Below are 140,150 nucleotides of genomic sequence, written 5' to 3'. Positions count from 1 at the left end.
GCTCCTGGACTCATACGTGCTTCGGCGTCCGCGTCGGCGTCTCGATTTGATTAAGTTCTTGTATGTAAGCTGGTATCTCAGTAACCACTTGTGGGAATTGATTGAAACTTCACACACTTATTCACCGTGATAAACTGACTTAAACTGCACAGGTTCCATAACTTCAGTTTGCTTTTTAGCTCGACTATTCAAAGAAAAGTAGAGCTATTGGAATCGCCCATGCGTCGGCGTCGGCGTCCGCGTCCCGATTTGGTTAAGTTTTTGTATGTAAGCTGGTATCTCAGTAACCCCTAAGGGGAATGGATTGAAACTTCAAACACTTGTTCACTGTGATAAACTGACTTACATCGCACAGGTTCCATAACTCTATTTTGCTTTTTTACAAAATTATGCCCCTTTTTCGACTTAGAAATTTTTGGTTAAGGTTTCGTATGTAAGCTGGTATCTCAGTACCCACTAATGGGAATGGATTGAAACTTCACACACTTGTTCACTGTCATGATCTGACATGCACTATGCAGGTCCTATAACTCTACTTTGTATTTTTTCAAAATTATGCCCCTTTTACAACTTAGCAGTTTTTGGTTAAATTCTTATATGTAAGCTGGTATCTCAGTACCCACTAATGGGAATGAATTGAAACTTCACACACTTGTTCACTGTCATGAGCTGATAAGCACTGTGCAGGTTCCATAAGCCTGTTTCCTATTTTTACAAAATTATGCCCCTTTTTCGACTTGTGTATTCATTCAGTTGACAAGGCTGTTGAATAGTCGAGTGTTGCTGTCCTAAGACAGATCTTGTTTTTTACAAAGTTATGCCCTTTTTCTACTTAGAAATGTTTTGTTAAGGTTTTGTATGTAAGCTGGTATCTCAATACCCACTAATGGAAATGGATTGAAACTTCAAACACTTGTTCATTGTCATGATCTGACATGCAGTGCATATGATTCATAACTCTTCTTTATAGTTTTACAAGATCATGCCACTTTTTCGACTTTCATTTTCATTCAATTGACAAGGCTGTTGAATAGTCGAGCGTTGCTGTCCTCCGACAGCTCTTGTTTTAATTGTCCTGGCGTCGTTCAAGTTAAAATTTTATTGCAAGCTTCTCAGTGTCACGCTGTCTTCTTAACTACTGCCCCTATTAACATCACATTAAGGTTTGTCTTGGTAAGGGGCGGACATCTATTAGTTGAGGGTCAAGAATCCTAAAGGTCAATGTGATTGGGGTCAAATATTGCAATACATAGTTGGTTAAAAAGTTTTATGACAAGCTTCTCATTTTCACTATATCTTCTTAAGTACTGCCCTGTAATAACTAAACCCCGCATGAGCCGCACCATGAGAAAACCAACATAGTGCGTTTGCGACCAGCATGTATCCAGACCAGCCTGCGCATCCGCGCAGTCTGGTAAGGATCCATGCTGTTCGCTTTCAAAGCCTATTGCAATTAGAGAAACCGTTAGCAAACTGCATGGATCCTGACCAGAATGCGCGGATGCGCAGGCTGGTCTGGATCCATGCTGGTCGCAAACGCACTGTGTTGGTTTTCTCATAGTGTAGCTCACATAAGGATTGATCTTATAAAGGGGCAGACATCTTTTGGTTTCATAAGGGTCTGGTAGTTAATGGTCAAGGTCACTGGGGTCAGATTTTTTAACAGTGTTGATTAAAGTTTTATGACATACTTCTCAATTTGACTTATAACTCATAATGTTTCATAGTAGTGGTATCCCTCATACCCCACACTTTTAAGTCCTACCCACACTTCCTCTAACCTCAAACCTACTCATACCCCAAAATACATTTCTTACACAACCTCACATCTCATATTTTTCTTGGGTTCCCTCACACCCCACGTCTTCACCTATCTCCCCCACCCCATTTCACCACCTCTCGCCTCAAATTTTTTTCTTTTTTATTTTCCTTACACTTAATTATATTGTTTATCTTGTATGTCATATGTTTATACGATGTTAAAATATCCCATATTCCCTGACTTCTACACTCACCCTTACCCACTTCCAAATTTTTTTAAATCTCTCACACATCGCATCTCATCCCTCATCCCCACTTCTACAGCCACCCTCTCCCCCGCTGTCTTTTATATTTTTTTCACACTTATTTGTATCTCATCTGAAATCTTAGTATCCCTCATTACCCATACTTCACCCAACAGGCATTGATACCCCTAGCCACTTCCATCAAATCTTTTTTTCTTACATTTCTTACACTAACTTATATCTCATATTGTTTCTTGGATTCCCTCATTCCACCAAACCGACACCCTATCCCCCTCCAAACTCTGTTATCTTTTTCATCTTTCAAGCTTGCTTATATAATACTTATACTACTACTAATAGTAGTTGTAGTAATAGAAGTACTAGTAGTAGTATCTCGAACATTTTCGAATAGTCGAGCGGGTGCAACTCAGATCACAAGGTCTAAGGTCAAGGTCACACTTGAAGTTCAAAACATCTTACTTTCTATTTATTAAAGCGGTGGCTGAGGGTACTAGTCGTCGTCAGTGATAGCTCTTGTTGGTAATGTTTAAGCGGCCAAAATGTGTAACATTTGTTTAATTGTATTTGATAAGTTTTTCCTAAATCTTAGGATAAACATCTGAAGTTAGAATGAGGATTTTTTTTGTTGTTGGAACACTGATACAGTCGGACTATTTTTCGATGCAGCAAATATTTCTAGATTGGTTTGTTATTGGTCGTGGATTTATGCATCTTTATATCATATGTATCGGTTTATTTTTTAAAATACATTTTTATGAGCACAAAATGCACATTCGACTGATAAATAAAACATCAGGGACAGTCAATATTTTTAAGACGCCACATAGAATACTGAATAGGTTCATTATTTTATAAGCTTCTCAAAATTGTACTCCTTAATAATTGTTTTGGACAGGGATAGTTTTCAAAAATAAATATCCATTGATCAGTTTATAAACAAAAAGACAAAAATCGATTTTACATATAAATCAAACAAATCTTATTTTATGCATTTCAATCTTAGTGTACTAAATAGTACACATTTTACCAGCGTAACGTCAAACGCAGTGCGCAACATTACGCTTACTCTTATGGTAATACAACATGTATATTACTCTTTCGCGTTTAATTGATGTTGCATGCAAATGAAAATTGTATTTGGATTTCTCACCGTCTGAAACAGTGCGTTTATCAGGGTATAATACTCTAATACTCTGAAAGTTCCATACTTCAGTAGCTTCAAATTGTACAGATAAAATCATACCTCTTTTATTCAAACATACATTCATTCTACCGTTCTTTGTCTGGATTGTCTAAATATTGCTTTTTAAAAGTCATTTTGGCCTCATTTCTTGTTCACTGAATTTTACACTGTTTGGCATAACATATATTAACCGACACCTAACTGAGCATTAACATTAACCCTTTTTTGGCTGAAATGACTTTTAAAGCAGCTGTGTCTTTAATAAGGACAGTGCGTTAAAGGTAGATCTTTAAGAGTGGTGGGTAAAAAGATGCGCTGATTAAATGTTTAGTCGTAGGCAAAGTTTTAGATTTTCAGTCCGTAGTTTTAAAGGATTACAGGAATATAAGGTTAGGTTATAACACGATAAACTCATTTTTTTCTAACGGGGAGAAATCCAAGTATGATTTTCTCTTGCACGAAACTACACTCGAACGCGAAAGGATATGATCTGTAAGGACTGAGAAAAGACAGAAGATGTATAATAATGCTTACAAAAAAAACTTAAATACAAGCAAAACCGTTGAAACTTAAAACAAACATACACATATTGAACTTTTATTTCTAACTTAAGCATTGTGACGTCATGAAATATTAAGTGACATTACGCATGGCGCATGTCTCTGTCCGTTTGAATAAGATCAGAAGAGATAAATTTATTAAAATTATACTTAACACTGTCACTTGTCACTATCTGTGCTATTTATTGCTGCTTGAAAAATGAATAAAACGCCATACAGTTGTGTTGGTTACTTCTTTTAAATAAATGGTCGTACAATTGCATTTAATTATTCAATTCGGATGTTTCAGAAATCTAATTAGTCTTCCGATAGTAAGTTTACATCATTCAAACCATTTGCAAAATGCAGTGGTGTTCAGCTGGTCATACTTTCTTGTACAATACTGAGAAGAGTAGCCTTACCGGCTTACACTTTGTCATCAGTAGTTACTCTCCTTTCATTGACGCCATTTGCAAAATACGTGGTAGTTTTACCCATGCTTAATCTTAATTACATTTTGTCATCCGATGTTACTTTATCTTGATGCCATTTGCAAAATGCATTGAGGCTACTTCGATTCGTCTTTTGCCATGCAGTTACTTTTCCCTCCTTGGCATCATTTCTAAATTGAGGGGAGATTACCATAGCCATTTTCAATTTAGTCAACATTTCCTTCCCTTTCCTCTTTGACGCCATTTATAAAGTACTAGATAAGTTGCCATAACCAACTCGTAGTTCAACATCCAAAGTTATTCCCCCTTCTTAGACAAAGTAAAGGGAAATTTAGCCTTACTGTCATATATTTAAAATACATAGTATACTTAAAATTAAGGGGAGGCTACTCTAACCGGCCTTTTTCAGAGCAAAAGTTGCCTCCCCTACCCCCTCTGCGCCATTTGCAAAATTAAGGTTACTCTAACTGATTTTTTTCGATCCAAGGTTACCTCCCCTAAACCCCTCGGTGCCATTTGCAAAATTAAGGGGAAGCTACTCTAACCAACATTTATTTTCGATCTAAAGTTACTTCCCCTAACACCTTCTACGCCATTTGCAAAATTAAGGGGAGGCTACTCTAACCGACCTTTTCTCCGAGCCGAGGTTACCTCCCCTACCACCCTCGGTGCCATTTGCAAAATTAAGGGGAGGCCATCTAACCGACATCTATTTTCGATCCAAGGTTACTTTCCCTAACATCCTTGACGCCATTTGCAAAATTAAGGGGAGACTACTCTAACCAACATTTTCTTCGAGCCGAGGTTACCTCCCCTAACCTTCTTGACACCATTTGCAAACGTAAGGGAAGGCTACTCTAACCGACCATTTTTCTCGAGCCAAGGTTACCTCCCCTACCCCTCGACGCCATTTGCAAAGTTAAGGGGCGATTACTCTAACCGACCTTTTTTCGAGCCAAGGTTACCTCCCCTAAATCCCTCGACGCCATTTGCAAAATTAGGGGGAGGCTACTTTAACCGACCTTTGTTTTTCTTTCGAGCCAAAGTTACCTCCCTTTAACCTCCTCGACGCCATTTGCAAAATTAATGAGGGACTAATCTAACCGACCTCATTTCTCGAGCCAAGGTTACCTCCCCTAATCCCCTCGGCGCCATTTGCAAAATTAAGGGGAGGCTACTCTAACCAACTTTTTTTCGAGCCAAGGTTTCCTCCCCTACCCGCCTGACGCCATTTGCAAAGTTTTGGGGAGGCAACTCTAACCTACCTTTACTTGAGCCAAGATTACCTCCCAAAGCCCCCTCGACGCCATTTGCAAAATTAAGGAGAGGCTACTCTAACCGACCTCTTTTTTTCGAGCCTAGGTTACCTCCCCTAACCCCGACGCCATTTGCAAAGAAGAGGGAGGCTACTCTAACCTACCTGCTTTTTGGAGCCAATGTTACCTCCCCTACCCACTCAACGCCATATACAAAATTAATGGGAGGCTATTCTAACCGACCATTTTTTCTCGAGCCAAGGTTTCCTCCCCTACCACTATTGACGCCATTTGCAAAAATTAAGGGGAGGCTACTCTAACCGACTGTTCTTTCTTGAGGCATGTTTGCCTCCCCTAAACCCCTCGACGCCATTTGCAAAATTAGGCGAGGCTACTCTAACTAACCTCTTTTCGAGCCAAGGTTACCCCACCAACCCCTCGGCGCCATTTGCAAATTTAAGGGGAGACTACTCTAACATACCATTTTTCGGGCCAAGATTACCTCCCTAAGCCCCCTCGACGCCATTTGCAAAATTAAGGGGAGGCTACTCTAACCGACCTCCTTTTTTGAGCCTAGGTTACCTCCCCTACCCCCTCGACGTCATTTGCAAACGTAAAGGGAGGCTACTCTAACTGATATTTTTTCCTCGAGCAAATGTTACCTCCCCTACTTCCCCCCCCCCCCCCCCCCCCCCCCCCCCCACCCACACACACACACACACACACACACACAATATAGCTTCGTAAGCACCTCCTTGGTTTAGGAAGGAAATCGTGGAAGAACTCAAAGGATATTTTAACTCCAAGTTCACAGAATTGAAGCAAGACTTCAAAGAAGATTCCGAATGGGCAGCAGAAAACGTACGAAAAAAGGTACGAACTGATAATTCATTATCTTTCAAAAACGTTTCAAATAGAAAGCTGTATCTTTTTAATGCTGATATAGCAGATTTATTAGACTCGGCTCAGAAAGCTATTAATCTTAGAAACGCCAGTAAGGCCACTGATTTCTTAGAGGAAGCCAAAAGTAAGATAAAGCATAGGAATAAACTTATCCGTATAGCAGATTCTTCATCGGCAGGCTGGTTAACTATACAGGAATATGAGCAGAACGAAGTCGCTAGCGACTCTGATGACGATAAAAAGATTCGTAGAGCCGAGGAGAGGGCCAAGGCTGCTGAAGGCAAAGTTGGAAAAGTCTAAAATGTTTGAGTCTGATAATAGCTCAGCTGGTAATAGTAACCAGGTATTTTTTTTATTTTTTTTATTTTCATTTACAATGGCTTCACGGATACACAAATATCGTTTGGGCGTCCACTGCGTACTTTAGTTTGTAATATATACCGTAAAATAGGTACATGTGTAAAGAATTATAAAGATCAAAATTTATTACATTACATATACAAGCTCGACCTTTAATCGAGCAGATAAATAGTAAACGGCATCACTTTCACGTGATTTCCGTGCAGGACTTGTCAAAACTTCGCCACGGCGAATTCATTGTTGGCTGTTATTGTTTACTTATTTATCGAATAAGTCTTATTATTTTCGTTATTTTCAGGAAAACAAAAATTTATTGCATTACTCAGTAAGTTAATATATGAATTTGCTCCCCGATAATGTCATTGACCGTTTATCACCATAAAATTTAGTTGTTAGTCTGTACATGATATAAGTAGTTGATTTATTAATTTATATTGTATTATTTGTCAAAAATATCTGAAATGAGAGTTTATTAATTCTTTCTGCACGAAAAAGTATTTATAAAGCCAAATTTATCTTCGGTTATTAACCTGAATTATGCTGTTTTGGCTATTCTATTTATACAATGTGTGTAAAGTTTAATTATATTTCTTCACCACTTACGTGGGAGGATATTTCAAAAGCAAAATGCTTAGGCGTAGCATGCAGTTCTATTAAGTTTACTGAAAATAACAAATGTACTCCTCTGAATTTCGTTTAGCATTATTTGAAATAAGTAGTGTTAGGATAGAAATAAATAAATAAATAAATAAATACTTTTTGGTTTTGACAGTCTTTCCGTAGCTATCGGAGAGAACTACAAAGAAATACAGTGGCGGGATAACAGAAAACCGTTGGCAGTCGAGACATCGTTTGTTACGCATGCGGAGGAGTGGGTCACTTCGCAACCGGCTGCGCCGCCCATCTCAGGATGTCCAGTGTCGAGCGACCCTTGGAGTCTGGAACCTTACGAAGGTCGGCAGTCCCCATCCTGGACAATATCAGTGCCAAGCCAGACAAAAGAAAAATGAAGTTTCAGATTGTCAATGTAAGGACGATAAGTATTGGCTTTTTGCTGAATCGTCAGAATTTCTTCCTGATTTAGATTTCAAAGAAATATTTTGTGAGACAATTGAAAGCTCATTTTCTGTTTCAGATCGTTCTGTTAAAAAGAGACTTCAAGCTGCACTTCCGTTTTGGAAAGATACTATTCAAGCAAACACAGACATTTTATCTGTTATTGAGCATGGTTATACCATACCTTTCATTGTAAATCCACCTACTTTTGTTTTGAAGAACAATCGCTCTGCTTTAGAAAATTATGATTTTGTGAAGTCTGAAATTTTAAAACTGTTAGATAAAAACTGCGTCTATCAGGTGCCCTTTTTACATCATAATGTTAACCCTTTATCAGTTGCTATTAATAGCGTCGGCAAAAAACGTTTGGTTTTAGATTTGAGCGTTTTGAACACATATGTTAAAAAACAGAAAGTGAAATTCGAAGATTTCAAAGTAGCCAAGGAATTTCTGGTTCCTAATGGTTTCATGTTCAAATTCGACCTCAGTTTAGGTTACCATCATTTTTCCATAAAACCAATACATCATACATATCTTGGTTTTTCATGGCAAATGGAAGGCAAAATTAAGTATTTTCTTTTCTCTGTGCTACAATTCGGATTATCATCTGCCCCTTTCATTTTCACAAAAGGGTTACGTCCCCTTGTTAAGTACTGGCGTTCATTCGGCATTAGGATAGTCTTGTTTCTGGACGATGGTTGGGGTATAAATGCCACCTACGAACTGGCTAAGTCAGATGCCGAAAAGTCCATTTTTCTTCCAGTTCAGTGTTTAGAATAGTTAGGCTATGTTTGGGATCTTAAGAACGGATGTCTGCATTCCTACTAGTAGAATAGTAAGCACAAGAGAATGCCTACAGAAAGTATTAGATTATTTCCCCTTTTCGTCTGCCAGGAAACTTGCTCAGCTATCTGGTAAAATCATATCCATGGCACCCGTCCTAGGTAATGTTTGTTTGTTGCAAACAAAACCGTTTTATGGTTTCATAGAGACAAGAGTTAGTTGGGGCAAAAATAAAGATATTACACGTCTGTGGAATTGCCTAAAATTTTGGAAAACTGTATTCGATTCCTCTTTTCACAATTGCAAAGTGCTTTTTCAGGATTATCTTCCTGCAGAGATAGTTTACTCAGATGCTTCGGCAGTGGCAGGTGCTGGGTATATTGAGTGTTGTGGTGATATTGCACACAAGGTTTGGTCAGATTTCGAGAAAAATCAAAGTTCTACTTTCAGAGAACTTTTAGCAATAAAGTTTTCGCTATGTTCATTTAAAAATCAGTTACGAGGAAAAAGAGTCTTTTGGAACACTGATAACAAAAATTGTGTTCATATTATTAATAAAGGTAGCATGAATGCCAATCTGCAGAATATGGCTTTAAAAGTTTTCAACGTATGTGCCCACAATGGTATTTCCTTGGAACCAACCTGGATTAGTAGAGATAAGAATATTACAGCTGATGAGCTCAGCAGATTATTAGATTACGATGATTACGGTGTAACACCAGATTTTTTCATTTCATAGACAATATGTTCGGGCCTCATGAAGTTGACCGCTTTGCTAATGAATACAATACTAAGTTGCCTCATTATAATTCATTATTCTGGACCCCTGATTCCGAGGCGTAGATGCTTTCTCGGTCAGCTGGTCCAAGGTTAACAATTGGTTAGTACCGCCGGTGTATTTAATGCCCAAAGCGCTCATTTTTTTGTTATTTTGTAAAGCGAAAGGTACTCTAGTAGCACCTTATTGGCCATCTAGTCCCTTTTTTTCCTTTGATAGTTAGTGAGCATTCGGTCTTTAAGCCATATATTTCCGACATGCTATTGTTTAATGACCCAAGTAATATTTATATGCAAGGTCGTAACAAAGACACTATTTTCGGTTCAGAAAAATTCACCAGCAAAGTTTTGGTAGTGAGGTTAGACTGCTCTGATGTATCATAAAATCTTAGTTTCGTTACATAATATAATACATGTATATTATATTTTTTCTCATGGTTTTACAGATTTGTTTGAAACAAACAGATGGAATGATGTCAAAATTCAAGCCAGTCATTTCAATACAGATCTGTTCTCAGCAGTGCAACAAGTGTGCATGAGGGGAAAAGAACCATCTACCACACGTAGCTATTTTCAAGCTTTCAAGAAGTTTAGAGAATGGTGTACCATTGTCCAGTTAACCGCTCTACCCGCTACGCCAGTTACGGTAGCACTTTACATGTATTTAGTTTCCGTTTTACAGGACGATAACTGTCATTCGTGTAGCAAGTCTAAATTAAATATGATTTTTTATGCCATTAACTGGGCACACAATGTTCCTTTTTCACTAAATCCGTGTTCAGACGAATGGTTAAAATTATGTCTCAATGGTTGTATTAGAATGATAGCTAAATCCGTTAACAAGAAGGAACCGGTTACTTCAGATATACTTATAAAATTAGTGCAATACTAAGCTGCTGAGGACAGTTCTTTGGGAAATTTAAGACTTATTTGTTCATTTGTTTTGTCATTTGCTGGTTTCTTTCGTATAAATGAATCGTTACACATAAAAAGATCAGACATAAAAATGTTCAATACTCATTGTGAAATACATGTTGAACATTCAAAGACTGATGTGTTAAGAGAAGGAAACACTGTCGTTATTTCTAGGACTGGAAACTTCTCTTGCCCTGAGGTATTTACTACAAGCTGGCATTAATACAACTTCTGATGAATTTATATTTAGACCGTTACAGTTTTCTAAGGTTAAAAACACTTGCGTTCTAAGACCATATTGCGACAAACCTTTATCCTATTCCAGTGTTCGTGATAGTTTCAAAAATATGATGGGTTCGTTGGGTTTAGAAGCTTCTCGTTACAGCCTTCATAGTTTCCGTTCTGGAGGTGCCAGTACTTCAGCTAATAACAATACCTCTGAGCAGTTATGGCAGAGACATGGCAGGTGGAAGTCCTCCGCGGCAAGGGATGGGTATGTAAAGGACAGTTTAAAAGACCGTTTGTCAGTGTCTTTAAATCTCGGTAGACTAATAAAAACATTTTGAGATTTATGTAAATGAACATGTGAATAGTAATACATGTAATTCATTATTGTTTCATGTTTGTTTCACACAGGTGTTCGTATAGAGACATTATGAAAATAAATCACAGTTGAGCATTAGAATTCGTGTATTATGTATCAAATTTGAAGTTGGAACGAAATATCAATTTGTGTAATTTTAGTAGGTTAACTGTTAGGTGTTGACGGAATGTCAGTGCATGTATTCTGCTTGAGGTGACGGAATGTCACTGTGAGTAATATCCGTGAAATGACAGAATGTCACTGTGAGTAATCCGCAAGAAGTGGTCAGTATTCTGCAAGAAGTGATGGAATGTCACTGTGAGTAATCTGCAAGAAGTGACGGAATGTCACTGTGAGTAATCTGCATAAGTGACGGAATGTCACTGTGAGTAATCTGCATAAAGTGACGGAATGTCACTATGAGTAATCTGCATGAAGTGATGGAATGTCACTGTGAGTAATCTGCAAGAAGTGACGGAATGTCACTGTGTGTAGTATGCAAGAAACGACGTAATGTCAATGTGAGGAGGCCAAATGTCGGAGTACACGAGTGGGACGGAAAGTCAGTATATGTGATTCCTATGAGCTATATGGAAACTGGCAGCAGGGGCCGACCACTAGTGAATGTTGTGGATGTTCTAAGCATAGGATCGTTTTATTTATAAGTATATTTATATTTTGATTTTCTTATTAGTCTGCCATTTTGTTAGTGATTTAAATTTTATTTTATATAAAATTGTCGATAGTAAAAGATACTAGCTAAATGTTCATACATTCAGATTCTTCCTGCCGTTGAGCACTTAGAGTCCATGATTTTTAATTGCTTTAACGTCTTGCGTATCGAGGATAACGGGTTCGAACCAGACCATGCCAATTTACAAATTAATTACGGACAATACGGTCCTAATTTTAGTTGTACGTTAGATAAGCTATCTGCCTGATATGTTATTTTTCAAAACAGGCTTGATACAAACAATATTTACAATTGACAGTTAAAATCGTTGGTTTTTCTTTGAATATAGCTATTCAGATTGTTTTTGTTTTACCTTTTTAAGAAAAATTAAAGTATATATGCATTTAATTACCATACTAGTAGTGGAATTGTCACATCAAAACACAATGGTTTGGTATGGGCGATGAAGACGACGGTCCCTTCATAAAATCTGTAGATGATTATACCAACGTTATGAGTATCATTTTCAATATTTTATCTGTTATTAAAGGTTTTCATTCCGTTACGTTTAAATGAATGGATTCTTTTATGATAGAACAAATTTCTTCAGGAGTATATCTATATTCGAACTTTCTTTTTTAACTCTCTTTGTTAGCTCGATATTTGCTGCCAAATACAAGCCTTATTCCTAAATTCTGTCTTTGTATTCAGTAGTACTAGTAGTTGATTCAGTTTTATTGGTTCAGTTCAGTGTCAATAGAGATTAGAGAATAATTAATTTACTCACAGCTTCGGCGTGAGTAATACAGGTTATTGTGCAGTAGCTGTTATCACCTGGGGGTATAAATTTCACACTTGCTGGTCATCTAAAGACAAGTAATCTGGATATGAGATTACATCATAGCAGCAGTACTGGACCCAAGATTTAAGCTGACATGGTGTATAAATGAGGAAATGAAAGATGAACACTATGCAAATATGAACAAATTTGAAGAGCCGGCAGAAATCTCAGCAAGTAGTATATTCAGTTTCATTCCTCAGACACCAAGACGTCAAAGACATACATCAGGAAAACGATCGGAACTTGACATTTATTTGTCTGATGACTGTGAAAGTTCTGAGTCAAACCCACTTCAATATTGGTCTGTACATGCAGAGAGTCTACCAAGATTGTCAAAGATGGCCGCAACCTACCTGGCTCTACCAGCATCGTCTGCGCCAGTTGAACGGCTCTTCTCAATAGCTGGGAAAGTGTTTAGGCCTGAACGGTGTTCACTGACAGACAGCAACTTTGAAGAATTAATGTTTTTGAAATGCAATTAGGACTTATAAACAAGCTACTGCATCTGTGAATGGTGTTCACTGACAGACAGTAAACTTTGAAGTGTTCATGTTTTCGAAATTCAACAAGGACTTATAAATATGCATCATTAATATGTCTTTGATAGTAACAACATGATGATTCTATTTGTGAATATATATTGCCAAATAATTAAAAAAATAATTAATTATTTTCCATAAAATAATTGTAATTAATTAATTACTTCTATAAAAAGTAAGTAATTATAACTGTAATTTAATTGAAGCATTTCCATTTTAATTGTAATTAATTAATTCTTTTGAAAATAATTGAACCCAGGTCTGACTTCCGGAGAAACGGTTAAGCACGGTGGTAAGTACTTTTTATAAACTTGACATGTTACGCACGTTATCTCTCACAGGCTATCTAGGTTTATCGAATGCAGATGTAATTTGACCGCATTCAAGTGATTTAAGTTGTATGGAGAAATCTGTATGTGGGAACATATGAGGTAAGCCACATTATTCAGCTTGTTAATTTATTAGCGGCCGTAGATGCAGGAGGTCATAGGTGAACGACCACTTCAGTAGCCTAATGGTAGAGCGTCGATACCGAAGACGAGGAAAACTGGTACGGTACTATTGACGTAGACTAGCTCCTAGACTATGATATATCTTTTTACATTTTTATGATTGAATGTAGTGGACTGAGCCAGTCTATATCCTATGTCCAATATCATAATGATAATTTCAACATCAGTCCTGTGTGAAAATCTCTAAAATAGACTGGCTTTTGTCTCTATGAAATTGAATTTGTCAAAAAAGGGAAAAATATAGAAATATAGTTATTATCAGTCTAGTGGCTAGTCTACTATTGACGCTAAGCATTAAGAGGATAGTTCTAGGACTAGTCAATGTGACTTGTAGTGGATTCATGTCACGTTAATAGTTCTGCGACAACAAAATAAAAACTGAAAACACTTGTATATAATCACAGGCAGGTATAAACTTATGCATGCAAATGTGTTGGCTCGAATGCATGTAGCGTAATATTTATTTACATATTACATTTTTCTATTCACATTATATTAGTCATATGAACTCATTAAAAATGAATGCGTTCATCTATTAACATAACTATTAGTATTTTTAAGAAATAAGCAAAAAAGAAGAAAAAAGATGAAAACAGTATCAAATATTAAAATTAAAATAACCCATGCTAAATTTTAAGCCTGGTCGCTTATACATAGACGTTTTTCCGCACCACAGTGCAAGTCATAATTCATATTTATACGTTTTACTTTAATGTGAAGAAGACATTTCAGCTACGTGGAGTAGGCTATATGCAAAAGTCATGCGTCCTACTTTTTAACTAGTAATGAAATCGGGTGACCTATTATAGTTTATCTCAATGGAGAATAAAAAAAGGTCGTGAAAATATGTCCTGATTTAAATAAAACACATGGAAGAGTTATAATTGGCAAAATGAAAGCATTTTATTCATTATTACGCCTTCATTCCGTCAGTTTGCATGGCTTAAAGAGGAAAATATTTCTTTAAATCAATAACACTTTAATATATTTACTTTAGGTTTGACCGTGCTGAATTGTTGTCCATACCGGCTTCTCTCTTTTAACTTTCATCTTCTGGTGTTTCCTCGAAGGCCGTTTGAAGAGCTTCTAGGAAGAGAAGAGGTGACAAGCCATACATGCTAAATAGTGCATGTATAGGTCTACCATTTTTTTTTCTTCAGGCATAGCTATTTATTACACGATGGCATCTAAACGGAACAAAATTGCACTCGGGGCAGCTGGCATTGTGGGAGCTGGAATTGTATCATGGCGAGCGTTCTTCCCGTGGATCGGTTATGATTTGACAATGATGAAACAAGGCGGTAGACTGATGAACTTGTTTATGAAAGATATTAACGATGAACGTTACGTCATTAATATGTTTGAAGAAGCAGTTGCAAATCACCCCAAGAAGCCATTTGTAATATTCGAGGACAGAGTGTACAGTTATGAGTTCATGAATGACCAGGCAAACAGAGTGGCAAATATAGCGGCAAAATGGGGGCTGAAACTTGGGGAATGTGTTGCTATAATGATAGAAAATGAACCGTCTTTCATCTGGACATTTCTTGGTAAGTGCTAAACCGTTTGTACATTGCCAAAGTTATAATGCTCAGAGTTAACAACACCCACTAAGTTTTGTTTTATACGCAACACCCTTTGACACAAAGTTTTATTTAATGCGTTAGTATCGTATGGTGTTGTTCCTTGCCACACTGTTGTGCAGACGACATCTTGTGACCCAAAGTATTACTTAATGCGTCAGTATGGAATGGTGTTATTCCTTGCCTCACTGTTTTGCAGACGACACCTTGTGACCCTAAGTATTACCTAATGCGTCAGTATGGAATGATGTTGCTCCTTGCCTCACTGTTTTGCAGACGACACCGTGTGACCCAAGAATCATTTAAAGCGTCAGTATGGACTGGTGCTCTTTCTTAGTTCAGTGTTTTTGCATGTGTTTGTTTCAGGTTTACAGAAACTGGGTATAGCTGTTGGACTCATAAACTACAACATTAACGGACAGCCATTGGTTCACACAATACGAGCATGTGAGGCGAAGGTCCTCATCGTTGGTTCGAGTATGTTTGTTTTTACTTTGTTTTTAAAGGGACTAACCCACACATTTTAGGCGAAAAATAATTTCGCTCAAAAAACGTGAGTAGTTTGAAAGTGACTAGTGGTACAAACTTATTGACATAAGATTTTTGCAAGATATTCTTATAACTTACCAAAACTGTTGTGCAGAAGGTAGTTAACCGTTACAACGCTTTTGAAGTAATGCAGAAAACTTACTTCTTCTTGCATTTTACCAATATCTAACTTTTCTTTTAATCAACTTTATCATTTTATTTATTTTCAGTGTCATATATACATTCTATCCCAAACTTGGTAGAAATGAACACGTTGAAAAAATTGCACCCAAATTGTGGGCGAGTAGCTTTAACTGAACAACGTTTTTATCTTCATGTCATTATTAATGACTATTTTTACTGACAATAAAACTGGTTTCGAATGTTCTATGATATGCAGGGACCAATGTTCGGCGTATTTCAGTGCTCGAGTAAATTGTAGCGTTGCACGTGTTTTACAGCTGATAGAATAGTTCACTCGGTCAAGGAGGTGAGGTCGGATATAGGAGATATTCCCGTGTATGTACAAGGTCAACACCGTGGTCCAGAGTTTCAGTCCTGGGATAGTTTGATGTTGGCTACACTTCCAATACCCGTATGTCCAAGTATAAGACAAGGGTTGACTATGAAAACGACATGTTGTTATATTTTTACTTCCGGTACTACAGGCAAGTGAGTCACTTTTTTTCATTACTGCAACAAACACAGGAGGCGTTACTGTAACAATAATATTTGCATGTACGAAACGAATGAATAATCAGATTACCACCCAGCCCGCTCCCTTCTCCCCCCCCCCCCCACCCCCACCCCCAAAAAAAACAAACAAATAAACAAGAAATACCCACAACAGCAACTAATGCTTATTTATTGTAACTATCTTTTTATATATCCAGTTTTATTCAATTTCAAGCTTCAAATCTATCAAACAAAAATAAAGTGAAAAAAGGACAGATACCAGAAAATTGATAAATATTCAAGACAGAGTTATATTTCTTGCATTTAAAGTTTCAGTAATTACAATGTTATCAAAATGCAAGACTTATTAATCAATAGTTGTCTAGGGAAGCTTCTAGGCCATAACATTTTATCTCACTGATATCCACAGGGGTCTATATTTGAAAGAGAAATATCAGTAGTAATTATAGCGATAAATAAAAGTAAAATGACATAACATTTTTCTGGTAAATAAAGGTGTGGTTAATGGTTAGGGTGCGTGAGACACATTTATACTGTGGTATAAGGCCAAACAAGTTGATAGTAAGCGAAAAAAGTTTTGGTAAATGTATGCGCTTAAATACTTTGTTATATCAAAAGATACACTTACTGAATAATTTTTCATAAAGCGTTATTCACCACAGTATGTGTATCAAAGATTTTGGAATGGAGCTAAATGTGCATTTTTGACTTCTCCCGACCATGACCTTGAACTGAGTCTTGGAGATTAGATGCCGAATTCTTTGAACAGCACTCCTCAATGTTGTTTCAAATTCAGAAATTACAAAGTTAAGAAGACGGAAGAGCCATAGAATAGTATGCAAGCTTTAAGTGATGAACAAAGTTTATAATAATTATTTTTATCCAAAAACTGGTACTTTTTGAACAGAAGAAATACCGCGTGCGCGCATGTGTGACTGGTTTCCATACAAGATGTACAAGAGTGTGATTTGTTTTTGATAGGTCTGCCAAAGCCTGTAATCATAACACAACTAAAAGGGATTGGTTTTAGTAAGTTCTTCCAGTTTTTCAACTTCATTCCATCAGACATCGTGTATACATGTACGCCACTATATCACAGTGCGGGATTTGGTCTGGGGCTTATAAACACACTGGATCAGGGTAAGTATATACCCTTTTAAATTATCATATGACTTCTGCAGGACAGTTCATATTAAAATTGTCAATGCTCTCAAAGATACTTAGACGCTCTTAATGAATCAAGTAATTTATCGTTCTGATTTAAGTGAATATATGCAGTTTGGTATTGTACCTCCTGTTAATTAACCGTTAAAGATATTAAATGCGGCAAACAAAGCTCTACCTACTTACACAATATCAACAATATCTGGATTAGAAAAAACAGAAGTATATCATGTTGCATTATGTTTAAACGTATTGCAAACAATATGTAATATTTCTAAAACTATTTCGTCATATGTGACAAGACATATGAGCGACTTTGATATGTTTATCTGCGTTTGACGCTATATTTGATCCATGATTTTAAAGATACATCAGTATGGCCATATTCCTTTCACTACGCAGAACAGTGTTCCAAAAATTCTGGAGTAATCTTCTAATTATTGTCAAAAGTATAAAATAGTTCACTGTTCACTCTGGGCTATTGAGATTATCCACAGTTCTTCACAGGAACCGATATGATCTGCTTTCCATTGTCGTAAATATTTACCACGTGACTATGCTGTACGCACTAGGTTTTATTTAGAACAGTCCGTACACGCTCTAAATATTCCAGAACACTTCTCTTTCGGAGTAGAATGGTCGGAGTTGTCAAAGGAATATGACCTACGATTATAATACTAGCTTTAACAAATTGTAATTTGCGCAACGAATCTGTTTTTTTTTGTTTTTTTTTGCAGGGGCTACAATGGTTCTCAAACGGAAATTTTCTGCTCGTCAGTATTTTGAAGATGTACGAAAGTACAATGTGACTGTCATACAATATATAGGGGAGCTCTGTCGGTACCTACTATCCGTACCGGAGGTAAATTTAGTACTTGGAGATCTAAACTGACACGGTTACGACAGCATTACATTCGAACTTCGTTCGCTTGAACTCAACGGGACCAGAAAAAATCGTTCGAATTATCGGCATTTTGAACCATCGATTAATATTTTACAATTATTGCTTTTTGGTGAGGTCGATATCAGGTCGATAAATCCACATATCGACCGAACTTAAAAGGCAACAATTGTTTTATTATTAAATCCAGCCTACTCATAAGTAAAAACTTTAAATACCAATATGTGCAGCCTTTTGTCATTTTTCGTGGTAAATTGTGTACGACGTCGCATTGTTTTGACGTCAACCGTGATGACGTCACAGCTGGAGGTCAATACGTGTTTTTGGCTCCGCCTCCCAGCAAACACACAACGTTAAGACAACGTTGTGTTTTAGTTGTATGTTAGTTGTGTTATTTTACAACGTTGTGACAACGTTGTAACAACGTTGAGAACTATTCAAAATAGTGATTTGAAATGTATAGGAGAAAGTCCTATGCAAGCAATGTGTGAATGTACTGAAAAGACCCTATAAAAAGACACACTGAGTTTTTATCTGAATCTTGTAAAATCTACAACGTTAGTACAACGTTGTGCAAACGTTGAGCTACAACGTTGTGTACGTAACAGTGCTGTAACGTTGTCACAACGTTGTAAAGTAACGTTGTCACAACGTTTTACTCAAGTTTGAATCACAACGTTGTTAAGGTAACGTTATATTAACGTTTTTACAATGTGCCAATTTTCAGTGAAAGAGTAGTTATGAAAGTATATTCAAAACCGACAGTTGCCTAGAAAAGCCTGCCTACTTGCGGAGCTACCGAGGTCGCCTGCTCAGCAGCTGTCACTGCCTCATACGTGAACTGCTTTGCTACTCCCTTATATACTAATTTTTTTCGCTCGATTGTGAAGAATAAAGCCGAATCCGGGAAAACCTTGGAATGGCGTTTAATGAGGACGTTAACTGCCATGACCCATTATTAGGGTTCAAAACCCACGTCTCCGTGGTAAGCAGCCGACACCTTATCTCCAACACCAACACTCCCTTCTGCCGCAAAACATTGCCAGTTTATAGGTAATTTGTACAGCATATGCTGTATGCAGGTCTAGAATTTTCTCTCTTTTTATGGACATTCTGTAAATATATTTACAATCCATAAATCTGAGATTTTTCAGTATAAATTTATAGATGGTTGTATGAGATCTGTTAAAATTACAATTTAAATCATAACTGCAAGTTAAAATGAAATTTTTCACTCATTACATTAAGCATGACGTAGATTAAAAACATAGAAATTATTTCATACAGATGAATCACTTTATTTTTTTCACATTTTCCAAAAATTCCCAAGTTGTCAATATTGACAGAAAATCACACAAAAAACCCTTCTTATGCATTCTAAGTTTAACTCTGCAGTTTTGACCAATTTTTAGAAGGATAAAATGCCCCTGCCCCACCTACCCCCGCCCGATCATACCTGGGACCTACGCTTAAGCAAATTATGTATTTATGAGGGTACATCAGAAATACTGATGACCTGAACTTAAAAACTTCTAAAAAATTAAGCTTGTTTCTTAAAAATAAATTAGGTTAGATCTATTTTAGTGTCAATATTTTGTTGTTGTTGTTGTTGTTGTTGTTGTTGTATTTCATTATGTAAGCTGATTTCGTAGCGATAGATTCGAATCTATATTTTGCAATTATAATTGTCGTTTATTTCAATTTAAGTTGTCGAATATACTGTAACATCATTGAACATAAATATTTTTTCGTAAATTTACTTCGAGTATTCCTTCTTAAAAAGAACGTTGATTCGGATGTATACTGACCCCTGAATATCTGCATGCGCGCCGAATGTTTACAAGTCCGTTAGTATTTTTGGTGTCTCTCGGTGATACTGTTACACATTAGAACAACTGAATAAAATCTCTTTCATTAACTATCGATTATCTGGTGTTTTACGTAAGACTGAGGTAAGTACATATAAATTAATACTTATATACTCTAGATTATTCTTGAATTCATTTTGGCGCAAAGTTATCCCAAGATTTGGGCCAAGTCAAGATTTTGTTGCAGATCAAATAGCCTACATATGCGTTCGTTAACAGCAACATGAAATTTATTCAGTAAAAACCCTAAAGTCTAGTTTCTGTAAAGAAAAAAAAGAATGCAAACTGCTGCCATACCCACCCACTTCTGTTAAACAAGAAAACTTTCCTTATAATATTCAGCATGGTAAAGGTAAAGGTAAGTTTATTTACCATCGCTTGGTGAAACAATTAACATAAGCTCACTAGAGCTTTTCTGCGACCCAATATTAAGAACAGTTAAAACCAATTATACCTCACCCCCTGCAATTTGCTGGTACCATTTACAGCTGGGTCGACTGAGGCAGTCGTGATAAAGTGCCTTGCCCAAGGACGCACCGCAGTGGGAGTAGCCAGGATTCGAACCAGGGGCCTTCGCCTCCATAGGAAAGCGTCTTAGCCCTCTCGACCAGTGCGTCCGCAACTATTTAATTTCTGTTTCGAAGTCTTTTAGTGCTTTCACGGGATCTACTTTTCAGATTATATTTACAGCACAACAGCGGATGTTAAGTGCTGTGTGGCGGCCTTAAAAGTCGCCCCGACTTCATCTCAGTGTTGATGTATTTTCTGGTCCTTCGGGATCATTGATATCAACTCATTTAGATTTGAAGATTGATTACTGCTTAAGCCGGTGATAGGGGGCGTGGGCAGTGTTACATTATCCATAACTGCTCATGAACAGACTCAATCAAACTGAGTCTGCAATTTTCACTGTTTGTTAAAATTGTTTTGTTCTCGGTGCTTCCAAGGGATCTACTTTTCAGATTATATTTATATTTTTAACTATATAAGTATTAAATCAGAGCTTCAGATAAGCTGCGTACTTATGAAAATAAATTTTCAGAAAACCTGATTGAATTAATAAAATTAACTCAAGGATGTATCTAGCCATCTGGGTTACCGAATGCCTAGTCTGAGATTTAGCCGATCTGAGATCCCTTTACCAAACTTAATTCCAGTCTGAAAGCTACAGTAAAACCAATTCAAATCTGGAAGATATCTCTTGTTTCTTTGTCAATCCTCAGGCCTGTTTACAGGGAGAGGTGGCGAATCCTTAATTGGTCCGATCTCATGCCAAGTAGGACAGGAGAGGTGGTACAAATGCATGTAGATACCAAGATTTGCATGTCACTACTTAGTATGTCATTGTAAACTAATTCCAAGTCTGAAAGCTACAGTAAAACCAATTCAAATCTGGAAGATATCTCGTGTTTCTTTGTCAATCCTCAGGCCTGTTTACATGGAGAGGTGGCGAATACCTTAATTGGTCCGATCCTCATGCCAAGTAGGACAGGAGAGGTGGTACAAATGCATGTAGATACCAAGATTTGCATGTCACTACTTAGTATGTCATAGTAAACTAATTCCAGTCTGAAAGCTATATAGTAGAACCAATTCAAATCTGGAAGATATCTCGTGTTTCTTTGTCAATCCTCAGGCCTGTTTACATGTAGAGGTGGCGAATACCTTAACTGGTCCGATCCTCATGCCAAGTAGGACAGGAGAGGTGGTACAAATGCATGTAGATACCAAGATTTGCATGTCACTACTTAGTATGTCATAGTAAACTAATTCCAGTCTGAAAGCTATATAGTAGAACCAGTTCAAATCTGGAAGATATCTCGTGTTTCTTTGTCAATCCTCAGGCCTGTTTACATGGAGAGGTGGCGAATACCTTAACTGGTCCGATCCTCATGCCAAGTAGGACAGGAGAGGTGGTACAAATGCATGTAGATACCAAGATTAGTCACTACTTAGTATGTCATAGTAAACTAATTCAAGCCTGAAAGCTATTACATGTTTCTTTTGTCAATCCTCGGGCCTGTTTACATGGAGAGGTGGCGAATACAATGTACCTTAAATGGTATGATCCTTGTGCAAAGTAGAACTAAGAAGAGGTGGTACAAATGCATGTAGATACCAAGACTTGCATGATGTAAATACTCAAAGTACTTCATACAATATAGTAAAACTAATTAATTTAGTTGGGTTTTACAGCCACCAACACAGTATAGGTTAAAAAAACCCAATTCAATTCAAATCTGAAAGCTATCTCATGTTTTTTACAATCCTCAGGCCTGTTTACATGGAGAGGTGGCAAATACCTTAAATGGTTCGATCCTCATGCCAAGTAGGACAGGAGAGGTGGTACAAATGCATGTAGATACCAAGACTTGCATGATGTAAATACCTAAGTTTGTCATACGTAGTAAAAACCAGTTCAAATCTCGTGTTTCTTTGTCAATCCTCAGGCCTGTTTACATGGAGAGGTGGCGAATACCTTAAATGTTACGATCCTCGTGCCAAGTAGGATAGATTAGGAGAGGTGGTACAAATGCATGTAGATACCAAGACTTGCATGATGTAAATATTTAAGTATGTCATACATAGTAAAACCAGTTCAAATCTGAAAGCTATCTCATGTTTCTTTGTCAATCTTCAGGCCTGTTCACCGGAGAGGTGGCGAATACCTTAATTGGTACGATCTCATGTCAAGTGAGACATGAGAGATGGTATAAATGCATGTAGATACCAAGCTTTGCATGATGTAAATTTTAAGTTAAATTCTTAACGTACAGTTATGTCTCCTAAATGCTCTCTAAATTTTCAAATAATTTTACATGCACATCACCATCATGAGCGCAAGGAACACGTGCATTTACATGTTACTTTGACCTTCACCTTGACTTGAGATACTTTTTAAAGTCAGTGTCTTCAGAAAATAAGCAATTTAGGTGCCATACGATATGGAGGTATTCACACCTTCAGTGATAGCTCTAATTATTTAATTTAAAGGTTTTAAATGACTGAAATTGAATCATTTTGATCCCATTAATGGCATTAAAAAGTTTATTCAATGAGTACTGTCTTGTTCTTATAATGCGATCTACTCTTGTCAATACGATTGCTGTAGAACTGATTGGCCCTTTACATATTTACAATATTTAACTGTTGTTCTGTTTCCTTTTTACAGTCCCAATATTATTGCACATTCGGTAGCAAAGATGTTGACACCACATGTCGTTGATGATGACTTTTACGGGATGGAATAAGGTTTGGTCATTGTATTCCCTGAAAGGAATGAGAGGAGGAAAAGTAACTGGAAGCCTGGCTATCTGCAGGCCAATGCTGGCTGCAGGTCAATATTGAGTAAGTTCAGTAAGTACTGTTACAGTGTGGAGTAAATTTGTTTTTAACATGTCCAGAGAAAGAGGATAGGTAGCTTGATAATTAAAAAAACAACATGTTTAGAATATTGATAACATAAATCATCATCACTGACAGGTATTTTTGGGGGACAATTCAGAAAAGAAAAAGCTCAGCGGGGCCCTCATGTTCTCAAACCATTTTTCAGTCTCATTTGTTGTTTATCTAAAACATCATAATCAAGCGGAATCCATTTAAATAGCTATTTTAGATAGTTTTAAATTTCATTTGTTGTTTCATTATATAATATAAGATTTAAATTAACATGTGAGCATGGCGCCTAATGTGGATGCCTCTTTGTGATAACGGCAATTTGATTACAACTTTTACACCACTGTAATGATTTTTTTTCAGATGCTCTTATGAAAACTCATGACAGTAACAAAAAAAGAAGCTGAGGATGCTGTTTTTAAAACATGCCCCATTCAAAAAAGGTGGATTGAAATTTAAGGTAGGCTTAGATTCTATTGCTTTTCTATTGTTCAGTGTTGATGCTTTTTGGATAAGTCAGAAATTTACAACTTAAATGTAACTTGAGCTCTTGATAATCTTCAGCTTTACTTCTTGTTTTTGGTGTTGCACAAAAAAGGTCAGCATAATTTGATTCAGGTTTTACTGCAGGATTCAGGATGGTTGAACTGATATAAAATTTAAGAACCAAATCTTCACCCTTAAATTTTGCTTAAAACATAAATTTAAGTTTCAGAAACAATTTAAACAAATAATGTGTCTTTGCTCCAGAATCATTCTATCATTGACATTGTTTTACACAAGTACTTAATATTAATGAATTATATTAAAACAAAACATTCAATATTATTACAGAAAGGTGTGACGGGTGCGTCTGCTGCAGGCAGGGAGGATTTGACGGTCAGCCAGAGGATTTGGAGATTTTACTGTAATGTCTTTAATGTGGACTTGCGTGTGATTTAAGTTTTCACAAGGGTTTTAGTGTGTGTGAAAGTATGTCAGTTTTCGAAATTAAGCTATGTCAATTTGCTCAAACTACATAACTTAAAGAACTTTGAAGCGGTCTTGTTGACGTCATGAGCTTTTGTTTAATACCAGTATTGGTGATATAGGCCCATGATTATACACTGTAGAAAGTGAACAAGTTCATGCTCGATACAGATAGTCTTTATAGCCTGATCTCTGAATGATATTTATGACCAAAAGAAGGCATAAAATAAAAACATACAGTAGTGATTTGAATTATTAATATTGTTAAACTAGATCTGGGCCAGTATTCATAAAGGATCTTATTAAAAAAAATTATCTAGAACTTAATATTCTTTGAACAATCAAGTCAAAAACTTTTCACGCTCTTTAAATATTTCACAGCATGACTCCAAACTTGTATATTATACCAAAGAAAAATAGATTGGCAATTGAAAGGGTATAGAGCAAATCTCGCCAACATCACATGGCAACTGAATGAGGTCTCCTTTTAGTAAGCATATTTGATCACAATTGATCAAGTCAGCAAACGCTTTGAAATAAGAAACTTGATCGTTGTTTTATAATGCTAATGGTACTTTTTAATAATGTTACTAGTATTTTCTACACAGGAAAGCAATTAATTTTTGATTGGAAGTCTGAGAAATCAACAGTTGTTGAAAAATGGACTCGATTCGGTTTATTACGCGCCAGTGTAACATTAAATACTGACCACGTTGAAAATTGGCCCCATAGATCCTTTTTCAACGTTGAGAATTGACCGTCAACATTTCAACATCAAATTTTGATCAAAGGGTCCTTTTTCAAAGTTGAGAATTGACCCGTCAACATTTCAGCATTAAATTTTTATCAAAAGATCCTTTTTCAACATTGAGAAATGGCCCCCCCCCCCAACATTTCAACATTAAATTTTGATCAATGGGGTCAATATTTAATGTTACACCGGCTGTACCGCCAGTTTAATACTTCAGTAAGCATCTGTTGATTTGATCACGACTGATTAAATCGGCAAACACTTTGAAATAATATAACGCGCCAAGGTCAATGTCACCAAGGTGTTATAGTGACGTCTTTGGTTATTTTTAAGGTTAAAGTTTTTCGGCAACCTTTGTTTTTCTGTCATAGCTTTGTTATTATTGCTTATATCTTTCTGTAACTTACATAAACATTGTCCAGCATACAAACAAAGTTATGTACAGGGGGTCGGCCCATTATACCCAAGGTCAAGGTCACCAAGGTGTTATACTTAGGTTAAGGTCACAAACTTGTTATACTTGGAATTATTTTCATGTTTAAATTCTTTGGAAAGCTTCGTTTATAGGGCATACCTTTGGTACTTTAAAGATAGTGACCACTTTACCATCATCATCTGCATGTGTGGTAGCAATCCCAATAACTCTAATATGTGTTCTTGACAGAATTATGCCCCTTGATGTATCTTCCTTTTAAAGTAGAGGTCTCCTGTTGAGACATATATCATTTTACTGTCAAATCACCGAATAGTGGAGCGCGTGTCTTACGGACAGTCTTGTTGTTTAGACCCTTAGAGAATTTCAAATTTGTTGTCGCATATCTTCACTCTGATGTGTTGCACACAGTCGCATCCATATAACCATGGTCAAGGTCACACTTTGGTCAAAGGTCAAAAGAGAGTTTATTCTAACACATTCTTTGTTTATTCTTTTACTATTTTTTTATCAGAAAATCAAATTATTGATCGTCTGCGTTACTTAAATTTTGTTTTTCTCAAAAATGTCAAAGGTAACCATTTGAAACTTGGAAAAACTTGTTCACTTTTACACATTTTTATACGCCCGAAGGGATGTATTATGTTATGACGCCGGTGTCCGTCTGTCCGTCCGTCCGTTAGCAATTTCGTGTCCGCTCTGTAACTCTTGAACCCCTTGAAGGATTTCAAAGAAACTTGACACAAATGTTCACCACATGAAGACGACGTGCAGAGCGCTTGTTTTGGATGACTAGGTTCAAGGTCAAGGTCACACTTAGGGTTTAAAGGTCATATAAGTGTGTTTCGTGTCCGCTCTGTAACTCTTGAACTGCTTGGAGGATTCCAAAGAAACTTGGCACAAATGTTCACCACACTGGGGCGACGTGCAGAGGGCATGTTTTAGATGACTCACTTCAAGGTCAAGGTCACACTTGGTGGTCAAATGTCATATATGACTTTGCTTTGTGTATATTGCTCTGCATTGCAGTGCTCTTGTTTTTATTTGGCAGATCCTTTTTTGTTCTCTTACAATAATTTTTTTGTATTACTTCCCTTTTTTGTTACTATAAATAACTTATTTTGAAACTTTTTTATTATTTGCCATAGGGAAAAACCGAGACCACTTTTCTGTGGTACAACATGGATGGTACCTCCAATTTTTAGTTGTATTTTGACGTAACTTTACCTGGTAAAAATTTTTTTGTGGACTTGGAATTTTTTTCTGGATTTTCTTCTTTTTTTTTCTGTCCTTTTGGGCTTCAACAGTCAAGTTCTTTAAATTTTGCGCCCGTCCTCTGATGTAACCTTTGGGGTATATTGCCCTGCTTGGCGGCGCTCTTGTATTCATTGCAATGCAGGTAACCCTGTGATTAGTTTTTACAGAGTAAATACCTCTTACTGTCCGTCAGTCTCCAATTTCTCAATACAGTGTAACAAGGTATTTTTCTTCTTTACAGTGGTGACCTCATTCTGTTGACTAGGTGACTTTCAATGATTTTTTTGTTGAGCTATTGCCCTTTTTCGACCTTGAATTTTCAGTTTTCAGTCCAATTACCCAATATCTTATCATAGGTATTGACATGTACTAGACATAATTTATTGTGATGACCCAATTTATTAGACAAGAGGAGTAACTCTATCAAGGATCATTTTCTAAGAATTATTGCCCTTTTTATACGCCCCTTTGAAAAATTTGGACGTATTATGGGAACGCCCTGCGGGCCGGCAGGTCACGTCCGGAGCATATCTTCTTCATGCATGGAAGGATTTTGATGAAAATTGGGACAGTTGCTCACCATCATGAGACGGAGTGTCATGCGCAAACCAGGTCACTAGGTCTGTTCAGTGTATGTGCAACCGTGCGTGCTTGTGTCCGGATTTGATTACATGTCGGACTGTAACTTTGACATGCATGGAGATATCCGTTTATATTTGGCATGAATGTTAACCTCAGTGAGACGGAGTATCATGCGCAAACCGCAGGTTCCTATCTCAAAGGTCAAGGTCACAGAGGTCAAAGGTTAAATTCAATAATGACTGTCCGGAGCATTTCTTCTTCATGCATGGATGAATTTTGATGAAACTTGGCACAATTGCTCGCCATCATGAGAGGGAGTGTCATGCGCAAGAACCAGGTCCCTAGGTCTAAGGTCAAGGTCCCCAATTAGAGGTCAAGGATACAAGAATGGAAACTGTTCGGAGCATTTTTTTCTTCATGCAGGGAGGGATTTTGATATTACTTGGCACAAATGTTAACCACCACGAGACGGAGTGTCATGCGCAAGAACCAGGTCCCTAGGTCTAAGGTCAAGGTCACACTTAGAGGCTAAAGTTCAGATACAAGAATAACTTTGTCCGAAGCATTTCTTCTTCATGCATAGACGGAATTTGATGTAACAATTGTACACCATCATGAGACGGAGTGTTATGCGCAGGTCCCTTCTTTAGAATTACTTCCCTTTGTTGTTACTATAAATAGCTTATATTGCAACTTTTTCATTACTAGTCGTAGGGAAAAATCGAGATCACTTTTCTGTAATGCAACATGCATGATACATCCAATTCTGAGATGTATTTTGACCTGTCTCTACCTGGTAAGATTTTTGTGTGGACTTGCAACTTTTTTGGGGGGGGGGGGGGGGGGGGGGTTTAAAGATTAACTTCCCTTAGTTGTTACTATAAATAACTTATATTGTAACTTTTTTATAATTGACCATAATTATGGAAAAACCAAGACCGCTTTTATGTGGTATACAACATAGATGTTTTTTTCAATCAGTATGTTAAAACTTAATAGGATGATTGCACATGCAGAGTTTATGACCCCTATTTATTTTGGGGGTCACTGGACCTGAACATGAGAAACAATTTCCATTTCATAACTTTTAAAAGAAGCACTAGGCCCAGAATTTTGAAACTTAGTCGGATGATTGGACCCTGCCAAGTAGATGATCCTTTTGCAGCCAACCCTCATTGTCTCTTCGACTTTTGCTCCTTTCCCCTATTGACTTCTTGCCTATACGACTATGCATTTGGGGAGACATGCATTTTTCTTCAAAATCATCTTCTAGTTCACCTTTGCGAACTTGCGCTCATGAAATCCGTATTTACCTTGTTCCTGTGGGCATGTCATTGTATTAGATTTTGTTATCGTTGAACTACATAAGCTTTTTTGTATTTAATTAAATTGAATTATAGTTATCGTTAAACTACAAATAAATTTTTTTAATAATTTTGGACTTGAATTATCGTTATTGTTAAAGTACATAAGTTTTTTGTATTTGATGGATTTAAATAATTGTTACGTATGCTTTAAACTGTATTGTATTATCAAGGGGTGCAGTATTCCCATATACTGCTTAAGGGATTACTTTCGTTGTTTCTGAACTTAACGAATATTTTAGTAAATATTATAATTAGATCTTGAATTAAAATATGTAATTGAAATTTTGTTTTGCTTATTTATTTAAACATGAGCTGTTAAAAGTAGGTTGTATTTTGGTGGTTTCACAACGTTAACCAACAACGTTGTCACAACGTTGATACGACTCCACATTTTTACGTTGTCACAACGTTGTATCTGACCGCAACACAACGTTATGCCACAACGTTGTCGCAACGTTGACACGACTCCACACTTATACGTTGTCACAACGTTGTTTCTAACGTTGTCACAACGTACAGCACAACGTTGTAACAACATTGTCACAACGTTGCTGTGCTTCCTGGGCTTCCACTCAGTATGACTTTTATCATTGATCATGTGACTACATCTAGACCAATGGAAAGGACTATAAATATAGATTTAATAATAAACATGTATATTACCCGATGTATTGATCAGGATATTTTTTTTCATTTTCAAGAATTTTACAGCAACTTTCGCTAGTATTTTTTGATATTTAAAAAGGCTGTATTACTTTGATATATACTTTTTGTTTCAGAGTCCGCTAGACGGTAAACATAAAGTGAGAGTGGCTGTTGGAAACGGGTTAAGGGCAGACATATGGGAGACCTTCAAACAGAGGTACAACATTCCTAGAATCTGTGAATTCTTTGCGGCAACTGAAGGAACAGCCGGCTTTATTAACCTTAGCAACCGGACAGGATCCTGTGGTCGCTACTCTCCTTTAATAGTAATAAGATCTTTGTTTTATCTGAAGAGTTTTCATGTTCTTGCAAATAGACATTTGCAAATTAAGACGAAGTTGAGTGTGAATACCCCTGACGATCGATTTTAAGGGGGCCATCTCAACAGTATTCGATTATATCATGTGCGGTAGGAAAATATGCGAAAAATGGTGATAAAGTCTGGCATATTATGACACTACTTTGCGGTGATGATACAGATTTGGCTGTGTCTGTTAATCCGTCCGTCTGTCCGTTAGAAAACAATTGTGTTACACATACTGAACTACTTGGGACAGTCATGAAATTGTATATGAATGTAATTCAACATTAGAATTTGCGCACCCGAGTTTTTAGCGCATTTTCGCATACACTGATCAAGGTGAGCTTGTGGCAGCACTTTATCCGCCGTCCATCTTCATCCGTAGTCGTCCATTATTCACAATACCTCTATTAATACCCAAGAGGTTACAATTTAAACCAAACATAATGAAACTTAGAATGTTTGTTAAGTAATCTCGACAGAGCGAGTTTGAAACTGAGAAGCTTAAAAATAATTCAGTCGACTAGTTTTCTTTCGTCTCTCATTAACAGTTTTTCGCTTCATTTTTTAAGTTAAAAATGTATAAAGTACAAAAAATCATTAATTTTCGTAGACGGCGGGGAGGAGGGGGCTATTTTCTTGGATTTCACGATTGTTTCCTTTAATACAGTACCAAAATGGCTTTCATTAAATTGATATTATTATATACGTATCTTTTATTTTTGTTTAAAGTCTGAATTTTATTATTTTGCCAGTTTCCCCATGCTACATATATTGATTTGAAATATTTCATATTCGCTTTTATTTCAGTCCTGGCTGGATAAGACACCTAAGTTATTTGTGAAAGTGGACATAGACACTGGAGAAATCCTTCGAGATAAGAATGGACACTGTATGCCGGTCGGTGTTGGTATGTATCGGAATAGTAAAACTCTGCTTTGTTCTCAAATAAATTCATTGTTTGGAGTTCAAATGCGAATTATTTTTATTCTAACGTCTCATCAAATCTTTGAGGATATTCACTAACTATGCTAGTTTTCTTTTTCATCGCGCCGCTATGGCGTTTGACGTTATGAATTTGTAATTGTGCAAAAAAGTGCATGTGTTGCATAGTAACACACAGTTTCAGTCTTATTTGTTCAATATGAATTTAAATCGTGCGTATATCAGAGAAACTTGTAAATAACAGCGGGGCCGTCTCAACAGTCTGGATTTCTTATTGCCAGGCTGGTCCACCAGTGTTCAGTTCTATTCTCGACAGAGGGCTATTCATAAAGAATCCACTCTTTTAATCATTTCTCTGAAGTATTTATACTGTAAAATCACAGCAAATTTAGGAGATTTAAATTCCAGCCTGTTTTTCTTAACATTTATGAATGTCTAAATTTATAACACGCAGTAGTACTGGTATTGTAGTTAGGCTAATAATATTACACATTTGTATTCACGACCATTTTAAGAAATCTGTATTAAAAACTTGATTTTTATAGCATCCGAACAGCTGTATGTTTGCACACTGGACTGGCATCTCTGGTATTTTTACCCATCTTGGCAAAACCTATCTGGTACCCTAATGCCAGATGACTTTTGTGCTGTTAATGAAAACTAACGATTCGTGCATTGATTATTCAATGTTTACGTAAAATTCAACAAAAATCAAATACCTTGATAGTTTCTCTTTGTTCCTTTTTGTAAAATTCTCGATTCAAAACTCAGTTAATTTACGTGAGGAAAAACATAACATTATGCTACAAATGATAAAATGAAACCGGAACTTTATTGTTGTGCGTCATTGAAACGTCATGACGTCATTTCTGTTTACGGACATGAATTAGAGTCAGCTGGCATGGGGCGCAAGATCACCATTGAAGATGGGTTTTGCCGGCATTGATAAAATCCTTACCACTAAAACAGTTACTCTCGAACCCAGTCACGGGTGGTAAACGCGCAACCCAATTCCCGCCGGGAATACGCTTAAAATGGGTTGCGCGACTTCCGGTGCTGGTGTTGCGCGTAAAAATAGACGAAATTGAGATATGTGAAGTCATGATTTTGCTTCGTATGAGACAAGAATATTTTTTCTCGAAAAAAGGAAAATGCTATTCGACACAAATATGATGATACATCGTATATATAAAATATCTGGTTTGTAATTAATGATTCGGCTCTATTATCACAAAAACTCTGGCGGCACGAAGTGTGAAAAAAGTATGAAATCAACAAAAATGGAAGTTTCTGACCTCATATACCTAATCTGAGGACATCTGATGCTTTTTATGATAACTCAACTGTTATATAGTAACGAATATCAAAATTATTTGCTTCAAATCCTGCTTACAGGGACATAATTGACAAAAAATAATCGGGAATGGGGTTGCGCACCGGGAATGGAGTTGCTCGTATACATCATAATGTATATAATGTATACGCGCAACTCCATTCCCAGGGCGCAACCCCATTCCCGATTGTTTTTCTGCCAATCTTTCCCCCTAAAGCAACATTTCGTTCAAGTGTATGTAATATTCATGACTGTTATACACGTGTTTGCTCATTAGAAGCGTCACATTTCCAGAATGAAGGCACAAGAGTTAGAAAATTTGCATTTTTATGATTCCAAACTTTTCTGACAGACCGAGCCAGCAGAGTTTTCATGATATCAGGGCTGATTCTTAAATTAATAATTTCGCATTTCAAACATATGATCTTTATTCATTTTTGTGTCGAATAGCATTTTGCTTTTTTCGAAAACACTCATAAATGTGTCATTATTTACAAAAACAAAAACCCACCTACCTCGATTTTGTATATATTGATGCGCAACACCAGCACCGGAAGTCGCGCAACCCATTTTAAGCGTATTCCCAATGGGAATAGGATTGCGCGTTTACCACCCGTGCCAATATTCCCACCTGCATCTACAACCAATGACAGATTTTTATTATTATATTTACGTTACAATGTTTACTCATGAAAAGGAGAAGCAGGGGTGTTACTGAGCGGTATACCTGAATTTCTCAACGATATACAGTTCTACAAAGGAAGCCGGGAAATGAATGAGAAGAAATTGGTGAGAAACGTTGTGAAGGAGGGGGACTGTTTCTTTAACTTTGGAGATATGTTGTCGATGGATTCAGATTACTTCTTGTATTTCAAGGACCGGATAGGGGACACGTTCAGGTATACATATTTATTATATACCTTCGAAGTTCCTGTCTAAAAGAAACATGTATTTCATTAACGAATACAGAACCCTTAATTTACCTCCAATCGGATACGGAAATATATTAAACGGTTAGGCTGCCTGTTTTAGTTGTGACGTTCAATATGACGTCAGAAATGACCTAATGATGGCGTATCGACGTCCTATGCATCAAAAGGTTCACCACTTCAAAAAGTTTTCAGCCTTATTTACTTAGTTATTTGCTGACCTAGCACTAGAAATAACAAAAGGGCCATTTGGTTAAAAGGCTATTTTTAAGACTTCAGAGTATACCTAAAATGCGCCAACTAAAAAGGATAGGGTCGTAAGCTTGAATTTTCCCTTGGCTTATTTGAATCATTTCGAGCTCTCAGCTGGCTTCTACGGAAAAATCACAATTTTGATCACATTTTCGCTAGTACAATGTATATCTTAATAAACATGCTCAAAGTTGTAAATAAACTTAAAGCTGGCTTTATTCTTGCCTACCTAGCGGGGAAAGTATACATTTATCCGAGCACGCGCCGAGGATAGATATTCCTGTCTTTCCCTAGGGAAAAACCTTGTCTAAAATAGCGTGCACTAAGGTGACGTCACATAGTACTGGTACCATTGTGACGTCATAAACTTTATAAATAATGTCAGGAAATACCCAAACCTATTTGTCTCCACGATCTATTTTGAACATGATGGGCAAGAAAAATGATCTAACATGTCTGCCTGTGTAAGACAGCTGTTTTCCCTACCCTCGGGACAGCATGGATAAAAAACCTCGCTAACGTTCGGTTTTCCATTCCACACTGTCCCTCGGGTAGGGAAAACCCCGTCTTATACAGGCAGGCATGTAAGATCCTTATATTCTACAATGGTTAAATTTAATGACGTTACGCCATTTCTTCCGACTTATCAAACATGCAGAAATACCTTAAGTAGCTCAGTGCCCAAAACAACCGGAAATGTCGCAATTGCATACGGAGGATACGTAAGTTTCCGATTGTCATACGGGATCTCTATTTTGATACATTTTACATGTGTATTTTAAGATGGAGAGGTGAAAATGTTGCAACGTATGAAGTTTCGAATGTTCTCACGGAGTTGGATATTATACATGATGCTAATGTGTACGGTGTGGAGATTCCAGGTAATTTCCATATTGCTCATGCTTATTATTGTGTGGGTTGATTTCTTTCTGTTGCGTATGGTTGTTTATTCTCATTTCTTCTTTTTTCAGTACTGAGCTTTGTTTCTGAATACATGTCCGAGTAAAAGACAGTTGCGCTCATCAAACATTAAAATATTTAAAAAAAAACATTTATGAAGCAATAATACATTGTACTTAAATTCTCAACCATTTTCTAAATTTCACATAATTTTACATTTTATAGTATTTGCGATTGTGGTTACCTTTCAGGCACGGAGGGACGAGCTGGTATGGCAGCCATCCATCTAGCTGACAAGGTGACGATCACACCGGAAGTACTCAAGGTCATTTTCAGTCATGCAAAAGGAAAGCTACCAAGCTATGCCAGACCATTATTTCTAAGATTTCCCAAGGAACAGGCTGTAACAACAACGCTAAAACAACAGAAAACACAACTGAGAAAAGAAGGGTTCCACCCCCAAGATATAGACGACCCGCTATTCTATTTTGACGAACAAAAGAAAACATATTCACCCCTTACTGTTGCAAGTTACGGTCAGTTTCTTACACAGTCCAAACTGTAGTCATAAAACAAATGGTCAGTTTGTTTAAAAAAATCTACATAGGACGTACAGTACCACTGGGACGTTCTAGTCAAGCTAGTGCTTTTCATTCTGTAGAACTATTTGCAGAGGGAAATCTTTCACTAATCAAATAAAATCAAACGTTTCATTATTTTTTTCGCGAATAGACGAAATAATTTATAAATTTATGTCAAGATAATTATGAGGGTTGTATGAACTTCCATGGCATCTACTGTGAGATTTCAGAAGCTGGACATAGGACCTGCAAAACGAAATTTTAAACACACTTCAAATAGAGCATAATATATAAAAAGCATTTTCTTTTCGTACATGTCATTTTGTTAAATATCTAGCCAAGATATAAAAATATGGTTGTGTTTGTTTTTATTTCATTGCATTTTTTATTACTATTATTTCTTGTTTCAAGAGTAGAGCATCAAACTGGCAAGAGCATTTAAAATAGAATACAAATGAAACACTAATCGTGCTTTCTTCACTAGATAACATAAAACGTGCACTTGACCAACTTGTAAAACCGGGATATCTTCATGTTTACGATGGTGTCCGAATGTTCCGAAATATTAAATGTTTCGCTTCAAACCATTTGTTCTTTTTTTCTTCTTAGATTTTCAAAAATACAACAGTATGCTAAACATTATACAGTTTATTATAAACCTATATAAATTCTGTAAGAAATATGGCTTATAAATACGAACTGGCAGAAAACAAAATTCCGTATTTTACTTTGTTGTAACTCAAAGCCCGTATCATGCGTGTATCCGGACTTTTTTCGTTGATATTGATGTTTCCATAGGTAGATCTAGTATAAAATGATGAAAACACTTTTAAAAAAGAAAAGCAGGCCTTACAGATTCTCCACCACGGCCCTTTCTAATACATAATTTTAAAGTCTTGATAATTACATTTTCTTTTTATTCATTTTCACCATTTTATTACGCTTTTGATCAATTAATTTAAGGCATCGCCACAGTCGCAACTCGGTATCAGTTCATATTTTCAGGCAGAGTATTTTTCTCTTGAAAATTGCACTAAAGCCTTAACAGCTGGTCAAATTATCATCAACATAAGAAGCATATAATGATTTATAGTACATATGCCATTTGTAAAATGTTAGAGTCTCGTTTAGACCGAAAGTTTACCCCAAAATATTGAAATTTTATGTGCAGTCAAACTCCAATATAAAAAATATTACAAAGACAAAATTTAGTTAATTTCATAGTATAATATGTATACTGCAAACTCTTATGGATTTTTGTCAAAATTGTTCCTGGTTATTGCATTAGACACAAAAAGACAAACCCATGTAAATTTAATTTAAAATGTTGTTTGTACATGCATTACTGACCACAGGTAGCCAGGTAAACATATACATAATCCTATAATATCACCTGTTTATATACATGTAAATTATGTGTGAACAGATAACACAAATTGGATAAATTGATGGTGTTGGGATTTTTGTGTATAATTCAGTAATCAGGTAAAATTTCAAAATAATTTCTGAAGACTTTATTCTTCACAGTCTGCTTTACAATTGGCTGTAATTATCTTTGAAATGTATTGAATATATATTGAGTTTGACTGCACGTAAAATTACAAAATCTTGTCATAGAAAAATATCGAATAAAGGCATTTACTTTATTGTTACCACTTAATCATCTTTAATTTTTATGAAAATTTGCATGTAAAATTTTGAGTCAAATGGTCGCCACTGTAGGCGATGCCTTAAACAGAACGTGAGATACCAGCGCGTATAAACAATTATGACGTCAAAACGTTTGATAGGCGTAGTAAATGAAAAAGCCCATTTTAAATGTAACGTTACAATGTGGTCTGTATTTTCTAAAGTACATTAACTCCCTAGTACAAGGAGGTATATAATAAAATTGTCATTACAACATAAGCTTGGCCTGGACTCTTATATTCGGCTCGCACGGACTCCACCCTTCGCTGGCTCCTCGGAGACACCAGATCAGGCAAAATCCACTGGTCCTGGAGTCAAATACAAGCTCACAGAGTAAACTGCTTTAAAACAAACTTGTTGTAACTCTTAAATGCAGCGGTTTAGGTTATAGTTCACGCTATTTTATGATAACACGAATTGCTCTTCTTTCACTTTATTGTACGTTGCATGGAGGATTGGCATAGCCCACAAACCATCTGAAGCTCACATGAACGCAGTGTCGATCACCAGGCTCTTCTCTTGGTGTCTCGACCGAAATGTCTCCATAATGGTAGATGAGGTCAAAGGCGTATCCTTCAGATATAATCTTTCAGCGATCTTACTGCATTACGAAATCGCATCAAGTCCTCTACACTGCCAAGGCCGATAACTGATTCCACCCAGCGGTAAAAATAATCTGGGGTCTGAAAATATACGTTTCTGATTCAAACTTGCGGTAAAAGTGATATGGTCTGAAAAATGTTTATTTATGATTTATCCCAGTGGTAAAATCAACGATGAAATAAATGTAGGCTGCGTTAAGTTTAACATGACATAGTGTATAATCTTGAAGTATCAAAATTGTTTACATTTCTACATTTCACACTAGATTTCTATCTACTTGATATAGTATACCGAGAAACAAATTAAAGTACTAACCTTTCTCCAGACGGTGTAGATATGCAATATCTGCTGCACAGTCAGCTTGCTTACGACCCTCCACGCCCGGCCCCTCAAATTGTAAACGATAGTATAAATTATATAGATCGAATACATTTCAATTATTTAAACACTGAAAAATCGGACAATACTATTTCATTTTCAATGGCAATATTGGATTTAATATCAAACAAAAAAGTACAAAATATGTTCAAAGACTTACTCAAGCTTAAATTGTGTAGCCCACAGAATAATGTCGTCTGCATCCCACTGCTGGACTTTCTTCTCATATACAGGACAACATGACTGCCCCCGCGTGCTAACTCGAGAAATAGCTCGTGAGATTGCACTAGGCGGACCCCTCGACATGTATCCTCGAGAAACAGCCCGACTGACCGGGGCATCAGATGTCATAGTAGCACCAACTCCTTGCTGTAAAGGTACAAGGGAAACGGATGAGAACAATCTAAAATTCTTTACGTGGTGACTAAAAATGATTTCATTACATCAGAGAACTCTATACAATCTAGTTTAATAAATTTCATACCAGATATGAGTAATACATGTTTTCGGAGATATTTTGTCTGCTACTGTGTTTGACCTGGACGTTCAGTGAGCTGGAGGTAAGAGCCTCCAGACGTTGATTTAGCTGAAAGTAATGAACTTCTGACTTTTACTGACCATGATGTAATAACCTTCTGGCGTTCATTGAACTCGAAGTATGGTATTCTGACGTTCATTGACCTTGAAGTAATGGTTTTATGACGTTCATTGACCTTGATGTAATGGCTTTATGACGTTCATTGACCTTGAGAAAATGGCTTTATGATGTTCATTGACCTTGAGGTAATGGCTTTATGACGTTCATTGACCTTGAAGTAATGGCTTTATGACGTTCATTGATCTTGAGGTAATGGCTTTATGACGTTCAGAGGATACACTAACAGTAGGAGTTGTCTTAAGTTGTGAAAACAAATGAATACATGATAATATCTTAGGTATGTAATCAATACTGTACTCTGACAGAGGATTGTACTTACAATATAGTCCCGTAAGTTGCTCATTTGCTTTTCAAATGATCTGTCACGTGTCAGTGTCTGGTAAAACCTTGATCCAATCACTGACGTCAGCCATCCACGTGGTTCATATCCGCTCTGTAACTTCAACGGAATGATACGCTTCTTCAAAGCAAATGCGTACTCTGCCTCTAAAAGAGAACGTCGGAATTACATTGCGAAAATGTTAATTGAAAACAGTATGTCTAATTTCAATCCCGACACAATAAGTGATATCTCCTTTCCTCTATTTGTTTAATGACTTTCTAAATTCATCTTTATTATTAATAAAAAAAAATTGTTATTATTGTGTAAAAGGAAGTTTTGAAATAAACTCTTTTTCATCACAGACAATCCTATAACTATTCATTTTCAGTGAATAGTCGCTGTATTCAAACAGTAAAAAGATTCTCAAGTATACTTGTTAAGTCCGTTTGTCGAAAAAGAACTGTTCGTAAAACAAGCATGCCCCCACCTAGATGGCCTATCAGAAGCTAGTGAGTATATTTCACTGTAACTTTCCCGTGAGCATGAACTTTGATCTAATACCCTCAAAAACAAAATTAGATTATTTTCTATATAGATACTGATCACAAATCATTTTGTAACATTTTACTGTTTTAGGTCCAAGAATTCCCCAGTTATTGACAGGAAACCGTTTTCATTACAAAGGTCAAGGTCAGTGTGGTATAGACCTTTACCTACTGACCCTTCAAAGAAAAGACTAATGATTAGGCATTTCGTATAAAGTTAGGCAGCTGTATGTCCACGCATTCTTTGATTACTGGTCGAAAAGTTTGGCTCGCCCGTAAATTAATTAATAAAATATGGGCTATCAACTAACAGCTGTACGGGCAATCAGCGTGTAAAGTGTAAAAGCCAGCGGCTCAAGCATGATCCGTGAAAACCGTTTTCATTTTATTTTTATTTTGTTGGGTTTAACGTCGCACCGACACAGTTATAGGCCATATGGCGACTTTCCAGCTTTAATGGTGGAGGAAGACCCCAGATGCCCCTCCGTGCATTATTTCATCACGAGCGGGCACCTTGGTAGAACCACCGACCTTCCGTAAGCCAGATGGATGGCTTTCTCACATGAAGAATTCAACGCCCCAAGCGAGGCTGGAACCCATACCGATGAGGGGCAAGTGATTTGAAGTCAGCGACCTTAACCACTCGGCCACGGAGGCCCCGAAAACCGTTTTCAGAAACAGTGACACTGTGTCCTTGACCTTTAGCGTAATACTACCCTCAGTAAAAAAAAAAACACTAACCACAGATAACCATCATAACAAATAATTCTGCAGGAAAGGAAACCGTTTTTCACTCTTGAGATACTTGACTTACAGACCCTGGAGGTCATTACCGTACAACAGGCAATCATCTTATGAACTATGATTAATACAAGCCAAATCTTTCTGTAGATATTGACCGAAAACCATTTCCATTATCGGGGACACAGTAACCTTGGTATTTGAGCCGCAAAACATTTGGGATAATCTGATGACCACAAGCAACATTCCGTTGAAGTCTGACGGCTGTTGGCTTAAGCAGAATCCAAACGGTCCAAGTGTCGCGACCAACAAGTCGACATAAGTTAAACAATATACCCCTTTTCTTCAAATGGGGCATTGACTGATACTTTGCTGAAAAAAACATCATCGCTAAAATAGAATTACCCATTCTACAACTCTGGTCGCAGGCGTAACTTTCCGAGAAGCAGACGACAACAATATTTGCCTGTTCGATAGCGCGGAGAACTCCTTCCAGGCTATTAGTGTATTTGTTGACCTCTGCTACATCGATCCATACGGGTAACCCGGCGGATCTTAGTGCATGATATACCTATAAAAGTTAGGAAATACTGTGAAAATACATGTATTTAATTGTAATTTGTGTAGTCCAGTGGACACATTTCAAAGAATATTTAAAACATTTGCCATCATGTCTTAAGCGTGAAAGATATTGTCCGAATATTCGAATTATGAACAATTTAGATCATTTTTCTGCTGTCTGCACAACAGAGAAACGCATGTATTTAACATTCATATTTTGCTATACAAAACAAAATGTAATACATCATTGTATATGCTAAAACTCAAGAAAAGTAACCCTCAGTTTGATCACTTGAAAAGTTTCGTTTTCTTTTCCAAGATATTTTTTCAATAATTATATATATTGATTTGCAACAGTTCAGAATTTCAGAGAACTATATTTCTTGAAATACCTGTAGAACTACTTTCTGATCGCTCTTGTTGTAACTCAGCATAGTGTGTTGTCTCAACAAATCCTTTCGCGCTACAAAACATGTAAAATTTTGAAATACACTGGAAGTTGCTATTTTTTTTAATATGAGTAAAATTAGAATAACGTTAGGGCCAACATACGGTTAGATTTAAGTTTATCATAATATAAAACTATAGGTTAAGATGTGCTCACCATTTCCACTCCATCTACAACATATTCAGTTTATTATCGCGCCATTTTATTTGAAACTTTTTACCGCAGGGGCCAGTATCAAACTTTTTTGGTTTTGAAATGGCCTTGCAATGTATTTAAAATATACGAGTATAGGTCATATATCCACACCTTAAAACGTTTGATACTGACGCCTGTATTTCTTACATATGAGGAACACAAAAGTACAGGTGTCAATTATGGATGTACCGGTACCATGAAAATCTAAATAAGGATTGCGAACTTAAAAAAAACTGAAATGGCTCACAATTCTTATTCTCTTCTATTACATCTAAGCAGAGCTGTAGAATATCTGTTACCTGTGCGTTTTACACGCTTTCCTTGTTCAGTTAATACAAATAATGTTTTCTTGACAACAGATCGTAACGCTGGATTATTCGACAGTCTTAGGTCTTCCAGAATATCCATCAAATCTTCATTTTCCTGAAAGGTATTCACCACCAACTTTATTACCGGAAGTAATCATGCCCTAGAGCAGCCTCATAGACTCATGTACAGCACGTCTTGTAAAACATAAAATTAGCCGCGCCATGAGAAAACCAATATAGTGCGTTTGCGACCAGCATGGATCCAGACCAGCCTGCGCATCCGCAGTTTTCTTTAATTGCAATAGGCTTGGAAAGCGATAAGCATGAATCCTGACCAGACTGCGCGGATGCGCAGGCTGGTCTGAATCCAAGCTGTTTGCAGAAGCACTATGCTGGTTTTCTCATGGCGCGGCTCAAATACTGAGATTAACTGCTTATCATACTTCTAAATCTACAAAGTTAAACTGACTATAATCATTAAATGTTCCATCAATACACGTGTTTTGCAGTGATAGAGCTGCAAAAATAAAGTAAGAATATACTGTAGCTTTCGACATTAGTGTTAGTCAAGTAAACACGTGCACTTGATTTTGCGCATCACTTTTGGTGGAAATTGGCGCCGGTATCTTCACAATGCCATGTAAAAGGAACTCTAGACCACACCCCTGCTTCTTTCATTTTAAAAGAAGTGACATTAGACTAACTTTTGATACAAAAAAGCAAGGGAAAAATGAAAACTGGTTTCAGTTTAAATGCAATATCATATTTCAAATGTTCGTGACGCTTACCTGCATAGTTCGCCGACTTTGCTCACAAAATGAAATCTCCCAGACTAGCTTCAACGCTGCAAGAACATCTGACTGGTCAGCGCTCTCTAATAGACCATTGATCACAGGCAACGGACGTTTATTCATAAAATGCGATTTATCGGGAAAACAAAACTGTATTGCAGTTAAACCGTCTAGAAGTTCATTAATGCTAAATCCATATATAAGCCTGTCCTTGGCTTGTTGCGCCTCGTTAATGGCATCCATTAGAAAATCAAATAGGTCAAATGGTATTTCCGAACAGACCTTTTTGTCCTCTGTCAATACATACGCTAATACTAGAACTGTCCTTAATCTGAACTCTGAAATAAACGATTAGTCATGAGATGTGACAATAGTTAATATTAATTACTTTTTCATGTTCGAGTCCGCTCTCTATAAAACATTGTTCCTTCTCTAAATTTGTTTTCCAGTGGAAACATGCGTTATTCTTGCCAGATGATATTACTAGATGCTCCGACCGCTGACCCTGTGACCTTACTGACGAAAAGACAAGATGTAATAACTGTTAAAGCGAACATTTGAATGTTTTTGACGATAATGAAAAAAGTGTACTGGTAACCTTCATAACGTAACAGGGCTTCAAGTGGTTTGTCGCCTGATTTATCAAGGTTCAGAAGTTCCGATGCACAGCAACTGAACCACGAGGACGTAAGCCCGAGTGGTTAAATATCTAAGCATCTGGTCGATGATCCGCGGAGATTATCGGAGTAGCAATGAATCGGACGCCATGCGGCAATTTCACGTCTTATTACATACCCTAAAATTATTTTCCATTGTGTTTTAATGGACCGCGATTTGCAATATTTATAGGTTATTAACTTTGTATGTGGATATATGCACGACTTTAGGAGCGCAATATTATCCGCGAAAGTCGCGCACTATTACCGCTGCAGAACTCGTGCATGTATCAACATACAAAGTTAATAACCTTTTAGTATTTGACGTTAAATGCTCTCTTATGCATCCGCGATTCAACCGTTGTTTATCGCAGCATATACAGAGCTTGATTTTTTCACTGTATAACTGGCAATGAAATCGAGTCATGTTAGAATGTGTCACAGTCACTGATTACAAATAATGCCAAGAAAATAGAAACTTACGAGGGTTTTTGCTGCAGAGAAACAATGACAATGTTTTCAATATTCCCGATTGTCTGAACATGTTCCTCTTTGTGTGGGGGTGTCTGACACATTCGTACAGAATATTCATGGCGGAGCTAAACACGAATACTTCCTCGTTTTCCTTCAAATAAAATAAACAAATAATGCACGTGTTTTTATTTTCAGTTAACGTCCAATAAGGCTTTAAATTTTATAGTTAATGCACTACTTTTCATATTACACATGATCTCACATGATCAGTGCCATAAAGGGAGGTAATCAGAAACAATATATTCAATAATACATTCAACTAAATGATTGAATAAAATGTGAAAAAAAATCAATTATCGGAAATGAAGATTTATAATAAAACATATATTTTACGTTCGTAACAAAACATGTAGCAGTCCCATTACAAAAAAAAAGGAAAAAAAGAAAACACTAATCATGATTGCGAAGTAAAGTAACTTCATGTTTAGTTTTTCAAATGAAAATAAAACGTTTTGTTTTTATTTGTTTTTGGCTTACAGTGTCTGCAGTAGCTTGTTAGACTTTTATGCGCGAAATCAATGACAGGGAAAGAAGAACCGTAAGCTATTAGCTTCCTGTTCAATTCTCTAATCCCTATTATTGTAAGTTATTCACGAAATGATATTTAAATAATTGAAATATGTTTATGCTAATTGCATGTAAGACAGGAGCCGTCATGTTGGTAGAATAACTAACGTTTTTTAAACTACGAGAGAAGAGATCACCAATCCAGAAGCACAACTTACCAGATCAAGCAGCTCAAGTTGAAGCAGTTCTTGTTTAGTTAAACTCTGGAGATCTTCTAGAAGCGCTCTATGCAAGTCGGTCTCTGACAAACTTTTGACCACATTCTCACTAAATTTTGAAAATGTGTACAGTACTCTTCGAATGGTGAGCAGAAGTCGGATTCCTTCATCTTCAGTTCCTTTTACACGTGCGTCTGTCAAGCCGTGCATGCCGATTGTATTCCTTACAAAATCATAGAACTCAGTCAAAGTGTCAACCAGCCTGTGATAGGAAATAAGGGCGTTTAATTACATTGGTTATTCGATATTACAGCACACCGACGTCGGTATCAGGAAAACAGGAAATTAAATAGCTCAATCATTTCCGTTGCGATGTTTACAGTTCATTTGAAAATAAATCTGATCGGTAAAATAATGGAAAGTGTAGTGTGTTTGAGAAACACTTTAATCATACATGTATCTTATAACGGTGAACCGATCTGCACATTCACGTAAAAAAATTTCATACTTTTCGGTCTGATCTATGTATTTCTATTCTGAAAATAGCATTCATATTGTCTTGCTGTGTGATCGAAAATTTTGATAATTTCCTGTCAGTTTATGCTTTCAAAACGTTCGGAACAAGACGATCAAGTATTTGGGGGAAAGCATTTGAGCAATTAAGATACAAAATACAAAAATTGACAATATATGTGTTATAGGAATAAGAAAACGACACTTACCCGATCCTTGACAGTTTATTTCCAAGGATTGTTCTTTCGTTCGCGTCTGTATGTTGAATATAGATATTTATCATTTTATCGTACAATTTTCTGTTGATGTGTCCAAAATATTTGAGCTGGCGATTTTCTGGGTTTTCTAGGTACCTCTTACAATGTTCTAGATCTTGTAACGCGCTCTTCAGCCTGTCGTTTCTACGGATACCAAGATTTTCCAGTGACAGTTCATCGTTTCGCGCCTTTTGGCAGTAACTTTGGAAACGGTGGTCCGGATGATGATGTAGCAGCGAAGGTGTTGCCGGAAGTATGAGACTTGTCATGTTGCCTAAAAATATTTGTGATATTTTAAGAATTGAATTTTTTTTTCGGTGTTCGCTAGCGATTCATGTTTAATTTGCTGATCCTATTAGATCTATGTCGTTCATTTCACATGAACTCCGAAAAAAATCATTTCTTATATTTACATTAATATTTTCTTTCCATTTGTAAACAAGATTATTATATAAATAACATACATTTTGTTAAATTTAACATTCTGTTCACCAGACGGAACCACTGTAAAGTCATCTAAAGAACGTTCTCCCGGACTATACGCGGACGTCGTCATAAGTAGCGTTGACGTGATTTTCGCGCCTTTGCTGTTCATATAAAATGAACGTCCTAATTTTAAATCGAATGTAAATGTTAAAATGAACATTACTTAGTTCAGATAATGGAATAAGTTGGCAGCTTTTATACAGTATGTTGACAAAATGAAATTCAGTCAAATCTGCCTTTAGTTTATAATGAAATTCATGGGCCCAGTTATAACAATATATGCAGCATTCCATCATCTTTCCAAGTATTAAAATGCATTTTAATTCATATTATTTCAAGAGCCATTAAAATGCTTGGATAAAATATTTTGAATCCGGCAGTCTGATTTGTTTTCAATAAAGTTACTGTTTAATAAATAAAACTGTCAGTTAAAAGTTATGTTTAGTCACATGGAGCCGAGTGGACGAGTCAGTGGCCTCTAAAAGAAGCTACTTGTATACATGTATATTCATCTGTCTTCAGATACTAAATTAAACAATCTTCAAAAAAGATGATAATTTTAAAAATTCAAATGCTTACCTCTAAACAAATATCCGGCAAGAGTTAATTCTCTTTCACCTACTACAAACTTTTGACAACTAAAGTGATTAATTATTTAATACTAAATAAATATTTTCAAAGAGAAATAAATATTGACACATCAAATTAAGTCCGTTTTTCAGTGGGCCTCATTCATTTTATAGCTATATGTCACAATTGTTCACAACTGCAAATGTTAACTTTGAACAATGCGGAATCGCCTATACAAGTGCGCTCAGTTAAATCAATAGATGAACCGATTTTAACAAATATTCATTCATTATTAATAAAGCCGTATTTCATATATTATAATATACATTTGTAGTAGCTTACATGTATAGGGAATGCTGTTTTACACCAGCTGTTCAGCTGACAGCTTTGTTTACATATTTTCTTCACAAATTAAACTACATTGTTTCATTTTCCATTCAAAAATTAAAGAACCTAACGCATTTTGAGTTACTTTGATAAAAAAATAGTGGCCAGACTTACTCGAGTCATTCATGGGTCAACTCGGCGAAAAACTAGTATAAGTAAGAAGGGCCAATCCTCTAATGTTGTTGTGGCCCGACCCTTTAACATTCATATGTCGGGCGTTCGTGCATCTTTTACATTACAAAATTGTTGAATTACGTTCGCCATTTGTATGCATACATATTTCGTGAATTTTTATTGTCATGTAGAAGTTGCAATAAAATATGATTTAATTAAAGCACACTGTAATATTTTGTACTTGAACAGTGTGACGGAAAAGTGCGGTACTCAGTATGCCCTTTTCGCTGGACAGATTTTATCTAATGCAAACTGAATATAACTTAAGACCTGTAAGCCTCGGGGTTTAGAAATAATCTACTGGATCCTTCAGCGGGCTCGTGCAAGTCAATATGTGCATAATTATAACTGAGCCGCGCCTTGAGAAAACCAACATAGTGCGTTTGCGACCAGCAAGGATCCAGACCAGCCTGCGCGGTCAGGATCCATGCTGTTCGCTTTCAAAGCATATCGCAATTAGAGAAACCGTTAGCGAACAGCATGGATGCTGACCAGGCTGCGCAAATGCTGGTCTGGATCCTTGCTGGTCGCAAATGTACTATGTTGGTTTTCTCATGGTGCGGCTCATTTACTATTCAAAGCTTGTAATTCTCCCTGGATATTGTTGGCAATATTTTTCATAATCCTAAAAAGTACCGTTACAGAATTTCTTATACATTTAGAGAAATATGTTGTTGATTCAACAAATCGAGAAATGCAAAGTCATCATTTACTTTATATGACTTCTACCCACTTTTAACCTTTAATCTAGGACTTGGACTAGGTGAAACCGATTTCAATTTTACAAAACCGGTAATCGCTCTCACACAATAAACATCACGAATCGTACTTTATACATTTTTTTGACCAGCACATAGATCCACAGTATATTTCCGCTAAAACACATCAACTGAACATAATTAATAGTCTCGGATTTGTATGTCGTGATATATTTAAAATAAATACATCAAAATATGACTTATTAATTGTCACACTGCTTGCAAACGATAAAGTCGGTAAGTTTCTAATGAAGTCAGCTGCTGGAAGTACGTTGATACTGTCGTCAGGAAAGAAAACAGCATTTTCAATATGGCGGCCGATTAACCGGTTCGATTCGATTTCAAACAAAAGGTTAACCGGTTTCAAAATTTTGTAAACGTCCCAGCCCTACTTTAATCTGCTGGCGGCAACTGATTCTGCCTTTGCGACCAGTGCATGGTCTGCACTGTTCGCTATTCAGTCAGTAAATTTTCAGGGAACACTCCTTTGAATAATAAATGGTACTGCCCAAAGTGAATGACGGACCAGTCCATTTTAGAAATTAGCAGTGCAAGGGTTAAAATGTCACAAAAATAGACATACCAGTACGAGCAAATATTTTTTATAAGGATACAGATGTGTGGCTATAGAACTTTTCACTGACATGTGTTTAATTAGATATCAAACCAAATTAAAATTATTCCCTTGATATGACAATGCAAAGAAGTTATTGGTTTTTTTTCTTGAACGAAATTCGCTCATTTCTTAAGTACATGTATGTGTCTTTAAAACAGAGTCGAGTCTGTTGACACATTAATGCTACTAAAGTATCACTCGATTTTAATGAAATTGAAGTATTTCTTTTACAACATATAACTTAAAATGAGTGACTATTTTCAAAAAAGTACCATTGATAATATTTAAGACATTGTCAAAGATAATCGAGATGTGTGTGTGAGGGAGGGGGTGGGGTAGAAGTTTTGTGCAGTGTATTTATGGGCGTTCACCCTATAAAGTTTGATGACTGTATATTAAAGTGTGCTTTAGTTATTAGGCAGAAACCATTCAGACCAAAAGTCACTGTGACATTGACCTTCGATGTACCTGGGGTCATCTTGCAGTATGATAAGGTCTTTTGTAAGTATATGATCCATAAATGTGCAGTTCGAAGGCAGTGTCAAAGTGTTCTTTGGTCAATGAGCAGAATCTGTTTCCAGTCTCAGAATCACTGTGACCTTGAACTTTGACCTATGGACTCCCAAAACAATAAAGGTCATCTACTGACCACAGGCAATCACATTACAAAATCCTAATCTTTCTTTAGCTACAGGCAATCGCACTACGAAATCCTAATCTTTCTTTAGCTACAGGCAATCACACTACGAAATCCTAATCTTTCTTTAGCTACAGGCAATCTCACTACAAAGTCCTAATCTTTCTTTAGCTATTGAGTGGGTACTTTTTTAGTCTTCAGACCACAGTAACCTTCACCTTTGACAAGTAATCTGCTGATCACATGCAATCAACCTTTCTGAATATGAAGACCAAATCGCTATTTAGTTCTGGATAGGAAACCTTTTCCAGTCAGAAGTGATTTTGACCTTGACCTCTGACCCCCAAAAATAGGTCATCTACTTACAACCAACAAGTTTATCGTAATACAACCAACCATTTAGTTATTTATTATAAACCTAATGGTCTACCGTGTGACTGTCAGTCCAAGCGACCAACAATGAGCAAAACAATATACCACTTTATCTTCAAAGGGGTGCGGGTTCGAGGGTGGGGGAAGACAAAAAGTTGATAAACAAAAAAAGAGCAAAATATTGCTTTAGTAAGAAAGCTATGATGTGACAGTCTTCTGTTTGTAAAGGATGTTTCATCTTTTGATCTTTTGAAGTATTTTGTGGATACAAGGACAAATACATTAAATACCATATTTATTAAAGCGTAAGGGATGGTATAGTAGTGTAAAATTTGAAGAACTGCAATAGCTTCTGCTCTTTATTACAAGATCACATGTACTACAATTACACAATACAATATAAAACATGATTACATTTTTTTTATTCAGACTTAGGCAGAAATTAACCCTTACCATGCTTGACACGACTGATTCTGCCTTTGTGACCAGTGTAGATCATGATCTGTGTAGTCTGATCAAGATCTGCACTGTTCGCCATTCAGTCAATATTTTTTGATAAGCACCTAACAGTTAATGGTACCGTCCATATTGAAAGATAGACAAGTTCATTATAGAAATTTAGCAGGGTAAGGGTTAAGTTATTTTACTGATGACAAACTGCTTTACTCAACAAGCAAAAAATGCACAAATGAGCCGCGCCATGAGAAAACCAACATAGTGTGTTTGCGACCAGCATGGATCCAGACCAGCCTGCGCATTTGCGCAGTCTGGTCAGGATCCATGCTGTTCGCTTTCAAAGCCTATTGCAATTTGAGAAACTGTTAGCGAACAGCATGGATCCTGACCAGACTGCGCGGATGCGCAGGCTGGTCTGGATCCATGCTGGTCGCAAAGCCACTATGTTGGTTTTCTCATGGTGCGGCTCAAATATTCATCCAGTGTGTCAGCTTGTACACACCTAATTCTTCTAAATATCATTCATAAAAGGAAGTTCTGGTAATTCGTAATAAAAAACAACAATTACTCACTGCATTGAATGTCTGGCCACTTTGCCTCTGTCAAGTCACGATCCATTTTTATGAAACTGTGACAAGATATGGACACATCCTGTTCTGACATAACGTTGTTTCCCATAAAAGTGTTACAGTATCACCAGATGAGGTTGCATTCATTCCCAAATCATTCATTATAAATATATATGCCATAATACTTTTAATTCTACGAAATTATTAATATTCGTGGTGAACTAATTTTCGTGAATTTCGCGGTTGCATCAATCCATGAAATTGAGTCCTAATGAAAAAATTAAAATTTGCATTCATTTTATCTTCAAAAGATGAAATCCACGAATTAACCGTTATGGTCAAAATCATGAAAATTCATGCCCATGAAATTAAATGATTTCACAGTATGTGAACACTTGGTAACGTGTTAACTAACAAATTCTGACAACCCAAGATGGCCAAAGATTCCAAGCTAAGAGAAACTTCTGTTTCTTATTATGAAATATTTATTTATATTCAGCAAATATTATGCTAAAACACACACGTTTTTGTTCTACACCAAAGGCTGAAATCCATATCCGGAACACTTTAAAATTGTTAATTTACAATGTTTCAAGTAGTGCCATTTTGGAACAAAACATTCAAGTCCATAACATCTACCGTAACTCTGTCCAATTATTTCAGTCAAAAGAAGGCTGTGAAATTCGTTTTGTATTCCAGCCAAACATCGGTTGTGAAATGGACTTCAGAACAAGCTACAAGAACATGATTCTTTTAGATGTGCTATTCCATGTATGTACACTTAAAACCATTCATTTTAGTGTTTACAAAAAGGCTCATTATTCTTCAACTGCCTTCAAAGAATTATTCATTGGCTCAGGGGTCCAGCTGTTCACTTGTAAATAAACAGGCAATCCTCTATCCAAGGAAAGACTGTCCAGCTGAAAACATCCTACTGTGTAAAGTGTGATAGTATCAAACTATATTGCACTGGCTGTCCACAGTATAAAATAATGTCTTCAGATGATGGCACTGGTTGATGATGTGTTCAAATGAAAGGGACAAGGTCCTTCTGTCCACTGAAAGTAAATAATACGATATTCATCACAATAATTATGATTAACTTGATAAAAGCAACTCGTGCACACATTTTAGGTGAAACATTTCTCTCTCAAAAATCCATAAAATGTGGGTTCTGTGAAAGCAACCTGTGTGACAAACTCGTTGACATAATACTTATGAAGGTATCCTGATGACCTGGTGACCCCAATGTCAATAGGGGTCGTGTACTCAATAAGTACTATCAGCATGTGAAGTTTGAAGGTCCTGGGTGCAGTGGTTCACGCGTAAAGTGCCTTCATGCAAAAAGTTAACGTTGTGATGAACGAACAATCAAACTAACGAACGGACGGACAGTTGAAAACTAATATGCCTCCCTTCGGGGGCTTAAAAATATTGTGCAGAAGGGAATGAATTGTTGCAATGCTTTTGAAATAATGGAGAAAATCAACATTCTCTTGCCTTTTTATCAACTTCTATCACATATTTTCATTCACTATATCATTTTTCAGTGTTATATACAAACTTTGTGCCAAACTTGGTGGAAATTAACATGAACTGTGGGCGAGTAGCTTTAAGTTTCTTGGATCAAATATGGTATAAAGTTCATAAACATAGAGAACCTGCAAAATGTTGTAAGGTCATAACAAACTGAAATGTTGTTCATCAGAATTTTTTCCCGAAAAAAATGAGGTGGCATGTGAAAAACAAATTGAACTAGAGATGCTTCTGAGAAAAGCGCATGTCTCCACAACTGCCTAATCATCTAAATAATACGTCAGTCTTTATATAGTACTGTTTACTTAAAGCACATGCACATGTGCTTTTTTGACACCAAAAGGACCCCTATACTATAGACATCCTTTTGAGGTCAAAAATGTGCAAGAAATCTGAGCGTTTTTTGGTAATTCAAGGGCCATAATTCTCAAGTGCCTGGGCCGATTTGGCTAGTTAATGAACTTGGCCGAACACTTATTGGCAAACACATTTTGTTCAAGTTAGGTGAAGATTGGATGAGAAATGTTCAACTTAAAAGTGCGGATAAGCTTTGTGAGACAGACAAGACAGACAGACACACACACACACAGACAGGAGTAAATCAATATGTCTCCCGCACCACTGCGTGGTGGGAGACATGAGTATTTGTATACGTTTTTAGGAAAGCAGGGCAGAGTGAATAAAAATATTTTTCCTTACATTTTTGGCTTTAATTTTAAAGGAAAGAGATGCCTAAAAAATAAGTTAATCTTATATGAAAGCCATCATCAAAGTTTCCAATAAATACATATTCGGAAAAGTGACCACTCCCCTTGGCAGTCATGTTTTTTCAGAAACAGAATATTTTAAAGTTTGTTAAAGGGTTACTTAAGAACCACTTGAATGTGTGTAATTATTTCAAAATCTTATAAGCGGTTAGGAGAAAATGTTGTTTGAAGATTTTTAGCTCTAGCAACCAAGCGAAATGGTTCGAACAATTTTGGAAGAAAACCACCCAAAGAATAACCAGGCTTTGTTTACTAAACTTCCTCCACACAGTTTCAAAGGAGATGTTGTTTTAAGAAAAGTGTAGATGGATGGATGATGACCGGACAGCCAGATGTGAGAGATCACAACAGCTCACATTGTACACACTGAGCTTAATGAGCTAAGAAAGGCTGTTATCTGATTTATTTTAACCATCATAAAATACAGAAGTAATATGTATGAATACATAAATGATTAACAAGGAGGTCAAAAGTATGAATATCTCAGCCAAACCAATCAAACTTAAAATTAATAAATACTGAAATGACGGCAGCAGTACATCATTTCCTAACAGAGTTAGAGAGAAATGTTGCGAATATATACCTGTATGAGACCATGTTCTGACAGTTGTGTTGACTGGAACAGATCTTTCAGGAGTGAAGCAGAGAAACTTGTGTGTAACCTACACCCTTCCTCCTCATTAGCCATGTCTCCAGACAGTCGGTACAGATCTGCAAGTTTTAACAATGAGAATGAAAACAAAACATTTCATGAAAACAACTTCAGTACAATAAAACAGAAGTCACTTTTCAGAATATTATAAGTAATTTTGTCCATGGCTGATAACGGGGAAATCAAAGACGATAACTACATTAAATTATTTGACATGCACTTCCACTTGTTAAAACATCAACCACAATTGTAACATATGATACCACACTTTACTTCCACACAGTCCACAAATATATTTACATGACCTGTCTTTACTTCAACCTTTTACTATAGTTAGAACTACATTTCTGCCACTATAAAATGCACATACACCTGTACTTAGTTTTAATAGCCTAAATGAACAACTTAAATTCTCTTGACAATTTCCATGTGATTCTCGTTTTAGGCATTTCTAGATTCTTTGGATATAAAATAGCTCAATATGTACATGACTTCTTTCACAAACCATGCCAAAATCGAATCCTGAGAATATGTATAGTAACTGGCAAACGTTCATTACAGATGAAGTACCTTAATAAATGTGGCCACCTAAAGGATATCACACCTAGAGAGAGAAAATAACAACAACACATATTAATCAGGAGACCTTTATAAGATACAATTTTACCTTTAAGTAGTGATGATGCCCACAGCTGCACATGAACATCTGGTATTTTTCCTGCAAGCTGCATCGCTGGGGTTACCATGTTTAAAGATTCCTGTAAATACACAAATAAATTTTAAAGTTACATACAAATAAAATACAGATATTGTTTCTATATAATGTATTCAACAATCTGCCATCTAATTGTAACTATAGCAATGTAAGCCCTTAGACATCGCCAATTACAAAATCAAGTTAGCTCTTCCAGAACATTTATATAGACACAATCAAAATAACAAGTTTTTTCCACATGTACTAGATATATAAATTATTTTGGTCATTGCAAGATATTACACGCTTAGGCTATCTATTGTGACCAGCCATGTGTTTGTTCCTAGAAATTAAAAAAGTGAACTTGATCGATTGAGGTCTAGTTGGGTAACAAGCCGCTTACATCTAAGATAAGCCAGCACTTCTCATCCATCTAGGATATACCTAAAATTGAAAAGAGAGATCAAATATAAGTCTAATCATACCCTACTGTTACCAATGACAGAATATATGACAAGCGCACTAGGGAACAGGAGAGTCAGCCATGTTCAAATTCTTCAGCATTCGCCATCATTAATTCTCACGTAGGTAACGCACTGCAAAATATACAAAATATCACTTAGAATCATGTTTACGTAATCAAAATACAAACCTTCATTCATAATTTATTTATACAAAAAGTTTTACGCCCATAATTATAGATACAACTCCAACAAAATACAGAAAAACTGACCAGGCAAGACTTCTGCATGCAAGGTTATCCGCAGTAGTGACATTCATGGTAACCGATATCTGCAAAACTAGAAAAACTATCAAAGGGCCATGACTGCGGTAGAAATAATCACAGAAAAAATTCCTTCCTTTATGGTCATCTGCACATGAAGCTTGTTCATCTGTCGAAGTTTGAAGCTAATCAGGCTAGTAGTGTCGGAGGAGTCAGGCACACAAGATTTCAGAACATATAGACGGATGGACATTCGGACAGCAGCAATGCTATATGCCTTTACATCAAGTGTTGGCATAAAAACAGTATGGTGTAGGATAATGACCATATGATATAACTGATCTGAATCTTGCTGGTTGCATAGCCCTAACGTTGGGTTTATTGACAGGGACATTCATATAAATAACTTAACAGTAGTACTTACTTTGCCTCATTGTACCGAGCTTGGAAGAAAGTCTGTAATCCCTGCACATAATATGCTGCAGCTTTCAGACTGTGAGAACTGAAAATTATTCAAAATCATTTTTGTTGAGTTTAACATCACGCTCACAAAATTATAAGTAAACAGGCAACTTTCTTGCTTTTTATTCCAGACATTATTTCATGGGCTGACTACTTATGTAAGAGTCATGTAATAAAAATAAATACATTTTGTCGTTCCTGTGGTGAAGTCAGGCGAAACTTAGCAATCACGTGCTTTTCAATAATCGGGTATCTTCGGCGATTACCGCCTAAAAATAATTGGTTTTGGAAAAAAAATGGCCGCTGAAAGGGGTCAAATACGGCGGTCGGGAGGCAATTTCGGTGGCTGCTGGCCACAGACGGCAGGTGGCCGCTGAATAAAGTGATAGAGGAAAATCCGTCACAAAATGAACGGAGGTGACCGCTGATCAGAGGTGACCATTAGTTCAGGTTAGACTGTATGCACATTTTCTCAAATTTACTAAATTCACTTGCATGCATTTCATACTTGCTTCTTTCACTATTTCTAGTTATATGCAAACTTTCTCTCAGTGTGTACTTAGACAGTTCAATATTTTATTAATCATTATTTAAACCTGACTTCCCTTCATTGAACTTACTTGGACTGTTCCATTTTTTCCGGATCAATTTTCTCGAGCAGTCCTAGGAAGTCATCTTGTCTCCCCATGCGTAAGAAAACAATGGCAAGATTCATGTTGATAAACAGCGACAGATCTGTGCTCTCTGATTGCTGGTTGTAGAAAATATCACAAATTGGGTGATAAAACGGAACAAAGTATTCTGCTAGAGTACATCTAAATGAGCTTTTACACTTGAAAATTGTACTTCTGGACTCAAAATGAACATCAGCAATGTCGGTTTGATTTTGTATTCTCGTCTGTAATTTCGGCATTCTTCTGTTGTAAATGTGGCAATGATTTCAAAAGAAGCTGAGAATGCCGAATTCACATACTGACAAAGAAAAAGGAACAGAAATCATCGACTGCTGTTATAGGACCACTGTCTTAATTTTCCACATATATTTTTGCGGAAAGATACTTTACCTATCTTCAAAGACAATCAGAAACATATAACACAGTTTTAATTTACAGTTATATTTCACAATATCTGTTTCAAGATTCAGTAAAACTTATTTTAAAGAGAATTCCTATAGTTTTTTTCCTTTCATAGAATTTTTTTAAATTCACATATATGATAGGAAAATTTGTGCTGAAAACAATGAACAAATAAAAACAATAGGTCACCAGGCTTGTTTTTGTGAAAAATTGTTTTGAACACACCCACTGTTGCTGAAACTGCCAGCGATTTTTCAACATTTTCATAATTTTCTGCTTTTTTTATAAATACCAACCAAAATATACATCCAGGCAGCACAATACGGTTTTTTTCTTTTTACAGATTTTATTATATACTTATTTGATATCATAGTCATACTTGTAATACTCTATCCTTACAATAATGGGTACAAATGAAAAAAAAAATATTATTTCATATTTACTTTTGTGAACTTTTTTCAATGAAAAATACCCATAGTGAAGAATATTTTTTTTTAATTTTGAAAAAACTCTTTCATAGAATGTTTTCTTTTTCTTCTTGTGTATAGATAATTGTACTGTGAGCATAAAAATGGCTAAAAATGTATGGGTCACCAGGCTAAATTTTATATTAAGACCGCTAGAATACAACACCTGTTTGGACGGAAATGGCGCGAACCTGGCCAAATTGATTACATGTATGTCTGCTAAAAGTTAAAAAAAAGTTTTAAAAATTCTTAATTCTTTCTATAATTGAATACTAAATAATCTGAAAGGTGATATTGTCTTATCAGTACTAAGTCAATTATCTTACATTATATGAACAACACTGTCTTTGTACTAAAATGCGATGTGAAAACACAACCACAAAAATAGCAAGATACCAGTCAGGCATGATACTTGTCAATACAACATAAACCATAGCCCGGCTTATAAATCCTAAAATATGGCCGAACCTTGCACATTTTAGTAGAGACTTAAGATAATACATTTCTTAAAGAACAATACCAGAAGATCAATTCTGGATATGGAACACTTGAATCAGTCAACCATGAAAGCCTGGGCAAACTGTTTTATGACGTCATCTTTAGGACTATTGAATTCGTAAAAATAATTTGATCATGTTCAGCAACGTTTAAAATTTTATCGCCCTTTTCGAAATTTCTAATAATCCGGTGACAAAACAATTCAGCTATGTAGAGCTTCTCAAAGTTAAATTATTTTAAGAAATATCAAAGAAAGGTTACTTTTGGAATAATTTGTATGAACAGGGATAAATTATCTAAAACGACGTATCACATTTCTTAAACTTTACATCCTGTTTTCAAACAATGACAAACTTTTTATAAAATAGTGTTATAAAAAAGAGGAAATATGTGTTCATAACTAGATTATATCGCTTTAGAATTGTTCCGACTATAAATGCCTTTTCAGGTCATTTTAAACTTGTCCACACATACGGGAGAGACGCCTCATATTTTGCTCATTCTAAATGTTGTATATTTCTTTCTTGTGGATACGAACTAAACCTGGTGTTTATGTAATAATCAATTCATACATAGATCTTAATTTGAATTAAATACTTTTCAATACTTTTGCAGCGATATATTACTTGATATAACATAATGAAAAACAATGTAGAGTGGTTAATTTCATGACTATTTCGCAACAGAGCTAGGCTAAGGGATGGCACATAAAATACTAAGAAAAGCAAACCCTTTCTAATTGTTAAAAAGCAAAAAACGTATATAAACTTAAAGAAGAAATATTCCCTTAAAGAATATTTGTAGAGATAGGTCAGAGAGATTTTATTAGTACCGCGATGTTGCACACAGCTGTAAACTATATGACATTTTACATGCACATACCAAATCTTCTAGCGTCCTACTTAGACTTTTTCAAATACCATTCAAATTACTACATGCACATATTTTTACTAATTTAGAAAAGTATATTATTAGTAAAATGTCAAAATTACAGCTAATTGAAACATGCAATATCAAATACTTTTATTCACATCAATGCCTCAACCCATTTAGAAGCGGCTCAATAAAAATAAAGTATCTAGCTCATATTTTATTGTTTATTGTAGACATTTAAAACATTTGTTTAGAACTATAATTTTAAAAGTGGTATGTGAGTTAATATTTTGACACGAGCTAATGCAAGTTGATCCCGATAAGGTAAAATATCTGGAAAGTAGGTGTGTGTTGTGTGTGTGTGTCTGGGTGGGGGGGGGGGAGAAGGGGGATACTCATCCGAATATACTTTTTAACTGATGAATAAAACTGAACATTTGCACATGTTTGAAACGATTTATTTCCTTACTAAATTTCATTTTTGGGGTGTTTTTACCTGTCAGAGATACATTATTCTATTATATAGATTAATGAGAAAAAATGTATGATTGCTTAATATCGTGGCGACTTTGATCTAACATATTTATATCAAACTGCATTTCACCAGTGAGATAATATACTGTGCTAATCTGTCGTAAAAATATTTATAAATGTACTTTTACATATGTTTTTAACAAAGTACATTACAATTTGGACAGACTGCCTCATTAGTATATGTTAAAATTGCTTCTGCATTATAAATGATAAACCTATGTACCATTATTATGACTTTACGTAAAGCTGGAACAATTGCGGTATGGTAAATGTGTATGTTACCGGATGTGACCAATGGAAAACTGCATTGTGACACCAGATTAATACATTTGCTGTAGGGTTCCCGAGAAGTATAACTCCCAAAATATGTAAAATTAGACTGAATATTTCAAATAGTAGTTATAAGATACACATCACCATCGTGGTTTACAAATTTGTTTTTTTTAAAGCGCTGTGAAGACTACCACCGTCTGTAAGCTAAACACGTCCATACGTTTCATACCCAGATGTGAACCACTAAACCACAGTCTATTTCTTAATGAAAGGGAGTGTAAGATGAACATAAGCATTTTTAAACATCTTAGTACTGTAAAACGATTGCATTTGATGAAATGAAATGAAATAAATAGTTCTACCGAAGTTAATTGGCTTTCCAAAACAGGACTACAAATATCAGAACGTTTGGATGTACGATTGCTTACAGACGTCGCGTCGTCATTCTTTTGTGATTACACCAGACATTAGTCATAAGACACTTTCATGATGTTGCATGCTAGTATAAATATATGCCGTAAGTTGAAAAGTTTATCTACAACAAGAGATCACAGAGTGATCTTGGCGCCCACCAATGTGCCATTTTTGAGTGTTCCAAATTTCAAGACTTATTGACTAGCTCAAGGTCAAATTTCATTTCCGTACACAACGCAAATCTATGCATGTGGTCCAAATTTGAAGCCTGTACCTTCAAAAATGTGAAAGTAGGTCACTAGGTCAATGTCAAGGTCAAAGTTTGTTTCGGTACACAAAACTATGCATGTGGTCCTAAATTTGAAGCATGTAGCTACAGAAATGTGAAAGTAGGTCACTAGGTCAATCTTAAGGTCAAAGTTCATTTCGGTACATAAAACTATGCAAGTGGTCCAAATTTGAAGGCTGTAGCTTGAGAAATGTAAAAGTAGGTCACTAGGTCAAAATCAAGGTCAAATTTTACTTCGGAATACAAAACTACGCATGTGGTCCAAATTTGAAGCCTGTACCTTCAAAAATGTGAAAGTAGGTCACTAGGTCAATGTAAAGGTCAAAGTTTGTTTCGGTACACAAAACTATGCATGTGGTCCAAATCTGAAGGCTGTAGCTTGAGAAATGTAAAAGTAGGTCACTAGGTCAAAATCAAGGTCAAATTTTATTTCGGAATACAAAACTATGCATGTGGTCCAAATTTGAAGCCTGTACCTTAAAAATGTGAAAGTAGGTCACTAGGTCAATGTAAAGGTCAAAGGTCATTTCAGTACACAAAACTATGCAAGTGGTCCAAATTTGAAGGCTGTAGCTTGAGAAATGTAAAAGTGGGTCACTAGGTCAAAATCAAGGTCAAATTTTATTTCAGAATACAAAACTATGCATGTGGTCCAAATTTGAAGCCTGTACCTTCAAAAATGTGAAAGTAGGTCACTAGGTCAATGTCAAGGTCAAAGTTTTTTTCGGTACACAAAATTATGCATGTAGTCCAAATTTGAAGGTTGTAGCTTGAGAAATGTGAAAGTAGGTCACTAGGTCAAAATCAATGTCAAATTTCATTTTGAAACACGAAACTATGCATATGGTCCAAATTTGATGCCTGTACCTTCAAAAATGTGAAAGTAGGTCACTAGGTCAAAATAAAGGTCAAAGTTTTTTCCAGTGCACAAAATTATGCATGTGGTCCAAATTTGAAGGCTGTAGCTACAGAAATGTGAAAGTAGGTCACTAGGTCAAAATCAAGGTCAACTCATGTCAAGGTTCATCTTGCCACTCAAAAATATACATGTGGTCCAAGTTTGAATGTTGGTAGTTACTGATAAGAACATTTTAAAAGCTTTTCCCTATATAAGTCTATATGAACCATGTGACCCCCGGGGCGGGGCCATATTTAACCCTAGGAGGATAATTTGAACAAACTTGGTAGAGAACCACTAGATGATGCTACATTACAAGTATCAAAGCCCTAGGCTTTGTGGTTTGGACAAGAAGATTTTCAAAGTTTTTCCCAATATAAGTCTATGTAAACCATATGACCCCCAGGGTGGGGCCATATTTGACCCTAGGGGTATAATTTGAACAATCTTAGTTGAAGACCACTAGATGATGTCACATACAAAATATCAAAGCCCTAGGCCCTGTGGTTTTGGACAAGAGGTTATTCAAAGTTTTTCCCTATATAAGTCTATATAAACCATGTGACCCCCAGGGCGGGGCCATATTTGACCCCAGAGAAATAATTTGAATCATCTTGGTAGAGGACCACTAGATGATGCTTTATACCAAATATCAAAGCCCTAGGCTCTGTGGTTTTGGACAAGAAGGTTTTCAAAGTTTTTCCCTATATAAATCTATATAAATTATAGAAATAAACAAAGGGCCATAACTCACTCATAAATTGTTGAACCAGTCTGATTTTCAGGGGGACACAACTAGGGTACCAATACATCATTCTGACAAAGTTTGGTCAAAATCCCCCAGTAGTTTCTGAGGAGATGCGATAACGAGAAATTGTTAACGGACGGACGGACGGACGGATGGACGGACGGATGGAATGACGGACAGACGGACCACGGACGCAGAGTGATTTTAATAGCCCACCATCTGATGATGGTGGGCTAAAAACAGTTAAAAGTAATGCAAAACTGAATCAGCGTAATCAATATTAAAGAAAGACAAATAAAAAATATGCTTTTATGATATAAATAGCAAATTAGCAGTTTCCATTTTGGTATGTACTACATTGACGTGTTCGAAATACACACCCCTTAACATTTAAAACACGAATATATTTAGCTGATTTTTATTTTACAGTATGGCCATAGACCTTTAGGATAATAGGTCAATAACAACTTTGTAAGACGATAGGTCAATAACAACTCTGTAAGACTTTTTCATGCTTTGTGTGATTAAATTATGTTCTCATGTCAATTTTCTTTCAATCTAAAATATTCATTTGTCACATATAAATATAGTTTGGTTAACATAAGAAATAAATCGCGACTTAGTACTATTCATTTGAGTATATCGTTAATTACGTTAGTTTGCAAAAATATAAAGAATGATACACACAACATGCCGTTACAAGAAGAGTAAAACAGCTTTGTCAGATTTATAGAAACATTTCACTTAAAATATCACACCCATGTCTTTATATAAATCACACTGTTAAAAATATCGCATTTTAATTAGATATATTAAAACATTTTGGTTCAGTTACTGCGCATCTGAGCTCTCAACTGTGATAAATCAGGTGAAAAACCAACCACTCGAAGGCCTTCTTTATTTTTATTCTTACATGGTCATTGAAATTTCTTGACAAAATTTTGCTGGGCTTCATTTACCCAAGTAGTAATAAACCGGACGTCATGTCACCATTTGACGTCATAATGGACTTCATAATGCTGTCATACCAGTCCGCGCGTCAACCGTTGTTTATCGCAGATTCTAACACAACCGAATTCATTTTCCTATCTGATTATTGTGTATTTTTATATATCAATACATTTTCCTGAGGTCACAATTATTACGTCAGTCGCACAGGAAAAGAAATCAACACAAAAAAGAAAATAGGCAAATACTAGCATTTGATGGATGTCGTCAAGGATGTGTGTGTGTGTTCGGGTTTAACGTCTTTTTCAACAATTTTCCGTCTTATCAACGACGGTGTCTACTTGTAGCAGTGAGCACAATGCCCAACTTTATAGTGCTGCCACACTGGCTTATCACACCGTAGACACGTGGCATAATACCCCACCAAGTTGGTTCGAGCCTCACTCGGGGCGTTGAATTCTTCATGTGAGGAAGCCATCCAGCTGGCTTACGGAAGGTCGGTGGTTCTACCCAGGTGCCCGCTCGTGATGAAATAATGCACCGAGGGGCGCCTGGGGTCTTCCTCAACCATCAAAGCTGGAAAGTCGCCATATGACCTATAATTGTGTCGGTGCGACGTTAAACCCTACCAAAAAACCCACCAGGTCACATTTTACTGACACCGGGCTGACAAGTCCTAACACTATCCCCTCAATGCTGAGCGCCAAGCGAGGACGCTGCTAGTACCATTTTTTACGTCTTTGGTATGACGCGGTTGGGGATCGAACCCACGACCTCCCGCACTCGAAGCGGACGCTCTACCACTAGGCTACCGAGGCGTACTTTAAAGTCTTTCGTAAGGTATAAAAATCGAAATAATATATCAAATTTAGTGTATGCTCTTCATTGTTTGTCATCTGATGCGTATTATTATATCACTCGAGCTACGCCTACGTGATATTAATTCTTATGTCTTAAATATTGACTACTTTTTTCTTTGTTTTTAAAACTGCAACCAAATCCAGCTAGGTCAGAATGTGCAGTTTATTTAATGGTAAATCGCCACGAATGATTCCACTTAATTATTCTTTATGACACCACGAGTCTTTTAATCTAAATACATAAGAGCCTGAATAACCAATATTATAACACATAAATCACGGTATGTGACAAATATGCACAATATATTTCCATTTACCTATTACCTCCCTTTTAATTGCGTTAACTGATTATTTTTCAGGAAAATGATATATTCGTTCGCAGATAATGTCACAAAATTGTAACAAGTGTTGTTTTAAGGGTTTTGTATTGAAAAATGAGTATTATATTACAAACATTTTACGGTAATTTTGATAAAAAAGAATGAATGGTAGCTGTTTATAAACCACAATGAATATTTTTTATTTTTCTGAAATAAATTATTTATTTACATTATTTCAATTTTGCATTCCTATAAAGATAAATTATATAACAATTTTTTCAGGATTCATTAAAACATATAACTACTCAGAGCATTTTTATCAAAACAAGAGCCATGTTAGACCTGGCCAATCCCCCCGCCGGGCATATTATAATTGAAGGCTAAAGTTCCTGGCAAGTTAGTGTCTGAAAGTATTAATTTTGGGGAAAGCTTTGAAGAACCATTTAGTTGTGGTCCGCATCAGGGGTTTTAAAGATGTGAAAGAAAGAATAAGTCAGTGGTGAGGTGGTTTACTGCTAAATTTTATTAATTTTCATGAACAGTATAGCTATGATGTTTTTCTATATGGCTACTGTAAAAAGAAGGAATGGAAAGCTAACAGGGAACACGAGTGCCAGAATGTCACAATATATGCCCGTCACAGCAAATTTCTTTAGTCTAGCAGCTGTATTTGCAAATGGAATTTTAATTTTGTGGTTGTTTAGTAATCATTGTAAGTCTTTTGTTTTTCTAAGTCCACAAAAAACTCCTTACCAGGTAGATATCTTAAAATACACATAAAATTGGAAAGTAACATCCATGTTGTACCACAGAAAAGTGGTCTTGTTTTTTCCCTATGGTCAATTATAAAAAAGTTACAATATTAGTTATTTATAGTAACAACTAAGGGGAGTTAATCTTAAAAAAAAACAAAAAACAAAAAATTGCAAGTCCACAAAAAATCTTTACCAGGTAGAGATTGGTCAAAATACACCTCAAAATTGGATGTAGCATGCATGTTGTACTACAGAAAAGTTGTCTCGATTTTTCCCTACGACTAGTAATGAAAAAGTTACAATAAAAGCTATTTAAAGTAACAACAAAGGGAGGTAATTCTAAAGAAGGGAACTGCACATGACACTTCGTCTCATGATGGTGTATAATTGTGCCAAGTTACATCAAAATCCCTCCATGCATGAAGAAGAAATGCTTCAGACAATGTCATTCTTGTATCTGACCTTTGGCCTCTCAGTGTGACCTTGACCTTAGACCTAGGGACCTATATCTTGCGCATGACATTCTGTCTCGTGGTGGTGAACATTTGTGCCAAGTTATATCAAAATCCCTCTATGCATGAAGAAGAAAAGCTCCGGACAATTTTTTTAAAGAAAATATGATAAAGGGGAATAACTCAAAAAATAGGCAAGGTAGAGTTATTGTTCTTGCACATTGCACTTCCTCCCAATGTGTTCCATCAGTGTATGAAGTTTGAAGAAAATCCCTCCAGTACTTTTGGAGTTATGCTCCGGACAAAATTTTTTAAGAAAATAAGATAAAGGGGAATAACTCAAAAAAAAGGCAAGGTAGAGTTATTATTCTTGCACACTGCACTTCCTCCCACTGTGTTCTATCAGTGTATGAAGTCTGAAGAAAATCCCTCCAGTACTTTTAGAGTTATGCTCCGGACAAAATTTTTTAAGAAAATAAGATAAAGGGGAATAACTCAAAAAATAGGCAAGGTAGAGTTATTGTTCTTGCACACTGCACTTCCTCCCAATGTGTTCTATCAGTGTATGAAGTTTGAAGAAAATCCCTCCAGTACTTTTGGAGTTATGCTCCAGACAAAGATCGTTGCGGACGGACGCACGCACACACGCACGCACGCACGGACGGAGAGCATTTCTAATATCCCCTTCACCTTTGGCGGGGGGATAAATAACAGAAGTCGTTGCGCATGAATAAGCCTGAGAGTAAACCTGCTTTTGATACTATAAATAGAAAGATATTAACACAAAACACATAAATCCCAAAAATCTTAAAGATTCATTAAAAAATTGAGCGAAATATGACGATTTAAAAAGAAATTTGCTGAAAATATCCTTTATATGAGTTGTCTGCCCCTGACAAGAGAAGGTGTGAAAAGTCGGTGTTCCATATCCAGATTTCTATTTGACATAACCTTCAATCATTTTATGTTCATGGCTTGTCTCTACTAAAAAGTGCAAGATCGAATGACTTATAAGCCGGGCTACCAGTATCAACATTTGATTACTGATATAACTTATCAAAAATGTTATTTCATTCAAAATTCCTCATATTTAAGATTGTCTGTAACATGTTTCAACAAATGCTGACTTCAGTTCAGTTTTCCATAGAAAGGTTCGGCTGCGCAGAAAGATGCGCATAAAAAACTATAGGAATTCCCTTTAAATGAAAAGTTAATATATTAATCAGAATTTGTCATAAGGTGATGATTTGTCAATAATAATAACTTTGTTAAAGTCAATAAACATATACTAATGCTTACGGCATTGAGAAGAAACGTTTCTTTAAACAGAAGAAAATTAACAAACCTTCAGTGCGGTGAGAAACTGAGCTTCAGCTGCTTCCATACAGTTCACAGACATGGCATACAGACCCTGAAATGTATAAACATACAGTTCACAGACATGGCATACAGACCCTGTAATGTTTAAACATACAGTTCACAGACATGGCATACAGATCCTGAAATGTATAAACATCCAATTCACAGACATGGTATACAGACCCTGAAATGTATAAACATACAGTTCATAGACATGGCATACAGACCCTGAAATGTATAAACATACAGTTCACAGACATGGTATACAGACCCTGACACTAAAATATATTAGCATACAGTTCATAGAAATGGCATACAGAGCCTGGTATGTATTAACACAAAGTTCACAGACATGACATATAGACACTGAAATACATTAGCACAGTTCACAGACATGGCATACAGACCCTGAAATACATAAACATACAGTTCACAGACATGTCATACAGACCCTGAAATATAGTTCACAGACATGGCATACAGACCCTGAAATACATAAACATACAGTTCACAGACATGGCATACAGAACCTGATATGTATTAACACAAAGTTCACAGACATGACATACAGACACTGAAATACATTAGCACAGTTCACAGACATGGCATTAAGACTCTTATATACTGAACTAAAATTTTCATGACTTACCAGCAGTGTATGGATCTGTGAACCATGGGTTGTAAACAGTCTAGGCTGTGATTGACATACATGGCAAGCTTGAAATATCTGAAACAAACAGCAAACACTGTACAACAATATACTTTTGTTTTACGTCCCCTAAGATTCAAGCATTTTCATGGGTTAGGGTTACATTGTGACCAGTTACAGTTCTGAGTCAGTAGATTTCATGTAAATTTGGCCTAAAATCAAGTTGTTGATAACACTAATTTACTATCGGGTTTGTTAATGACCCTCTACACGAATATGTGGATATAAAAGTCTCCCCCAATTGCAACCAATTTTAAACTCATGTATAACTTTGTCTGCAAACTTCTTGCATGAGACAAAATTTTCTACTTGGATACAGCACATCATCAGCAGAAAAATATGTTTCACTGAAAATAATAAAACAAATTTCCAACTTTGAAGACCATAAAATTATTAGCTTTTATTTATTTTTTTTTGGATTTGACGTCACATCGACACATGATAGGTCATATGGCGTCTTTCAAGCTTTAATGGTGGAGGAAGACCCAAGGTGCCCCTCCGTGCATTATTTCATCACAAGCGGGCACCTGGGTAGAACCACCGACCTTCTGTAAGCCAGCTGGATGGCTTCTTCACATGAAGAATTAAACGCCCCGAGTGAGGCTTGAACCAACATTGATGAGGAGCAAGTGATTTGAAGTCAGCGACCTTATAAACCACTCGGCCACGGAGGCCTCTAGGTTTTATTTCAAATTAGGAGACATTCTCATTGTTCAGAAAACTGTTTATTACAAACAAGCCTTGCAACTATGCCCAATAGGGAGATCCCGGGTCTATGGATCACGGGGATGTGAGTTCGATCCCAGGCCAGGGCATATGTTCTCTGTGGTGATTTGATCAATGACATTGTGTCTCAAATCATTCGTCCTTCATCTCAGATTCATGTGGGGAAATTGGCAGTTACTTGCAGAGAACAACACTGTACTGGTACAGAATTCAGGAACACTGGTTAGGTTAACTGTCCGCTGTTATATAACTGAAATACTGTTAAAAACAGCACTAAACAGGCTTGGGATTCAGTCAGAAATTAAAATCCTGAAAATCTACATAATGATTCTAAAGCCTGAAATCCCATTTTTAATAGAGTTACGTGTATATAGGAAAATTCTGGCAACCAAAAGCCTGAAATCAGAACCAGTACTGAAAAATCCCAGGCCTGGCTCAACCTTAAACAAACAAACTTGCACTCACAAGATACTGTGAAATCATTTAATTTTATGGTCATAAAATTTCGTGGTTTTTACCAAAACAGCTACTTCCTAGTAGTATGAATTTGTGGAGTTCAAGTTTTGAGGAGAAAATGAATGGTAAATTTCTATGTTTATTGGGATTTGACTTTGTCAATTGATAGAATCACTAAATTCATATAAACATGAGCAGACACAGTGGTACAGTGGTGACACCATCAGACTATGAGATCAAGGGTTGTCAGTCTGAGCCCCTGCTCCTCCAACTAAAAGTACTAGCACTGAGGTAAAAACAAGAGCTCATCGAACATGAAATGCCCCCCTTGATGCATTCAGTAATTGCACAAGGAACAGAAATTATTTGCTCGCTGTAAACAAAGTTCTACTGTTCTGGTTCAATGTGACATTGACCTTTGACCTATTGACCTCAAAATCAACAGGGGTCATCTCCTGGTCATGATCAACCTCCCTATCAAGTTTAGTGATCCTAGGCCCAAGCGTTCTCAAGGTATCGTCTGGAAAGGGTTTAACTGTTCCGGGTCAATGTGACCTTGACCTTTAGCCTACAGATCTCAAAATCTATAGGGGGTCATCTACAGGTCATGACCAACCTCCCTATCAAGTTTCATGATCCTAGGCCCAAGCATTCTCAGGTTATTGTCTGGAAACGGTTTAAATGTTCCGGGTCACTGTAACCTTGACCTTTAACTTACGGACCTTAAAATCAGTAGGGTTCATCTGCTGGTCATGATGAACCTCATTATCATCTTTCATGACCCTTGGCCCAGGCATTCTCAAGTTATTGTCTAAAAACCGTTTTAACTGTTCCTGGCCAATCTGACCTTGAACTTTGACCAAATGACCTCAAAATCAATAGGGGTCATCTGCTGGTCATGACCAATCTCCCTATCAATTTTCCTGCTCCTAGGCCCATGCGTTCTTGAGTTATTGCCCGGGAACTGTTTTACTGTTCCTGGTCACTGTGACCTTGAACTTTGATTTACTGACCTTAAAATCGATAGGGGTCATCTGCAGGTCATGATGAACCTCACTATCATCTTTCATGACCCTTGACCCAAGCATTCTCAAGTTATCGTCCAGAAACCGTTTTAACTGTTCCTGGCCAATCTGACCTTGAACTTTGACCAAATGACCTCAAAATCTATAGGGGTCATCTGCTGGTCATGATCAACCTCCCTATCAATTTCCCTGATCCTAGGCCCATGCGTTTTTGAGTTATCGTCCGGAAACTGTTTTACTGTTCCTGGTCACTGTGACCTTGAACTCTGACCTACTGACCTCAAAATCAATAGGGGTCATCTGCTGGTCATGACCAACCTCCCTATCAACAGTCACGATCCTAGGCACAAGCAATCTTGAGTTATCATCCAGAAACCGTTTAACTGTTCCGGGTCACTGTGACCTTGAACTTTGATTTACTGGCCTTAAAATCAATAGGGGTCATCTACTGGTCATGATGAACCTCACTATCATCTTTCATGACTCTTGGCCCAAGCGTTCTCAAGTTAACGTCCAGAAACTGTTTTAACTGTTCCTGGCCAATCTGACCTTGAACTTTGACCAAATGACCTCAAAATCAATAGGGGTCATCTGCAGGTCATGATCAATCTCCCTATCAATTTGCCTGATCCTAGGCCCATGCGTTCTTGAGTTATCGCCCGGAAACCGTTTTACAGTTCCTGGTCACTATGACCTTGAACTTTGACCTACTGACCTCAAAATCAATAGGGGTCATCTCCTGGTCATGACCAACCTCCATATCAACTTTCATGATCCTAGGCCCAAGCAATCTTGAGTTATCATCCGGAAACCGTTTAACTGTTCCGGGTCACTGTGACCTTGAACTTTGACATACTGACCTCAAAATCAATAGGGGCCATCTGCTGGTCATGAGCAACCATCTATCAACTTTCATGATCCTAGGCCCAAGCGTTCTTGAGTTATCATCCGGAAACCGTTTAACTGTTCAGGGTCACTGTGACCTTGACCTTTGATATACAGATCTCAAAATCAATAGGGGTCATCTGCAGGTGATGACCAACCTTCCTATCAACTTTCATGATGCTAGGTCCAAGAGTTCTTGAGTTATCATCCGGAAACGGATTGGTCTACATACAGACCGACCGACAGACAGACCGACCTACATCTGCAAAACAATATACCCCTCCTTCTTTGAAGGGGGGCATAAAAAGAGTCCCATATATGGATGCTTTACACCTGGCATGCTTCAGAACCAGGAAAGTATCTGGATTTGGAGATTCTGTATCTAGCACTTAGATCCTCTCACTAACAAGAGGACCATGATGGTCCTGAATCGCTCACCTATCTCCACATGACCCAGTGTTCAACTGAGTATGACATCGTTATTTCTATTATTTGACATAGTGACCTAGTTTTTGAGCACATGTGACCAAGATATCATCAAGATAAAAAATTCTGACCAATTTTCATGAAGATCCATTGAAAAATATGGCCTCTAGTGAGGTCACAAGGTTTTTCTATTATTTGACCTAATGACCTAGTTTTTGAAGGCACGTGACCCACTTTTAAACTTGACCTAGATATCATCAAGGTGAACATTCTCACCAATTTTCATGAAGATCTTGTGAAAAATATGGCCTCTAGAGAGGTCACAAGGTTTTTCTATTTTTCGACCTACTGACCTAGTTTTTGACCGCACATGACCCAGTTACGAACCTGACCTAGATATCATCAAGCTGAACATTCTCACCAATTTTCATGAAGATCCATTGAGAAATATGGCCTCTAGAGAGGTCACAAGGTTTTTTCTATTTTTAGACCTACTGACCTAGTTTTGACCCCACGTGACCCAGTTTCGAATCTGACTTAGATATCATCAAGATGAACATTCTGACCAATATTCATGAAGATCTCATGAAAAATATGGCCTCTAGAGAGGTCACAAGGTTTTTCTATTTTTAGATCTACTGACCTAGTTTTTAACCCCACGTGACTCAGTTTCGAACTTGACCTAGATATCTTCAAGGTAAACATTCTGACCAATTTTCATGAAGATCCATTGAAAAATTTCGCCTCTAGAGAGGTCACAAGGTTTTCCTATTTTTAGACCTATTGACCTAGTTTTTGACCGCACATGACCCAGTTTCGAACTTGACCTAGATATCATCAAGGTGAACATTCTGACCAATTTTCATGAAGATCCATTGAGAAATATGGCCACTAGAGAGGTCACAAGGTTTTTCTATTTTTAGATCTACTGACCTAGTTTTTGACCCACATGACCCAGTTTCGAACTTGACCTAGATATCATCAAGGTGAACATTCTGACCAATATTCATGAAGATCTCATGAAAAATATGGCCTCTAGAGAGGTCACAAGGTTTTTCTATTTTTAGATCTACTGACCTAGTTTTTAACCCCACGTGACCCAGTTTCGAACTTGACCTAGATATCATCAAGATGAACATTCTGACCAATTTTCATGAAGATCCATTGAGAAATATGGCCTCTAGAGAGGTCACAAGGTTTTTCTATTTTTAGACCTAATGACCTAGTTTTTGACCTACGTGACCCAGTTTCGAATCTGACCTAGATATCATCAAGGTAAACATTCTGACCAATATTCATGAAGATCTCATGAAAAATATGGCCTCTAGAGAGGTCACAAGTTTTCCTATTTTTAGACCTACTGACCTAGTTTTTGACCCCACGTGACCCAGTTTCGAACTTGACCTAGATATCATCAAGGTGAACATTCTGACCAATTTTCATGAAGATCTTGTGAAATATATGGCCTCTAGAGAGGTCACAAGGTTTTTCTATTTTTAGACCTACTGACCTAGTTTTTGACGGCACGTGACCCAGTTTCGAACTTGACCTAGATATCATCAAGATGAACATTCTGACCAACTTTCATAAAGATCCCATGAAAAATGTGACCTCTAGAGTGGTCACAAGCAAAAGTTTACGGACGCACGACGGACGACGGACACCGCGCAATCACAAAAGCTCACCTTGTCACTTTGTGACAGGTGAGCTAAAAATGACTAACAGTCTTCTAGAGAAGTTGTCCCTATGAGTTTCCATTGGTATTAAACTACAGTCAAACCTGTATTAAGCAGCCAGCCAGTGGAGCAACACATTCTGGCTGCTAAAGGCAGGACAAGTTGAAATTAGAACAAACTGCATGCTTGGGAAGTTAAGTGAACTGGCTGCATTCAGCAGGTGGCTGCTTAAAACAGATGGTCCATGAGGAAGGTACAACTGTACAATATTGAGCTGCGTCGTGAGAAAACCAGCGTAGTGGCTTTGCGACCAGCGTTAGTCCAGACCAGCCTGCGCATCTGTGGAATCTGGTCAGGATCCATAATGTTCGCTTTCAAAGCCTATTGCAATTAGAGAAACTGCTCGCGAACAGCATGGATCCTGACCAGACTCTGCAGATGCGCAGGCTGGTCTGGATCAACGCTGGTCGCAAAGCCACTATGTTGGTTTTCTCATGGCACGGCTCATATATAAGCTTACAAACACAGACACACACCACTCAGACATTATACCACACACTGATCATACAGACTTTCTCCCAATATTGAACAAAAACTTTCATTACTTTTGCTTGTTATTTAAACATATATTTCTGTTAGCAAGCTGTTGTATGACTAAGTGCAAATATCTTGTGAGCATTTATCAATTTGTGTCATTCTAAATCAATTCTGTTAGACAGATTTTGAGTGAATCAATACTTTTGATTACTTCAGATATTCTAAATTTGCTGGTTACACACAAACTGTTAAAGTTTATTAAGTTTATCAGCAAAACACACAATTTTCCTTACTCAATGTCAAGTGGGCTTCTAGATAAGATAACTTTTCTTACTACAGGCTGTCTGAAATTTTAAGTCCACCTTCAAAGATGTATAAGACAGTTTTCTATATGTACATAGCCACAAATTTTCCTACGGACAGAATTTCTTTTCGTAGGAAAATTTTTACCTAGTATATACTAAGTCTTATAGAAAACTATCCGATATGTCTTTAATGTGACAGAAACGGTTTCACACAGCCTTTATCTCTTGGTAATAGAGAACTTACTAAATCGTACTGCCCCAGTCAAAATTAGAAAAGTCATGTTTAGAAAGTTATTATTTCATACTAGTAATTGATAGAGCTTGGTATTCTGGGTTAAAAGCTACAATTTCCTCCACCTTTTTTACACACATATCTTTTTCTGCTGTATTTTTACTTGAAAAAATATGTGTAATTCCACTTGAAGTTCGCTGATTTCAGTGGTTTACTCCATTTCTTTCTGATATTGTGATTTTAAACAGGAAAATAATGAAACAAGAGGGCCAAGATGGCCCTAAGTTGCTCATCTGAGGAACACATCATAACAGTGTAAACATTTTTCCCAGATGACCCATAATTGAACTTGGCCTTGATTTTATCACGGCAATCATTGTGACTAAATTCTATGAATATCCGGTGTAAAATGCAGTCCCTATTGTGTAAACAAGGTTCTTCTTTAATTTGACCAGGTGGCCTAGTTTTTGACCCTAGATGACCCATATTCAAACTCAACCTTGATTTCATCCAAACAAACATTCTGACCAAATTTCATGAAGATCCGGTGTAAAATGCAGCCCCTATTGCATACACAAGGTTTTTGTTTGATTTGACCCTGTGACCTAGTTTTTTATCCAAGATTTTCCATATTCGAACTTGACCTAGATTTCATCAAGGCAATCATTCTGACCAAAATTCATGAAGATCAATTGAAAAAATACTGCCTCTATCACATACAGGTTTTTCTTGATTTGACTGGTGACCTAGTTTTTGGCCCCAGAAGACCCATTTTTGAACTTGGCCTAGTTTTCATCAAGGTTATCATCCTGACAAAATTTCATGAAGATTAGTCGAAAAATACAGCCTCTATCGCATACACAAGTTTTTTCTTTGATCTGACCTAGTGACCTAGTTTTTGATCCCAGATGACCCATATTCAAACTCCTCCTGGATTTCATCAAGGAAATCATTCTGAGTAAATTTTATGATCCAGTGTAAAAAGCAGCCTGTATTGCAAACACAAGATTTTCCTTTATTTTGACCAGGCGATCTAGTTTTTGACCCAAGATGACCCACATCCAAACTTGACCTAAATTTCATCCAGACAAACATTTTGATCAAATAAAGATTTGGGGTAAAATGCAGTCCCTATTGCATACACAAGCTTTTTCTTTAATATGACCTAGTGACCTAGTTTCTGACCCTAGATGACCCATATTCAAACTTGACCTAGATTTCATCAAGACAAAAATTCTGATCAAAATTCATGAAGATCAATTGAAAAAAAACCCAGCTTCTATCACATACACAAGATTTTTCTTTGATTTGACCTTGTAACGTAGTTTTTGATCTCAGATGACCCATTTTCGAACTCGGCTTAGAATTCATCAAGGTAATCATTCTGACAAAATTTCATAAAGATCAGCTGGAAAATACAGCCTCGCCTCTCTAAAACTGTTTACAGGTAATTAACAAGGATGCCATTTTTCAGTAGTTAAATTCAACCATCTTTACCTTAAATGTGTCAATTTATGTTATGACAAACTAAATCAAAGGACTGGCTTGTCCAATTTTGGTAATAATCTGAATTTTTAGTGATCTTTATTTGTGTGACCTGTCAGTAATCATCCTTTTATTGCAGTAAATTGATTGTATTAAAACCCCTACCAATACTACACTTTTACATCAAAATACTGAAGAAAAGATATTTTTGAAACACCCTATACAGTAGCAAAACAATTCTCATGAAAAAAAAACGAAATGGATTTTACCTAAATAAATCAAACTTAACATTAGAAAAGAATGGCAAAGTCAAGGAATGATGGATATTCTAGATGGGATACTGCATCTGAAACTGCATCTGAAACTGAGGAAGATCACATATATTCTTGTACATTTTGCCTGCTACATAGAAAAAAATTGCCAGCAGAAGGATTTTGTGTTGACTGTGATGAATATTTGTGTGCCATTTGTTACAAATATCATTTGCGTCCCCGTCCAACAAGGAATCATACCTTACTTCGAAAGTCACAAATACCTAGAAGACCCGGTAACCCTAAAGTTGATGATGTTTTAGTTGAAAAATGTAAGAAACATCGGGGCAGGATTGTAGACATGTACTGCGAGAAATGTGATAGAGTTGGATGTACCACCTGTATGGCAGAAAAGCATGAATTCTGTCACACAGTCTACATACCAGACTACAATAAAGAAGATGATTCGGATCACTTTTCAATGTATCATAAAACTATGGAGGTCGAAAAAGAAATAGAAAAAGTTTCAGACTACAAGCAGACAGCTGAATTACATTCACAAAATGCACACAAACAGGTCAAAATGTATCGCAAAGAAATAAATGACACCCTTGACAGGATAGAAAGTAACACACACATGAAGATTGACGAAAAAACTAATCAAGCCTTAGAAACACTGGAATCTTATTCCAAGAAACTACAACTGATGGAAACTAAACTGAAACAATTAAACACCCACACTGGCAACAAAATCAACAAGCAATTTGTCCATAAGAAACTTGCTTTGGAATCATATGCTGAGTATGAACTTGTTAAAGAAGAAATGTCAAAAGAACTTAGCAACATAACTGAATTTTGCTTCAAACCAAATGATAAAATTGAAACAAACTTGAAGAGTATAACAACTTTTGGAAACATCTGTGAAATGCCTCCAAAACAAGACAAAAGGTTTTTTTTGAAATACATTCATTCCTTATCTGCACAGTGTTTTATAAAGTATTTTCCAAATTTTTCTGCAAAAGCAATCACTTACATACCAATGTGTATTGTTTTGACAAATGGAAAACTGTTACTTCAAGCAGAAGTTCAATTTATTGCTGGATCTTTATTGTTTCTTTGTGATGTGGAAAAAGAGACAAAAGAAACAGAACAAGATTCTGCAGAGTTCAAGATAATCTGTGTGAAAGATTTACACAACTACTTCCATGACATGACCCAAGTGAGTAGCACCAAAGTTGCCATAACATTATATGATCAGAAAAAAATTCAGTACCTACATGTACACCCAACTGAAATGAAGCTGGGTACGAGCATACATGTCAATGGTGAATGCTGTGGTATTGGGTGCTTAGAGAACAAACTAGTTGTGTCTTTTACAGAACCAAAGAAAGTTGAAATCATGGACCTTCAGGGCCAGGTTTTAAAAACAGTTTCGTATGACATGTCAAAGTTTCCTCAAGGTTTTCAATTTGAATACCCACACTATGTAGCAAGTGATCCATGGAGAAAACGGGCTTATGTTATAGACAAATATAAAAATTGCATACTAGTTGTAAATGTTCAAGGTGATATCACAGAAGTGATCTGGAACAATCAAGATTTCTATAAAACCCAGATGATTTACCCTATAGCAGCTGCAGTCGGGGAAGCAGGAGAGGTTTATGTCGCAGTTGACAATCCATACAGCATACAGAAAATCTCTCCAAATTTTCTTGAAAGGGATTATTTGGCAGTTAAAGGAACAACATGGGAGATATGTTCAATAGCATATCATGACAGTAAATTATATTATGGCAACAGAAGAGGTTCTTTTTATGTTGCTGAAATTTCTAATGACTAGAATACCTAGACAATGTCGTCATACTTCAGAACAGTTTACAGATGTTGATCAGTTTGATTCTCATGGACAAAAAAGTATGAAAACAACAGAACAAAAGTATCTGATATATACGAGTTTATATTAACCCTTACCCTGCTAAATTTCTAAAATGGACTGGTCCATCATTCAATTTGGGCAATACCATTTATTATTTGAAGGGGTGTTCACTGAAAATTTACTGACTGAACAGCGAACAGTGCAGACCATGATCAGACTGCACGGATGTGCAGGCTGATCTTGGTCTGCACTGGTCGCAAAGGCAGAATCATTTGCCGACAGCAGGCTAAAGGTTAAATTGTTCAAGTGGTTGCTTTTTCTTTATGAAAAAGCTCCAAAAACCTGTCATTATAAATTGATATAATTATGCCGCCAGTGTATCTGTGAAACTGAAAAAGTCTATTGGCACCTACTTATATTCTAGAGAATCAGTAAACATTTGCCATCAGATTAATCAGAATATTCTGATATTAGACTGATAAGCCAACAGATGCAATTAATCAGAAATATCTGATAATTGAGCCGCGCCATGAGAAAACCAACATAGTCGCTTGGTTTCTCTAATGGTTTCTCTAATTGCAATAGGCTTTAAAAGCGAACAGCATGGATCCTGACCAGACTGCACAGATGCGCAGGCTGGTCTGGATCCATGCTGGTCACAAAGCCAGTATGGTTGGTTTTCTCAGGGCGCGGCTCAATTGGTTATCTAAGTCACAATTCTAACAAGGCAGTCTGAAAGACAGCTAAATCCCCCGCCACTGTTATGGATAGTGAAAGGGTAAACCTTTGACCTTAAGCTGTGACCTTGATCTTAAACTGATATGGCTGACTCATGAATTCTGCACAACGTCTTGATGAGGTGATCATTTGACCCAAGTTTCATGAAATTCCTTCAAGGGGTTTAGGAGATACAGAGCTCAAACCTTTGACCTTGAGTTGTGACCCTGACCTAGAGTTGACATGGTCGACTCATGAGCTCTTGATGAGATGATCATTTGACCCAAGTTTGATGAAAATCCTTCAAGGGGTTCAGGAGATACAGAGTGGAAACAAAATGGAAGGCTCAAACCTTTGACCCTAAGCTGTGACCTTGACCTTGAGCCAGCATGGCTGACTCATAAGTTCTGCACATAAATTTGATAAGGTGATCATTTAACCCAAGTTTTATAAAATTCCTTGAAGGGGTTTTAGGAGATACAGAGCAGACACGAAATGGAAGACTAAAACATTTGACCTTGAGTTGTGACCTTGACCTTGAGCCAGCATGACTGACTCATGAGTTTTGCACATCGTCTTGGTGAGGTGATCATTTGACCCAAGTTTGATGAAAATCCTTCAAGGGGTTTAGGAGATATAGAGCGGACAAAAAATGGAAGGCTCAAACTTTTGACCTTCAGTTGTGACCTTGACCTTGAGCCGGCATGGCTGATTCATGGGTTCTGCACATCGTCTTGATGAGGTGATCATTTGACCCAAGTTTGATGAAAAGCCTTCAAAGGGTTTAGGAGATATAGAGTGGACACAAAATGGAAGGCTCAAACCTTTGACCTCGAGTTGCGACCTTGACCTTGAGCCGGCATGGCTGACTCATGGGTTCTGCACATCGTCTTGATTAGGTGATCATTTGACCCAAGTGTTATAAAATTCCTTCAAGGGGTTTTTGTCAGTCACATATTTTCACGACCATGATTTTCAGAAAATTTCGGTCATTTATAGAAAGATTTACACATGCACAAGCGTCAAAATGCAGATACAAGTCTAACCGTGCAACAGAAACTTTTAATTGAATTTTTTCCCCCCAAAATAAGTATGCACAGCCTAAGAATTTCACAAGTAAAAATATGACACTAGGACTGATACATTATAACAGGACCGGATGTAGGTAATGGGGTTAAGTGCTTTATTGATTTTCTTCTGTACTTTGATATATAAAGCCCTTTCATTAAATAAACAATTCAGTGATAGATGCCCATGATGTAGGACATTAAAGACAATGACTTTTATTAGAGCCTTTTGCATGTTTTTGTACTCCAATGTTCATTTTCAAATGCACCAGAATGCACCAAATGAGTTGTTATAACCTAAACAATTCTGGGGGAGTTCCCTCATAACCTGTACAACAAGATGAGAAACTCATTACACTCACTCTATCACTGCCATGATTGGCTGTAAAAATTTTCTGGCTAGAACCCTGAATTATTCATAGAGATTTAGCAAATGAAAACTGAATAAACTGGGCCTTAGTCACTTCTGGTAGGCCATCTACATAATACAATGTAAGTTCTAAAATCTAAGTTCTCACCTCAGAATATTAGTTGGCAGTCAAGACCCCAATTGCTGATTAAGTTTTTCTAAGAACCCAGGTTTTTAAGCTTAACTGATGCACAATAATTACTAGAACCAGTTTATGAAATTGTAGGTTTTTGGCTATGAACCTAGGTACCCCATGATCAGCTGGCACATTTCATTTTGTTCTTTACCTACCACCCATACAGCCGTAGTTTTGTTTGCCATGACCAGCCAGCACATTATAATGAGTTCTAGACCTACATAAGGTTTGGCAATAGTTTTGTTTCACCATAATCAGCTGACACACTGAAATGTACTGTGTATGTATTCTATACCTACCTCCTGTATGGCTGTAGTTTTGTTGCCCATGATCAGCCGACACATAACAATGTGTTCTAAAAGCATAATCTGGAAAGATGACAAAAGTGGATGGGCATCTAGCACTGAAATAAAACAAGCAAATTCAATAAATTTGTATCTTCCGCTAACAACAACAAAGATAACAAGTTAACCCTAAAAGGCATTCTCTGCTAACAAAAAGGCCTTATATTTTCCAAATGAATGTCAGTGTGGTCCAAATGTCTGCTTTCCTTACTCAATACATCTTTCAATTTACAGTAAGTACCAGATTCCTAACTGAAGTTACTGACCAAATTTTTTTTCTATTTTTCAATAACACTGTAATGCACATTGGACAAACTTTTAGTCTCCACATAGCTTCCTGTTATACCAAGTATGGCCAAAGTTTCTCATTCCTAACTAAATTATTGATAAAAAGACCATCTTTCTATATAAAGCAATAACAGCCTCAACCTAAAAAGTTACCTAAAACATTGGTCTCTCCACTACCGGTACTTGTTTAGTACCAGATTGGTGTACTTACCTCTTTCATAAATAATTATTGTGATTGTTAAAAAAAATCAACTAGAGCTATCACTAAAAGCGATTAATACCCCTAGAAACAGGCTTTGATACAGGGAAAGTTAAATGTTGTGATCATTAGCTTTTACTTTCAAGTGTAACCTTGACCTTAAACCTAGTAACCTGGACTGTGCACTCTGCATGTTGTCTGGATGAAGTCAACAATTGATATTAATTAAAGAAATTCATTCCAGGGGTTTTGGAGACATTGAGTGGACACAAATTTTAGCTTTTTGACCTTTGATCTATAAGTGTGTCCTTGATCTTAGACCTAGTGGCCTAGATTTTTGTGCTCTGCATATTGTCTTGTTGAGGTTAACAATTAATGTTCTAGTTTTACTAAAGTTTTCCAAGTCATTTAGTTAAATATGGAAGTTAAAGTGGAATTATACGCATTTTTCAAGTAAAAATACAGCATATTAAATAGATATGTGTATAACGGGTGGAGGAAATTATAGCTTTTAACCCAGTATACCAAACTCTTCCTGTCACCAGTACAAAATTATAACTTTCTAAATATGACTTTTCTTATTTTGACTGGGGCAGTCTTTTTTAGAAAAGTCAAACTGCATGCAGGAGTTGCTTCCCTTCAACTTCAGAAACCTCTACTTATAGGTAAGGGAGATCATTGCGTACAAGACTGAAGAAATGAGCTATTTTTTATAAGTCCGATTTCATCATTTCTAAAGTATCACTTTCAAATACTTATGCGGCATTATTGTTAACTTAACACATTTAAATGCACAATAACCGAAAACTTGCTTTTAAAATATTCGCCAAAAACACACTATGTGCTGTAAGATGCGAATAATGCCACTTTAAGCTTATTGACCTCCAACGCTGACCTTGACCTTCAACCTAGTAATCTGAGATTTGTGCACTCTGCATCTTGATGAGGTTAATAAATAATGCAAGTTTTTTTTGAAAATCTTCCCCATTGTTAAGAAGATATGGAGCAAACACAAATACGGATAGACCAAATGAATAACGACATGCATGACTCAAATATAGACTCAATATACTTTGGGAATACAGTGGAGTCCGCTTATTTGCATACCCAATTTGTCAAAGCAAAATATGCGAATAACCGGGCTATTCGTTTATCCGAATATACATATATGGCTTCTGTTGCGGTATGCTTCGGCTGCTCTAAGAGCAATGGTTATTACTTTGAATCAATACGGCAACATTAATTAGAAAATGTGTCACTAATGGAGTGATTAATCATACCTGTGTATGTTTTAAACAGATAAAGCTGTAAACGACAATATTTTTTATTTACCACTGACTGGAATTTACCCGCGAATCGTACAGATATCAAAACGCCATGCCGGTAATTTTCCACTCCATGAGCACAACTTACAACGCCGTTACTTTTGTTCATCAACACGTATACAAAAAATGCGCGTCACACATTCAATTTTTTATTTTATCGCTTTAAATTTTCAACACTGATTGAGAAGTAATATAGTTTGAATTCTATAACGATTTAAAAAAGGTTTTAACAGAAATGTTGGCAAAATTCTAATAAAACGGTCGAATTTTCATAAAATTAGTTGCAAAATTTCAAACAGCGCGATCCTAAATACTTATTACTTTCTAAAAGTGAATAGATGATACAAACTATGGCCATAAAATTCAGACTTTTGACCAGAAAGTACAAAAAACAGAATAGAAAAATCTTAAATAATGAAAAGGCAGCAGCAATTTAACAAGAGGACCATGATGGTCCTGAATCGCTCACCTCTTCCCAAATGATCCAGTTTTGAGTATGACGTCATTTTTTCTATTATTTGACATAGTGACCTAGTTTTTGAGCTCATGTGACCCAGTTTTGAACTTGACCTAGATATTATAAAGATAAAAATTTTGACCAATTTTCATGAAGATCCATTGAAAAATATGGTCTCTAGAGAGGTCACAAGGTTTTTCTATTATTTGACCTATTGACCTAGTTTTTTAAGGCACGTGACCACGTTTCAAACTTGACCTAGATATCATCAAGGTGAACATTCTGACCAATTTTCATGAAGATCCATTCAAGGGTATGGCCTCTAGAGAGGTCACAAGGTTTTTCTATTTCAAGACCTACTGACCTAGTTTTTGATCGCAGTTGACCCAGTTTCAAACTTGACCTAGATATCATCAAGATAAACATTCAGACCAACTTTCATACAGATCCCATGAAAAATATGGCCTTTAGAGAGGTCACAACGTTTTTTCATTATTTGACCTACTGACCTACTTTTTGAAGGCACGTAACCCACTTTCGAACTTGACTTAGATATCATCATGGTGAACATTCTGACCAATTTTTATGAATATCCATTCACAAGTATGGCCTCTAGAGAGGTCACAAGGTTTTTCTATTTTTAGACCTACTGACCTAGTTTTTGACCGCACATGACCCTGTTTCGAATCTGACCTAGATATCATCAAGATGAACATTCAGATCAATTTTCATGAAGATCCATTGAAAAATATGGCCTTTAGAGAGGTCACAAGGTTTTTCTATTATTTGACCTACTGACCTAGTTTTTAAAGGCATGTGACCCAGTTTCAAATATGACCTAGATATCATCAAGATGAACATTCAGACCAACTTTCATACAGATCCCATGGAAAATATGGCCTCTAGTTAGGTCACAAGGTTTCTCTATTATTTGACCTACTGACCTAGTTTTTGACGGTACGTGACCCACTTTCGAACTTGACTTAGATATCATCAAGGTGAACATTCTGACAAATTTTCATGAAGATTTCATGAAATATATGGCCTCTAGAGAGGTCACAAGGTTTTTCTATTTTTAGACCTACTGACCTAGTTTTTGACCGCACGTGACCCAGTTTCGAACTTGACCTAGATATCATCAAGATGACCATTCAGACCAACTTTCACACAGATCCCATGGAAAATATGGCCTTTAGAGAGGTCACAAGGTTTTTCTATTATTTGACCTACTGACCTAGTTTTTGACCGCATGTGACCCAGTTTCGAACCTGACCTAGATATCATCAAGGTGAACGTTCTGACCAATTTTCCTGAAGATCTTGTGAAATATATGGCCTCTAGAAAGGTCACAAGGTTTTTCTATTTTTAGACCTACTGACCTAGTTTTTGACCGCACTTGACCCAGTTTCGAACTTGACCTAGAAATCATCAAGATGAACATTCAGATCAACTTTCATACAGATCCCATGAAAAATATGGCCTTTAGAGAGGTCACAAGGTTTTTCTATTATTTGACCTACTGACCTTTTTTTTTAAGGCACGTGACCCAGTTTCGAACTTGACCTAGATATCATCCAGGTGAACGTTCTGACCAATTTTCATGAAGATCTTGTGAAATATATGGCCTCTAGAGAGGTCACAAGGTTTTTCTATTTTTAGACCTACTGACCTAGTTTTTGACCGCACGTGACCCAGTTTCGAACTTGACCTAGATATCATCAAGATGAACATTCTGACCAATTTTCATGAAGATCCATTGAAAATTATGGCCTCTAGAGAGGTCACAAGGTTTTTCTATTTTTAGACCTACTGACCTAGTTTTTAAAGGCACGTGACCCAGTTTCGAACTTGACCTAGATATCATCAAGATGAACATTCTGACCAACTTTCATAAAGATCCCATGAAAAATGTGACCTCTAGAGTGGTCACAAGCAAAAGTTTACGGACGGACGCACGCACGGACGACGGACACCGCGCGATCACAAAAGCTCACCTTGTCACTTTGTGACAGGTGAGCTAAAAATATGAAGTAAAACGATTTTTGCACAGATTTCTGTTACGCGACCTCGTGAACGTACATAGAAAATGCGGTTAAAAACAAAACAATAATGTTGTTGCGTATTTTTAATAACTTTTGAATGAATCTTTGTACATGTACATTTATTTTTTGACACGACACTTTATAATAAGATATTCTTCTCAAACCAATTAATACTTTTGATCCTTGAATAAGTCATTAACAGATTAAATGGAAAGTAAAAACTGCTATATAGAGGAATAGATGGATGGATGACCTATAAACCTAAAATTTCACAGATGACCAAAAAATTCTTCTTTTGAACCATGGCATGCAAGACTTAGGACTGTAATATGAACATACTTTTGAGTTTTTCTATCTGCATGAGTGCTTTATCTGTGTATTTCTGAGCCTTGTCCATATATCCAGCTTGCATAGAATGCATGACTGTCACCTGAAATAGTGGACAAACATTTAAGCCGTGCCATGAGAAAACCAACATAGTGGCCTTGCGACCAGCATGGATCCATGCTGTTCGCTAACAGTTTCTCCAATTCCAATAGGCTTTAAAAGCGAACAGCAAGGATCCTGACCAGACTGCGCAGATGCGCAGGCTGGTCTGGATCCATGCTGGTCGCAAAGCCACTATGTTGGTTTTCTCACGGCACGGCTCATTTACACGTTATATTCTTACATAACAGCTTTTTCTCTCTTGTTGAATATTTTCACCAATTTTTGGAATAACATTATTTTTAGACTAAAGCATCCATGATATTTTACACCATAGATTTACCATGAATATATAAACTTAATTTAATTAAACAATTTCACTGTTTATACAGGCATCATGATCCAGAACTACAGGTAATAGCTGAGTATGTTTCATATAATTGCCTCATTTGTTGGGTTATCTCTGTGTACTTTACATGTCAGTAGTTACCACTGACCAAAAAGTCACAAAATTTTTGTTGAATAACAAAAAAAAGAAAAAAAAAAAAGCAGGCTCAAGCAATTATAATCATATTATACTACCAAATCATTAATATTCTTTGGAGACTAATTTTCGTGGATTTCGTGGTTGAGTATATCCCAATAAACACTTACAAATCCCATTCATTTTTATCTTAAAAGGTTAAAATCCATGATATTCAAACCCCTACAAAATAGCCATTTTCGGCAAAACCCCGACATTGTACGTCCACAAATGGAGTTACCAGTACTCACCAGATAAACCAGTACACACATATGTTCCTTTGGCAACCACTGAAACATGTCAATCTGATTGTTACCAACTGGATCTGAAAACAAGTTTAAGGCATGTTACTTCCATTATAATAATACAGTACACAGTGAAATCAAAACTTTTTGAGGGGGAATAGTATTCATGGATTTTGCAGTTGAGTCAATTTACAAAATTAAATCCAAATGAACAAGTAGAATTCTAAATCATTTTATGTTCAAAATTTGAAATCCACATATTCATATTCTCATGAAACAGCCATTCTAGCTCAAATTTTGCAAACACAATTTTGTACTCATGAAATTAATTGATTTCACAGAATAGAGTTCCCATATTGCATCTGATGACATCTATTTCAAATTATGTACATTATAAAACAAGAGAACCATGATAGCCTTAATCATTGCACTATATTGCTCACCTGATTCAAATAGGTACATGCACAGTTTATAGTTCAATTGTTTTTTTAAAAACATGTATGATATATTTATGAAATGTGCAGGCATTCCTAAGTGTAACAGTATGCAACATTCATCATATGAGCCGTGCCATGAGAAAACCAACATAGTGGGTATGCGACCAGCATGGATCCAGACCAGCCTGCGCATCCGCGCAGTCTGGTCAGGCTCCATGCTGTTCGCTTTTAAAGCCTATTGGAATTGGAGAAACTGTTAGCGAACAGCATGGAGCCTGACCAGACTGCGCGGATGCGCAGGCTGGTCTGGATCCATGCTGGTCGCATACCCACTATGTTGGTTTTCTCATGGCATTTCTCATATTTGCATTACTGAAGTTTCTGTTATATAAGTCTATGTAAAACAAGAGACTCCCATGAACTGGGCCAATTTTGACCCAAGAGGCTTATTACAACCTTGGTATTTGAGAAGTTTCTCTACATACTGATAGGAGTCTACGTAAAACAGGTTACCCAATGGTCAGGGCCAATCGAGCCAGCAGTTTCTGAAGAGAAATTTCAAGTTTTTATTCAAGCCGTGTAGAGAAAACTAGCTCTGTCCTCTTTTGGCCATATTTTTAAACAAATAAAAAAACAAGAGGACCATGATGGTCCTGAATCGCTCGACTGTCCCCACATGACCCAGTTTTAAACCGAGTATGATGTCGTTTTTTTCTATTATTTGACATTGTGACCTAGTTTTTGAGCTCATGTGACCCAGTGTTGAATCTGACCTAGATATCATCAAGATAAAAATTCTAACCAATTTTCATGAAGATCCACTGAAAAATATGGCCTCTAGAGAGGTCACAAGATTTTTTATTATTTGACCTACTGACCTAGTTATTGAAGGCACGTGACCAAGTTTCGAAACTGACCTAGATATCATCAAGGTGAACATTCTGACCAATTTTCATGAAGATCCATTCAAAAGTATGGCCTCTAGAGAGGTCACAAGGTTTTTCTATTTTTAGACCTACTGACCTAGTTTTTGACCGCAGTTGACCCAGTTTCAAACCTGACCTAGATATCATCAAGATGAACATTCTGACTTACTTTCATGAAGATCCATTGAAAAGTATGGCCTCTAGAGAGGTCACAAGGTTTTTCTATTTTTAGACCTACTGACCTAGTTTTTGACCGCAGTTGAACCAGTTTCAAACTTGACCTAGATATCATCAAGATAAAAATTCTGACCAATTTTCATACAGATCCCATGAAAAATATGACCTCTAGAGAGGTCACAAGGTTTTTTTGTTATTTGACCTACTGACCTAGTTACTGAGGGCATGTGACCCAGTTTCGAACTTGACCTAGATATCATCAAGATGAACATTCTGACCAATTTTCATGAAGATCCATTCACAAGTATGGCCTCTACAGAGGTCACAAGGTTTTTCTATTTTTAGACCTACTGACCTAGTTTTTGACCGCAGTTGACCCAGTTTCAAACTTGACCTAGATATCATCAAGATAAACATTCTGACCAACTTTCATACAGATCCCATGATAAGTATGGCCTCTAGAGAGGTCACAAGGTTTTTTTATTATTTGACCTACTGACCTACTTTTGGACCGCAGTTGACCCAGTTTCGAACTTGACCTAGATATCATCAAGATGAACATTCTGACCAACTTTCATACAGATCCCATGAAAAATATGGCCTCTAGAGAGGTCACAAGGTTTTTTTATTATTTGACCTACTGACCTACTTTTTGATGGCAGTTGACCCAGTTTCGAACTTTACCTAGATATCGTCAAGATGAACATTCTGACCAACTTTCATACAGATCCCATGAAAAATATGGCCTCTAGAGAGGTCACAAGGTTTTTTTATTATTTGACCTACTGACCTAGTTTTCGATCGCAGTTGACCCAGTTTCGAACTTGACCTAGATATCATCAAGATAAATATTCTGACCAACTTTCATACAGATCCCATGAAAAATATGGCCTCTAGAGAGGTCACAAGGTTTTTTTATTATTTGACCTACTGACCTAGTTTTTGATCGCAGTTGACCCAGTTTCGAACTTGACCTAGATATCATCAAGATAAACATTCTGACCAACTTTCATAAAGATCCCATGAAAAATGTGACCTCTAGAGTGGTCACAAGCAAAAGTTTACGCACGCACGGACGCACGGACGGACGACGGACGCTGCGTGATCACAAAAGCTCACATTGTCACTTTGTGACATGTGAGCTAATAATGTAAAGCAGTTTGGGAGAGTTTCATCCAAGGAACATTTCTGAGAAAATATTCTGAAACTGGCTGCGTGGCTTCTGAGTTGATGCTTTTCTTGTTGGTTGCTATAGCAACCAAATTCAACACCGATGACCTAGATTAAAAGGAATCTGAAAAACAACCACTCAAGGAGCATTTCTTTTCAGTTGAGTTGAAAAAATCCATGTGGTTAAGAAAATGTTCTTAAAAGAACTTATGGATGACAGAAAACAGATGGGAGATTGACATTCAACAAGAGCTGTCTCCATAGGATGACACATGTCCCCGATGGCACTTTGAATGAATAGTTATGGCCAATGTTAGAGTTTAGGACCTTTGACCTACGGACCTGGGTCTTGCGCGCAACACGTCGTCTTACTGTGGTACACATTCATGCCCAATAATTTTAAAATCCATGCATGAATGACAAAGATATGGACCGGACACGCCCATCAATGCACTATCATGAAATATGATCTTTAACGTCTAAGTGTGACCTTCACCTTTGAGCTACGGACCTGGGTCTTGCGCGTGACACGTCGTCTTACTGTGGTACACATTCATGCTAAGTTATTTGAAAATCCATCCATGGATGACAAAGATATGGACCGGACACAAATGCACTATCATGAAAAATGACCTTTAACGTCTAAGTGTGACCTTGACCTTTGAGCTACGGACCTGGGTCTTGCGCGTGACACGTCGTCTTACTGTGGTACACATTCATGCCAAGTTATTTGAAAATCCATCCATGGATGACAAAGATATGGACCGGACACGAATGCACTATCATGAAAAATGACCTTTAACATCTAAGTGTGACCTTGACCTTTGAGCTACGGACCTGGGTCTTGCGCGCGACACGTCGTCTTACTGTGGTACACATTCATGCCAAGTTATTTGAAAATCCATCCATCGATGACAAAGATATGGACAGGACACGAAAATTGCGGACAGACTGACAGACTGACAGACCGACAGACTGACTGATGGTTCAAAAACTATATGCCTCCCTTCGGGGGCATAAAAATCCTAAAAGTATTGCAAGTGTACCCCATGCCCAGGTGAGTAAACAAGAGCACCGCCTTGCGGGTGCTGACGCTCATCTGATTTTTTTTTTGTGTAATAGAAATATTGTCCTACCCAAGATTTTCTAAGTCTAAAAAGGGCCATCATTCTTGCAAAAAGCAGGATAGAGTTATGTTTCTTGATGTTCAGTGTCCACTTATGATGGTGAAAAACTGTTGCAAGTTTTAAAGCAATAGCTTTGATAGTTTATGAGAAAAGTTGACTTAAACATGATACTCAACCAAGAAAATGATTTTCTAAGTCCAAAAGGGGCAATAATTATTGCAAAAAGCAGGATGGAGTTATGTTGCTTGCTGTACAGGGTCAGCTTATGATGGTCAACAAGTGTTGCAAGTTTCAAAGCAATAGCTTTGATAGTTTAAGAGAAAAAGTTGACCTAAACATAAAATTTAACCAAGAAATCTGATATTTTCTAAGTCCAAAAGGGGCCATAAATCTTGCAAAAAGCAGGATGGAGTTAGGTTTCTTGCTGTACAGGGTCAACTTATGATGGTGAACAAGTGTTGCAAGTTTTAAAGCAACAGCTTTGATAGTTTAGGATAAAAGCTGACCTAAACATAAAACTTAACCAAGAAAACTGATTTTCTAAGTCCAAAAGGGGCAATAAATCTTGCAAAAAGCAAGATGGAGTTATGTTTCTTGATGTACAGGGTCTGCTTATGATGGTGAACAAGTATTCCAAGTTTCAAAGCAATAGCTTTGATAGTTTAGGAGAAAAGTTGACCTAAACATGAAACTTAACCAAGAAATCTGATATTTTCTAAGTACAAAAGGGGCCATAAATCTTGCAAAAAGCAAGATGGAGTTATGTTTCTTGCTATACAGGGTCAGCTTATGATGGTGAACAAGTATTCCAAGTTTCAAAGCAATAGCTTTGATAGTTTAGGAGAAAAGCTGACCTAAACATAAAACTTAACCAGGCAACGCCGACGCCGACAACCGCTCAAGTGATGACAATAACTCATCATTTTTTTTCAAAAAATCAGATGAGCTAAAAAAGAAGCAACTAAAACATTAAATTGAGAATTGACTGCCTAAATGCTAATGAAAAAGGTTCCCATCTTAAAGCCTCTAAAAACAAAAATTCTAAATACCAGATCAAAGTCCTTCTCCACTGAAAGTGCGGACATACTTACCTTCATCTGTATACAGATTATAGCCTATCATCTGAAAACTGACCATCATCAATATTCAGCTGAATTATTGTCTGAATATTAACCTCCATCTGTATGTAGCTTTGTTATTGTCTGAATACTAACCTTTGTCAGTATACAGCTGGGTTATTGTCTGAATCCTAACCTTTGTCAGTATACAGATTGGTTATTGTCTGGATACTGACCTCCATGAAACTGGGTTAATATCTGAAAACTAACCTTCATCTGTATGAAGTTGGGTTATTGTCTGAATACTGACCTCATCTGAATGAAACTGGCTTAATATCTTAAACTAACCTTCATCTGTATGAAGCTGGGTTATTGTCTGAATACTGACCTCCATCTGAATGAAACTGGCTTAATATCTTAAACTAACCTTCATCTGTATGAAACTGGCTTAATATCTTAAACTAACCTTCATCTGTATGAAGCTGGGTTATTGTCTGAATACTGACCTCCATGAAACTGGGTTAATATCTGAAAACTAACCTTCATCTGTATGAAGCTGGGTTATTGTCTGAATACTGACCTCATTTGAATGAAACTGGGTTAATATCTTAAACTAACCTTCATCTGTATGAAGCTGGGTTATTGTCTGAATACTGACCTCCATCTGAATGAAACTGGCTTAATATCTGAAAACTTACCTTCATCTGTATGAAGCTGGGTTATTGTCTGAATACTGACCTCCATCTGAATGAAACTGGCTTAATATCTTAAACTAACCTTCATCTGTATGAAGCTGGGTTATTGTCTGAATACTGACCTCCATCTGAATGAAACTGGCTTAATATCTGAAAACTAACCTTCATCTGTATGAAGCTGGGTTATTGTCTGAATACTGACCTCCATCTGAATGAAACTGGCTTAATATCTGAAAACTAACCTTCATCTGTATGAAGCTGGGTTATTGTCTGAATACTGACCTCCATCTGAATGAAACTGGCTTAATATCTTAAACTAACCTTCATCTGTATGAAGCTGGGTTATTGTCTGAATACTGACCTCCATCTGAATGAAACTGGCTTAATATCTGAAAAATAACCTTCATCTGTATGAAGCTGGGTTATTGTCTGAATACTGACCTCCATCTGAATGAGACTGGCTTAATATCTGAAAAATAACCTTCATCTGTATGAAGCTGGGTTATTGTCTGAATACTGACCTCCATCTGAATGAGACTGGCTTAATATCTGAAAACTAACCTTCATCTGTATGAAGCTGGGTTATTGTCTGAATACTGACCTCCATCTGAATGAGACTGGCTTAATATCTGAAAACTAACCTTCATCTGTATGAAGCTGGGTTATTGTCTGAATACTGACCTCCATCTGAATGAAACTGGCTTAATATCTTAAACTAACCTTCATCTGTATGAAGCTGGGTTATTGTCTGAATACTGACCTCCATCTGAATGAAACTGGCTTAATATCTGAAACTAACCTTCATCTGTATGAAGCTGGGTTACTGTCTGAATACTGACCTCCATCTGCATGAAACTGGCTTAATATCTTAAACTAACCTTCATCTGTATGAAGCTGGGTTATTGTCTGAATACTGACCTCCATCTGAATGAAACTGGCTTAATACCTTAAACTAACCTTCATCTGTATGAAGATGGGTATTTGACTGAATACAGACCTCCATTGAATGAAACTGGCTTAATATCTTAAACTAACCTTCATCTGTATGAAGCTTGGTTATTGTCTGAATACTGACCTCCATCTGAATGAAACTGGCTTAATATCTGGAAACTAACCTTCATCTGTATGAAGCTGGGTATTGTCTGAATACTGACCTCCATCTGAATGAAACTGGCTTAATATCTGGAAACTAACCTTCATCTGTATGAAGCTGGGTTATTGTCCGAATACTGACCTCCATCTGAATGAAACTGGCTGAATATCTGAATGAAACTGGCTGAATATCTGGAAACTAACCTTCATCTGGATGAAGCTGGGTTATTGTCTGAATACTGACCTCCATCTGAATGAAACTGGCTTAATATCTGAAAACTAACCTTCATCTGTATGAAGCTGGGTTATTGTCTGAATACTGACCTCCATCTGAATGAAACTGGCTTAATATCTTAAACTAACCTTCATCTGTATGAAGCTGGGTTATTGTCTGAATACTGATCTCCATCTGATTGAAACTGGCTTAATATCTGAAAACTAACCTTCATCTGTATGAAGCCGGGTTATTGTCTGAATACTGATGTCCATCTGATTGAAACTGGCTTAATTTCTGAAAACTAACCTTCATCTGTATGAAGCTGGGTTATTGTCTGAATACTCTGCTGAAGCTGTTTCAATGCTGGTTTCACACTCTTCACCTGCAGAAAATGGGTATTTATAGTTTGTGTTGATAAAATATAAAATACAGATGGTATTCATTTGTTTCAGTGTAAGATTGAAGTATCTTTTACTGAGTGTTCACCTGATGCAAAATTTTCAGGAGTGGTGTATCCATGAGTAAATCACCGAAATTTTTAAGTCAGAAAAGCGCCATAATTCTGTCAAAATTGATGCACTGCAACTAAAACTGAGCTTGGTCTGTAACTTCATTCAGACATTGTGTGCTTAAAATGAATTCAATCTATTATCCGTTCAAGAGTTATTAAACTGACGATCAAATTTAAGTTGAAAAGGGGCCATAATTGTGCTAAAATTGTAACAGAAGTCAAACCAGTATTTTATAAACAAGTACCTGTCCACCTAAAATTAATTCAAACAATAAATCCTTTCATATGATATCAAAATAACAAAAATAGAAATTTTGCTACTAAATTTTAGGACCAAAAGACGCCATAACTTCGGCAAACATTTGTTGACTGTAACCAAAATAATCATCAATCTGTATCTAATGATCATACACAATGTATCCCAAAAAACAAATTGTATCCATCAATCTTTTCAGGTGCAGAGACAGACAGATGAACCAACTTTGTGGCTCCATTATCACCACTCACAGCTTCACTTACAGTTTGCGAAAATGGGCATCATTTTGTAAAATATCTAACAGCTTTCATTTCATGATCCTAATGAATTGTAAAGAGTCTAAAAGCTTTCAGTCCAAAAGACCCTGAGAACCTGTTTACATGCAAAACTTTAACTAAAATCTCTAAGTTAAGAAGGGGCATGAATTTGGCAAAATGTAAACAAGAGTCAAGAAACTTGCACTATTAGATCACCTCATGATACTGAAGACGTGTAGTTTTAAAATGATCTAGGTCTGAAAGTTTCTGAGAAACCCACTTACATGCAAACCTTCCACGACACTGATAGCAGTGCGACAACATCTACTATTTGAAATTTTGGACAAGCTAAAAATAGAACCAAGAGACAAACTGACCTGTCCTGCAGTAAGGTAATGACACACTTGAAGTACAAGGAAGAAAACTTTGAGTGATTCTTTCTGAACTGAGGGTCCAGTCCACTGTTCTATCATAGAACCTGCCCTAGACAGGGTCTCGTTCACCTGCATGGCATCTTTATTGATCAGCAGTAACTGCAAATATAGACACAATTTACAGCTCACATAAAATTGTTACATCTTGTGAACATTTAAGTTCAAAATGACAATTTCCAATAGGGAAATATTATGCAGCAACTTAACTTAATGTTTATATACAGTGTATTACTACCAAGAGTGAAAAAATATTCTTATCATATGTTTGACGTTGCGGGAATGTAATAAAGCCATTAAACAAAAATGATAATACATAAGTGTAATAAAGCTTTAACGTCGATATTGTTAACCCTTAACCTGCTATATTTCTGTAATGGACTGGTCCATCTTTCAATTTGGACAGTACCACTTATTACTCAAAGGGGTTTTCACTGAAAATTTATCGACTGAATATCGAACAGTGCAGACCATGATCAGACTGCACGGATGTGCAGGCTGATCTTGGTCTGCACTGGTCGCAAAGGCAGAATCATCTGCCGCCAGCAGGCTAAGGGTTAATAGTATAGGAGACGTTCAACTTGGTCAAACTGACTTGTTTATATAGTAAAAGGAAGTTGATTTTTTTTTTATGTTCCGACAGGAAAGCCTAACATGCGATAAAAAGAATATTACATTTATTAGCAACTTTCCACTTTGAATTGATTAAACTCTTTGAATAAAATTGATAAAATGCTTGGCAGAGCCTTGCATTCTATTATTTTATTTAACTCGTTTAATAAATTCAATATGAATAAACACTCATGTAATATCATGTTGTATATATTCCCTTAAAGCAAAATATCTTAAGTGTTGTATTAAAAGATCTCATAAAATACATAGTTCAATCAATACTTGAAAGTAAAATGTACCATTCCCATTCCCCTGGTATACATACATGTAGCATATACCAACTCATGTGTAACAACCAGCAGTATGCTTACCACTCCATTTCTAAGTTGAATACTGTGAGCTTACTGACAAGGCATAGTTAACCCTAGATCTAAGCACCTACCCCTTATAAAGAAGGAACAGGACAGTTGTATAACATGAATTTGGTAATGAAGAATAGCCAGCCTAGGAACCTAGTGGTACATTTATAATTCCCTTACTAGGAAGAAAAAGGAGTGTTGTATAATATGAATTTGCTGACTAGGAATAGTCAGCCCCATAACCTAGCAATACACTTAATAAGAAGAAACTGGAGTGATGTATAATGTTAATTTGTTGACGAGGCACAATCAGTGCCAGACACTGAAGGTACACTTACCATTCCCTTACTGAGAAGAAACAGAAGTGTTGTATAATGCGAGCTTGCTGATGAAGCAAAGTCAGCTCCGGCACCTAGCAATGCACACGCCTCACTGAATTCCTTCTTTGACGCATGGATTTGCTGAAATTGACATCAGTCATCTACATGTTCTTTTTTAGGTTACATTGTACCAGCAGATAGATATGTCTGTCTCAGAAACTCGTTTGCTTATTATCTTAATTAAATAAATATCTGAAATTTCTGATATAAAAGGCTGCAAGTCTCTAGTGAATTCCTTGCTTTGCCAATATATTTTTTTTGATGAAATACTAGCAAATTAAAGTTCCCTTGCTAAGATATTTGTTCCTGAGCTTAAAAGTACTGGTATATCATCGGTAAAAGGCTATAACTTAAAAGACAAAACTGAAGACAGGTGGACATGAGGCTGCATATTTTCAGTGTCCAACAACTGTCATGGGTAAAGCCTGAAACTGCCAAAATTCACCACAGCAGCACTGATTACTTAGTGAAGATACTTCTATAAACATTATATTTGTATCTGAAACTAAATAGTAACATGTTTGTAAATGAGGAAGATAACAAATGTGAATATATGCAAAAAACAAAGGCTGGTAACTTACTGCAAGCTGGAACAGTAGTCTACAATGCCAGAATGGTGACTGTTGTGAGATGTCTTTGGCTTTACAAAGTATGGGTTTAGCCAACTGGGCCTGCCCCTAAAATATATGGTAACGTATATGTACATATACACAGAAATTAATCTACTTCTGCATCAGCTTTGAATTATAGATGTGTAACAAGCATGGTGTGATGTGTAATGTAAACTTTTATTACATCAAAGTCATCCACTTCTATAATGATGATGCCTACAATCAAACAATGCCAGTGTAATCACTGAAATTTACTGGTCTTTCTCTACAAGTATATCATACACTGAATTAGGTTATAATATTATACCATACCCGTTTATTGCACTGAATTATGTTACATTTAACCTGTTTATCATACAATTAATTGTGTTATATCTTATCAGTCATTCATACACTGAATTAAGTTTTATCTTACCAGTTTATCATAATTGAATTTGGTTTTATCATACCAGTTTATCAAACAATGAATTCGGTTTTATCTTACCAGTTTATCAAATATTGGATTTGGTTTTATCTTACCAGTTTAATAAATATTGAATTTGGTTTTATCTTACCAGTTTATCGGTTTTATCTTACCAGTATATCAAATATAGAATTCGGTTTTACCTTACCAGTTTATCAAATATTGAATTCGGTTTTACCTTACCAGTTTATCAAATATTGAATTTCGTTTTATCTTACCAGTTTATCAAATACTGAATTTGGTTTTATCTTACCAGTTTATCAACAAGAGGGCCATGAAGGCCCTGTATCGCTCACCTGATATATTGACCTAAAGATCATCAAGATTAACATTCTGACCAAGTTTCATTAAGATATGGTCGTAAATGTGGTCTCTAAAGCATTAACTAGCTTTTCCTTTGATTTGACCCAGTGACCTAGTTTTTGACCCCACATGACCCCGATACAAACTTGACCTACAGATCATCAAGATTAACATTCTGACCAAGTTTCATGAAGATACAGTCATAAATGTGGCCTCTACAGTGTTAACAAGCTTTTCCTTTGATTTGACCTGGTGACCTAGTTTTTGATCCCAGATGATAAAATATCAAACTCCTCCAAGATTGTATTGAGGATAACATTCTGACCAAGTTTCATTAAGATTGGGCCAAAATTGTGACCTCTAGACTGTTAACAAGCTTTTCCTTTGATTGGACCTAGTGACCAAGTTTTTGACCCCACCTGACCCAGATTTGAATGTGACCTATAGATCATCAGGATTAACATTCTGACCAAGTTTCATTAAGACATGATTATAAATGTGGCCTCTACAGTGAAAACAAGCTTTTCCTTTGATTTGACCTAGTGACCAAGTTTTTGACCCCAACTGACCCAGATTTGAATGTGTTCTATAGATCATCAGGATTAACATTCTGACCAAGTTTCATTAAGATACGATTATAAACGTGGCCTCTACAGTGAAAACAAGCTTTTCCTTTGATTTGACCTGGTGACCTAATCCTACATGACCCTGATTCAAACTGGACCTTGAGATCATCAAGATTAACATTCAGACCAAGTTTCATGAAGATACAGTCATAAATTTGGCCTCTACAGTGTTAACAAGCTTTTCCTTTGATTTGACCTGGTGACCTAGTTTTTGACCCCAGATGACCCAATATGGAACTTGTCCAAGATTTTATTGAGGGTAACATTCTGACCAAGTTTCATTAAGATTGGGCCAAAATTGTGACCTCTAGAGTGTTAACAATATTTTCCTTTGATTTGACCTGGTGACCTAGTTTTTGAACCTAGATGATCCAATATCGAACTCATCCAAGATTTTATTGAGGGCAACATTCTGATCAAGTTTCATTAAGATTGGGCCAAAATTGTGACCTCTAGAGTGTTAACAAGCTTTTCCTTTGATTTGGCCTGATGACCTAGTTTTTTACCCCAGATGACCCAATATCGAACTTGTTCAAGATTTTATTGAGGGTAACATTCTGACCAAGTTTCATTAAGATTGGGCCAAAATTGTGACCTCTAGAGTGTTAACAAGCTTTTACTTCAATTTGACCTGGTGACCTAGTTTTTGACCCCAGATGACCCAATATCAAAAACATCCAAGATGTTATTGAGGGTAACATTCTGACCAAGTTTCATTAAGATTGGGCCAAAATTGTGACCTCTAGAGTGTTAACAAGCTTTTTCTTCGATTAGACCTGGTGACCTAGTTTTTGACCCCAGATGACCCAATATCGAACTCAATTAAGATTTTATTAAGGGTAACATTCTGACCAAGTTTCATTAGGATTGGGCCAAAATTGTGACCTCTAGAGTGTTAACAGTCAAATTGTTGACGACGACGGACGGACGGACGACGACGGACACAGGGCGATCACAAAAGCTCACCTTTGAGCACTTTGTGCTCAGGTGAGCTAAAAACTGAATTTGGTTTGATATAACAAGTTTATCAAATATTGAATTCATTCGGTTTTATCTTACCAGTTAATCAAATATTGAATTCGGTTTTACCTTACCAGTTTATCAAATACTGAATTCATTCGGTTTTATCTTACCAGTTTATCAAATATTAAATTCAGTTTTACCTTACCTTTTTATCATATACTGACTAAGTTTATATTTTACCAGTTTATCATACAAAGAATTAGCTAATTCTTTACCAGTTCATCTTACAATGAATTACAATACATATATTTGTTTAACATACAATGAATTGTGTTACATCTTACTGGTTTATCATATATTGAATTGGTTTATATCTTACCTGTTTATCGTACATTGCAGCCAGAACACTTGCAGCTTCAAATCTGACATCATCGTTGTTAAGCTGACCAAAGTTAAAGAAACAATAGAATATTCATCTGTACACCTGTGTGGCTTTTTTTTCCCGCTCCAATGTCATTGTGGGAACTTTAGCATATTTTTTATGAAAAGCCACTTATCCAATTGATAAGAAGAGCCTAATCTTATTATAGTTTAAACCATGACGGAAGAAGAGTCTAATCTTATTATAGTTTAAACCATGACGGGGGAAAACAAGAAAACAGAAATGTGAACAAGCAAAGCATTGCAACTAAGAATCTTGCATATTATATTACAGTGATTTTTTTTGCGCCGATTTGACTCCGAAATTCGGCGTCTTCCCAATTGACAAAAATGGTCAAAATTCCCAAAAAATGCTTAAAAATCCCCCAAAACGAGATGATTTTTCCCAATTAGATTGATTTCTTGTAAAAGTTGAACTAAAACGATGCAAATAATCATAAAAATTCCGACTCTAATTATGGTTTATTCGCAGAATTTTGTTGCCAATTTGAAGCAAGTTGTTTACATAAAACGGGTCACGGCATAGCACGGCATTTAGTATGACTTCAGTCACGGTCGCTAAACACTTTTTCATGCGTCAAAATGAGTCGGGAAAAGAAATTGTTAGAAAATTACCTAAATTATCGAAAAATGTCGCATAATTCCAAATATTATAATAAGAAAATAAAACTGAAACACGCCATCGGTACTCCGGACATTCGAACATCTTTTGGTAAAGTTAAAGAGAAATCAAATTCAAATCAAACGTCAGGACAGCAAAGTGATCTGTCCAAGAAATCTGAGTCCCCACAAAATGACCCTCAGAAATCAACAGAAGCTCATGGTGACCCTAAGCTATCTGAGCCATCAGATCCTGTGACATCAGAAAATAACCTGTCTGTCCTGTCTGTTCAACCTCAGTGCATATTTGAATGAAATAAATTTACCTTAAAATAAAACTTTTGAAAATGATTTCTTTATTAAGTTTTATTAATTTTTCCCAATTTTGAAGTTTATCGCGCTAAAAATTCCCAATTTAAAAGGCATGGGCTGTTGCCAAAAAAAGTAAAAAAATCACTGTATTACTAGAGTCAAAGAAGAAATTGCAATTTTGTGAAATGCTTCATGAAAACAGTCAAAACTGCATGAGATCAGTATATACCGCATGAGATCAGTCAAAACTGTTTTTGATCAATGCAAACAAGTATAAGGGTTATCAACAAATTTGAAAAGGATACACCTGAAGAAATACTCCACTGAAATATAAAAGAAATTTAGATTAAACTTACTGTAATACCTTATTTTATCTTTAGCCTGCTGTTGGCAAGTGATTCTGCCTTTGCAACCAGTGCAGACCAAGATCAGCCTGCACATTCATGCAGACTGATTATGGTCTTAACTGTTTGCCATTCAGTCTGTATCATTTTGGTGAGCGCCCCTTTTAACAGTTAATAGTACTGTCCAAATTGATTAATGGATCAGTACTGGTCCATTTTAAAAATTAAGCAAGGTAAGGGTTAAGGTACGTTTGTAGTCAAACTATAATGATATTCAGCAATTTCTGTGTGATTATGTATCCACCGCATGCAATTTCAACAGCCTTCAGCCATAACAGGAAACCATTTTTTCCTAACAACCAGAGAATGCTGTATTCGTACACCGAGTATATGTAAACAAACAAAAATTGCTATTTGTCATTATGGGTTGACTAATTGTATAACTCAACTATTAGGCCTACTTTCAATAATGCTAAAATATAACATTCCCGATTCTTGAGCTGACACTTTCTCAAGTACGATTTTTACAATTTAAACTGAATTTCCCTGATCTGCATAGCCGCAAAAAAACCTAATTGTTTTCTGTTTTAAAAACCACTGGGATACAAAATTTACCATTTTGCAACTGATTTTGACATATTTTGCATTATTGTTAATAGACTGGTGTATAGTTAATTCTAGCGGTGTACATGTATCTAGCTTGATGTAACTATACAGCTAATCTGTCACTTTTCTGGGACACGTCACATATACAACAGGAAATGTCTAGCTGACAGGTAACTGCACTCCTAGCCTGCATTCTAGCCATCTCGTAACTAGATGTCTACCCTAGCCTCTAGGAGATTTTCTAGGCGTCCGGTAATCAATTTGTTAAAGAAATAAGAATTTAATCAAATTACAGTATTACACTTGACATAATAAGTTGCTATAATACATACAACAATATGATCAGTATTTTTGAGTTTAAAAAAATCTGCTGATAACAGATGAAATAAGTGTCACTGTTTACTAATTGTTGTTGTTTTGCGGCGCCTGTGCCGAGACAAAATGTAATATTTAAAGCAGCATGCCTCCAGATTGTTCGACAACAAATTTTTTTATTTTTCTTTCAGATATCTTGAAATAAATGCTATATTTCTTACGAAGGCTTTAAAACTTAATTACTGACAAACTTTATGTTATGGAAACGATTGTAGGACATTTGCCCCCCAGGACATTTGCCCCCCAATGAAAAAATGAACTACTGGACATTTGCCCCCCAGTTGAAATGCCAGATAGGACATTTGCCCCCCACTGCTTATTTTTAGAATGGACATTTGCCCCCCAATATTTTTATCCTATATACCAGTAGATATGATTGTGTATTATGTTGTTTTATTATCAAAATTACTCTAAAAGGCAATTTTTAGTCCTAAAAACTTTTTTTGATAAAAATTTGATGAATATGTTAATTGCATCCAGGTGTTAAGGTAAATAATAGCCTATTATTGAGTTATAAAAAAGCTCATAACAACATAATATTTTTTAATTTGTGCAATGTTTTTAGCACTCAAACTTGGTAATTTGGCAATTATGTACTAGAAAATTGTAAGAAACAAAGACATTGTTATCCGCAATATGATAATTATCTTGTAATAAGTTCATAAACAATCACAGGGTAACAAAAATATTGGGGGGGGGGGGGGAGGCAAACGTCCGTTTCAGAAATAAGCACTGGGGGGCAAATGTCCTGTCTACCATTTAAACTGGGGGGCAAATGTCCAGCTGTCCACTTTTTCATTGGGGGGCAAATGTCCTGGGGGGCAAATGTCCGGATCCCTATGGAAACACATGAGAATATGCCGTTTTCACTATTTTTTACAATGAAAATCGAAAAGCGCTTGTCACGCTTTTACTCCAAGTAAACTGTCTCAATTATAAATATCTATATTTTGAAGTCATTATTCTAGTGTTTCTAAAGAAACATTTTCGTTATATTTCACGAAATATTAGATTTTATGTCGAAAGCCCGATCGGGCAATGTTACCAGCAGAGCTCCAGATAAGGGCCGTATTTTCGTAATTACGAATTTATTAGGGGCAGAATACGAATTTAATTTAAAATGTGGCCATATCAATACGAATTTATTTTAAAATGTGGTCGTATTAGTATGACATGTAAACAATATTACAAATTTCAAAGGAAGATCGAGCCAAATTTGCATGTCTGCGCCAAGTTGCGCTATCAACGCTATCTCGACTGTTGACAATTTGCACGGTGTCAAATGTGGAATACACTAAACACACGCCAATAGCACAATGTAAGCTCCGCCTACTTCATGTACTTGCGCGATTTTCCCGAGAAGTGTGAAGCGAATCAAATTATCAGATACACTACAGTCTATTGCGTTCAGCCAGTTAGTGCCACGGTTACGTAGTTGACACTTTAATGTCTGGGAGCAAAACAAAAACAACAAAAAAACGAAACAATGCTTTATAACCGTGTGATTAATTGGAATATTGTACACATTTTTTGTCATATATGGTAAAAGAACGTCATGTAATGTATTATTATGTTAAATCTAACTGACTTCCATCGATAATTTGATTTGAATATATGTAATTTTAGTTTACACAGTTTTACTTTCAGTTTTTATTCGAGTGAGATACTGTTCACCGATGATACGACTTATGCTTATTTTTGTCTGTTATCTGGAACTACCATTACTAATTTCACAAAATATCAGGTAGTACCATTACTAATTAGAAAAAATATGAGGTAGTACCATTACGAATTTCACAGAAAATCTGGCAGTACCGTTACTAATTGCACAAAACCTTATCTGGAGCTCTGTACCAGCCTGTTTATGACAAATAAATGAAATGATGCACAATATTTTTAACTAAATCCGATTTCTTTGAGCTCGCTTTGAGGCTTTGCCTTATTTCATATTATTAACGGCAGGCATTATTAACTTAAAACTGCAACAGATTTTAACGTTACCGCTTTTTCTAAGTGCTGTCTTGCAAGATCGTTGTTTTTAGTGTGAGAGAGCAAAAGATTCCCAAGTTGTAGGTGGGTCCGTGCTTCTATAGACGGTGGTGGGTGAAGATTGAAGACAGCCTTTAGGCAATGAATACAATGTCTTATATTCGACACAGTTCTATAACTTTCAGCCAACCCTAAAAGTGCTGTATAACAATTTTGATCAAAATCTGAAGATTTGTGATTCGCCGCCATCTTACTTGTTTACTTCCGGTAGGGATGAGTACAAAAATGGAATTCCAGACAGTTCCCCCCCAAGACTATTCCCCCTCTGACAATTCCCCCCCTGACGATTCCCCCCCAGACTGGGGGGGAATTGTCACCTTATTTTATTTATATTATTTTTTCTTTATACTGATGTAAAAATATCTTTTTTTTTACTAAATTTGTTCTAAGGTGAGCTTTTTATTATTCTACATGAAAAAATTATTATTCTTTGACCTGGTAACTAACAGTTCATTGGATAATTATATTTATATCCTTTATTCTATTATCTATATTTTTTAGTTAGACATTGTGAAAATATTCATAGGACGGGCGTCGGAAGGTGTTTGATATTGGGGCCGCGAAAGGTGGGGTAGGTACTGGAGGGAGATACCTCCTCCCATAATGGGGGTACGGGGAGGCTCCCCGGAAAATTTTTGTTCTCGTACATTTTAGGGGAATTGACTCCAGTATTTTCTTACCATTTACATAATGTTACAAATTTAAGAAATGATTTAAAAAGTTTTTCATGATGAAAACATGTGAAATCAGAGAATATGTACCTCATCATAGTGAAGCCAAGCACTGAACATTGAATGAGCGCTGTTCAGGATTTTTTATTCCAAAAGTGCGTGGGCCATTGTGTATTACCAAGGTTCTTCTTTCTAATATCTGTATATTGAGTGTAGGACAAAATCCCCTGTGGATTTTTCAATATCTATAATTATCTACATCTAATGAATGTGAATGGAAAGAGGTGTCTTGAAAATAATTATAATCATAGAGTATAATATCGATAACTGATGCACTTATTAAAGAACAAAATTCAGCCAAAAGACTCAAAAAGAGATTTTTTTAAATAATTGTATTAACTGTGCCATTGGTTAACTGTATCCATTATTTTAACTAATGTAGATATTTTCAGGACACAAATATCGCATAAAATATGAGAACGCCAGAAAATATTGGCAAAGATTAATGAGTGCCAGGTCAGTACTTACGGACAATTATAACTCATAGGACCACTGCATCCGCTTTATTTGATTTTATATATAATTATGTAGAATGTGATAAATACTTCCATCTTATAGAAGGATTATTTACACATGAAACAGGAAATAGTACTTGTATAAAATAAATCTCAAACCTTTTTGGGATATTTTATTCCAGAAAAAAACTCTAAAATGTATAATAATTACGGGATACATACAAACAAATCATTGTTCCTTTGACTTCTCAATTCGATTGAAAGGTGCTGATTACCAGAATCACGTAATGACATTATTGCAATAAACAAATTTATTCAAAATGGTAACCAGTCAATCTTTCACACCTCTTGATTGAATTACCAGCTGTAAAACAGTAATCAAAGCTGACATTGATCAATCAATTATGATATTGTTGTTGTTACATTTTAATTGTGTTCTATGTGTTAGGATTATGATATTTATAAACAATATAACAATTTGTCCATGTATAATGACAATTATCAGTATTACTAACTTTGTGTGATACTTTTCATGAAGCACTTGTTGGAAATTGTGATAAACCAAAATTAGATAATGCCAATCAACTGTATTGTAAGGATATAGTACTTTTTATCCAGAGAAAATACTATTACTCCATGCTTTCTGGAATGAAAGCAAACCAACACATGTAACATCCTTAATAAATTTCATGGTGAATTCCAAGGACGTTTCAACTTGTAAAATTGTATTGATATTTCATCGTTTTTTTAATTCATGTTTGCAGCTTCGTTTTTGATCAAATTTTTCGTATTAATGTTTAAATGGGTATTATTGGCTTTTATTGACATAACTGTAATCTTTTTAGTTTTCCCCAATTAATATGATTAAGATAGTTTTATTGTCCAACATCGGGAAACTCGGAAAACATGAAAGAACATTATGGTTACCGGTAGATTATCTCTCATGTAATTAGATATTTGATTCGATTTTTATTCTAGTATAATAATATATAAACTACTTACATAAAAATAGAAAGAATGTAAAATAATTATGTATATAAAACACTAATGAAAATGCTATAAATGATACTTTAATGCTTTATAGCACTAGCTAGCTATTATCCAAAGTAGTACAACTTCAGATAGAAATAAGCATTATTTTGACGATCAGACAACCTTATCAAATGTAAATATTTCTTACTTCTTTTTATATATGTCGTAGCATAAAGGTTAATTCTCTATAGATAAATACAAAAATTAACTTAATTGCTTTAAGTGTATTTAAGTTCTAAGCACTTTTATGATTTCCATGTTCCCGAAAATGCCACATTTTCACATAGATAAATATGCTATTTTGACGATCAGATTACCTTATTAAATGTAAATATTTATCTTTGCATAGGGGTTCCATTATAGATATCGTTAACAAATAAATAAATTGCTTTAAAAATAATTCAGTTCTCAGCTATGGCTACTTATCCAAAATGCTACAAAATGCATATAAAAAATTCCTTATTTTGGGTACCAAATTAATGCATCAAATATAAGTTTTTCTATTTATTTTTAAATATACAATATTGGAGTATATGATTTTTCCATATTAACTAAACTTTACAACCCTTTAAACATATTGTAATATGGAGAGGGGGAACTGTCACCCTTACATAACATTGTGGGGGGAATTGTCCGGGAGTGAATTGTCTTGGGGGGGGAATTGTCTTGAGGGGGAATCATCTTGGGGGGGAATAGTCTGACAACCACAAAATCGCGAAATGGACTTTACGTCTACGAAATGGAGTTTTATTATTTAAATTACGGCTTTAATTTCAAATATATCTGTATTTTCTTAAATGAATATGATAGAGGGGAGTTAAACCTACGTGATGTTTATTTTTGATGATATATTGGTCAGGTTAATAAAAGAAAATTTACGTTTTATCAAGACCGCGTCCTACGAAATGGACATTTTCATGCAAAATCTTATACAAAATGGATTTTTATTTTTTTAATTGCGGCATTAATTTCAAGGATATATGAAATTTCTTGAAGATATTTTTCAAATAATAGATAAGCCTTCACATTGGTCATTTTAAATGATATATTTATCTTATTTATAACCAAAATAATACAGTTAAGTAAGACCGTGTCTTACGAAATGGACATTTTCGTGCCAAACATGTACGAAATGGACTTTTATTTTCTTTACTGTTACTTTAATGTTGATGATATCGGTACTATCTTTGACAGATATGATAGATTGGAGTTTAAGGTACATGTTTGACTCTGTTAATAATATGTCGATCTATTTTTTCAATGGAATATTACTATTTATTGCGACCACTCCTCGCGAAATGGACATTCCTGCCACACTTCTACGAAATGGACTTATATATTCTTCATTGTGTCTTAAATTGCAATTATATTGGTAATTCATGAAATACATATGAAACATAAAAGATAAACCTATACGTTGATTATTTTTGAATCACGCAATGTGTGCCAAAAATATATTTTTAATGTAAAGTTTGGTTATAATTTCAAGTATATATCGGTTTTACCTTAATAAAACACAGATTATCTTCTCATATTGTAAAGCCCACATATATCAATAACACCATATGAAATGGACAATTATTTTACAAAATATTGTACGAATTATAGTGTTCTTGTGGTTTTAATTTCAATGATATTCGTATTTTATACGGAACAGTTTAGATAGTTTAAATGATGACTTTATTTTTTATGATATAGATATGTCCCATAAAAGTTACAAAGAAATACTTTCAAAATTTATCGACGGTGTTTTTCCAAGTCATAAAGAGTTTATTTAATTGTAATTATAAAAACTACTATTAATTTGAATTGCCGCAGTTATTTCTTTTTCTTTTTCCTTTCTCGCGTTAATTGCCCGATGATTGGATTATCACACCTTACTAATCAGTGCATGCAAGTGTATATTATTAGTGCCTCTTGCATGACCACATGTGTATCTTTACCATTGTCACCTTACTAATTATCGTTGATTAGAGCGGCATGGATGTCTTTTCACTCCGACATCAAAACAGTCAAAGGTAAGTTTAATAACAACAATTATAAAATTGAGAAATGCCATTTAAATAAAATCATAACAGAAGATGAACAATCATAAAAATGCTAGCCGTAAAAAACTTTCCCGCTGCCACGGAAGACATTGAGTTTAGTATGTTAAATATATAGAATTTATAATCAAAATAGTCTTCGTCGAGTTACAAACACTTTTCAGTTTTCATTGGTAAGAATTAGTAAAAATAATCCGCCTGTTATACGTGCCATTAATAACAAACAAGTGAATATCTATGATATATTTCTTTATTTTGTTGTACATATAAAAAGACAAAAAAAAAATCTTATCGCTTCCATTAAAATTATCATGTTGATTAATTTATTGTTTTTAGAAGTGTATTCTTATTTCGTATTTGTCAACAAGTGTTATTCATTATTCTTTGTTTGTTTGGGTTTAGACAAACGCTCTCCCTACTGAGCAAAGCGGACGGGCTTATTCATTAATCTAGTCTATGAATGACAATCCTTTGAGCTGTAAGACATGGCACATTAAATCCAGAGGGATTCACGCGAAAAATGGTTAATTTTCCCTACAAATTTTATTTTTATTAAAGCCCTCAAGTATTCCCCGTATCACGGAAGCTTATACTGATCACCCTAGTAACCGACATCATATATTTCCTCAATATATAGTTGAGAAAAAAAAGTAAGAACACACATTCAAATAGTACAGACAATGTTCCTTTTTACCTATTAGTTACGTTAATATTGTATGTAATTTAGCACTGTCGTTCGAGATATGTGTTTACAAAATATATCGTCCTTAAATATTACACGTTATCAATTTGTAGATGTATGGAATATAATTTTACTTATAAGATTCCTCCGAGTTGTGAAAAAAAATCTATACAAGAAATATTCGATATTCACATGCAGTACCAATCAATTCTCCTAACACGTTTATTATTAAAAGATATGACGGATTAATTTTCAAGGCTTTATTCAATCCCATCCACTAACAAATTAAAATGACCACTGTTTAAGAAACGCCTCCCTCGATTTTTTTTTATCCAATGGCAAGTAATACTTAAATATCATTGAAATTAAAGCCAGAGTTAAGAAAATAATTGTCCACTTCGTAATTTTTTTCGCAGAACTTTAGCGCGGTCTTAATTAAGTATAATATTTTGGTTATAAATCAGAAAAATATTTTATCAAAAGTGACCAATATTTAGTCTTACCTGTCATATCTTCTTATGGAAATACTTATAACATTGATATTTACGTCACAATTAAGAAAATAAAAGTCCATTTCGTAGAAGTTTGGCGCGAAAATGTCCATTTCGGAGGACGCGGTCTTAATAACTTATAATATTTTGGTTATAAATTAGAAAAATAATTTATCAAAGGCAACCAATATTTAGTATTACCTTCTACCTATCTTATCCTTTTATGAAAATAAAAAAATCATAGAAATTAAACCCACAGTTAAAAAAATAAAAGTCCATTTCGTAGAAGTTTGGCGCGAAAATGTCCATTTCGGAGGACGCGGCCTTAATAACTTGTAATATTTTGGTTATAAGTTAGAAAAATAATTTATCAAAGGTGACCAATATTTAGTTTTACCTTTAACCTATCATATCTTCTTTGAAAATACAAAAATCATAAAAATTAAACCCACAATTAAGAAAATAAAAGTCCATTTCGTTGAATTTTGGCACGAAAATGTCCATTTCGGACGACGTGGTCTTAATAAATTGTAATATTTTGGTTAAAAATTGGAAAAATATATTATCAAAAGTGACCAACATTTAGTATTACTTCTAATCTATCATATCGTTTTATAAAAATATATATTTCATCAAAATTAAACCCATAATTAAGAAAATAAAAGTCCATTTTGTAGAATTTTGGCACGAAAATGTCCATTTCGGAGGACGCGGTCTTGATAAATTGCAATATTTTGGTTATAAATTAGAAAAATGATTTTTCAAAGGTGATCAATATTTAGTTTTACCTATTATCTATCATATCTATGGAAGAAAATACATATAACTTTTTCATTAAAGTCACAATTAAGAAAATAAAAGTCCATTTCGTAGACGTAAAGTCCATTTTGCGAAATGGAGTCCATTTCGCACTCTATCCCTACCCGATGGACCCCTTGTTTACTTCCGGTAATGAATTGTGTCTATCTGCCGTAAATAACGTCCCAATGAAGAGACCTGTTCCATAGTTAAACATATTTTATTGCAAACGATACATGTTTATAATACCAATAAACACATGCGTTATTTTAACATTGATTAATGAGAATTAAAAAAGCATGTTAATGTATACATTGAAATCAGAAGCAAAAGGGTTGGGCCACAAGTTTTTCCAACATTAGCGACGGCCCTTCCCCAAGAGTAGATTAAGGTACCAGATGGATCTAGAATTTAGTATAAACATATATTATTATACAGAGAATGATGATACAACAAAACAAAATACAAAACAAAAAATGTCTAGTTCAATAAAGAATGACAAAAAGCTGAAGAAAAAAAGAAACTAATGAAGATTTTGAAACCTGATCATCCTCGATTCTCGTGCCTCGTGTGCCCCCGGAATTTACTGTTTTGATTGAGATCAGCGACTAAATACTTACAATCATGATAAGGTACATGAAAAAAATTAGTTATTGGACATTTCAAAGCGTCTAGTTAATTTAATAAATCGCTGGACTTCTTTGAAAAGAGTAAAATTTTCTTCATCGGTTAAATAATCAATACCAAAAAGCAATTTTTTACTGTTGAGAGGATGATATATATTGTCTAATACTGGTAAACAGTTGGAGTCTTTGGTTTATGTATAACGGACAGCGAAAGAAAAAATGTTCAGCATCTTCAAACAAACTGCCGCACGTACATTGTGGATTATCGCGTAGATGATTAATGAATAAGTCGTTATTTAAGCTACTGCATTTGTTTCGTATTCAGGCAGGATGCACTTGCAAGAAGCGGTCACCTACAAGAAAATATGTAGGGACAACGGGTGGGTTAAATTGATTTTACAGCTTTCTTTTAAATGAGGCGAGAGTTTCTGAATTTCGAGTTTCTATATCCATGATATTTAAATCATTCCAAAGCTTAATAGATGATGGTAGTACTGATCTGGAATAAATTTCAAGACGACGGGCAACAGTTGCGTCATCGAGATGATTTCTCAAGTTGTACGAATTCGTGTCACTAACCATATCAGGTAAAAGTTCATTTAAATAGCTCGGTAAATCGCCATTTTTGTATTTGAAAATAAGAACTAGTTTTTGTAATTTACGTCTATCGGATAATGAAACCCAGTCAATTTCATTTATCAGGTTATTTATGGAAACAGATCTTGTTAAACCGGTTACTGTTCTAGCAGCATCGTATTGGATTTTCTCAAGCAATTCTTTTTCGTATGCTGTACAATTATCCCAAATAATAGAAGCATACTCTAAAATTGGCCTTACGTAGGAGATGCAAATTTGATTGAGGGTTGCTCTTTTAAGTTTAAATTTTAAAAATTTCATTGTCCCTAATACTTTAGATGCTGAAGAAGCTATGTTTGAAATATGTGTGTGCCAAGTGCCATCATCACAAAACGTAACTCCAAGATGTTTGTGTGATTGAACATAGCTGAGCTGAACATTGTCAGAAAGTAAGGAGGGCCTAGCAATATTGTTTTTGGCCAGAGTAAAAAACATTGCTTCTGTTTTAGAGGGATTAAAATTTACTAGCCATTTTTGAGCCCAATTTGATATCATATGTAAATCATGGTTTAGTATTGTTTCTATATATTCAACATTGTCAGAGCTAACGGCGAGTGAACTGTCTTCAGCATACAGCCGAGATATACTTAAAAGAGACTCGGTAATGTCGTTTACGTAAATAAGAAAAAAAGGCCCTAAGACTGATCCTTGAGGCACTCCTGCATTTACTTGTGTTTCACAAGAATAGGAAGATCCAATAAAGACTTTTTGGGTTCGATTGTTCAGATAACTAGTGAACCAGTTTATTATGTTTCCGTTTATACCACATTGTCTAAGTTTGAAAGTGAGTCCTGAATGCCATACCCTATCAAATGCTTTACTTATGTCGCAGAATATAATACAAGTAGATTTTCGTCCATCAAATACCGAACAAATTTGATTATATATATCAATTAACTGGTAGAGCGTCGAATGGCCTGGAAGAAAACTTGACTGTTTATCATATATAAGATCATTTGCATGTAAATAGTTGTATATGTATTTAAACACTACTCGTTCCATGACTTTACCCACGCAGCTTATAAGAGATATAGGACGGTAGTTTGATGCAATATTTTATCACCTTTTTTAAAAAGAGGCATTACATGTGCACCTTTCCACAAATCCGGATATATGTTTTCTTGAATTGACCCATTAAAAATAATAGTTAATGGTACACAAACTGTTTTACGTGTTTCCTTTAACATGCGATGACTTATTACCTGTTCCATAAACTTCCATTATATAGAGACATACCCAAAGGTAGGCATACGAAGTACGAAGACGTACGCTTACCCTAAGCCCTCTTTACACAAGGGGAAGAATCTGTGTATATTGTGAAATTGTTTAGTGAACACCGTTTGTTAGTCCATATTATACCAGTGCAGTGGAAAAGTAATCTACCTGATAAATGCTAAATGCATGATAAGAGAGTCATACGTCTAACAGTCCTAAAATTGATTTCTTTGATTTTCTCATATTTCTAGATGTTTTTCCCATACTTTGACGCAAGTATATGAATAGTAGAGATTGTTATCTTTCCAGCAGTAGCTTTTTCAACATAGTTTACCTTGTGAAATTCTGTGGGTTTTAACTTTTTCAAAATAATCGTCTGTTTGTTGATAAATTTCATCACAGAAAATGTCACACTTTCCCCAGGGCATTAACTTATTTGATCTTTACACATGTAGTTTTCTATTGAGAATGTTAATCCTTGTGGCAATTATGTATAATTATGCATGCTTTTTCCCTGCGTAGAGGTAAAAAGTGCTTAGTTTGTATGGGGTACTAGGTCAATAGCCACCTAAGCCTACAGTAAAGTCATAGCGCAGTTGTCTCCATTTTTTCCAAATATTTTACCCGTGATCATTTTTTTCTCAGCTCAAATAACTTTTTCCGAAAATGATCTCTAAAATATCAGTCTACATACTTTGTTGCAGTTAGCTACACATATATCTAAAATAGATAGTTCCTACTTGAAGTTTGTATTTTTAGTTACAGTGCCTACATTATATAACATGATTGCGTGAATCGTAACTTGTATATCCGATTACATTTTTTTACTAAACAAAACAATGTTATATAATCACATCAAATACTCCAGGCGAAAGAAATCTCAGCCAGTTGAATTCTTTTATTATCATAAACTGTTTGCCATCATTCTGTCAGGAGACGTTGCATCAAATCCATACCCAATAAAGTTTCCATGTGGAACTTGTGGGTGTTCAGTTGTAAAAAAACAAAACAAAAATAAACATAGGGCTATGTGCTGTGACACATGTGATATATGGTCACACATGAAATGTGCGTGCATCTCACCAACTGAGTACATCAGACTTGGTAACTCAGACAAACTCTGGTTCTGCGATGGATGCATAAACTCTAAAGAAGGCTCTGTCACTAAATCAAATCAGGATGTTTCTATTAGTGGTCATAATCATTGTCTCAACAATAGTTCAAGTAGTTACCAGAAATCAGTCTGCTTCACGAATATTGAAGATAGTAGTATAAACGTTTCAATCTTAGATGATGTCTCTATCTCACCATCACATTTTGTGGAACTCCTAGAAATACGACAAAAACCTCCTAAAAAGCTATTAGTTGCACATTTGAGCATAAACAGCTTGAAATCCAAATTTATGAAAGATAATGAATTATTAGCTGATAAAATTATAGACATTCTGTTCCATTCCGAAACTGAAATAGATGCATCATACCTTGATTCTGCTTTTAAAATTTTAGGATATAAACTTGACAGAAGGGACAGGGATATTCATGGTGGAAGACTAGCCTCCTTTGTAAGATTAGACATTCCATCAAGAAGAAAAGATCCTGGGTGTAAAAACATTGAAAACCTAGTTTATGAGGTAACCCTTAACAAAAGTAAATGGTGTTTTATGTGTGCCTAGAGGCCACCTAGTTTAAACTTCCTATTGAAACTTCTTGAGGATTGGAAAATGGCTCTTGCCTCAAATGAATATGTTGCTGCCATTCTGATGGACCTGTCAAAAGCATTCGACTGTCTGCCCCATAACATTCTCCTCAGTAAACTTAAAATATATGGTCTAACTGACAAGTCTATAAATCAAATAAATCAAATCAAAAAGTCTAGTTACCTTTCAGATAGGAAACAACTGATTAAAATTGGTAACCAGAAAGCTTCAGGCCGCTAACATTTTTAATCAGTTCAAAAACCAACTTGGGTTCTGGGACGGCAACAGCTGTAAATGTGTTGCATGTAAATAATGCCTGGAGCTTTCTGCTGGTGGGTCCCGCAGACCAGCTTTTCCTAGTTTGCTTCCTGAGTTGCTTTGATTTGCACGTTTTGATGCTTTTCCTTATGTTTTTGCCTATTATTATGTCTTGATAGAGTTTGCAATGTTTATTGTAGTTTATTAATATGCTATGGCCTCTGCTTACCTTGTTGGCTGATTGCTTAGTATGTGCTATCTGTTTGCTTGTATGCTTCTGTGCTTATCATTGTATTACACATTGTCTGTATATGTGACATGCTTTCTTTTAAAGGTAACGGTAAAGGTAAGTTTTATTTACCGTCGTGAAACAATTAACATAAGCTCTACAGAGCTTTTCTGCGACCCTATATTAAGAACAGTTAAAACCAATAATACCTCACCCCAGCAATTTGGTGGTACACATTTACAACTGGGTCGACTGAGGCAATCGTGATAAAGTGCCTTGCCCAAGGACACACCGCAAAGGCAGTAGCCAGGATTCGAACCAGAGACTTCAGCTCGATCCGTAGGAAAGCGTCTTAGCCGTCTCCACTAATGCGTCTCGCTGTTTGTCATTTGCTACTTTGAGGAAGATGCTGATTAGTTCTTTCCAAATCGGGGGTGGGGTGGGGGGGGGGGGGGGGGGTGGTTGTTTTGTATTACAGATCTTATTTTCCTCTCTTATGGCAGTTTTTAGTCAGAAGTGTCTAGATCAGCAGCTTCATCACAGATTTTTACACTTGTAGTATTATACATGCTCAACCAGTTCTATTTCAATTTGTGTATTTTATAATTTCTCTTTTGTAGCTCTTTCAATACTTCGTTAAATTTATTTTATTTGTTGTATAGTCGTATAGTCGGTTCAAAAGCTCTTCAGAGCTTATATTTTGTAATGTTGTCTTCTTGCCGGCTCAAAATTAAACTTATTGTATTGTATTGTGTTGTATTATGTTGTATTATGTTGTATTGTATTGTATTGTATTGTAAATTCTTTTTCGCATAGAATGTCCACATGCGAGAAAGAGTTCAGGACACGGATTTATAAAGTTCATTTAACATCAAAACTTTTTTGTTTATGAGTATAATTTAATCATATCTTTCGAATTGTGTTAAAAAATGCAATATATTCAGTAATTAGAAAAATACAACTTCTTTTCGAAAGGTGTGCTTTTCGCACTTTAAATAGCCGTACCGCGTAATTGTACAGTTACTTCCGCTGGAAATCCCCAATCCAGGAAGAATGAATAATATTGCGAAGTTTAATGGAAACAGCGAATGTATATCTAGCTAGAATTTCACCTGTTTCCTTCTTAGTTCTATATACTAGTATGTAATATAAACCGTCATTTTATAAAAAATATTGCGAAAATAACATAAAAAAAGTCTTTTAAACAAGTATTAAAATTATGAAAACGAAAGTACCTAGGGGACTTACCTTTAAAACCCCAAAATGGTGAAATCCAATTTAACTGGTGTTCAGTAATGATGTATACAGTATAGATAAGGTAATAATCTGATTAGATTTACATTGTTTTAAATATTAAAGTCTTAGGTACTGTTTTTATCACTTAAGTGCTCATCCAGTCTTTGTGCCTTTGACTTTGTCTGGTCCAAGAAGTATAGTTGGAATAATTGACGTTTAAGATTGTTTTATATATCTTGACAAGTACACTTACCATCAAACTTTGATGGACTAAAATAATGGAGAATAAATCTAGGGCTGTCATTCAATTGGTCATAGTCACATTAACGATACCAATATATCGGAAGACAAATATCGACGATGCAGAGATCTTTATATCGATTATTAAATTAGATTAAGACCCTATTTGATCATGTGTGAGCTGTATACCTTCTTGTTAATGTTATTTTTAGTTTTATTGCCTACTTTTTATATTACTGTTTGATTCAACTGTTGGATTTATACGAAGGAATTTGAAGAACTGTAACAAACAATTCAAAGAAACAGCTTATATTTCACTTGTAAGATCAGTACTGGACTATTCATCTACAGTATGGGATCCATATCTCTCAAAAGATATAATGCGCATAGAAAACATTCAACGTCGTGCAGCGCGTTTTGTTCAAAATGACTATCGCCGTACAAGTAGTGTTTCACAAATGATGAACCAACTCGGCTGGAAACCATTAAAAGAACGAAGACGGGAACAAAGACTCACTCTCCTCTTCAAGATCGTCAACGACCTGGTAGCTATCCCCGCCGATCACTACATCGAGTTCAACCGACACACATCACGTAATAAACATCAGAAACAGATTAAAATCAAAGGAGTGCCAGATACAGACATATTTAAAAAAAAATTTTCCACGCACATTTATTGATTGGAATAACTTGCCAGAAAGTGCAGTGAACTGTGACACCATTAATAGTTTCAAAGGGACAATTTCTTGTGTCTAAATGACCTAAGCGCACACATGTTCCTGGATAATTTTTGCTCAGAGACTGAGTTCCTTTCCAGATACAGATACAGATTGTGTTGTATTTGTATTTATGAAATAAATAAAAATTAATAAAATCTTTCATCTTTTAATATTTTGCTTTCACAGTAAAGTTCAAGTTCACTCCTCTTTTGCATTTATCCTACTTTACAACTTAGTGAACTTACTAATAATAGGAAGTGGAGTTTGGTTTCAACCAGCTAAAACTGCATTTCTCTTCTACAGGTACCTATTTATTTATTTACATGTTTTTATTTATTTGTTAACTTGTTTCATACTCTGTCATTTTTTTACCATGCACTTACAATCGGTGCTGGCACGGCATGTTTGATTTTACTCCTGCCCAAGTTTTTGATCAAGATGGGCTCACAAATTTGTAGTGTTGCCACTGAAGGGCATGTTTAAGCTACGCCTTTTTTCTTGACTACACCCTGTTTTTCTACGAAGCCAAACAATTTGCTTTTCGTTCCACCCTTGGACTCATTTTTTTCCACTGTTTAAAGCCATCTCCAGTTCTTGTTATTAGTAAGTTCACTAAGTTGTAAAGTAGGATAAATGCAAAAGAGGAGTGAAGGCCAAATAAAGATGGAAGATTTTATTAATTTTTATTTATTTCATAAACACAAATACTACACAATCAAACAGTAATATGAAAATATGGTCCTGGTGAAGGTCCTGGAGGACTGAAACTGGTAGACATTAATAAATTTTAGTCCATTTTACCCCATTTTTGCTGTGTTGTTCCTCCCTCCCCCTTATTATTTGTTAGTAATATGAAAAGTAGGCAATAAAACTAAAAATAACATTAACAGGAAGGTATATAGCATGCACATGAACAAATAGGTTCTTAATCTAACTTAATAATTGATATAATATGGATGTATTGTTGATATTTGTCTTCCGATATATCGGTAATGTCGATATGCCTAAGACTCAATGAATGAAAGCCCTACTGTAGATTGTAAAAAAAACAATGGTGAATTTATAAATTATTTCTAAGATTTACCGATTATCTGTAACATCTTGGACAGACTATTAGAGGATGAGCAAGCTCATTAGTAAGGTGCAACATTAAAACAAGTTATTCAGTTATTTAGATTATAAGTCTAGATAATTCTAACATGTCTAAAGACTAATAAAATTGTTTTTAATTTGTGAGATAAAATTGACATACAGATAAAATCTTCACTGTTCCATAATTGAATTGATTAAACACTTTATCCCTTAAAATCAAGTTCACCATCGGTCAGAAGCATTCAGATGCCACAACTGCTGAAAATCTTGTCAAAATCAGGAGGTATTTAAATTATTTACAATGGCATAGAATTTTTTTTACAAAAATTGCTGCCATGTGATTCCACTTTCAGTATGCAGTTGTGCATGTGCAAAGGACTGACTTGTGAGGGCACCTACGGCGTTCTTAAATATATGCGCATCCAAGCAGTCATCCAACATAGCAGGCCCGGATCTAGCAAATTATTGGGAAGGGGCACTAGTTTAGAATGAAAGCATCACCAGCTCCGAAACTAATCTTTAAAAATATCATAACATTCACCTGTGTAAACATAGACCCTTAAACTTGCCACACTGTTCCTGCTTTTTTTAAAACGTAGACCTTCAAACTTGCCATACCTTTCCCTTGTTTATGTAATAATATTATGTAAGGGGAGAAAGAAGAGAATTTATGTAAAAAAGTGAATTGAGTTGTAGGGGGTAGCATTTGAATTTAGAGAAAAAGTAAATGTTTTTATTGACGATAAAGTGGAATACTGATTGTAAGGCTGTAGTGAGTATCCCAAGTACTCGGAGTTGGATATCTACAAGTTAAACCTGAAATTCAGTTACAAATACTCGTAACCTCTGGGATCGCTAAATCTCCATATTTATGAGCAGTAAAATCTAATAGTAGCATTAATTCATTTGCATTCAAGAAGCTTCATAAACCTTGAAACAAAAGTAGTTTATGTACTGTATATAATATGCTACCTTCTAAAGTAGTAGTGTTAACTTACGTTTTAGAATAAAGAAATCGAAATGTGTGAAAATTATTTGAATTTTGTTACTCAGATTTCTTCAAATCATTCCAATTTGAAATAAACATCCTCATCTTACTTTTAACATAATAAAATTTGTATTAAGCTGAAAAAATGAAAATACTGCAAATAATGTTATGTCATATTGACTCTCGCAAACATACTGAAATGCTCCTGCAAATTTTTTGTCTGCGTAGCCGTAACTTAGAAATTAGTTTTCACTGTTGCTGATGTTTTGATGCTTAGAGTTCCTGTTCCTTTCTGCCTCTACTTTTAATTAGACTTGTGCATATGATGACATAGTACACATTTATATTGGCATGATCATTTCATTGTTTATTTAAGTTGATTGTGTCTGTATTGTGCTTGTAATGAGATTAGTGGTTCAATCTGTGAATTTTCATTCCTGGCTCATGGACCGGATGGGATCTCTACACAACCGTAATTGTTTGACTGTTGAGAAATATGCAAACAATTTGGTTAGACTGCTGAAAAGTGCTCTTGAATTATCTGTTACAATAAATCACTGACTGAAAATCATATATTTTCAGATGTAAAGAAGTGTATGTAGGAAAAGGAAAGAAAAAGAGCAAGATGGCTGTAAGTAAAACAATGACATCCAGACAGATGTCAGGCCACATGTCAATGGATACAGATCCATTATCCCCACAAAATGACAACAGATCTCCAATATTCAGTCTCAGCAGCAATAATATGTCCGCAGATGCACTGGCTGGACCTCAAGGTGGGTTATTCTTTATCTATATGAAAAGTGTACCTTTTAGGGTTTTTGCTGTTTTAAGATAGTTTTGCTATAATTTGTATGTATATTTAGGTAAATTATAATACTGTTGAACAATTACTGAAATGCAATTCATTAATATTTCACACAAAAACACATTTATGTAGATTTTGGTAATTTGCAAATTGTCCCAATTAAGACAATTTCCGAGAGCATTTTCCCAATTCCACCGGTGTCGGTGGCATTCCCAAATTGATGAAAAAAAGGCCTGGTGATCTCCTGTTTTTGCTTAAAATACATGGAGGAGTTGCTTTAATTGTTTTCCCTTTAACTAATACAAAGCATGGAGGCTCTGTTTTTAGCTCGCCTGTCTCATTGTGACAGAGTGAGCTTTTGTGATCACCTGTTGTGCATCCGTCCATCCACAATTTCCTTGTGAACACGATAGAGGCCACATTTTGTATTTGAGTTTATCAAACTTGCACACAACTTGTATAGGTATAAAGTCTTGGTTCCTTTCAAAAACTGGCCAGATCCCATCATGGGTTCCAGAGTTATGGCCCCTTCAGGGGCCAAAATTTACCATTTTTGGCTTGTGAACACGATAGAGACCACATTTTGCAATCAGCTATTATCAAACTTACACACAACTTGTATTGGCATAATATCTTGGTTCCTTTCGAAAACTGGCTAGATCCCATCATGGATTGCAGAGTTGAGGCCCCTTAAAGGGATAAAATTGCTATTTTTGGCTTGTGAACACGATAGAGACCACATTTTGCAATCAGCTATAACCAAACTAACACACAACTTGTATTGGCATAATATCTTGGTTCCTTTCGAAAACTGGCCAGATCCCATCATGGGTTCCAGAGTTACGGTCCCTTAAAGGGTCAAAATTTGCTATTTTGGCTTTTGCAGACATAAAGAGACCTCATTTACAGTTTGATTTTATACAAACTTGCAAAATATCTTCAACAACAATAAATCTTGGTTTCCATGATGAATCTGTAAGATCCAATGATAGGTTCCAGAGTTACGGCCCCTGATTGACTCCTGAAAGAGCCAAAATTTGGTAATTTTTACCTTGTGACCACGATAGAAGTGACATTCTATATTTGATTTTAAGCACACTTACACACAAATTAAGTCACAATAAGATCTCAGTTCCTTTCGAAAACTGGCTAGATTTCATTATGGGTTTTAGCAGCAAAATTTTATATTTTATAGTCTTTTCAGCATTATAGAGGTTTCATTTATGCTTTGATTCAATACAGACTTGCACAGAATGATTATCATGATGATTTCTAGGCCTGGATCCAAACTGGGTCTTGTAGGGTCAAAAACTAGGTCATCAGGTCAAATCAAAGGAAAAGCTTGTTAACAACCTAGAGGCCACATTTATGACCTTATCTTCATGAAACTTGGTCAGAATGTTTATCTTGATGATATCTAGGCCAAGTTTGAAATTGGGTCATATGGGTCAGAAACTAGGTCATAAGGTCAAATTAAAGGAAAAGCTTGTTAACATCCTTCAGGCCACATTTATGATCCTATCTTCATGAAACTTGGTCAGAATGTTTATCTTGATAATTCCTTGGCCAGTTTTGAAACTGGGTCATATATGGTCAAAAACTAGGTCACCTAGTCAAATCAAAGGAAAAGCTTGTTAACACTCTTGTTCATTTGATGTGCATGAAACTTGGTCAGAATGTTTGTCTTCATGAAATATCGTATAAATTTTTATCTGGGTCATGTGGGGTCAAAAACTAGGTCACCAGATCAAATAAAAGAATAAGCTTGTTTACATCCAAGGGGGCAGGTTTTTGATTCCATCTTCATAAAATTTGGTCAGATTGTTATCTTGATGATTTAAAATCTGGGTCATGTGGGGCCAATAACTAGGTCACTAGGTCAAATCATAGGAAGAGCTAGAGGCTACTTTTTTTCTCCAATCTTCCCGAAACTTTGAAAGTTTTTTTTTTGCATGAAATTTTGGACAAGTTCGAATCTGGGTCATGTGGTGTAAAAAATACGGTAGCTAGGTCAAATCAAAGAAAATGCTTGTTTACTTTCAAGAGGCCACGTTTTTTGGTCTAATGTTAATGAAAATTGGTCAGAATATTTGTCTCCATGAAAACTCTAGGTAAAACATGTTTACACTGTTTTGGTGTGTTACACAGGTCAGCTACCTAGGGCCATCTTGGCCCTCTTGTTTTCCAACTCAATAATACTACCTCTACCTTTTGAGACTTCAGTATTGTGGTAGAATGTCCATGAAGACTGAAATGAAAAATGTAGTGACATTACAAAAAATTTTCAGTTTTCTTTTCTAACCCATTGAGGCTTGGAAGTTGTCACTCTTTATATAAAAAGAATATCCTTTTAACATGCCTTAAAGACCCAGAACAACCTTGTGAAATACATACATTTCACAGCAATTTTGTGTGTGGCATTATGCTGGAAATTGTTATTTCAGATGCAAGTAGAAGATCAACACAAGAGTTGAAACAAGAAGCTAAACATGCAGGAAGCAGGCCTGAACATCTTAGTATAGGTAAGGTTGAAACTTAATGTCTTCAGACAGACCAGGACATCTGAATATGGGTAAGCTGGTAATTTAGTACTTCAAGGCAGACCTGGACATCTGAATAAAGGTAAGCTAGTAATTTAGTACTTTTGGGCAGACCTGGACATCTGAGTAATTGTAAGCTAGTAATTTAGTATTTCAGGCCAAACCTAGACATCTGAATAAAGGTATACATGTACTAGTAATTTAGTATTTTTGGACACCTTGACATCTGAATAAAGGGAAGCTAGTAATTTAGTATTTTAGTATTTCCGGGCAGACCTTGACATTTGAGTAAATGTAAGCTAGTAATTTAGTATTTTTGGACAAACCTGGACATTTGAGCTTATTTAAATGTAAGTTGGTAATTTAGTATTTCCAGGTAGACCTTGACATCTGAATAAAGATGAGCTTTTAATTTAGTATTTCCGGTCAGACCTGGACAACTGAATATAGTTAGGCTAGTAGCTTATCTCCTAGCAGACCCCAATATCTGAATACAGGTGACTTAGTCATTTAGTGTCTCTGAGGGATTTCCAACATCTGAATATTGATGAACTTGTAATTTAGTGTCTACAGGCAGACTGTAACATCTGAATTAGAGAAAGCTGGTAATTTAGTATTTCTAAACGGACCTGAACATCAAAATATAGGCAAGCTTGTAATTTTGTATTACTGAAAAGCCCAAATTTCAAAACATGATTATGCAAGTATGTTCTTGGATATCTCTAGACAGAATTTACAAATTTTAATTTTAGTGTGCTGAATGCATTTCAGAAGTTTAAACCTTATCTGATGTATGAAAGATGATGTAAAATGTTATATACAAATTATGCTGTGAACTTTGTTTTTTAGGTAATTGTAATGAATATACTGACTTTAGTAGTTTGGGTTTGCCAAAAAGGCGGCCATGTTTTCTGTCTGATCTTCCTGAAACCTGGTCAGATGGCAGGTCAGTCATGAATTCTAGGCAAAGTACCAAATGAGGACATTTAGACACACACAAAAATCGGAGTAATTTACGTTTAGTTGATGTACAGCTTTTCTTTCTTTTTTTCACATTGAATATTTATAAACAACGCATTCAGCTTTGAAAAGTTAATTTTATTCCTTCCTTTTGAATATTTGTAGAGAAGCTGCCGCCAAAATCAGTGTATCGGTCTAGAAGTGGACAAAGAGAGGAACTTGACCAGGTTGGGTCAGAGCTACAAGCACAGATACACGACAAGTTGGAGGATATGTCAATAAACAAAGGACAGGATAGCAGCTACAGTTCGATGAGTTCAGGAGATAGTTTCAGCTGTAGTAGCATGCCGTCTGCTAACTGGGAGGATGAACTGAAGCAATACACAGATAAAATGCCACCAGATATAAGAATGGGATATATTGATGTGTTAATTCTATACTGTGAGGAGGACCGAGAGCAAGCAGAAAAGTTTCAACAACATTTGAGAGAGGAAATCGATGTTCCGAATGGCCCTGTGCAAACTTTACTATATGATGATGCTGATATGCAGGCTATTTGTGGTTCTAAAATACAGCATTTAGCTAAAGGTGTTGAGAGAAGCACATACGTTTTTATATTCATGACTAAAAACTTTATAGACGATAAGTGGTGTGAATTTTCTAGTGAAAGTTGTTTAATGGAGGCTATCACAAACCCATCGAAGCAATGGTGTGTTGTTCCCGTTTACACTGAAAAACGTAATTCGTCCTTCAGGGTTCCTATGGGACTGAACACTTTAAAAGGGATTAACTACTATAATAATGACAGGTTTTATAAAAATGGTGTCGCAAGATTGATAGGAGATAAGACTTGTGTACGGGTTCAGGCAAATGAGGAGCATAAAATTAAACAGAAGAGATGGCTAGAAGAATACAAGAGAAATCAGATAGTTATAAGAGAAAAACAGCGTAGACTTCAAGAATATGAGAAAGCACAAACACAGCAGTTGCTAGACTGGCTCGAAGAAGAAACAAAAAGATTGATTCATGCAGGTTTGCTCCCCAATTTTCTGCCCCATTCTTTTTCTGAGAGTGACATATCAAGCCGTGATTCAACTATGTCACATTCTTCAAGTTCCAGTAGCTTGAAGCCAGTCCACTCACAAAATCCAGCAGTAGCAAGACATTTCCAACAGTTTATTGCGCAGCAAAAAGTTCTTAATTATAATTCAGGATATTACTCCCCGGAGCAAATCGGGATTATGGAACAAGTTTACGGCAGTACAAGTCCAGTAACGCCAGGTTATCCCAATGTTAGTCCACCTGTGATGAATGCGTATCCAGGTCAGAGTCCTGGTCAGTTTGGCCCAGGTCAGTATGGTCAGGGTCAGGGTTATTTCCCTCCTGTTCAGAATTCTGCTTCGTACCAACAACAGTATCAACATCATGTGAAGAGAAGCACGTCCCAGACCAGTGCAGACATGGGACCATCAACAGAATTCATTCTGCACACAGAGACGGGAGACATTTCAGTTACAGTGCCATCTGTGTTGGCGGAGAGAATTAAGGATCTACCAGAAGATGAACAACAGAACGCAGTGCAAAGTTACTGCCAGCAGATGGCTATTAAACAACAACAAGAACAACAGACAGTTGCAAATCAGCAGTGGATTGCTGCTCAGAATCAGTATGCTACTAGTCAAAGGTTGTCCTCCTTGGAGATGGAGAACAGAAATCTGTCACAAGTCATCAGTCCTGGTGGTGCATATCCGCAAGCTCCGTTTTATCAAAGAAATTCAAACACTCTTCGGGAAGCAGTTCCAAATTTTGACGCTATAGGACAATCAATGAGTTCTGGAAGCTACCGGTCAGGAAGTTCTGACAATGAGACTTCAAGATCAATGCAGAGTGGTTTATCCAGTCGAATGGAATTCAACCAGCCTGGACCTAGTGTAGGTCAGCTTGGCAGTAATATGGATGGAAACAGGAGTGAGTTGCAAGGTATCTTCCTAAAAATAAAAAATATCTTTTTAGTCTCGAACTGGTTGAAAACCAGTTTTGGTGACTGTATTTTTGCACCATGTCTGTCATTCTGCAAGTCTATAACTCTGTCATCCATCAAGGGATTTTAATATTACAGGGCATAAATGTTCCCCATATTGATATGATGTGTTGCTCACAACACTCAAGCCCTTAGTTCAAGGTCAGACTTAGAGGTCAAAGGTTAATCAGGCCTGTTTCATGTACTGTTAATACTAGTGATATTGATGTTACCTTACACATGTTACCCAGAAGCAGATAGGCTGTTTGTAAAACCCAGACCCTAGCAAAACGGTCAAGGTCACACTTGTATGTAAACGATTTTAGGTCATTTTAGCTCCACTGTGAAAAGAAAAGGAAGTATATAGGTAATACCTATTTCTTTTTCAAATCATAGGGCTTTGAAATGAAGACAATTGTCCATATATTTCTCAAAAATAGATTAATTATGTCTCCCCAGGAGACATATTGTTTTTGCCCTGTCCGTCCGTCTGTCCGTCCTTCCGTCCGTCCGTCCATACGTCACACTTCATTTCCGAGCAATTACTGGAGAACCATTTGACCTAGAACCTTCAAACTTCATAGGGTTGTAGGGCTGCTGGAGTAGACGACCCCTATTGTTTTTTGGGTCACTCTGTCAAAGGTCAAGGTCACAGGGGCCTGAACATTAAAAACCATTTCCGATCAATAACTAGAGAACCACTTGACCCAGAATGTTGAAACTTCATAGGATGATTGGCCATGAAGAGTAGATGACCCCTATTGATTTTGGGATCACTCCGTCAAAGGTCAAGGTCACAGGGGCCTGAACATTAAAAACCATTTCCGATCAATAACTAGAGAACCACTTGACCCAGAATGTTGAAACTTCATAGGATGATTGATCATGAAGAGTAGATGACCCCTATTGATTTTGGGGTCACTCCGTCAAAGGTCAAGGTCACAGGGGCCTGAACATTGAAAACCATTTCCGATCAATAACCAGAGAACCACTTGACCCAGACTGTTGAAACTTCATAGGATGATTGGTCATGAAGAGTAGATGACCCCTATTGATTTTGGGGTCACTCCATCAAAGGTCAAGGTCACAGGGGCCTGAACATGGAAAACCATTTCCGATCAATAACTAGAGAACCACTTGACCCAGAATGTTGAAACTTCATAGGATGATTGTGCATGCAAAGTAGATGACCCCTATCGATTTTGGGGTCACTCCATTAAAGGTCAAGGTCACAGGGACCTGAACATTGAAAACCATTTCCGGTTAGTAACTTGAGAACCACTTGACCCAGAATGTTGAAACTTAATAGGATGATTGGTCATAAAGAGTAGATGACCCCTAACGATTTTGGAGTCACTCTGTGAAAGGTCAAGGTCACAGGGGCCCGAACATTGAAAACCATTTCCGGTCAGTTACTTGAGAACCACTTGACCCAGAATGATGAAACTTCATAGGATGATTGATCATGCAGAGTAGATGAACCCTAACGATTTTAGGGTCACTCTGTTAAAGGTCAAGCCCACAGGGGCCTGAACATGGAAAACCATTTCCGATCAATAACTTGAGAACCTCTCGAGCCAGAATGTTGAAACTTCATATGATGATTGTTCATGCAGAGTAAATGACCCTTATTGTTTTTGGGGTCACTCTGTTAAAGGTCAAGGTCACAGGGGCCTGAACATTGATAACTAGTTCCGATCAATAACTTGAGAACCACTTGACCCAGAATGTTGAAACTTCATAGGATGATTGAACATGCAGAGTAGATGACCCCTATTGATTTTGGGGTCAGTCTATCAAAGGTCAAGGTCACAGTGGCCTGTTCATGTAAAATCATTTTTTTGAAATAACTTGAGAACCACTTGACCTACAATGTTGAAACTTAATAGGATGATTGGACATGCAGAGTAGATGACCCCTTTTTATTTTGAGGTCACTTGATCAAAGGTCAAGGTCACAGGAGCCTGAACAGTGACTTGAGAACCACTAGGCCACGAGTGTTGAAATTTAGCGGGTTGACTGGACATGCCAAGTAGATGATCCCTATTGCAGCCAACCATCAGTGTCTCTTTGACTTTCGCTCCTGACCGCTAATGACTTCTTGCCTATAGGACTTTGCATTGGGGGAGACATGCGCTTTTTTACAAAAGCATTTTCTAGTTGACAATATTTTAACCAGAAGATTAGAGTTATGAGCAATTATTATTTTCATAATTTTAAAAGAAAATTTTGTGATAAGGAAATGTAACTCTTCTTGAACATGGAAAGCAGAAACATAAAAGGGACATAATATATTGAATATTTTCTGTTTGAGTGCATTTGATTTAACATATGATTCTGTTCCCTAAAAATATAGGACATTTGGAACAGTCTGATTACATCAAAAAGCTCTGGCAGAGACTAGAACCAAGAAATTCTCACACCTAAGGCAGACACTCTACCTCTTCCCTATAACAGCAGTAGCTATAGCTAGGCAGTTCAAGTGCGAGGGTTTGACACTAACAGTGTCATGGGGGCCCAAGGATCCCAAATTTTGAGAATGACACCCACTTCTTAAAGCAGGAGATTCCTCATGGATACCTAATTATCTTGGCCAATAATTGATGAAAATAAAGATAAATACCTGTTTGAAAACTATTACAAGGCAAGGGTCTCAACATCATGCCAGATTTAATGTAAACTAAAACTCTCAATAAATGGTCGTAAATACATGATGCCATTGGTTTTATATATCACATTAGAAGGGATTCCAAAGTATGAGGAGGACCCCCAGATTTAAAAAGTAGAGATTCCTTTGAGCATCCTGTTCAAATAAGTTAGTGTTGAACCCTGAGTGCACCCCTGTTCTCTTCCCGACAACATTATTTAATGACCTGATTGGTGTACTTTGGATTATCAGCATATTTGCTTTATTACATAATGACATTTTCGTGTAAAGATAGAATATAATCTAATTTTGCCAACATTTTAATTGGTCAAAACTGCTCAAATTTCTCTGACATGTTTCTTAGAGTATGAACTTACTAACTGGTAGTACCAGTGAAATATAACTTACACTGAATATTTTATATTGAATTTTGCCCTTTTAGCAGCTGCAAACGGCAAAAACAGTGGGCTTTGTCCAGATTTAAGCAGTCATTTTACAAGTTTCAAGAGGATTTCAATTGTTAGGAAATTACAGTTACAAACTAGATAACTTTCAGCAACACATTAAGACATTAGCATTCACTGTCAGTCAGTATTACGACTAAGATTGACTGTCATTCATTCTTTCCATTGATTCATAGACAGAGTCTGTTGTATACATTTTTAATCATAACCGGTGCACCTATTAAAACCACTATATTTTGAAAAATCGAAGTATGCAAACAGCTTTGGTATGGCCTCTTAGAAAGTATAGCTGTTGCGATCACCTTTTTATTTTTATGCCCCCGGCATCTACTGATGCGGGAGGCATATAGTGATTGTCCTGTCTGTTCGTTCGTCCGTTTGTCCGTCTGTCTGTACGAGGTTAACCAAATGGGACCGTTACGTCTAGCATCAATACACCTTACTAGAATAACTTGATACTAATGCAGATATAACCTGTGACCATTCCTCATCTTCAGACATCACCTGACCTCAGTTTGACCTTGACTTTGACCTCATTTTGGACTTAGGTTGCTTTAAATGGGCCATCTCTTGGTTAACCAAATGGGACCGTTTCTTCTAGCATCAATACCCCTTACAAGAATGAATTGATACTAATGCAGATGTAACCTGTGACCATTCCTCATCTTCAGACATCACCTGACCTGAGTTTGATCTTGACCTTGAACTTGACCTGGTTTTGGACTTAGGTTGCTTTGTATCGACAAGGATGCCACCGGGGGCATCAAGCGTTTATTGAACGCAGCTCCTTGTTTGTATGTAAGCTGGTATCTCATTTAAGTACTGATGTATATTTGAATGTTCTTTTATTTTTAGCTCATCTGATTTTTTGAAAAAAAATGATGAGTTATTGTCATCACTTGAGCGGTTGTCGGCGTCGGCGTCGGCGTCTGCGTCGGCGTTGCCTGGTTAAGTTTTATGTTTAGGTCAGCTTTTCTCCTAAACTATCAAAGCTATTGCTTTGAAACTTGGAAGACTTGTTCACCATCATAAGCTGACCATGTATAGCAAGAAACATAACTCCATCTTGCTTTTTGCAAGATTTATGGCCCCTTTTGTACTTAGAAAATATCAGATTTCTTGGTTAAGTTTTATGTTTAGGTCAACTTTTCTCCTAAACTATCAAAGCTATTGCTTTGAAACTTGGAATACTTGTTCACCATCATAAGCAGACCCTGTACATCAAGAAACATAACTCCATCTTGATTTTTGCAAGAATTATTGCCCCTTTTGGACTTAGAAAATCAGTTTTCTTGGTTAAGTTTTATGTTTAGGTCAGCTTTTATCCTAAACTATCAAAGCTATTGCTTTAAAACTTGCAACACTTGTTCACCATCATAAGCTGACCCTGTACAGCAAGAAACATAACTCCATCCTGCTTTTTGCAAGATTTATGGCCCCTTTTGGACTTAGAAAATATCAGATTTCTTGGTTAAGTTTTATGTTTAGGTCAACTTTTTCTCTTAAACTATCAAAGCTATTGCTTTGAAACTTGCAACACTTGTTCACCATCATAAGCTGACCCTGTACAGCAAGCAACATAACTCCATCCTGCTTTTTGCAATAATTATTGCCCCTTTTGGACTTAGAAAATCATTTTCTTGGTTGAGTATTATGTTTAAGGCAACTTTTCTCATAAACTATCAAAGCTATTGCTTTAAAACTTGCAACAGTTTTTCACAATCATAAGTGGACACTGTACATCAAGAAACATAACTCTATCCTGCTTTTTGCAAGAATGATGGCCCTTTTTAGACTTAGAAAATCATGGGTAGGACAATATTTCTATTATACAAAAAAAAATCAGATGAGCGTCAGCACCCGCAAGGCGGTGCTCTTGTTTTGTTTATAATCATATTATATTAAATTACGTACTGATGTATATTTAAATGATTTTTTTTTCTCTGTTCACTGATCTATTCAGAAGTATGTATCTATATATGTATATATGTTATGTGTGTGTAAAGTTTTGACTAAACGGGCTATATTCTTTGTAGCTCAAAAAAAAAAAAAAAAAGCTGTTAAGAAACTGCCAGTACATTTATTAAACCTAAATTACCTACATAGAATTTTTTTTTTTCAACGATTTCAGGAAATTTACCCAATCATAGCCTGCTTGAGCATGATGCTGGTACCAGTCTCAGTTCAAGAGCATACCCATCTGTACCTGAATGCCAGGAACAAGTATACCAGACAGAAAAAGTCAAAGAAACACAGTCTGATTCTGAGTCAGATGAAGATACTCCAAAAGAAAGTAGGAAGAAGAGGAAAGGGAAGGGGAAACATATTCACATTGTAAGTGAAAATAGACGAGCATTTTCAGAAGAATAATTCTAACAAGGGTTGATTTAAGAAATAATGTGTAACAAAAGAGTTTTAACACTATTTATGCATGATTGGCGGTTATACGTTGGGTGTAATACTATCACGAGGGCGTAGCCAGAGTGAAATTATTTGTACAACGTATTACTGCCCGAGTGTATTAAATAGTGTTAAAAGATGTGTTTGCTATAAATTATTTTGATTCTAATATGCCATTAATCTAAAACAGTAGATAAAATATAGAAGCGCTCTTTCTTTGTTGCAACAAAAACTTTGACGTCATCGCATGTTAACAAGACATCAGTCTAGTGTAAGAGAGTTTTAACAGAGACAAGCATATTAGAATTGTTTTGCTATTAATCAATGAAGTCAAGTATTGTATATTCCACATTTAAATAACAATGGTTTGTGCACAGAACAGTGAAAGAATAATATCAGCCGTGCCATGAGAAAACCAGCATCCACGCAGTCTGGTCAGGATCCATGCTGTTGCTAACAGTTTTCTAATTGCAATAGGCTTTGAAAGTGAACAGCATGGATCCTGACCAGACTGCGCGGATGCGCAGGCTGGTCTGGATCCATGCTGGTCACAAACCCACTATGTTGGTTTTCTCTTGGCACGGCTCATATAGTATTCGCTGTTGAGAGGTATATTCTCCCTTTTTTCAAATGTGTATGAGAATTCTACAAGTTTGATTATTAAATAGTTTTCTTCTCAACATCTTTGTGAAGTCATGTTATGTTAATGCATAGAAATGTATGTAAAAGTTAACATCCTTTAGATGTTGTGAAACAGAATTGTTTTTTCAACAGCACAAGACCTACATCTATCAACCTAAGAACGTTCAGATTGGCGATCATAATGTAGTACAGGAAGCCAGCAGCGAGAATGAGGGCTTGGAAGATGAGGAGATTGTAGCAGAGTTACCCGTGCCAGGAAACAAGACAGGTGTTGGGAATGATTCGCCAGTCAGGTAACACTTTACCAGTCAAAGTAAATACATGCACTAAAATGATAGGTGTGATCATCTACTTGTCTTATGACAAAATTTTTATTTAACCCTTACCGTGCTAGACATGATTGATTCTGACTTTGCGGGCAGTGTAGATCATGGTCAGCCTGCACATCCTTGCAGTCTGATCATGATCTGCACTGTTCGCTATTCAGTCAGAATCTTTTTGGTATGTACCCCTTTTAAAAACTTAATGATACTGTCCAAATTGGAAGATGGACAAGTTCATTATAGAAATTTAACAGGTAAGGGCTGAAGTTTCATGTTTTCAGATTGTATCGAAATTTAATGTCCATCTTGAGGCATGTCCCTGTAAAGTGTAATCAGGACAAAAGTATGTTCTATACCAAATAGCAAGCAAGTTAAAGAGGACATTGAAGACATTGGGCATCCAGCAAGCTGGCACATGTAAACCGTGTGTTAGCTAGTAGTCTGCAGGATTTTACTGACTTTAGGATTTCACAGATATGTTAAATTGTGTTATTCTAACATGGCTCAGTATGAGTCTGTGACTAGTAGACTGGTAAGAGAACAGTCTGACATTTGTTTTGTCACATTGCCGCATGATGTCTGGTTCATTATTGCTTGGATAAATATAGCCCGGATAATTTTTATTTAATAAATGTTTCAGTCAGCATTTAAGAATGAAAACCATCGGACCTTCTGGTAGTTTTTGACCATGGTTCGTAGTTCAGATGCTTAGATATTTATCCAATCAGTGTTCTGCCCTCATGGTTCAATTCCTGCTCATCAAAACTCTAAACCTTGCACAATCAGGCGACAAACCTTTCAAATGCCTTGATTATTGGATGACTAGAAATGATAAAGGTTTTTATTTTTCAACAGTTCTGACGAGAAGCAGCAGATGATGAAGGTCGATATTAAGCCAGGGTCAGAGACGCACGGAGAGATACAGGAACAGCCAAACTCTGCTGGGGCCAGCAGTTCCTGTCATGTTGATGCTGCTCCGTCAACTGTTAGGAACCTACCATCAGGTGTACCACAGGTGCAACAGGCAACAAAGCTGAAACTATTAACACAGGTAGGTTACAATAGACCTTTTTTTCTTCATTTTGGGAATGACACCTTTACTTGTTGAATCGGGAAAATGCTCTTTGAAATTGTCTTAATTTGAAAAAATTGCAAGTTACCAAAATCTAGGAAAAATGTTTCTTTTTGTGTCATGTTTACAAATATGTGATGGACTGCTGATAATTTGTTAACAGTATATTGTAACTGCTGTTTAAAGAACCAAAATATTGTATACAAAGTACCAAAACTTTTAAATAAACAGCAAAAACCCTGATAGTTAAACATTTGGGAATTTTAATTTCAGAACTGTGGTTTGTACCCTCCTTTCACAGAATATCCTGGGAGTGTTTATAGGGGAATTTACAGTAAATAAGATTTTGTAACTTAGGTTAGGATGACTGAAGGTTGTTTGTAACTGTTGAAAAAGGCCTTAAACATACATGCCATAATTTTTCCAGACCTTTCCGGGATTCTGAGTTAAAATTTCCGGGATTTTTACCCTTTGTCCGGGACATACACCGTGACATTAGTATTCGTCTGTTTCATGCATAAATATCATAAAAATTATATGCAGTTTCCGGAGATAAACATTGTTCCCTCGCTTAGGAATAATTTGTTGCAAATGTCTAGCTTTCTAAGGGAGGTAAATGAGGTAATTTACGTCTGTAGTTCGGCACGTGAATATTGGTTGCGTTCCCGAGGTAAACTGAATTGGGAGACTTGCTATATACGAAGAATTAACCTGGTCATCGTGATTTAGAATCCAGCTTATTTGGTATCTTTTTAAAGCTTAAAACTTTACCTAGAATCATTAATAAAATGGAATCCTCAAAGGAATGAAATAAATCTTGTAGATAAAATCGATATAAAATATTTCAGGTTGGGTCAATTTTCAAGGATCGGCCGGCAAAGGCATTCAATAGTCAAAAGTTTAATTTAGAATATGTGTGACAATCAATCTACATTTTGAAAGATTACAACCTTTTAAAATAATTATCGTTTAATTGACCGTTATTACCCATTTCTTCCAATCAAGGCTACATGTAGCTTCACGCCTACGTGCTAACAACAACGAGATTTTCGGCTATTGTTTCTAATATTAAATAATCATAAAACTGTTATTGATTGCATAATTTTGTCAATTCATAATCAGGGTCATCAAAATAGCTGACTGTAAATTAATCTGGGTCATCAAAAGATCGCAGTGCACAATATGAGTGGTGATCGGAGCTAGTTTAATCAACATGTGTCCCGCTCGAGGGCATGAAACTGATTATCGGATAATTAGGAATAAACAATGTGACACCGGTGACTGTTTATTGTGTTTTATTCATGTAAAATTCAACAATGTACAGGCAAAAAAAACTAGTTTTTTGGAGGGTTATTTTTGTTTTTCTGCATTTTTTATTTTCCGGGACATTTCAACACTGTCCGGGACACCGGGACGAGTATGTGACTTCCGGGACAATCCCAGACAATCCGGGACGTATGACATGTATGCCTTAAACCAAGTCAAACATTTCTGGCCAATTACTGTCAAAACAACAAATCACAACACACATGCCTGTTGTAATACTGATGGTGATTTATAGTATTATTTAAAAACGCTTCAAACTACTGCATAAATACATGCTTACTGTGCGTGTTTGTACTTAGAAGTAAAATATACATGTGTTGTTTTGAAATGTTATTCCTTTGACGTGTTGTACCATCAGAACTGTAATATATGGTGTAATTAATGGCTGTTTTGACCCACAGGCTCACTTCTCCCTGTTCTGAGAAAACCTCCTTATTTTCATTGGAGGGAGAAGTCACTTCTCTCAATTTTTCTGGGCTAGCTTAAACCCTGCTGTAAAGGCACATGTTTTTCGTGAGGTCAAAATTTCACAAATTTGAAATTTTGAGTATGTTCGCGAGGTTCAATATTCGCGAAATTGTAAAAATGGTATCATGCTTGAATTAGAATTATACTATTGGTGAATATTTACGCGAGAATTAATTTTCTCAAGATGTAGGGCCTTGCGAATATAGCGAAAATTTCTGGTTTTACAGTTTTGCTTGATTGTTTTATTTTAGGAGCTTACTACGATCAAAAGCGCCAAAGAAGAGGACATTGAAGAGGCTGAGGAAGTATTGCCAGATGTAAAAAATGTCGAACACGAATACAGTATGGAAAAGAAGTTTGAAAATAGCTCAAAGTTCGATGATGATAATAATGAAAACTTGGAACAAAAAACAAGGTTTGAAGAAAGCGTAAATCTAAATAGCACTTTTTCAACTGAAAAATCAAGCTCATTGAAAAGAAAGGAAATGCCGTTTGAAGAAAATTTTCAGAAACAAGATGTGAAACCAACTTGTGTAGCTAAACCAGTGGCAGCGGTTCAACCATTCAGTCCTACTGGAGCAGATGATGAATATGATGATAACTGTGATAATACAGATCCAAAAACTTTGGTAAAAACCAGTCAAACAACAAAGAAAACAGTATTATCAAATTCAGAGGGAGCATATAGCTCTGAACAAACTTATGTGAAACAAGCCTGGGGTGTGGATAATACTGCACCATCTGCGAGAACACGTACTGAACAGATGCAGAGAAATATTCCTGTTCAGGTTTTAACTAAAACAGTTGACTCAGGTGACACATTGAGGAATGGAAAACCCAATTTCTCAAGTTTAAAGCGTACTGATCCTCAAGAACTGTTATTCACCCAAATACCAGCAGTTGTTACAAATAATGGTGTAGGTAATGCAGCAAATGCACCTGGTCGTCGAGAGGTTGCCCTCGGAAATGATCCTTTGACACGGGAGACACAAGAAGGTACTGTAGCAAGTTATGGAACGCCCGTTTAGTGTTGAGCTTCCGTGGCCATAACAATCTTCTTGAGGTAACAGTCTAACAAATTGAGGGTGAATGCAAAAGAGGTCTAAGTGCACATAAATAAAAGAGCACTTTGACTTCTTTCGCATTCGCCCCTCGAAATACACACCTACAAAACCTCTACACATGCATTTTTAACTATATCTCCCAACACAATTCTCACCAAATTTCTCACTTTTTGATTATTTCTCATTTGTCAGACAAAATTCATTTTTAAGGCCTTACATTAATTTAAAATGATACATTAATATGAAAGGTATATAAATTACATGCACCTGTTTTCTGGACCTTTTTTTGCTCGCGCCTGTTAAGGTTCACCCATTGATACTATACTGATACTAATCATATTCAGGTGATCTTTTTTAGCTCACAGAGCATGAAGTGCTCGGGTTTGAGCTATAGTGAATAGCTCACTGCCTGGTTGTGTCAGATTGTCAGTCCACTGGTTTGTCGGTCCATCAGTGCATTTTCTTCAGATGACATCTCTGAAACTACTGGCCAGAATTGCACCAAACTTAGTATCCTGGCAGATATATCAGCCCTTTTTAGGTGCAGCCATAGCTAAAATAGAAAAACATTTAAATAAACTGCTTTTCATGAACTACTTGATGGATCATCATCAAAATTGGCTGTAGCATCATATATATAAGTCCTGTACCAATTATTTCAACTGCGGATGTTCGAACCCTCTTCTGATGGTTGTTAGAGTCATGGCTCACACCAGACAAAGAAAATGTCTCTGCATTTGATATAACCTACCCTAGGTATACTATATGAACCATGGTCATGATTGGGAAAATGTGCTTACCCATTTCAAGTGTGCCTAAAACACTCGGTTCGATAAATTGGCACTATGCATTATGAACAGTGGTTTTTCAGGGATCACTACTCTTCTTCATGAACTGCTGGATGCCGCTAATCGATATAAGAAACCTTCAAACACCTTGCTGGCCCTGTTCAGTGCTGTTGTTTTCTCACCCAATTTCAAAGGCCATAAGAAGCATATAGTGTTAAACACTGTTTGGTCACCTGTCACATTAATTTTATAGCTATTGTCAACTTCTACAGCCTCTGGAACTTTTTTTGGTACCTGGGGTATATTGTGGTCCTCTTCCAAATTTGCACACTCTCTAGCCTGTTTATGCTCTGAAACACAAGTGAGCAATCTAGGGCTATCAGGGCCGTGTTGTTTAACTTGCCTTGATGCAAGTTTATTATATCTCCTTACTTGCGTATCAGTAACAACTATTTGGTGTATGCTCTAAGGTGGGAAAACAATAGTTTGTTAACGCACTGAATTGTGATTCTCACCACCTGTGTCTGTCTGCAACGGAAGAAAGGGGTCACAATGGTCTGCCACCTTTGAAGTCAGAAAATTGACATAAACAGTAGTACTTTGTGTCTTTTATATTTTGAGGGATTTTTTTTTAGCTTATAAAAAGGTTAACAATGTAATCATATTAATGTATGCACTTTTATACAGCAGTATTTTATTGTAATCTATTCTTCTTTAAACGCTTATCTAAGTATTGTAATTTATGTTTTAACGATAAAAAATTTGAAATTCAGTTACAATATAATACAACTGAAAGCTGGTATTTGGCTGTTAAGGGAGAAAAATCAATAACCACAACTATCATCTATGTAGTACATTTGATTTCCCTTTACAATCCCCATTTTGAAGAGCAAATATATCTAAATTTAGATTTACATGCAGGAAGTAATCTTTGAAAGTAAAGGGTTAAACTGCTTTAAAATTTCCTTGTTCTATTATTTGATTATTGACTCATGCTGGTACTGTTTTTAGATGTATTTGCAAGCATAATACCTGGCAATTCCTTACTGTTATATCTCCCATGACTCCCAGTATTCCCCTGCTATTGTAAATTGTTTTCCTATTATTTTCTTTTAAATCCCCATACTTTCAGTGCTTTGTTTTACGTTTTTGTTGAACTGGTGGCAGGGCATTTAAGAGGGAAATAGACTAAATTTTGGGGAAAAATGTTGCGACCGACACTTTTTTTCATAAATGTAAATATTTTCGCTGAAATGAATTTGAAATGAAAAGCACATTGTAGTTATTTTAAAATACTTATGTGATCTACTTGAGTTTTGGATAGAAATGTCAATGAACACAAAAGACTGGGGGTATTTTTGACAGAATGGGGACGACAAATCAGCGCCAGCCCGATGAAACAACCTTAGACACTTGTTTCTTCATTTTAAATTTTAGGGGTTAAATTGTATGTTAAATTAATTTAAAGAGTTTGATGGGGAATGGGTATGGGAAGGAGGGTGGGGTCCTAGAGTTAGTGCTGTTTTCATTATGTCTCTTCAAATATTTTGAAGGAGATAATGTTTAAGCCTGTATCTAAAGGATTTTCAAATAACTTTCAGTTTCTGTTATTCATAATGGGACAGTGTGCAGAACTGGGTATATTTTCATATCTGCTCCTTATTTTTTGACCAGGTGAAATTATTATTTGGAATTTAATTTCAACTGTGTAACAACCCATCCCTTAATGCTATGGCTAGTTATTATATATCAGTCTTCCATTTAACCTTAAGCCTGCTCAGGCGGCAACTGCATTGCCATTGGTTGAATTTTTTTAGCTCACTGAGACACAAATGCTCAAGGAGCGCTTTGTGATCCACTCTGTGTCCGTCGTCAGTCGTATCCCATCAACAATATGATTGTGAGTCATTCTCGAGTCCAATTTAGGACAAATCTTAATTGAAATTTGGTAGAGTGTTGCTCAATAAAATCTTTTGACGATTTCGTTATTAGGTATCTGGGGTCAAAACAAGGTCACCAGTCAACTATCACGGAAAAGTTTGTTACACTCCAGAGTTACAATTTAGGCCTAATCATAATGAAACTGGTCAGAATGTTCCCTCAATAACATCTTGGACGAGTTCGATATTGGTCATCTGGGGTAAAAAAACTAGGTCACCAGGTCAAATCAGAGGAAAAGCTTGTTAACACTCTAGAGGTCACAATTTTAGCCTAATCTTAATGAAACTTGGTCAGAATGTTACCCTCAATAAAATCTTGGACGAGTTCGATATTGGGTCATCTGGGTTCAAAAACTAAGTCACCAAGTTAAATCAAAGGAAAAGCTTATTAACACTCTAGAGGTCTCAATTTTGGCCCATTCTTAATGAAACTTGGTCAGGATGTTACTCAATAAAAATTGAGAGGAGTTATCTGGGGTCAAAACTAGGTCACCAGGTCAAATCAAAGGAGAAGTTGTTAACATGTAGAGGGCGCATTTATGACTGTATCTTCATGAAACTTGTCGAATGTTTAATCTTGATGGTCTCAAGGTCCAGTTTGATTTCAGCAATAATCAGTGACATTGTTTGAATAAAATATAGATTCTGTTTTAAAAAAAATAAATGAAAATAGACATTCTGGTAGCAAACAATGTTCATTTTTTCACCTGTTGCCAATTTAAAGATTTTTATGCACCCGAAGGTGGACATATTAAAATCGCACTGTCCGTCTGTGTGTGTGTGCATGCGTGCTTCTGGTAAATTCTTGGTTGGGCTTACAGTAACTCTTCAATCCATAAAGGGATTTTTGAAATAAACTTTGCATAACTGTTCCTTTTAATGAGCCGACATGTATGTGCAAGACCCCAACCCCTAGCTCCAAGGTCAAAGGTCACACTTAGAGGTCACGGTTAAATGGACTGTTTCTTGTCAGTCCATCACTCTTGCATCCATAAAGGGATTTTGAAAAACATGGCATAAATCGTTTTCCATAATGAGACCGACATGTCAGGTGCAAGGACCAGACTGCTCAAAGGTCAAGAGTCCACTTAACAAGTAAAGGTTAAAACAGCGTTATGTTTCATAACGGTCAATAAACTTGCTTATCATTAAGGGCTTTGCAAATTACTTGGCATTAAATGGTTCCTCATAATGAGACGACGTGTCATGAGCAAGACCAGACTCCTAGCTCCAAGGGCAAAGATCACATGAAGAGGTCAAAGGGTTAACATGATTGTTTCTTGTCGGTCCATAATCTGCCATTGATGAAGGGATTTTGAAGTTACTTGGCTAAATGTTCCCTATAATTGAGGATGAGGTGTCTTCGTGGCTTGACCAGACCTAGCTCCCAAGTCAATGTCAACTTGACGTCAAAAAGGTGTTTCTTGTTTGGTCCATTTATCAAGGGATTTGAAACTACTTTGCACCAAGGATAACATTATGAGAAGTTTTGTAAACTTATGACGCGGTTTTAGGTCAAGGTCACAAAATGATATGTGATTTTTTTGCCGCATACAACTGTGGATTCTTGGGCCCTACTTTGGGGCATTTGTCAACAATATAGTGACCGTCTTTTTAAATAGTGAAGACCATTAAAGGCTTAAGTGAACTTGTCCATTAAAACAAGGAAAGATTAACCATTAATTCCAGGCTTTTAATGTAGTCATAACACGGTCAATGTCACATATATAAAACAAACGTCCAGAAAATAAAATCGCAGTTAAGGCTGTTAAACTAGGGCATGATAAAGGAAAAATTAACTTGGTGCATTTTTTACCTTGACTATTCGAAAAATAGGTAGAGCTGTTGGACTCGCCCATGCGTTGGGATCTGTGTCAGTGTCGGTGTCCCGATTTGGTTAAGTTTTTGAATTTAAGTGGTATTTTTAGTAACCACTTGTGAGAGTACATTGAAACTCACACTTTATTTCATGAAGAATAAATCACTGGTGACAGAAGGTTCATAACTTCTGATTTGCTTTTTTTTATACAAAATATGCCCCTTTTTCAAACTTGCTATTTTTCAGTGACAAAGCTGTTGAATAGTCTAGCGTTGCTGTCCTCCTACAACTCTCGTATGTACTTGTACTAACTTCTAGGTTAATTTTCTAAAAACATTGAAACTGCACATAAAACTTACCATTTAGTGAATATGATGGGATTGTTAAGTAGACATTGGGGGGATGTAATGGTGTTTAAAATAACTATTTAATTTTAGGTGATTTTGATGGGATTGTTAAGTGGACATTGGGTGGATGTGATGGGGTTGTAAAATAACCATCAGGTGAATGTGACGGGATTTTCAAGTGGACATTCGGTGGATGTGATTGGGCTGCTGATGATGGGACACTGGATGGATGTACCCGCCCGCTTAAGGCAGAGGTAGAGCGTCGGTTAGTGATCGCGGGGTCGTGAGTTTGTAATCCTCAGAGGGCGTTATGTTCTCCGTGACTATTGATAAACGCACATTGTGTCTGAAAAATCAATAGTCCTCACAATTTGATTCATGTGGGTAAGGAATTGGCCTAACTTGCGGAGAAATGGTTTGTACTGGTTCAGAAACCAGGAAGTGGTTAGGTAACTGCTACTGTTACATGGACAGAAATACCTGTTGGAAAAACGGCGCGTTAAACCCAAAACAAACATCAAACTGGATGATGAGATTGGTTGCAGATGGCCATGGGTGGATGTGATGGGGTTGCAACAGGGCATTGGATGGGTGTTTTGGTTACAACTGGATATTTGGGGGATGTGAATGGGTTTGCAAATGTGGACAGTCTCATTCTGTAGTTGAATTGCGTTTGCTTTCCACAGTGGACATTGGGTAGATGATGGGCTTTAAAATGGGGGATTGCGTTGATGTTGTGATACATGGTTAATTATAGAAAAATATTAAATGAAAAAGTATGTATACATGTATGACAAATGTTAGTGAATACCATCACTGAATAAATGTTTAAAAAGGGGGTTACAAACGCTTCATTGCAAACACCATTCCTGCATTTCATGAAGATGTATTTTGCATTAAAGTACACACTGTCCACAGATATTTTAAATTGAAGTGATATTAATGAGGTTTTTGATGTATTTCAGCGCCTAATCACACAAAGTTTATCCCTCAGTCATCTCTTTTACACCTAATGCCACACCCACAGATGACGATGACCTTGAATTTGACTTTCTTAAATCTGAAAGTTCGAAACCGCGATATAACAGGGAAATCCTTTCTTCGACGAAAGTGGCACAAAATCAAATAAAGCTGGAATAGCAAGGGGATCTAACAGGACTGGAAAAAGGAATGTGTAATTTCATGAAAAACATTTTTGATATATATTTTAACCGCAAAATCATCACTTGATTAGTAACATACAGGAATATTTTAGGTACATCTCGGTTGCAGGCGAGTGTCATTCTTGGACAGTTTGGATATTTCTGTCTGAATACATAAGAAATGAAAAAGACTGTGTCTTTTGAGTATATAGACATGTACTATATTTCTTGTATGTTTATGAATTTCGTAATTTTGAAATACTGCAGTTAAATCACTCCTGATGTCTAAAAATAGATAAGACAGCACCAAAGATTAGAGGACTTTCCAGTCTAAAAATAGATGAAAATGATTGTTTGGCTAGTACATATTTCATGTAAATATTTGAATTAGTGCTATAAATAGCTTCTTGCATATGTTAAAGATTTTTAGTTTCTGTCTGTGTTAAGATTTTTACTTTCTGTTGTTTCTTCTTTTTTTTAATGGTTAATGTATAAATGTTTTGTCAGTCAGATTTATTCAGTTTATTGCATTATGTTTAAACCTATTATATTAATATTCTTTTTTTTAGATGTGCTATAAATGTAACATTAAACTATATGATGTACATTACGATATATATGCTTTATGCTGTAAAAAAAAAGCATTTATGGAGAAAA

At 36.1% G+C, this 140,150-nt stretch overlaps 5 protein-coding genes across 8 annotated transcripts; 3 read left to right on the top strand and 2 right to left on the bottom strand.

The window, feature by feature from the left end:
* Positions 1-13,170: 13,170 nt before the first annotated feature.
* On the top strand, positions 13,171-35,194 carry LOC128558967 (long-chain fatty acid transport protein 2-like). 2 transcript variants are annotated; one of them, XM_053549511.1, is made up of 11 exons: positions 13,171-13,318; positions 14,560-14,949; positions 15,349-15,459; positions 15,972-16,178; positions 17,188-17,346; positions 18,108-18,232; positions 29,674-29,865; positions 30,711-30,810; positions 32,876-33,077; positions 34,143-34,240; positions 34,511-35,194. In XM_053549511.1, the coding sequence occupies exons 2-11, from the start codon at positions 14,580-14,582 to the stop codon at positions 34,822-34,824; spliced, it is 1,878 nt and encodes a 625-aa protein (XP_053405486.1). In that variant the 5' UTR covers positions 13,171-13,318; positions 14,560-14,579; the 3' UTR covers positions 34,825-35,194. The 2 variants fall into 2 exon arrangements, with proteins under 2 accessions (XP_053405486.1, XP_053405485.1); XM_053549510.1 differs by having other exon boundaries at positions 13,174-13,318; positions 14,397-14,949.
* A 279-nt stretch (positions 35,195-35,473) lies between these two features.
* LOC128558966 (uncharacterized) lies at positions 35,474-46,033 on the bottom strand. Of its 2 annotated transcripts, none has more exons than XM_053549509.1 (12): positions 45,830-46,033; positions 44,717-45,038; positions 43,995-44,256; positions 43,219-43,360; positions 42,077-42,417; positions 41,280-41,403; positions 40,730-40,800; positions 40,182-40,347; positions 38,488-38,654; positions 37,671-37,879; positions 37,448-37,520; positions 35,474-37,212 (listed from the first exon to the last, which is right to left on the bottom strand). In XM_053549509.1, exons 2-12 carry the CDS (start codon positions 45,031-45,033, stop codon positions 37,105-37,107), a joined length of 1,980 nt encoding a protein of 659 aa, XP_053405484.1. In that variant the 5' UTR covers positions 45,034-45,038; positions 45,830-46,033; the 3' UTR covers positions 35,474-37,104. The 2 variants fall into 2 exon arrangements, with proteins under 2 accessions (XP_053405484.1, XP_053405483.1); XM_053549508.1 differs by lacking the exon at positions 45,830-46,033 and adding an exon at positions 45,229-45,296.
* Positions 46,034-49,109: 3,076 nt separating this feature from the next.
* Positions 49,110-101,772, bottom strand: LOC123566700 (MAU2 chromatid cohesion factor homolog). Its single transcript, XM_053549068.1, has 18 exons — positions 101,506-101,772; positions 98,485-98,502; positions 97,206-97,268; positions 94,442-94,537; positions 93,819-93,941; positions 92,456-92,611; positions 91,361-91,436; positions 84,162-84,235; positions 83,301-83,391; positions 78,606-78,709; positions 66,038-66,115; positions 65,375-65,440; positions 55,245-55,375; positions 54,587-54,664; positions 53,924-53,960; positions 53,412-53,502; positions 52,676-52,803; positions 49,110-50,847 (listed from the first exon to the last, which is right to left on the bottom strand). Exons 1-18 carry the CDS (start codon positions 101,740-101,742, stop codon positions 50,788-50,790), a joined length of 1,707 nt encoding a protein of 568 aa, XP_053405043.1. The 5' UTR covers positions 101,743-101,772; the 3' UTR covers positions 49,110-50,787.
* On the top strand, positions 74,066-77,238 carry LOC123566699 (uncharacterized). Its single transcript, XM_045361011.2, has one exon. It carries the CDS (start codon positions 74,151-74,153, stop codon positions 75,939-75,941), a length of 1,791 nt encoding a protein of 596 aa, XP_045216946.1. The 5' UTR covers positions 74,066-74,150; the 3' UTR covers positions 75,942-77,238.
* Positions 101,773-113,455: 11,683 nt separating the features above from the next.
* LOC123522900 (uncharacterized) lies at positions 113,456-133,474 on the top strand. 2 transcript variants are annotated; one of them, XM_053549506.1, is made up of 8 exons: positions 113,456-113,587; positions 117,306-117,499; positions 119,976-120,053; positions 121,197-123,011; positions 128,294-128,496; positions 129,337-129,497; positions 130,383-130,578; positions 132,645-133,474. In XM_053549506.1, exons 2-8 carry the CDS (start codon positions 117,349-117,351, stop codon positions 133,419-133,421), a joined length of 3,381 nt encoding a protein of 1,126 aa, XP_053405481.1. In that variant the 5' UTR covers positions 113,456-113,587; positions 117,306-117,348; the 3' UTR covers positions 133,422-133,474. The 2 variants fall into 2 exon arrangements, with proteins under 2 accessions (XP_053405481.1, XP_053405479.1); XM_053549504.1 differs by lacking the exon at positions 113,456-113,587 and adding an exon at positions 113,612-113,766.
* Positions 133,475-140,150: the final 6,676 nt, after the last annotated feature.

Source organism: Mercenaria mercenaria, chromosome 8, assembly GCF_021730395.1.
Source record: "Mercenaria mercenaria strain notata chromosome 8, MADL_Memer_1, whole genome shotgun sequence".
In the NCBI taxonomy this organism is placed as follows: Eukaryota; Metazoa; Mollusca; class Bivalvia; order Venerida; family Veneridae; genus Mercenaria; species Mercenaria mercenaria.
Note: the sequence above shows the minus strand (reverse complement) of the source record. Positions and strands in the feature narration are given on the sequence as shown.

Bases quoted from the DNA above. Each gene is read 5' to 3' on its own strand.
- LOC123522900 (XM_053549506.1), top strand. From the start codon at position 117,349: ATGGCTGTAAGTAAAACAATGACATCCAGACAGATGTCAGGCCACATG. The intron at 117,500-119,975 runs GTGGGTTATTCT...TTGTTATTTCAG, and splicing joins TGCACTGGCTGGACCTCAAG to ATGCAAGTAGAAGATCAACA. The intron at 120,054-121,196 runs GTAAGGTTGAAA...GAATATTTGTAG, and splicing joins GCCTGAACATCTTAGTATAG to AGAAGCTGCCGCCAAAATCA.
- LOC128558966 (XM_053549508.1), bottom strand. From the start codon at position 45,280: ATGACTTTACAGTGGTTCCGTCTGGTGAACAGAATGTTAAATTTAACA. The intron at 40,348-40,729 runs GTATTTCAAGAA...TAACTTTTATAG, and splicing joins ATCAGAAAGTAGTTCTACAG to GTATATCATGCACTAAGATC. The intron at 37,880-38,487 runs GTAAGTACAATC...GTACCTTTACAG, and splicing joins GCAACTTACGGGACTATATT to CAAGGAGTTGGTGCTACTAT.
- LOC123566699 (XM_045361011.2), top strand. From the start codon at position 74,151: ATGGCAAAGTCAAGGAATGATGGATATTCTAGATGGGATACTGCATCT.
- LOC123566700 (XM_053549068.1), bottom strand. From the start codon at position 101,742: ATGGCGGCGAATCACAAATCTTCAGATTTTGATCAAAATTGTTATACA. The intron at 93,942-94,441 runs GTAAGTTACCAG...TGTCAATTTCAG, and splicing joins GACTACTGTTCCAGCTTGCA to CAAATCCATGCGTCAAAGAA. The intron at 55,376-65,374 runs GTTTGTTAATTT...TTCTACAACCAG, and splicing joins AGTTTCTCACCGCACTGAAG to CAATCAGAGAGCACAGATCT.
- LOC128558967 (XM_053549510.1), top strand. From the start codon at position 14,529: ATGTATAGGTCTACCATTTTTTTTTCTTCAGGCATAGCTATTTATTAC. The intron at 16,179-17,187 runs GCAAGTGAGTCA...TGTTTTTGATAG, and splicing joins TTTTACTTCCGGTACTACAG to GTCTGCCAAAGCCTGTAATC. The intron at 17,347-18,107 runs GTAAGTATATAC...TTTTTTTTGCAG, and splicing joins TATAAACACACTGGATCAGG to GGGCTACAATGGTTCTCAAA.